General features: G+C 53.9%; 7 protein-coding genes and 3 long non-coding RNA genes across 12 annotated transcripts; 4 read left to right on the forward strand and 6 right to left on the reverse strand.

Moving 5' to 3' along the window:
• The first annotated feature begins 7,644 nt into the window (after positions 1-7,644).
• On the forward strand, positions 7,645-17,607 carry PKMYT1 (protein kinase, membrane associated tyrosine/threonine 1). Its single transcript, XM_075564410.1, has 9 exons — positions 7,645-7,808; positions 8,030-8,290; positions 12,903-13,270; positions 14,837-15,327; positions 16,042-16,148; positions 16,231-16,403; positions 16,480-16,637; positions 17,214-17,300; positions 17,399-17,607. Exons 2-9 carry the CDS (start codon positions 8,278-8,280, stop codon positions 17,508-17,510), a joined length of 1,509 nt encoding a protein of 502 aa, XP_075420525.1. The 5' UTR covers positions 7,645-7,808; positions 8,030-8,277; the 3' UTR covers positions 17,511-17,607.
• Positions 15,920-20,696, reverse strand: PAQR4 (progestin and adipoQ receptor family member 4). Its single transcript, XM_075564411.1, has 3 exons — positions 20,250-20,696; positions 18,874-19,095; positions 15,920-18,766 (listed from the first exon to the last, which is right to left on the reverse strand). The coding sequence occupies exons 1-3, from the start codon at positions 20,413-20,415 to the stop codon at positions 18,333-18,335; spliced, it is 822 nt and encodes a 273-aa protein (XP_075420526.1). The 5' UTR covers positions 20,416-20,696; the 3' UTR covers positions 15,920-18,332.
• Positions 20,697-21,752: 1,056 nt separating this feature from the next.
• Positions 21,753-25,279, reverse strand: KREMEN2 (kringle containing transmembrane protein 2). The gene is made up of 9 exons (XM_075528068.1): positions 25,186-25,279; positions 24,837-25,011; positions 24,209-24,300; positions 23,999-24,123; positions 23,659-23,812; positions 22,745-23,077; positions 22,538-22,663; positions 22,378-22,456; positions 21,753-22,256 (listed from the first exon to the last, which is right to left on the reverse strand). Exons 1-9 carry the CDS (start codon positions 25,277-25,279, stop codon positions 22,046-22,048), a joined length of 1,389 nt encoding a protein of 462 aa, XP_075384183.1. The 3' UTR covers positions 21,753-22,045.
• Positions 25,280-27,669: 2,390 nt separating this feature from the next.
• Positions 27,670-53,761, reverse strand: FLYWCH1 (FLYWCH-type zinc finger 1). Of its 3 annotated transcripts, none has more exons than XM_075564412.1 (9): positions 53,564-53,761; positions 40,051-40,472; positions 39,274-39,708; positions 36,738-37,172; positions 36,375-36,638; positions 33,820-34,083; positions 32,917-33,220; positions 29,544-29,601; positions 27,670-28,729 (listed from the first exon to the last, which is right to left on the reverse strand). In XM_075564412.1, the coding sequence occupies exons 2-9, from the start codon at positions 40,367-40,369 to the stop codon at positions 28,703-28,705; spliced, it is 2,106 nt and encodes a 701-aa protein (XP_075420527.1). In that variant the 5' UTR covers positions 40,370-40,472; positions 53,564-53,761; the 3' UTR covers positions 27,670-28,702. The 3 variants fall into 3 exon arrangements, with proteins under 3 accessions (XP_075420527.1, XP_075420528.1, XP_075420529.1); XM_075564413.1 differs by having other exon boundaries at positions 32,917-33,189; positions 53,564-53,757; XM_075564414.1 differs by lacking the exon at positions 32,917-33,220 and having other exon boundaries at positions 53,564-53,747.
• Positions 53,762-53,914: 153 nt separating this feature from the next.
• LOC142462489 (uncharacterized) lies at positions 53,915-54,862 on the forward strand. Its single transcript, XR_012787259.1, has 3 exons — positions 53,915-54,193; positions 54,302-54,477; positions 54,569-54,862. It is a non-coding gene; the product is annotated as an uncharacterized LOC142462489 (long non-coding RNA).
• Positions 54,863-56,217: 1,355 nt separating this feature from the next.
• On the reverse strand, positions 56,218-62,809 carry FLYWCH2 (FLYWCH family member 2). Its single transcript, XM_075528257.1, has 3 exons — positions 62,690-62,809; positions 57,787-58,194; positions 56,218-56,685 (listed from the first exon to the last, which is right to left on the reverse strand). The coding sequence occupies exons 2-3, from the start codon at positions 58,112-58,114 to the stop codon at positions 56,537-56,539; spliced, it is 477 nt and encodes a 158-aa protein (XP_075384372.1). The 5' UTR covers positions 58,115-58,194; positions 62,690-62,809; the 3' UTR covers positions 56,218-56,536.
• Positions 62,810-72,720: 9,911 nt separating this feature from the next.
• On the reverse strand, positions 72,721-76,903 carry LOC142423082 (small ribosomal subunit protein uS14-like). The gene is made up of 2 exons (XM_075528259.1): positions 76,400-76,903; positions 72,721-73,207 (listed from the first exon to the last, which is right to left on the reverse strand). The coding sequence occupies exon 2, from the start codon at positions 72,989-72,991 to the stop codon at positions 72,821-72,823; it is 171 nt and encodes a 56-aa protein (XP_075384374.1). The 5' UTR covers positions 72,992-73,207; positions 76,400-76,903; the 3' UTR covers positions 72,721-72,820.
• Positions 76,904-109,960: 33,057 nt separating this feature from the next.
• Positions 109,961-113,402, reverse strand: LOC142462491 (uncharacterized). The gene is made up of 4 exons (XR_012787260.1): positions 113,248-113,402; positions 112,552-112,664; positions 112,407-112,466; positions 109,961-111,816 (listed from the first exon to the last, which is right to left on the reverse strand). It is a non-coding gene; the product is annotated as an uncharacterized LOC142462491 (long non-coding RNA).
• Positions 113,403-113,636: 234 nt separating this feature from the next.
• On the forward strand, positions 113,637-119,059 carry LOC142423083 (uncharacterized). The gene is made up of 3 exons (XR_012779098.1): positions 113,637-114,142; positions 117,400-117,638; positions 118,356-119,059. It is a non-coding gene; the product is annotated as an uncharacterized LOC142423083 (long non-coding RNA).
• Positions 119,060-128,597: 9,538 nt separating this feature from the next.
• Positions 128,598-134,215, forward strand: LOC142462492 (serine/arginine repetitive matrix protein 2-like). Its single transcript, XM_075564416.1, has 10 exons — positions 128,598-128,806; positions 131,147-131,417; positions 132,110-132,217; positions 132,404-132,568; positions 132,698-132,775; positions 133,158-133,220; positions 133,318-133,350; positions 133,540-133,590; positions 133,765-133,857; positions 133,942-134,215. The coding sequence occupies exons 2-10, from the start codon at positions 131,176-131,178 to the stop codon at positions 133,982-133,984; spliced, it is 876 nt and encodes a 291-aa protein (XP_075420531.1). The 5' UTR covers positions 128,598-128,806; positions 131,147-131,175; the 3' UTR covers positions 133,985-134,215.
• Positions 134,216-137,296: the final 3,081 nt, after the last annotated feature.

Below are 137,296 nucleotides of genomic sequence, written 5' to 3' on the forward strand. Positions count from 1 at the left end.
GGGGCAGAAGGCCAGGGAATGGGGCGAGTTGTTACAATATATCCATCAGCCGCCTTAGGATCCCAGCTATTCCTCAAGCCCCAACAGGCCCCTCCGCAAACAGGCTCCCTGGGCTTCCAGCCCTGAGCCCCACCCCCTCAGCATCCCATGGGTCGGCCAGAATCATATACACAGCGAGGATTCTCCACCATCTGCCCCACTCCAGGAAGCCTATATCTAACTTAGGGGTCAGAATCTGGGGAGGGGTGAGGCCTTATGGGCTCAGGCCTGTTGGGACTGGCTGGGGAGGGGACCCAGGTGTCTAGAAGCCATGACCAGTCTCTTGGGGGTCTTGGGGGGTTGTTGGGCAGGAGAGGTAAGCCTGAGGAGTTTGGGGAGCGGGGCTGGACCCCTGCTGCCACATTCTGGAGCCTGGGGACCCCACTGAGCTGGCTGGGGTGGCAGTGACTCAGACCCCCAGTGTTGGACTCAAGTGGGCCCACACCCAGTCTGTCTGCTGGCCTGCCCCCTGCCAGCCAGCCCCTCCCAGGTCCTCTGGCTGAAAAGCTAGCCTGCTGAGCCAGGCAGCCAGGCAGGCTTGGGGCCGGAAGCAGGGCCTGTAGGACAGTCTGTGAGCCCACCACCCTACAGGCCCACGGCCTACAGACTCCCCCCTGAGACACCCCTCAACCTCCATAACCAGGAGAGGCTTGTACCCCCACTGTGGCTGCTCCCTCTCCCTTCCATTCAGGGCACACACCTGGGGTACTCACCTCCTGCCACTCCTTTCCCAACCCAGCTTTGCACAAGACATCTCAGTCCGGCTCAAGGATAGATACCCAGGTATCCACCTGGCAGCCCTGTCCCACCTTGACCTGGCTCTGGGGACCTCTGGTCCCAACTACCCCATGGGAGAGCCTGGTCCCTGTGGAGTAAGGCTGGGTGGCCTAGAGGTTAGCCAGCCAGGCGCTGGGTTCAGGGCAGCTCCTGTCCCCTCTGTGCCACCACTTCTGGCTGAGCACCTTGGAACCTTCTCTAAGGTGAGGGGACAACCTTGGAGGCTGGGCCATCGGTTTTAGCTCCCCCCTCCACCACCTTCCCCGAAACACGTGTAACTCTCCTTCCTGCAAGCTTCGCCATAAAGTGAGGATTGCAATGCGGAGAGTCAGGTGTACTTTGGGGTTTTCCAGGGAATAGACCATGAGCCCCAAGCCCCACCATCCACTCCGAAGGAGAAGATGAGGCCGTCTGCTCCCCTAAAGATGGATAGCCTCAGAAACTCACATGGGCAGTTCTACTCCGTCCTCCAGGGGAACGATGGGTCGGAACTGACTTGATGCCCACGCGTTTTCGCTTGTTTTTCAAGAAAAGCAATGTTTATCTAGTACAGGCGTCCTCAAACTACGGCCTGCAGGCCACATGCAGCCCACCGAGGACATTTATCTGGCCCGCTGGGTGTTTTTGCCCCATTTTGTTTTTTACTTCAAAATAAGATATGCGCAGTGTGCGTAGGAATTTGTTTAGGGTTTGTTGGTTTTTTTAACTATAATCCAGCCCTCCAATGGGTCTGAGGGACAGTGAACTGGCCCCCTGTTTAAGAGTTTCAATTGTGGAAAGTTCACAGGGGGCAGTTCCAGCTGGTCCTGTTGGGTCGCTATGAGTCAAATTGACACGACGACAGCGAGCTCGTTTTGCTTTTGTGCAATGACATGCAGTGTCTGTTCAGTGCAGTGAGCTGAATTGCAATAAGAGGAGGAATGGCAGGGATACCAGGGCGAGGTGCTTTGGATCCCCGTTTACAGAAAGGGAAACAGAGGCCCAGAGAAGGGAGTGGCATGGCCTCTTAAAGCTAGAATTTAACCCAGGGAGTCTGACGGATGCCACACTGCTGATTCTCTGTTCTACAAGTGTTTGCTGGCCTGGCAGCAGCCAAGAGGCCCAAGAGATGGAATCCCCCACTGCCCGCCCCACCAGCCTGGGCCTGGAGGTATCTCTTCCAGACCTTGGATGGCCAGGGCCCCCTACGCCAACCCAGACATATAGACATACTCAACTCACCCTGTAGGGTGCCAGGGAAGCTTGGCCCAGGAGGTGGTGGCAGGAGACCAGGAAGGGCCAGCTGGGAGGTATAGGCTGGGTGCCCACTTGGCCACCACCACAGGGAATGCTAGTACCCACTGTCACCACCTGGCTGTGGAGTGCTGGTATGGCCAATGGGAAATGGCAGCCAGCTCAGGGTCCCCGGCCAAATAGAGATCGCTCAGGACCAGGGCTGGACTGGAGCCCTGGCCTCTGCAAGAACACCCCTCCCACCCCCCACATGGCTGTCCCTTCCATGCCAAAGAGGGAGGCAGGGTCGGCTGAGGGCACACAGACTGCCCAGGGCTGGGAGAGCCCATGCTACAGTCCTGGCCTGAGCCATGCCTTGCTCCCAGGTGCCCCTGCCTTACAGAGAGGCAATGTGGAGGGGCCAGGGTCAGGGGCCCCAGCACAAGGTGACAGCAGGGGTGTCGGAGGTACAAGGCTGCAGGGATATGTCTGTGTGTTGCCTAAAATGGCCCTGCCTGTGACCAGGGCAGAAGTTCAAGCTGGCTGCTTGACATCTGTGAAGCTGAAGGAGTGACCAGGTGCCCACTGAACTGTAGGCTCCTCACTAGGGGCTTGGGGACCTCTGCACCCCTGTCCTGGTGCCCCCTGTTCTAGGATGCCTTGCCGGGCACCCCCAGGTCTGCTACACTTGTTCAGTTGATTTTTCTGCTTACCAGCCTGTGAAACCTTATGGAATTGTGACTCTTGGCCTGCCTCCAGGACTGTGTTCCCGATGCAAATGTCCAGTACAGCAGACATCCCCCAAAGCCAGCACCCCATGACTCTGGTCCCTAGATGGGCACTCGTACCCCAACACCCTCTCTCCCTATTGGGTCACTGCGTTCCCGCTTGACGTCATTGCCTTGTCTTTCTTAAGTTATGGTTCTTACTGTGTAGCTTCCTCCTTTACCCAGAGTGTAAGCAACTTCCCCAAGTGGCTGCGCCTGCAGGTACTCAGCAGAGCTCCGCGTGCTGTTTCACCTACAGGGCACACGGGGGCGCTCGCCGCCTCGCCGGCTCAGCTTCTCGGTTCTGTCTCCAGGAGAGTGAGTCCCTGGGGAGCCTATCCGGATTGCGGTTGAGGGGCTTCCTCTGGGACCATACCCCTGCTAGGCGCTTTGGTGAATAACCTTATAGGCCTAGGGTAGGGGTGATGGTGCCACAGCCCCCTCCTTCAGCGCCTTTGAAAACACTATACAAATAAGGGTATTACTGTAATATTGGGAGAGGGGGAGGCGCTGATGGCACAGTGGGGTATGCATTGGGCTGCAAACTGAAAGGTTAGCGGTTTGAAACCGCCAGCTGCCCCGTGGGAGACTGTCCCGTGGGAGACTGTCCCGTGGGAGACTGTCCCGTGGGAGACTGTCCCGTGGGAGACTGTCCCGTGGGAGAAAGATGAGGCTTTCTACTCCGGGAAGGAGTTATAGTCTCTGAAACCCACAGGGGCAATTTTACTCTGTCCTAGAGGATCGCTACGAGGCTATGAGTTGGAATAGACTTGATGGTGGCGAGTTTGGTTGGTTGGTTTGATTCTGTTATTATAGGAGTCCTGGTGGTGTAGGGGGGGTAAGCATTGCCCTGCAATCCACAAGTTCAGCTGTTCGAAACTATCAGCTGCTCTACGGGAGGAAAAAAATATGCGGCTTTCTGTTCCCAGGACAATTCACGGTCCCTGGTGGCATCGTGGGTTGTGTGGTAGACTGCTAACTACACTGTCAGCAGTTCGAAACCACCAGGTGATTGACAGGAGAAGAACGAGGCTTTCTACTCCTGTAACAAGCAGTCCTACTCTCCCCAGAATTGATGGCATTGAGTTTCTCTCTGAGTCAGAATCTGCTCCATGGCCCTGGGTGTGGTTCTGATTTTACTGCTATTATTAATCAAGGAGTAACCCCCACTGGGGAGAAAGACAGGGGAGTCTACTCCTGTAAAGAGTGAGTCTTGAAAACTCACAGGGGCAGTTCTACCAGGTCCTACAGTATCCCTATGAGTCAGCACCGACTCCATGACAGAGGGGAAACCCCTACTATGTATCAAGTACTTTCTCTCTCTCTTTTTTTTTTTTTTGGTACTTTCTCATTGAAGGCTCACAGCTGAAGAGGGGGAGGAATTGTTATGCCCATTTTACGAATGTGGAAATGGGCTCAGAAACATGAAGCAACTTGCCCCAGATCACACAGCTCGAAGTAGCAGAGCAGGGTGGGAGTCTCCCAGGTCTGGGACCCAACAGCCCACCTCCTTCATCTGTTAAATCTTGTATTATAACCTTTCCCTGAGTGGGAACCTGTCCATGGGAAGCCTGCTTTGGAATTCAAAAAGAACTATTTTTGTTTTTGTAAATCGCTGTGAATTAGTCTCCCAAGGATAGGCAGCTGAACTGAGTCCAGGGCTCCTGAGGCTGTGGCCGCAGAGGTGGCCCTGCACAGCTGGAGATGGATCTACTTGCTTGGCAGGCCTTTTCTGGGGACTTGTCTGGTGGCTCCAACCAGGGACCAGCCTGAGTCACAGGGGCTGTGGCTGCCAGATATGCTAACACAATGGTTGTGTGTATGTATGTGTGTAGATTTCAATCTGGCCATTGGGCTTAACCCAGCTGGTCTCTCCCCAGTGCTGGTCAATGCCTGAGGATGCAAGCACTGGATGGGCCAGGAGCCCTGCAGATTGTTTTGGGCAACGGCAGTTTCAACTGAGACAGCAGGAATCTAGAGGAAAATAGCTCATTTGTTCTTGCTGGGGCAAACTCAACTCACGGCCACAGAACCAGTTCTGACTCACAGCAACCTTATAGGACAGTGTACAGCTGCCCCTGTGGTTTCTGAGGTGATAAGTCCTTATAGGATTAGAAACCCCGGTTTTTACCCACAGAGCCACTGGTAGTTTCGATCTGCAGACCTTGCAGTTAACAGCCCATTTCTTAACCACTATGCCACCAGGGCTCCTTGCAAAACATATGGAATGTTTCGGGAATTTGCTTGTCATCCTTGGGCAGCACCTACACTGAGACTGGAAGGACACCTTCTCTAGGCCTTTCTTTTCCCAACTGTGAAATGGGGGCAAAGAAGCACCCATTGGGTTGGTGGGGATCAGCTTTGGTGGGGATCAGCTAATACCTATAAATGCAATGGCTTCCCAAAAAAATAGAATGAAAAGAGAACGGAATTTCCCCCCCATTAAGTTTTTTGAAGCCTCTGACCCATACCAGGAAAATAAAATGCTTTTCATGAACTTATGAGGGTAAGTAAAAAAGTATTGCTAAAAAAGGAAAAAAAAAACCCACAGAAACTTAAAAGTATCAAAACATGCAGCTATTTTCTCTCTACATGTCCTTCACCCAAGACTGGGCCCTCTGAAGCTGGTGTTTGCCCGCCTCTAGCTCCTCTCCCAGAGACCCTGCTCTTTATTTACAGCCATCAGAAGGGCAGTTGGGGCGTCTTCATCACTATGTTCCTCTTAAATGCTGTCTGCGTTTGGGAAGCAAAAAGGAGTCAGAAAGGGTCAGATCAGGCCTGTAGGGTGGATTAAACCTTGTCTTATAACCCTTCCCTGAGTGGGCATCTGTCCATGGGAAGCCTACGTTAGAATTAAAAAACAAAACAAAACCATTTTTGATTTTTCAATCGCTCTGAATTTGAATCGCTCCCAAGGATTGGCAGCTGGCCTGAGTCCAGGGTTCCTGGGGCTGTGGCCACAGAGGTGGCCCTGCACAGCTGGGGATGGATCTACTTGCTTGGCAAGAGGAGGTTTCCCAGTGCAATCATCATTACTTCAAACAGTTTTACTGAGAAGATAATCTACATATCATACAATCGTTCAGTCACATCAGGAATCATACCCCCCCAAAAAAAGAATTGTACGAGCATCATAATTTCAGAACATTTTCTTCTTTCTTGTACTCCTTATTAACTCCCCATCCCCCTTCCAACCTCCCCTTGTCACACACCCCCAAAACCATGAATCCATTACACTTTCTACAGACTCACCCATCCCGGATTTCATAAATCAGAAGCCATATACAAAGCCAAACCAAAGAACAACAACAACAAAATTCTAACAACAAAAGAGAGGAAAACCGGAGTATTAAAAACTAGAGTGAAAAAAAAAAAAGAGGACCTGATGCAAAGGGCTTAAGTGGAGAGCAAATGCTTTGAAAATGATTAGGGCAAAGAATGTACAGATGTGCTTTATATAATTGATGTGTGTATATGTATGGATTGTGATAAGAGTTGTATGAGCCCCTAATAAAATGTTTTAAAACAAAACAAAACTAGAGTGCTGAAGTGGGTCAGAAGGGAGATCCAGTGATAAGGTGTTAGATTTGAACCTAACTCTATCCGCCCTACTCCACTCCCAGTGCACTAACAAGGCTGTGCACACCCCTGGTCTGTGTTCAGAAGGGATTCACCAGAGGCGTAATCCACCTGTATATTCTTCTTCACTTTTTTGGTTTTGTTTTGTAAACTGATAGAATTTATAAATGGATCAAAAGGGGGCTAACACAATTCTTGTATTACAGCCTGGCTGCCCTTACAGACTGATTGAATGGGTACTGCAACACGCCTGGCCCTTTTCTCACCAACGCAGCTTTCCATTACCTTAAAATTCGTCTCTGTTAGCCCCTGTGGTTGCCCAGCGTCCTTTGAGAAGGCCGATTAACATGACCCTTTGGAATCCCCCCAAAACTGGTCGCCATAATTTTCTGGGCTGACCTCTCTGCTTTGCTTGAACTGACTCAGCAGGTGCGCTTGGAAGCCACTGTTTTGATTGGACCTTTTGGAATTCAGACCCTCAAGGGGCCCTGAGGACATGCTAAGCCCTGATCATCCCATCTGAAGCTCCGGCTTTCTTGAGTGGGGGAAAGTGGGGGGAAGGGAGGCTGGTCTGGTCATTAACTTCCTTTGCACCGGCGACTAGACTAATCCGCAGGTTAGCAAGTCCCCCAATTCCCCCCTGGCTGGGCCAAGGTCATCGGGCCGGAAGAGGTCAAACAGGGTTTGGGCCTGGGGAGGGCAGCCTTGGAGGAGGCTGGGGCTGGGGGCCAGGCCGTCTGCGGTCAGGTGAGGAGGGGCGACCAGGCGCCTGCGGGTAATCTAGAGAGCTTCCTGGGGGGAGGGGGTTTTTGGTCCCGAAGCGCAGCGCACGTGGGTCTAGGAGCCTAGCCCCGGGCCGGTGGGAAGGCTTGGCGGGGCTAGCGCACTCAGGCCACTGCACGATGCCGGGATTTCCTGTCTTGCTCTAAGTGGCCCTCCCCTGGGACCGTGCCTCCGGCGGGCGCACTGCGGCCACCGCCTTTGCACCCAACAAGGCTGAGCCCGCCCGGGAGCGCCCCGGCAGCCGGCTAGGAATAACCTCTTCGGGCATGCAGCCCGGCCGCCTCAGCCCAAGGAGAGCGCCCTGGAAACCTTGCGCACGCGCAGAGAGAGCGCGCGGCCGCGGAGCGGGCGGGGTGGGGCCGGCGTTGCGCACGCCGGGGCGGGAGGGACGGAGCCTTTGCAGGTTAAGCACTTCTGATAGGCTGAGTCGGGAGGGGGCGGTGAAAGCGCAGTTCCTGGGCGGGGCCTCGAGGCCGGTTTGGAATTTTTGGCGCGAGCCAGCTCCGCGCGCGTTCACGGGCCGTTCCCCTCCGGAAGGTCCTCCTGCCCCGGTGGCTGGAGCGGCTGACGGCTGACCCTGGCCCACCTCGCCGCCCTGAAGGTGCCAGCGGTTCCGCCCGGCCCGGAATCCGGCTCCGCCCACCCGCCCAGGTGAGCTGAGACCCTGCCCGGAGGGCCCCCGCCCGAGCCCCTCCCCGGGTTCTCCCTGTCCCCGGCTCCGCCGGCCGGCGGAGTTAGGACTCTGGCTGGCCCTCATCTGGGAGCCAAACGCCCTCCCCAAGGAAAGCTTCGCCCACCGGCTATCCAGGTGCGTTCTCTCTCTCCCCGCATGACAGTCCCTCCCCCTTGACAACTTGTCTCCTGTCCTCCAGGGTCCCCCCCCCTCGTCCCCCGCCCACGGTGACTCAGCCGTGGCCCTGCCCAGGAGGAACTCACAGTCTAGCGCAGCAGACCGAGGCCAGCAGATATGCGAGGCCCAGTGAGTGGGTGAGGACCCCCGGAAGCCGCGGACGTCACCCCAACCCGGCCTGGGCTCAGGACCACCCTGGAATCCTTCACCCAGGAGCTTCTGCGACTTCTCCCTTCCCCACCCCTCCCCCGAGGCCGGGCTGGCTGGGCCATGGTGCTAGAAGGTAAGGAATAACTGCAATGGTGGGGCCCGAGAACGGATTTACGATGTAGGCGCCCCAGTGGGATCCCCAGAGATGTCCCAGCTGGCCCTGAAGGCTGTAATTCTAACCGCTTCCCAAGGGGGTGCCCAGCGATCCCCACCTCTCACTGTGAAAAACCCTGGATCGATTCCTGAGGTGGACGATCCTGTCCTCAGGTGTATGGGGTGTGTGGGTATGGGAGGAGCCCTTCCTGTGACTTCCCCAGGCCTGGCCTGCCCTGCCCTAGCTGTAGCTGCTGCCTACTTGTCCCCTGCTGGGTGCTGGGCTCCTGGGCTACATTGTGGCCTGGCCAAATGGGATGACTGTGAATGTTCTTGTTTTTGTTATTACATTGTAGCAACAGTGACAGCCGTGTTGCTCCAATAGGGAACAGGCAGCTCCATGGGGGCCCACTGAACTCCGGGTGTTCTTACAGTTGGACCTAGGGCTTGTGTGTGTGTGTGTGTGTGTGTGTGTGTGTGTGTGTGAGAGAGAGAGAGAGAGAGAGAGAGAGAGAGAGAGAGAGAAATAATGTTGCTGGCTGCCATCAAGTCTGTCCCTGACTCCTAGGAACCTGGAGCGGCAGAGTACAATTATTCCTTGATCCCCAAGTCTTTCCTCATTAGGGAAGCTTGTCCAATGGCTTAGGTTTACTGCTAGTCACTTAACTGTCAGTGCTTTGGGAAGGCTAAAGTACAAGGGGAGCTTCAGAATTCATGGAAAACCAAAAGGGAAACAATCAGTGAACTTCTCAACTTAAAAAAAAATCATTTTATTGGGAGTTCATACAACTTTCATCACAATCTATCCATCCATCCATTGTGTCAAGTACATTTGTACATTTGTTGCCCTCATCGTTCTCAAAACATTTGCTTTCTACTTGAGCTCTTAGTATCAGCTCTTCATTTTTCCCCTCCCTCACAAACCCTTGATAATTTATAAATTATTATTTTTCCATGTCTTACACTGTCCAACATCTCCCTTCACCTTCTTTTCTATTGTCCGTCCCTCAGGGTGGGGTTATATGTAGATCCTTGTGATCAGTTCCCCCTTTTTACCCCACCTTCCTTCCACCCTCCCGGCATCTCCACTCTCACCACTGGTCCTGAGGGATTTATCTGTCCTGAATTTCATCATTGCTGCACCCTGCACCCTGGCTGGCTCATCTCCCTGAGACTCTTCCGTAAGGGGATGTCCAGTTGCCTACAGATGGATTTTTGGTCTCCACTCCACACTGCCCCTCATTCTCAATAAGATTTTTTTTGTTCTTTGATGCCTGATACCTGATCCCATCAACACCTCTTGATCACACAGGCTGGTGTGCTTCCTCCATGTGGGCTTTGTTGCTTCTCAGCTAGATGGCCGTTTATTTCTCTTCTAGCCTTTAAGACCCCAGACACTATATCTTTTGACAGCTGGGCACCATCAGCTTTCTTCACCACATTTTTGTATGCACCTGCTTTGTCTTCAGTGATCTGCTGAGAAGGTGAGCATCACAGAATGCCGAACTTTTTGAAGCCCCCTCATATTGACCAGGCCTAACCAGCAGGAGTCCTGGTGGCACAGCGGGTTAAGTGTCAGGCTGGAAACCTCGAGAGCCCAGTGGGTGAAACCTATCAGCTGCTCCTTGGGAGAAAGATGAAACTGCCCCCACCTAGTGAAGATGTATGGTCTGGGAAACCCTGAGGAGCACTTCTCCCATTTTATGAGTCACTACGCTGTTGCTAAGAGACTAAATTATGATGCTGAGTTTAGAGCGTCCTGAGATTGGAACTCCAGACCTACAGAACTATGGGGCCAAGTGTATTTTGGAATTCAGAATATCTCAGATGATGGGTCATATGGTATATATCAATCACATAGGCCAACCTCTGTGGGGGTGGGCTAGCACCCCCAAACCAATCATATGCATATTTTGGCCATGACATGCACAGATATTCACACTGAGATGAAAAAAACCGATGAGTCTTGCATGTGGTTCTCCAGTTATACCAGTGCCATATATTGCAATGGTCTGGTCATCCTTGTAGAGAAGTCAATAGGCTGTGAATGCGAGGGACTGCTTTCTGGATGCTCGGTTCTTCTCTGTGTTGCATGGTTATCCTTGTGCCAACAGCACACTGTCTTCATCACTGGTGCTTTGTTACAAGTTTTGAAATCGGTGTGTGTGTGTGTCCCCTCCAACTTTGCCCCTCTCTTTCTAGATCATTTGGGCTGTTCGAGGTCCCTTGGTTTTTTTGGGGGAAGTTTAGGATCTTTTTAACTCCTGAAAATCTGTAGGTCAAGGTGGTCAGATAACAGTGTCCTCTCAGCTCAGTGTGTCTTCATGAACATGGGACACCTTCGCATTTAGTTAGGCCTGCTTAAGGAAGCTGAGAGGAGACAGGACAGTGAGGGTGTGCTTACAGAGTTTGTCACCCTCTGATGTAACCTTTCTGGTTCTCTATCAATTATGTGGATCTGAGGGACCGTCCAGTGTCATTTGTTTAGCTCTCCTGTGCTCTCACACACCTCCCTTTACTGTTTGCAAACCTACTACATTTCTCCAAAAGCCCCACGTACTACTTTACACACCTGTTGTTTTACACACATGTTTTCTACATCAATAGAGGGTCCGGATGGCATAGTGGTCATGCATTGGGCTGCTAGCCGCAAGATTAGTAATTTTAAACCACCAGCCACTCCAAGGGAGAAAGACAGTGCTTTTCTGCTCCCATCAAGAGTTACAGCCTTGGAAACCCACAGGGGCAGTTCTACCCATCCCAGACTTGGAACTGACTTAATGGCAGTGAGTTTTTGTTTTTTCCCCCTAAATCAGGAGAAATATACATTGATATTCTTTCACCTTTGCTACTGCTCCTTGTCAGTTTTTCCTTCCGCCCCACTCCTTTGGGCTTTGTCGTCCTACTGTCTCCTGGCTTCCACTATTGATGAGGAAAAGTTAGCCATTGAACTTGTTGGGAGGCGGCTCTCCGGAGTGACCAGGCTTTTGGCTCTTGCTACTTTCAAGATTTTCTCCTTGTTTTGAGTGGTCAGCACTCTGACTGTGGTGAGCCTACCTGTGGCTCTTCTTTGTACTGGGCCTGGAGTTTGCGAGCTGCTTGGATGTGTGCCCTGGAGCCGATGCCAGCTCATGACCACCCCGTGTGTGCAGAGTGGAACTGCTCCCCAGGGTGCTCTTTTGGAAGGAGATCACCAGGCCTTCCTCCCATGGATTTTAACCCATCAACCTTACAGTTAGTATCCCAAGGCTCAGCCAGTTGTACCACCCAGTAACGGGCTGGATGATTTGGAGAGTGAGGAGGTGTGTGTGGGGGGAGGGTGGTGTGTGTGTGTGTGTGTGTGTGTGTGTGTACACGCCATCCTGGGCAAGTGCAACAGGTTCCCAGGATGGGAGGGTCCTTTAGAGCCAGGTCCTCCTGAGCTACTTCTGTACCTGCTCAGTCCCCGCTGTTGGGCTCCATTCATTACCAACTGGGCACAGCTGTTCTTTCAGTGCGCCACAGACAGATCCAATTACGGTTGGGCTCCTTTGGGAGGGCAGCTCACGAGGTCAGTGTTTGAGGCTTCCCCCCTCCCCCATTTTTTTTAAGGTTAATTAATTAATGTGTTCTTAACAGTTCCACCAACTTACAGGGCACAGATGCATTTCACCGCGCTGGCCAGTGCTGTTGGTGCTAGCAGTTTGGATTTGGGTTTTGTTTGTCTTATGAGTTTAAAAAAAGCGAGCCGGTTTGGCGGGCAATCCGAGCTGTACTTGTTCATAGAAAGGATCGGATTGTGGGCCCAAGTTACTATTTCCTGCTGACGTGATTTGACTATAAACTTAGGCAGCGGCTCACAGTGGATGAGCAGTTCGCCTCTGTACAAGGTGGGGCAGGTCTCACCAACTCGAACGTTTTCACCGTGTTTTCAGACATTTCATAGACTACCAAAAACCACTACCCCAAATCCACTGCCGCCACGAGGAGGGTTCTAGACCCACAGCGACCCTATGATAGGGTTTCCAAGGCTGCACAGGAGCAGACAGCCTCTTCTTTTGCCCCTGGAGTGGCTCTGGGTTTGAACCACCAACCTTGAAGTTAGCAGTCCAGCACTTGCTATGGTGGCCTGGGCCACCGTAGGTAGACTACCAAACCAAACTCACTGTCATCGAGTCAATTCTGACTCAGAGACCCCATAGGGTCTCATCTTTCTCCCTCTGAGTGGCTGATGATTTCAAACTGCTGACCTTGCGTTTCGCATTGTGTCCTCTGACCCCCTCCACCACCGGGGCGACCACGGACGACAGTATCTGGTAAAGGTAACTTCAACTTCACGCACTGGGGAACCAAAAGACAAGTGTGGGACTCCCTTGCTTGTGTTGGACTGGGGACGCAGTGGCAGTGTGCCTGAGCTCAGCCTCTGTCTGCTCCCAAACTCGGGGCCTTCCTTGAGCACAGCTGTGTATGTTCCTGACATGCTGCATTTTCCTGGTCGGGGCTCCCCACCCTCAGCCTTCGAAAGTAAAGACGAGACCGCTCGTGCTGGGATATGGTGCTGTTTGAGTGGACACCTTGTCTTGTGCTCAGCTTCTGCTCTCTGCCCCTTACAGGGCCTCCCACGCCAGCCATGCCCGTGCCGGCGGAGGGCACCCCGCCACCCCTCAGTGGTACCCCGGCCCCAGTTCCCGCCTACTTCCGCCACGCAGAACCTGGCTTCTCCCTCAAGAGGCCCCGTCGGCTCAGTCGGAGCCTCCCACCTCGGGCCCCAGCCAAGGGCAGCGTCCCCATCAGCCGCCTCTTCCCCTCGAGGACACCAGGCTGGCATCAGCCCCGACCCTGTGGTGTGTCCTTCCGGGGCAAGGCCTCTGAGACCCTGAAGAGCCCCCGCTATGACCCGAGCCGGCCCGAGTCCTTCTTCCAGCAGTGCTTCCAGCAGCTGGGCCACCTGGGCCGAGGCTCCTTCGGGGAGGTCTTCAAGGTGAGTGGGTGGGACCGGCTGGGCTGCTGTCTCCCTCCCTCCCTGGGGCTGTCTCCTTCCTCCCAGCACCTCCCTGGGACAGACTCTCCCCACCCACCACCCACCCCCGACCTCCTGGGCGCACACTCTCCCCTTGACCAGAGCTTGTCACATCTTCCCCTCCCTGGAGCCAGCGCTGGGGTTCTTGGCGGGTTCTCAGTGATCCAGCCAGCCTCCTACTGAGCATGAGTCCCACCCAGCCCACCAGCCCACCCTGAGCTGGCAGGGGCTCAGTCTGCCAGCCTCCCCCCCACTGAAAACCTCTTTTCCAGCCGTTTATATTTCCTGTAAGATGTTGATCGGCTTGCCCAAATTCTACATGAATGCAATGTTGTTGAGAAGTGTACTCAGCTGACCCAGAGTCCAGCCGGGGATGCGGACGCATAGCGCCCCTGGAGGCTACTGTGTGGAACTGCCCCTGTGGGTTCCTGAGGCTGCTTCTACACACAAAGCCTCTTCTTGCTCTCTCCTAGCGGCCGGGAGTTTCTCTGCGCTGGCCTTTTTGCTTAGCATCTGTGTGCCCGAACCACTCCGCCACCAGGGATCCTTTTAAAGAAAGCTATTGCTGTAGTTGAGTCAATTCCAACTCCACTCCACGATGAACCACTCCACGGGGTCATTCCAAGGTTGTAAAACTTGCAGTCACCAATTGCCCCATCTTTCCTCTGGGCTCTCAGCAGAACTTTTAACCCCTGCACCATCAGCCCTTCCCCCTGCCCCCTAACATACACACACACGCATATACACACACACACACACACACACACACACACATAAACACACACACACAGTCCAGCACTTGCATTAGCCTCTCTCTGGGCCACTGGGCTTTGCAGCAGATGGAGTTGGTCCTTCTAGATCTCTCGCCCTGGTGAACAGAAATGCTTTGTTTTGACGGCAGCCATTCTCCCACTTCATAGGGTGTCTTAGGGGTTCTGCCTGTGGGTGCTCACGGCCACCCTCTCTGCTCTTGTCCCCCCCCGCCCTACAGGCCTGCTGGGGGGTATTGCTGGGTGTCCTGTTGCCGCTTACGTTAGGGTCTCTCTAGGGAAGCTGTCGGCTCATGGAGATCACTCACTGCCATTGAGCCATTTCCGACTCATAATGACCCGATAGGATGGGTAGAACTGCCCCTATGGGCTTCTGAAACTGTAACTCTTTACGGGTGAAGAAAACCTTTCCACAGTGCTTAGGTGGTTTCAAACTGCCGACCTTGTGGTTAGCAGGTGAGTACGTGTAACTACCATGCCGCACAGTGAGATCCATTCTGCTGGGTCCTATACCACTGCGACCTGCCTCCAGGAGCCCTGTGAAGCGGGGTTTAAGCATGGCTCTGCTCATTGAGAGGCGGGTGATTCAAGCCCACCAGCTGCCCTGTGAGACAAAGATGAGGCGGTCAGCTTCTGTAAACATACAGGACAGTGCTCCTCTGCCCGACAGTTTTCCAGCAGATAAAACCGACTCCCCCAGACAGTGGTGGTCTCTCTGGCACACCCTCAACCGTAGGTGCCCATTCCCTCCTTCCAGGTACGCTCCAAGGAGGATGGCCGGCTGTACGCCGTCAAGCGCTCCATGTCGCCATTCCGAGGCCCCAAGGACCGTGCCCGAAAGCTGGCCGAGGTGGGCGGTCACGAGAAGGTGGGACGACACCCACGCTGTGTGCATTTGGAACGCGCCTGGGAGGAGGGCGGCCTGCTGTACCTGCAGACGGAGCTGTGCGGGCCCAGCCTGCAGCAGCACTGTGAGGCCCGAGGCGCCCGTCTGCCCGAGGCCCAGGTCTGGGCCTACCTGCGCGACACTCTGCTGGCCCTGGCCCACCTGCACGGCCAAGGCCTGGCCCACCTAGACATCAAGCCAGCCAACATCTTCCTGGGGCCCCGGGGCCACTGCAAGCTAGGGGACTTTGGGCTACTGGTGGAGCTGGGCGAGGCCGGAGGTGACGCCCAGGAGGGGGACCCCCGCTACATGGCCCCTGAGCTGCTACAGGGCTGCTATGGGACAGCGGCCGACATATTCAGGTGAGGGTAGGGTGTGAGGGTGAAGCATGGTCTAAGGTGTCCTCCCAGGGGGATCAGTAGAGGGGGAGACACCCCCAAGGCAAGAACGCTATGGAGTCCTGTGTCCAGGGTCTGGGAGGGTCTGCCCACCTGAGAGCCGAGGGAGGTTCTCAGTTGGGACCTTTATAGATAGCAACACCTCCTAGTGCTTTACCAAGGTGGCCCTTTGCAGTGGGGAGGGGACTGCCAGGGCACTCACCCACGACCCATGGGTGCCAGAGGTGCCCGGGCTGGCGGCATGCATTGCACTTCGTGGCTCATCAACAGCAGTGCTAGGATCCCTGGGCGTGCAGAGGGTGAAGGCTTCCCTGGTGACGCAGAGGCTGGCCGTTAGCAGCCACTTGGCCTGGCAAGCCCTTGAGGCAGTTCTCTTGTCACGGGGCTTGCTGACTTAGAATCGGCCCACTGACCCCCAAGAGCAGCAGCAGCAGCCCTACTAGTTACCGCGGCCTGATCATGGGCTGGCCTGGTGAGATCCCTCCCCGGGGAGGGGGTGCACACTGAGATCAATCAGGAACGTCCCTGAAAGCTGGAAGACTCACCATTACCCCCCTCTCCCCCACTTCCCTGGCCTACAGCAGGCTTCCCGGCTCCCTTCCCACCTTCCTCTGGGGCTGGGGTCTGTGTCCCTGGGCCAACCCTGCCCCCCATCCCTTGTCCATGCCCCTTCTCCAGCCTGGGGCTCACCATCCTGGAAGTGGCCTGCCACATGGAGCTGCCCCGCGGCGGGGAGGGCTGGCAGCAGCTGCGCCGGGGCTGCCTGCCCCTCGAGTTCACTGCAGGTGAGTGGGGGCAAGGAGGGGGTTCTGCCACAGGGAGAGTGGCCCCTAGGGGTGTCCGTGACATTCCCTGCCCCATGCCCAGGCCTGTCCTCCGAGTTGCTTGCTGTCCTCACCATCATGTTGGAGCCGGACCCCAGTCTGCGGACCACGGCTGAAGCGCTGCTGGCCCTGCCCATGCTCAGGGAGCCCAGGCTCTGGAGTGCCCTGTGGTGTGTGGCGACTGAAACCCTGAGCCGAGGGTGGGCACTGTGCCAGGTAAGCGGGGGAGCCCTGGGACAGGCTGCCCTTCCCTGCCAGGCCCCATCCACCACCCTGGCCTTCTCCCCTGCAGGCCCTGCTCGTCCTGCTGTGCTGGCTCTGCCACGGGCTGACCCACCCTACCCGATGGCTGCAACCTCCAGGCCCACCGGCTACGCCGCCCGGCTCACCATCCTGTAGCTTCCCCCTGGACAGCACCTTCTGCAGCACCTGGGGGGACGACAGCTTTGGGTGGGTGAGCTGTGGGGCGGGAGGTAGGGGGGCAGGGTAACACAGGTGGTGGGTGGGGTCATGGACCCAGTTCTTGTTGTACTGATCTGCCGTGGTGGCTTAGCCCACTGCCAAGGGCAGGACAGGTAACTTCACAGCTGGGGCGGCTTCTCACCTAGGGCACCACACCTCGAGCTGACCAGCCACCAGGGTCAGGGTGCGGGGAGGGCTGTGAAGGACAACTGCGTGCCTGCAGGGGATGGAGGGCACAGTTCTTAGCAGTAATATGTCATTCACCTCTTCCTTATATGGCAATGTCACCCTTTAGGGTGGCTGTGAAGCAGCAGATAAGCTGCATTGACCAAAGGTCAACTTCAAAGCCAGCTCAGCAGAAGGCATCCTGGAAAGGGAATGAGGTGGCTGCGGAACCTGGGCGGGGTCAAGGGCGTAGGCAGAGAGCCTTCAGGCTGCTGTTCACAGGGATCCATGCGCCTGTGGTCCTTGCTGTCCCTGGCTGAGCTTTGCTGATCTCACTGCCCTGGCCTCCCCACTTTGAGGCCCGCCCCTTGTCACTCTGTCACTCTCTCCCTCATGCAGGGTCTTGCTCTCGACAGACGCCAACTTGGCCAGGACTGCTGGGAGCACCTCCACCCCCAGCAGTAGTCCTCCTGCCCCCCAGAACAGGTACGTGCTGGCATGAGTCAGCCCAGGGCACCACAGGTCTGCACAGGGGCTCATGGGCATGCTTCAGTTTCAGGGTGTCATTTCTCTCCCCTACCTAGGGACTCCCTGGACCTCAGTGACATTGACCCAACAGCTCCTCAGGGATCCTTCCCTGCCTTTGAGCCCCGGAACCTCCTTAGCCTGTTTGAGGACTCCCTGGACCCCACCTGAGCCCTGGGGCCCAGGCTCAGAGCTTTTAACCCTTTACCCTGCCCCTCCCCAAAGCACCCCTCTATCTGGGCGCCTAATAAAAGGGATTTGAGTCTTGGGAGGATCTTGGCTTGACTTGCTCAGGTGGCAACACAGCACTTCCTGCCCCTTTTATTGGTGTCTCCCTGAAGGGGAGCCCTGGGCCCACAGCCTGGAGCTGGGAGAGTCTGTGCGTTAGCAGAGCAGGTTTCCTGAGCTGATGCGTCGCTGGTGGGCAGGTAGGCAGCCCTTGGCATCCCTGGGCACGGGCCCAGCACCATGTGCCTTTGCATCTCTATGCCCACTGCCTGGGAGAGTGAGCGTCTTGATTGGAGAAGGGTAAGTGCTGACTTGGTCCTTGAGTGAAGAGGCCAGTCCTGCTGCCTGCAGCTCCCTACTCTGCCGGCTCTTTACAGAATGGAGCAGGTCACCGGGAGGGCTGGCATGCAGGAAAGGGGCTGTGGTCAGGAAGTAGGCGCCAAGGCTGGGCCAGGGGGCCCGCAAGAGGTCCAAGAGGGGTGCTGGTGAGGGGGGGCAGCAAGCTGGTAGAACTCCAATGGTCACAGCAAGCCATGCCTCTCAGTCCTTCCCAGGTCCTAGGGGGTAAACTGAGGCCCGAGTTCCTTTCCAACCAGTCCAGTTCAGTCAGTGCTCTGGAAGGAGTAGCAGAGAGGCAGCCTGTCCACAGGAAGAACGAGTAGACGAGGGCTCTGGTGTGAAGTCCCATGTTTGCTGGAGGCATTGAGCCGGCCCCTTGCAGACCAGCACTGGCGTAGTGTGGGGTGCTGGCCCCAGGGCCACAGCTCAGTCTGGTGGGCAGGCATGGCGGGCAGCCCAGAGCAGGTCTGGCACGACGCCGGCGTGCAGCTGCAGGATGGAGCCCACGCTGAGCAGGTGCATGATCTGGTGGGAGTTGCCCCAGTAGTCGAAGCGGCCAGGTCCCCAGCGCTCAGGCAGGCGGGCCACATTCACCAGCCCCCCAAGCAGCGCCAGTGCGTCCATGCGCAAGTAACAGGGCAGAGAGCCTGGGGCCCCAGAGCCCAGTCCCACCCCCCGGGCCCCAAACACCAGGAGACGAGCTCCGGCCTGCCAGCCAAAGGCGCGGAGACGGGCGCTGGTGGACGGGGCAGTGAGGGCCCTCCAGCCAGCCACCCCCGAGAGCACCGTGTAGCCCAGCAGAGCAGCTGGGCGCAGCCAGGGCCTGCAGGCCAGTGTGCAGTGGATAATGGGCAGGGCTCCTGCAGAGGAGAGGGAGAGAAGGGCATTACTCAGGGGGCTCCCTGCCCTTCTGCCCCCTGGACTACCATTACACCCCCCCTCGTCCCCAGCCGACCCCCTGGCTCACCGAGTGTGTTGACCAAGCAGACCCCACACATGTCCAGGGCCAGGAGCCGGGTGTACACAGGGCTGCCCCCTTGGTGGCACATGAAGAGGTGGTAGAGCACAGAGCCAGCAGGGGGTGCCAGGCAGGCCACACAATGTGTCCCCCCAAGCCAGCCGTCCTTACCCAGCTGACCCCAGGGCACAGTCATGGGCAGCAGCACCAGGAAGCCTAACAAGGCCAGCCCTAGAGGGACAGAGAAGAGAGCAAGCCATTGGACTGTGTCCCAAGCACCAGGCTGCACGGGGGATAAGCCATGGGTGGAGTTAGGGTGGAAGGCCGGATCACCCCAAATAGTCCTCAGTCTTGTGACAATACCCACAACAGTTCCATCGGCTGGCTATAGCTACCTGCCAGATGTGAGGCCTGCAGCCCCCCACCAGGGCTCACACCAGTCCCAGGAACCAGAAACCACGACCTCTGCCTTGCAGAAGCGGCTAAGCAGCCAGCTTAGCCCAAGGTGAACCCGGCAAGGGACAGGCATGGCCAGCATGACCCCAGGCCCCTCATTCAGCCGAGGACCCCAGCTAGGCCTGGAGGGCTGACAGAAGCCATAGCAGGCCCTGACCTTAACCCAGTGACACTAGACCCTGAGCCACTGGGCCCCCTCCTGACCCCTGTGACCTGTGCCCCATGAAAATGTCTGGGGAAATGAGACTTGGACCTTTGGTCTTTCAGAAAGGGCAAGGACAGCCGAGAAGAGAAGCTGAAGTGCCCCAGTCCTCCGTCCCCAGACACTGCTTCTGGTACAGAGGCCCCACTGAGATCCCCCGCGGAGACCCCTCTTGGCAGGACACCTTGGCACTGCCCTCCTGTGGCCAAACAGGGTCGCCCGGCCATGAACTGTTGGTTGTGGGGCCTGGTGGGGCCCCAGTCTGGCCAGGTCCCAAGGGCAGCTGCTCTGGGCCCCTTTCTTGTTGGGGCAACTCAAGGACAGCCAGGGCTGTGTCAGCAGAGCCAGGCGCCACAGAGGAGGAGCTGGGCGCCTGCTGGGGGCGGAAAGAGCTGCCACCAAGAGGAGCCTCCGGGCTGCTGGGGTGGGGGGTGCCCACGAGGGAGGGACTGGCCCAGCCGGGGTTTCTCTCTAACAGACAACACCCAACGCCCGGACGCATGCTAGCAGGGGAGGGTGCCCGGGCGCCGAGATTATGCAGGGCCAGTCACCAGCTTCCTTCCTCAGGCTCAGAAGGATTAGGCAAGCGCGGGCCCCACTCAGCTCCCCTCGCCTGCCCCGGGCCCCGCCAAAGGAGTGGACGCGAGCCGCGCCACCCGGGACCGGGACAATGACAGCTTTGTCGCCGCGGCTCCTGGCAGTTGCAGGGCCAGTGGCGCGAGCTCACCGTGCGTGTAGATGTTGCCCAGCTCGTTGTGCAGGTAGAAGAGGCTACGCAGGCAGCCCGAGCCGCTGCTGGCCGGCCGGTAGCCGGTCAGCACGAACTTGTTGAACTGCAGGTGCGGCGGTGAGCTGGCCCAGTCCAGCAGGCGCGGCCCGGCCAGGAACGCCATGGCCCTGGGGCAGTCCCGCTCAGTGGCGCCGCCGCGCCGGGACGCGCATCCCCGGCCGCGCCGGCCGCCTGCCCGGGCCCTGTCGGCGCACGCGCCGCCGGGGGGTCCCGGCCCGCGCCCCTTGGCGCTGCGCACGCGCAATCCCGGCGCTCCCCCGCTGCAGGGAAGCCAAGGGAAGGCGCGGGCAGCTGAGCGCAGTGTGGGCCGGGCCCCGAGGCAGGCGGGCCGCAGGGACGGCGCGCGGCGTTGGCCGGCCGGTCCTGTAGTCGCAGCCCCGCGAACGGGTGCGGCCGGACGCGGGAGGGGACGCCAGGCTCCGCCCCGACTCTCGCCCCCGCCAGCTGCTGCGTTTCGCGCGCTAGGCCCCTGACGTCAGCTCGGCCGCGGCCAATCCGCTGGGCGAGACCGCCCAGGTCCTGGCCCCTTGGCAATGTATAGACGATCCGGGTCTCCTTGGCTTGGGGGGCTCTCGGTTGGTGACCCGCCGTTCCAGTTCCCAGGGGCCCTTTGGAGCGACCCTGGCGCTTCACGTCCCCCCGTCCCACCCAGCAGTGTGCGCCCAGGTATCCTCACTAGCCCCAAGTTGCCATCCCCTTGGGCGCCCACCCTACCGGGCCCAGCTCCAGCATTCAGCCCCTCTGTCCAACCCTGCCCTAGGCTCTGTCCAAGGTGCTGCCGAACTGGGACCGTTGGGACTGTCCTGGCCAAAGACTGCGCGCCCCACTCCCAGGGGCCACCTGTCCAGCCAGCTGCCTAGGCCTCTGCGGCGTGTCCGGCATCCATGGGCAAGGACCGCCCCTCGGACCAGGCTTCTTCGAGCTTGGGCTCTGCTTAACTAGCCTATTTTCACCTAGGGGAGACACTTGGCCATGCCTTGCAGGGGAGGGAGAGGCAGGAGGTTCGCAGGCACAGTGGGTGTCAGGCCAGGACCGCCCCTCGGACACTCGGCCCTGTCTTGGAGGGGAGAGAGAGGCAGGAGGTGTGCTGTTGGATGTGCTGGAATGGGTAGGGGAGGTGGAAGGTCACCTTGGCCTGCGCCGGGCCCATGGGAGCCAAGCCCAGGAAGTCAACCCTTCTAATCTGCCCCCAACGGGCCACCCCCTTCCGCAGGGTCCCGCCCACCACCCTACCTAGTCCGCTGCAGTTCCCAGGCCTCCAGGTTTCAAACCACACCCTCTAACCACACTCCATGTAAGGAACACATATCTTTGATTTTCATGGACACACCCACTCCCTGGCCTCCAGCGCCTTATTTACATAGCTCCTCCCCACCGCATAAGAATGTGCCCAAACAAGAAGTAAAATTAGATCTTTATTCAAAGTTTGTAGGTGGTCATTTGGTCGTTTTTGTTGGCCTCTGACCTCTCCCTGAAGACAGTAGCCGAGGCCCAACGACTGCAGAAACCAGAGGTCCCTGGAGGGCTGGGTACCTGCCACCCTTTGTCCTTTACCATCTGGACCCCAGGGTCAGGCCAAGGTTTCCACATAGCACCAGATACTTCCTGTCCAGCTCTGGCCTCTCCGAGATGACCAGAGGCCGAGCTGCACATAAGGAGGCAGAAAGCCGAGGTAGTGTGGCTCCAGACTCAGGTCACCATTCCCCTTGGAGATTTGTCCCTGAGGTTCCGAGTCAGAGGGCGGAGATGAGGGAGCGAAGCGAGCTCTGGCTGGACCCGCTCAGGGGCCGGTAGCCCGTAGCTGGTCCCTCAGCCTGGGGGTCTCCAGGCGGGCAGGGCAGAGCCACCCCTCTTGGCCGACGATACCAGACAGCCCAGCTTCTCCCAGGGCCTCCCGAAGGCCCCAACGTCCTGGACCCCTTTCCGGGAGCCCACAGACAACTCCTAGGGAAGGAGCAGGTGTTAGCTGAACCTTGAGTCCATCCCAGCCTCCCGGCTCCCCTGCCATCGCCCTCCTGCCCCAGCCAGAACTCTCGCGGCCTGGGCTCCCCACTAGCGTCTACACCTCCGGCACAGCAGGCGCAGCAGCGAGAGCAGCAGCAGAAGCGCCGAGATGAGCGTCACTGAGGAGAAGAGTCCGGTTGCTGCGGGGACAGGGGTGTGTGAGGACAGGCAGAGGGGCTGCACCCCAATTTCCCTCCCCTCTGCCTTACTCTCCACCTCACCGTAGGTCGCTGCCTCGGAAACCCCGGGCTGGGGGCTGCAGCTGGCGTTGACTCTGTCTGGGGCCACAGCGGGAGTTTGGGCCAGGCCTTGGGGGGCTGCCTGTCCATCAGGGGTGTCCGGCAGGCCTGCGGAGCTGAGCGTGAGATCGGGGAGTGGGACCAGAAGGCCGGGGGTGGGGCGGGTGCTGGCGGTGGGGCAGGCCTCACCCCGGTAGCTGATGGCGAAGCCCTGCGCATGGCCGCGTGCATCGCTGTGGAAGATGACTCTCAGTGCGGTGGGCTGCAGGCGCAGGGGCTCAGGCGGCGGGGGCCGGGCGCCGTCGAAGACGCGCAGCAGGCGGCCGGAGGTGGCGTCCCGCAGCTCCAGCCGGTCTCGCGAGTCGGCCAGCTCGAAGAGGCGGAAGGTCAGCTCCAACGCGACGCCGAAAGGGCCTAGGTTCCAGCTGCAGTTCCGGTCCGGTCCGTACTCGTCCGGGAAGTCCGGAGAGTAGATGACTCCCTGAGGCGCCGTCCAGTTGCCCTGACAGGAGCCCACGGATACTGGGGACCCGCGGGAGGGGCGGTCAGGGCACGTCCCACTTAGAATGAATGACCACCCCTCTCTTCAAGGTCCCCTCATTCAATCCTGAAGCCTAGTCCTTCAGGTACGGCCTCAAGACAAAGCCCCGCCCCCAGGCACAAACCCCACCTCTCACATCAACAGACCCCACCCCCAAGCACATGCCCTGTCCAATCACTTCTCATTTCCCAATGTTCAGCACCGTCCCTCGTCTGGCTCCACCCCCAAACCCAGGCCTCTCCCAAGACCTTCAGCAGGCCCTGCTCCAGGTCAATCCTCTCTTCGGGCCCCACCCCCAGACCCCTCCCAGTCATGCCTCAAGCTCCGCCCCATCTCCAGATTGAACCCAGTCTCTTAGAAAGACCAGGCTTTCTACTTCCATAGTCAGTCTTAGAAACCTACAGGGGCATTTCTAACCTACCCTATAGGTCGCTATGAGTCGGCATCGACTCAATGACAGTGAGTTGGTTTTGGTTTTTTTTCTCAGGCCCTGCCCTGTCTCAGACTTTTTCTTTCGGGATTCTACCCTCTACCTGGGCTTCACCCACAGCTACCAATTCACCTTCATAGATGCCCAGGCGCCCGTCGCCGCCACACAGCTGGCCCGGGTGGCCGAAGCAGATCTGGTCGCAGTCGGTGGCAAGGGCTGGCCGTCCCCGCGCCAGGTCGCTTTCAGAGCCACAGAAGCAGGCGTAACCGGCCTCAACCCCCGCCAACTGGGGGCACAGTCAGGGTGACCAGAGGGGCATGGGCTCGGAGCAGAGGTGGGGTGGTGGTGGGGTTGGGATCAGAAGGAGAAAATTAAACTAAAGAGATCAAGAAATCAGGGTCGAGTTGGGCATCAGAGTTGGTGGGAGTACGGTCTGAGGTTAAGGGTCACTGTCAGGGGGCAGGGGCAGCACCTGGTAGCCCTTCAGGCGACAGAAGCGAAGGCACACCTGGACGGTGAGCTTCGTGGAGGTGCCGCTGGGGCCACTGAGGGCTGGAGGAGTCCCGGAATCCATGAAGCAGCCCAGGTACCCAGGCACTGAGGGGAGCGCAGTGTCAGGCTCCAGGGCCTGCGAATGCAGCCCCTCCGCCAGGGCACCCCCCCCCCAGCCCGCCCCACTCACTGTGACAGGTGGGGATGTCACAGTAGCGCCAGTAGATGCCCTCCTCCGTCTCTGCCACGTAGCACCAGGGCTGCACGTCCCCGTCAGGGTTCCTGCGGAGGGCGCAGAGAGCGTGGGGTTGGGGTGGGGGCTGCACCACCCAAGAGCTCCGCCTCCACAGCTTGAGAGCCCTGGCGGGGTGAGCTGGAGGCGCCTCTGAGCCTCTAAAAGGGGTCTGCAAGGGCTGTTTTTAGGTCTCAGCTGTTGCGAAGCCATGCTGTCCTATGAGAAGACCTGGAGGCCCCCAGGACCCTTCTGAGGGCAGAAGTGATCTATGCGGTCTAAGCTTTGAGGTTCAGCAGGGTATGTCGCCCTGCCCGGGCCGCCCCAGACAGCAGGTGTGGCGCTAACCTCCCTCCCCTGCCCCCGGCCCCTGCCGGAGGAGCTGGAAGAAATATGCGAACCCTTCCCCAACTTCAGCGAGGTGGCCTCCCTGGGGCCGGCCTCTCTCCCAGGCCGGCAGGCTGGGATCCAGGACCCTTGTGACTCAGCTCTGCAGGCGGCGCTGAAACTCTGGGCCCTGCGGTTCCGCCTCTCTCTCTGGGCCCGCCCTCGTCCCCGCCCACCGCGCACAGGCCCCGCCCCTGACCGGCAGAAGTTGTGGGCGCCCAGCCCCCAGCGGCCCTGGGGGTCGCTGGCGCTGCTGAAGCTGTGCTGCTGCGTCTGGTCCCAGAAGAGGCAGGGGCGGCCGGCTCCCTGCGGGCCCGTGTGGTTCTGATGGCCGCGGTAGTCGGCGCCGTTCACCTGGAAGCACTCGGACACGCCTGCCCGACAGTGAAGGACCTGAGCGGTCCGGACAATCGCCAGGCACCTATCCCTTCCCAGTCTACCCGACCACGGCCCCACTGGGGACCCCGGGATGCCCAGGGCTCTAGCTCGCCCCTCCCAGCACGGGGGCGGATTGGAGTCAGGTCAGGACCTAGGCCTCCCACACTCACCTGGGTTGTGCAGGCTCCCTGCCAAGGCCCCACGCGGGAGTGGCATCGGGAGTAAGAGGAGGACGAGGACGCCCTGCAGGACCTGTGTCCGCATCGTCCCAACCCAGGCCGCGGCCCGGGCCGCCCCTGTGGTCGCTCAGAGGTCTCTCAGGCCCGCTGTGAGACCTTGCCCTGAGTCTGTCTGTTCTTCGTCTCGGGAGGGGGAGTTGCTCGGGGGTCTTGGTCCCCAGAGGTGTTTCACTGGCCTGTTGGTGGAGGAGGGCGCTCTCAGGGTCTCTGGTCCGGGCTGCTGGAATTCTGCAGTGGCCGCCACACCTGGTCCCTCCCACCGCGCTGCAGCTCTGGGTCCCCTCGCCCAGATCTCCAGTGAACTGGTGCCTGCCCCCCTCATCTTATGTGGGAGCCCTCCCCTGGCCCCTCCCTCCCCCTGAGGGAGTCCAGGAAGCTCCGCCTGGGATGGGTACAATGTCGCAGGTCCAGACGCCTTGCCCACCCGTCCTCCTCCCCACCCCAAACAGAGGTCCCAGCTCTGCCTCTTCCCACCACCCCTGCTGGGGTGGCACCCTGTGGCTCTGGGGGGCGGGTGGAGGGGGAACACCGGCTGCACGATCCTTACCGGGACCCACGCCCCCTTGCACCGCAGCCTGCGCCCCACGTGCTGGGAGTCAACTTGTCTCCAGGAGGTGGAAGCTCCGAGAGCAGAAGCCGTTCAAGGTCAGGGCCTGCCTGGCGCCTGGGTCCTGACCACAGCACTGGCCTAGCCGCCCCCGCCCCCGAGACAGGCGGCTGGTGGGCGCGCTTGGCCCAGATGGGCAGGGGCAGCTGGTGTCTGTGGAGGGAGGCAGCTGTGCCCTGTCCCAGCTCGGCCCCTCCCTGCGTTCCGCGCCCTGAGACCCTCGCCTAGCCGTGGAATTCCCCGAGCGGCGCCCCCCACCTGGCGGGGAGGGGGAGGGGCAGGCCCAGGCAGGCGTGGGGGGAATTCCCCGCCCCCTCCCCCGGCGGGCTCCTGGAGTCCTCTGATCTGCCAGCACCGCCTGCCGCCCCCAGGGCTTGGGGGGAGGCCAGCGCAGGTGCGTGGGAGGCGGAGGCCGGGGAGGCGGGGAGGATGCAACCCAGAACCACCGGGCCCCCACCGTCCAGCTTCCTGGCCATACCTGGCTGCTGCCAGACTGTCTGGCCGGCAGACCTGTGTTGCCCCCGCCCGCAACACCCCCCAGCAGTTGGAGATATGAAGTGGGGCAGCGGGTACCTGCAGTCAGCGCCTCACCCTGAGTCTGGCAGGGGGTGCATCAGGAGGGGGGGGTGCATCAGGAGGAGGTGGGCTCCCAGGGACTCAGGGCGGCGCCCCGTCCGCTCCTCTGGGAACCCTCTCCCTCAGCGCCCAGACCGGCCCGGGCTCGCCCGACCCCCTGAGCACAGGCTGGGAGTCTCCCGGCAGAGCCCCCTAATAGGGGGGTGGGGTACCAGGACCTCACATGCATGAAGGGTCTGCTCAGGGAGTGGTGGGGGAGTCGCCTGCCTTCTGAGTAGCTCTGAGTGCTGGTCTGCTCTGCATTGGGGGTGGGGGTGGGGGGCAGGAGGAGGTGGTTTGCACATCAGAGAAGAAAGGACTCTTGTGCTCAGGCCAGGGACAGGGAGGACGGGGCTCTTTGCAAACTCCAGTCCCATGTCTTAGACAAGATGGCCTAGTCCATGTACCTTCCCCCCACTTATACAAAGTTCCTCCCTTGGATGCACTGTGGGTGTCCCTGCCCCCTGGCAGATTAGAGCCTCCGGCTTATAACCCTCAGCTGCTTACTGAACCCCACCCTTGCTCTAAGGGTACCTGACTCTGAGGGTCAAGTTCTGCCATTGCCTGTGCCTGGATGGTGGGGGGTGAAGGGACACCACCCCATGTCCCTTCCAGGGGGCTGACATCCTGAAGTAGTTTCTCTTTTCAGCCAGAGATCTGCAGGGATCACCTTAGGGTCACCAAGGTGGGCCTCTTGCCATGACACCCCCCTCACCCCCGGTCCTCAGTCCTGAGACCTATCCCTGCCCACTCCAGTAGAAAGGCTGGCTGGCCACCTCCAGAGTGAGCAAGTTGCATGTGAGGGTGGAAAGAAAGGGGCCACAGGAGAGTCACTCAGGGCCAGGTCCTCCCATTGGTGCATGCATTTGAGAGATGGGGAGAATGTGGTGCCAGGAGGGATCAGGCCACTCTGGTTCGACCGACCCCCGGGAAGGAGCAGGGGCAGACAGCCTTGTCCGCAGAAGCCCCAGTTGGGCATTGCTGAAACCTTGCCCTCTGCCACCTGCCATTGCTCAGCCACTCTGACTTCCTTGAGTTTTCAAACAGGGATACTGTGCACTTTGGGGTCCACCATCTCAGAATGATGCCTGGGAGGGTTTTTCTGTGTACGTAGGGGAGGACAACTGGGGTCGGGGAGGTAGAGGCAGCCATGGGGCAGAGCACGTATGGACACACACAACAGCATCCAATAGTGAGGCTGAATAAAATAGGGTTTATTGGGGGAGGTGAGGTGTAAGCAGAGTGGCAGGTAGAGAGGGGGCACGTCCACAGTTGAATAGCGCTACAGCCGGGGTCTCCTGGGAACAGCACCCCCCACCCCACCTGCAGGTATGCACAATCATAGGGTGGGTGAGGAAGTCCAAGGTGGAGGCTATGGATTTGACAGCTAGCAGAAGCCCCTATCCCCAAGCTCTCAATGGCCATCAGCTGGTCCCCTTGCAAAGCTACCCAGTGGGAGGGCAGGTTTATTAACAGTGTACCTTCCAGACAAGCCTCTCAGGCTCAGGATGAATGTGGGCAGCCAGGCAGGGGGGGGGCCACCCGTGTGGTTGCCTATATCCCTGGGCTGGGCTCCACGTGGAGCTGTAAGAGGCACACCTGCTGTCAGAGCAAAGGATGCTGGGGGGAACAGACAAGGGAAGATAGGTGACAGGGGACAAGAAGTGCCTCTCGTTTAGTTCCCGGGGAGGTGGCAGGGCCTGCAGCTGTCCCAGCAGTGTGTCGACCAAGGGCCACAGAGGCCCAAGTGGCACCATCCTGGAGCTACCTGTCCTGGGAGGACAGCTCAGAATGACAGGCAGGGGTGCCAGCGATGTCCGCTTTATGGGGCCAGAGCAGGACCAGGTGGAAAGTTCTGCACTCTGAAATATAGCGCTGCTGGGTTGGGGGCAGCAGGAGACCAGGACGTCAGGGCATCACGCAAATCTTTTGTCAGTTGGGTCAGAAGAGCCAGGACTGCTGTGTCATGCCACAGGTCTGCAGGCCGCAAACCCTGAGCGTGGCTCTTTAGGGCCGGAGGACACCAGGGAAGCGGTCCTGATGGGTGGCCTCTGGAGGGAAGGTGCTGGCTCTTGATGCCCTTGGGAGCACAGAAAGAAGCGTTTGTCAAGCAGAATCTAGCTGGATGGAAGATGCCAATTCCCGTGGATGTCAGCTGTTCTCGATGCCAGGAATCAGCACAGCGTGTCTGCTCTGGCGGCGAAGTTTCTACGTCATTGCGACTCACTATCCACTTGCACACTCGCCGTTTTTCTAGGCACAAAGAAATGTGTGCATGTTATGAAAGTTCAAACATGACAGAAATAGGTTAAGATAGCTATAACCCAAACCCACAAGCACCCCTGCCAAAAAGATAGATATAACCATAAACTAGATCATTGTTCAATACCCACAAATAGTTTTTGACTTGAGACTTTTCCTTTCATAGAGATGCTTACAGCTATTGATATTCCTCAGAGAACTGCTTTAGATGCATCCCATACTTTTGGATGTGCGTACCTTCATTTGCATTCATCTCAAGTAGTCTCTAATCTCCTTTGTGATTCCTACATTAGGATCTATTGGCATTTAGGACCCAGTGGTATTTAGTTCCTAATATTTGTGAGTCTGATTTTTGTTGTTAATGATTCCTTATTCTGTGTGGCCAGATAACACACTTTATATGCCTTTAGTTCTTTTAATCATGTAGAGGCTCAATCTATAGCATAGCACACAATCCTGAAGAATGTCCCATGTATGTTTGAGAAGAATGTGTGCTTGACTGTAGCTGTGGCTTCCTTCTTGCTGTATTCTCTCTCCTGAATCAAGGAAATGAGGCTTCCAATTGGTAGCCATGTGACTAAGAGCCATTTTAGAGCGCTGTCCTCTGCGACCGTCAAGCCTTCAGATGACTGTAGCCCCAACCAGGCATCTTTCCTTCAACCTCATAAGAGACTCTGAATCAGAACCATCTAGTCCAACCACCTCGCAAATCCTCGCCCCAGGGAAACACTGAGAGAGAAATAACTTTGGGCCACTAAGCTTCTGGCTAGCCAATGATGCAGCATTAGTGAGTGGATGTAATTACCCATAGGTCTGCTGGCCTTCTGGTGAGCACTGTTGCACTTCTGGTAGACTTGTGTTCTCTGAGAAATGGAAAAGAAAAAAGAAGAGATGGATTAGTGACCCATGTCCTGTTGATGGAGACAGAACCAATGACACTTACCTTGTTAAGGAGGTCTTGGGGCCTTGAGGAGGAAGAAAAGCAGGTGTGGTCATGCTGATGAGGGGCACTGTTGGGAGTTCTGGTTGCCTGACAACTACAAACTGGCTGTGCCCGGTTGGAAAAGCTACTTGGGACCATGAGTCCATCTTCAGCCCTCTTATCAAAGGGACTGAGAATCAACTGATGATCAAGGATAATACTCAATGTCAATGAGTACCAATGGCTCTCCATCCCTTCCTCTTCCTGTTTAAGCCACACAGTGGTCTTCTTACTGCCGGGCAGGGTATTATTTAATGTAGCTCTTATAGCCATGGTGTCTCTAATGCCCATCAAAGGACCCTTTCCTGATGCTCCTGGGTCAGAGGAGTGGGTGAAGATGCTGAGAGGCTTCCGTGGTGCTTGTTAACAGGGTTAACTGTGATTGCCATCCTACTGGGTACATTACGAACCCCTCAGAAGCAAGAAGGGCAGATCTCACTACCAACAAGAGAGAAGACTGAGTAATGGGGTGCCTCTTTTGGGCCCTGAGATCCCTGCACATGAAGCCGCCTTCATCCAGGAGACAGCTGTGACCCCGAGGAGCAGCGACAGCAGAATCAGAAGCCAGGGCACGAGGCAGAGCAGTGGCGTTCCCAGCTCACGGGCAGGTACTAGAGTGCTTTGGGGCAGGAGGCTGGCTGGTGGAGTGGGGTGCCTCTGGGCACTCAATTAGGAGTAGCATGCCCTTAGGGCATCTATTGGTAGCCTTAAAAAAAGCTCTGTAACATTGCCTGTTAGCAGGGCAGGGGCCAAGTAGCTGAGAGGCAGAGAGGCCTGCCTACGGAGGGAAGAAGCTGTCCTGACTGAACTGTATCCTCGGCATTTCTCAAATTAATATTAACCTAGTGGCTTCCACAGTCAGCTTCATGCCCGTGAGTTTTGCATGGGCACCACCATGGCTTCTGGAACCCAGCGGCAAAGTGGAATGCTGTCAGAGCACAATTGATGTCAGGGGTGTGGGATTCATGGAATGCCTCCTGGCTGGAAGCATGGAGCTTTGTAAAAGCAAGAAGAGGGGATGGGAAGCAAAACTTTGGATTCTTAGCTGGTTTCTTTGGCTGAAGAGAATGTAAAAAGTTGTAAGTTTTGCTGAAGGGAGCAAAACTGCCCCAGGAGTGGCTGGGAGCAGAACCCTGGTGAAGCATGATTGACAGGGGGCGGGGCCTGCCCCAGGGGCCTACGGCGAGGACATGCACTTTAAGTGGAGACAGTCCAGAGCTAGAGAAGATTGAAGTTGAGTATTATTTTAAAAGAGTCAGGGTTATTTATCTGCACTAAGGCGAGTGCGTGTTTCTCCTACCTGTTACTGTAAATCGGACCGAGTGTGATGGAAAAGCCGTATGATGATTACAGAAAGTTTGTCCGCCCGCCTTGATTGAACATGTTAACAGGGGAGCTAGGAATGACCCAGAAGGAACAGGCTTTATTACAGCAGAGGCAGACTAGGTAGAGTTAGGGGCTTACATGGAAACCCGAGTTCCACCCAGAACTGCTGAGAGCGCAGGTTAACATTTGAAGGGAAGGCTGGCAGAGGAAAAAGGGACCGTGTGGCTTTTTGAATAATGAGCAAGCAGTTTGCCTCTGGGTGCGACAGGGCAGGAAACGTGTGTGCCCCTCAGAGAAAGCCTCCTCCTAGGACTGACGGTGAGGGAGCCAGTCAGCAGGCAGCCTCCTATGCTTGTTAAGGTAACCACCTGGGTCCATGTGTTGAGCGGAAGTGGGGGGGAAATGGAGCAGTGAGGGGAGATGGGCTGAGTTTGGACATGTTACATCAGCACCCATTGACCTGGTTCACAGAGGCCAGAGGTGAAAGAGCTAAGTGCTGGCTGGTCTGGGGTGACCAGCATGACCTAGCCTTTGGAGACGGGGTAGGGCGGGTTAGGGCTAAGGAAGAATGAGAAGGGGGCAACTGGCCAGAAGTGCAGGGAGGTGTGTGTGTGATTCCCAGGTTTGCAGCTGGTGCCCAACTGATCTAGTGTGGAAATATGACGACGGTTTGCTCTGGAAATTTAATGACTTTAAGTTTGGGTCTGGATGCAGACAGCCAAAGTTCCAGACAGAAATAGAATTCTACACAAGCAGCACTCATCTCAGAGTACTGGGCTGTGTTAAACAAAAAACCCACTGCCACTGAGTGGATTCCAACTCACAGCGACCCTACAGGGCAGGTTAGAACTGCCCCCGTGGGTTTCCTGGACTGGAACTCTTGATCGGAGCAGAAAGCCGATCTTTTTCCCATGGAGTGGCTTGTGGTTTTAGACTGATCTTGTGGTTAGCGCCCAATTCGTAGCTACTATGAAACGGGCCTCCTCAGGGTTGTGTTATGCATAGGAAATCTAGGAAGTGCATAGCAACTGGGAGGGGACAGCGGCATGAAGTGACTGGCTTACTAGCCTTTCTGAGTGTGCTCACAGTCAAACAGAAGGGGAGAAGTGGGTTCTTTACGGAGGGAAGGAATGGCCGGGAGAGCCAGGGGTAGGCTGCACTGCCGTGGAGCAGCACATCACTTGGACCCCAAGATCCCTGTGCATTGAATCTCCTTGTCCAGAAAGACAGCTTTGCCGCCGGGGAGCAGCAGAGGAGCATCAGAACATGAGACAGAGCGTGGACTTCCTAAGCCACAGAGCAAGTAAGGTTGAGTGCTTTGGGACAGGAGGCTGGCCTTGTGGAGTGGGGTGTGTCCGGGCACTCAATTGGGAGAGTCGGGCTTGCTGGCCCATGGAACTGGAGCTGAATGAGTGCCTTTGGGCTGAGGATTACAGCAGAGTGGCATGCCTCTTGGGAATTTATTGGCAGCCCCCCAAAGAGCTTTGTAACATTGCAAAGCAAGGCAGAGAACAGGTCATGAGGCTGCAGGCCAGGCAAGAGATGGTCCTGAAGGAACAACTGTATTCTGAGCATGGCAACCTGCTCACATCCCTAAGAAACCCCCTTGTTGTATCACCTGTGACTTCTGTGTGACCATGTCAGGGGATCACAGACCCCAGCAGGAAGCAGAGGGAAGTAAAGCTCTGTGGGAGTCCGGGCTCTCATAGAATGTTCTACTGGGTCCTGGTGAGCCTGGCGAGCCGGTGGGCTTCGGTGATTCATGGCTGTAACTTTTGGAAACTGAGTCCCAAGCCTTTCTTCTGAGGTAACTCCAGGTGGATTCAAACTGCCAGGCAGGGACTCCCAGGAGATCCCTGCCCCCGAGTACCTGGGTCTTCCTCCTGAGCTGGCCCGGGAAGCTGTTCTCGCTGCCGCAGGGCCTCCAGGCCACTCAGGTCGGGTGGGTGGCAGTGGCCCCTCATGACGGTCACTCGGGGGCCCTGGGTGATGGCCCGGCTGCGGCAGCCCAGCCTGGCCTGGTCCCGGCACATCCAATACACCTTGTCGCCGGCCGCCTTCTCCTTCCTGTACAGGAAGGACTCGTGCACCAGGAAGCGCCCCCCCAGCGAGGTCCTCAAGAATTCCAGGGGTTGGATGGCTCCTGAGGGAGAAGGCCACAGTCGGCGGAGCCACTGGGCGCAGGCCAGGGACAAAAGGCTGAGGCTGGGCACCGCAGGGAGAGGCTGTCCCCATCACCCACTGCTGTGACCGCTGCCTGGCCCCTCCAGCCTGGGGCCTGGCCCTGAGGACCTGGGTCCAGCCAGCTGACCCTTCCATCCCCCCCTGGGTCTCTCCTGATAGCGCCCTTGGTGACCAGTCCCCAGGGCAGACTCTGGCCTGTGGTTTCTGTGTGCACCCTGCCACCCCCAGCCTCAGCTACCCGTCTTCTGACCTCTCAGCTGGCCAGTAACCAGCCAAGAACTATCAGAACGTGAGGAGCTGGAATGGAGAGGACACAGTGTGGGCCTAGTGGCCATGCAGGCAAAGAAGTAGGGGCTACTAGGGAGAGCAGGACACAGAAGAGCACTCCCAGGAGAGAGGGCGACAAGTGGGGCCCCCAAGGCCTGATGCATGCCCATAAATGGGCTATGAGAGCATCAAGAATGATAGCCTGCTACACCCATTTTCACACTCACAGCCAAGCTAGACCCGTGGATGTGGGCCCAAAGGGGCACCAAGCAGGGGTCTTGGCCTGGAGGTAGGAGATGGCCTTGGGCCTCTGTCCACATACCTGGCCCTTCCCGCTGGGCTGACCCAGGAAGCCGCTCCCGCTGCCTTAGGGCTTCCAGGCCGCCCAGGTCTGCTGGGTGGCTGTGGCCCCGCATCACTGTCACCCGGCCACCCTGAGTGATGGCGCGGCTGCGGCACCCCATGCGGGCCTGGTCCCGGCAGGTCCAGTACACCTTGTCGCCCGCCGCCTTCTCTCGCCGGTACAGGAAGCACTCGTGCACCAGGAAGCTGCCCCCAAGGGGGGTCCTCAGGAACTCAGGGCCACCTGCGGAGATGCCAGAGCTGGTCAGGAGGCTGATTGGGACCCTGGTGCCTGGGGCCTTGGGGGGCGTGAGGGGTGGAGGAGCCCCCATATCATGCCTATAGCTCTCCTCATAGCACATAGACCCCGGAGCTGGGTTGTTGGCTGCCTAGGCCACCTTTCCTGAGGCATGGGAGCGTGAAACAGGCCCTCCGCCTCCCACGACCTTTGTCAAGAGTCCTGTCTTGGCAACTAGCGTAAAAGTTGGACAGGGCTGGCCGCACATGAGAGGGGGCTGGGGCAGAGCAGGAAAGAGAGGTTGTTGGCTGAGATGTACAGAGGGGACTCCCAGGAGAAGGAAGTAGAGGGACAGGGTGCCGTGAAAGGTGCACGCCTCCCACCGGCCCCTCCCAACTGCACTGCTAGTGGGAATGTGCAGAGCCGTTCCCCGCAGAGACTCAACAGCACCGATGGGGATTTGTCTATCAGCTCGGCCTACAGGTCCTGTGGGAGAAGGCAGACACCCTTGGGGGCTCACCCCGGGGAATGACTTGGAGGGGCACGAAGGTGCAGAGAAGGTGCGTGCACAGCCTGGAGGGGGAGGCGGGCAGATTTATCTTTCGAGGTCCGAATCCAGAAACTTTACTAGTCCAGGAACAGGCTATCTGGTCCACACTCAACTCCTGTTTTCTCTCGATGGAGGGTAGGGGTGGTGAGGAGGCTGGGAGCCGAGGCCAGGGTGTGTGGCGCTGCCCTGCAGGGTGAGAAGCGTTTATCCCACCAGTGATGACGTGGTGGAAGTGAGTTGGGCGGCGAGTTGCCAGAGAGAAGTCGGGAAGGCCTGTGAGAGTACGGGGAGCGGGGGCGGAGGTGGGCTGGGAGCCCCACTGGTGCAGTATTGAAAGATGTGAGAAGCCCTTCCTTGGGGCACTTCTACTCTATCCTAGAGGGTTGGCAGCAGGTTTGGTTTTGGGGGGGTGGGATTGGGGGGGAGAGGCTGAGTTTAGAAAGAAAATGGGTCAAAGGTGAGTTGGAGAAACTGTAGGTCTCGGACTGTCCCCCAGGCAACCCCCAGGGACAGAGAAAATGACGGGTGAGCAGAGGCCTGCAGGTGGGATGGGGGGGGTGGCGGGGGGGAGGGAGGAGGGCAAACCTCTGAGAGCAGGATGGTTGGGTCCTGTAGCCTTAGGGCGACCAGGTGAACAAGCTAGGCTCAGTGTCTACAGTGAGAACTGGCGGTCACCCCTGGTGGTGCAGAGTTAAGCCCTTGGCAGCACTCAAAGGCTGATGACTCAAGTCCACCAAGAAGCCTTGGAAGAGAGGCCTGGTGGGTGAGCTGCTGCCCTAAACCTGCCCCCAACCCAGCCCATTGTTCCCCAAACACCAGGGTAACCGTGGCAACTGGTAGAAGGCTCTTTCACGGGTGACCAGAGATTTCATAAAACATCTGGACTGGTTATAGGCAAACCTCTCCAGCCCTCCTCCCGTCACCTCATCTGCAGGGCGCTCACAGAACCCCTCAACTTGCTGCCACGGAGCCGACACCGACTCCTTGACCTTTGTAGGGCAGGCCAGAGCTGCCCCTGGGGCTTTCTGAGACTGCAGTTCTTTGTGGGTGTCGAAGGCCTCATCTTTCTCCTGAGGACTGGATGGTTTCAAACTGCCCACCTTGGGGTTAGCAGCCCAACGGGCAATCACTATGCCACCAGGGCTCCTGCAGAACCCATCGGTTACCAGATATTATACTCGCCTAGACCTAGATGCTCAGGCCAATCCTACCACTGCCTCCTGGACATGCCATAGGGAACCTGGTGATGCCATGGGTTAAGTGGAGGACTGCTCATCTAAGGGTCAGCGGTTCAAGTCCACCAGTTGCTCTTCTGGAAAGTGCTGTGCTCTGTCCTCAAATGTCGCTATGGGTAGGAATCACCCCAACTTAAAATCACCTGCTGGGAAAGGACCTCCGGGCTGGTAACGGGGTGTTTTGGGGGTGGCGGCATATCAGCCAACGACAAAGGGGGACCTTGCCAGTGGACCAACCAACAGCAGAGCCCAGACGACAGCCTGGAGCACAGCAGAGCGTGGCTATGGTGCAGCCTGGGCAACGTGTCCTCCTGCTGCACACAAGGATGCCCGAGCCACTCTGACTGTGTGACAGCCAACAACCACTGCACGCTCTCTCTCAGCACAAGCAGGGCTGGCCTGGGCCGAGGAGGAGCGAGATGGACAGATGAAGGCTCTAGGAAGGTAAGGGGGAAATGACCTCCCCTCCCATTTTCCAAGCCCTGCCCATGGTCCTTTGGCTCTTGGGGTACCTGAGTTCCCGCGCTGGGCCTGGCCGGGGCGCTTCTCCCGCTGCCGCATGATCTCCAGGCCGCCCAGGTCCGCTGGGTGGCTGTGGCCCCGCATCACTGTCACCCGGCGACCCTGGGTGATGGCGCGGCTGCGGCAGCCCATGCGGGCCTGGTCCCGGCAGGTCCAGTACACCTTGTTGCCTGCCGCTTTCTCTCGCCGGTACAGGAAGCACTCGTGCACCAGGAAGCTGCCCCCCAGGGGGGTCCTCAGGAACTCAGGGCCACCTGCGGAGATGCCAGAGCTAGTCAGGGCCTGGGGCTAGGCCATCTGAGCCCACCACTTGCAGTCCCTAGACCTCAAGGTCCTTAAGGAGGGAGATTCACCTGGTTCGGAGTCCTGAGTCTCGGCTGGAGGCCCCTTCGGAGTGGGGGGCTGGCTCCGGATTCCCGAGTCTTTGGGCTTGGCACGTTGCCGTGGCCGAGGCCTGGTCGGGGTGCCAGACCCCCGGTTGTGGAAGAGGCTGTCCGCACCATGGTGTAGCTTGTCCGCAGGCCCGGCCTGCAGGGACTCCATGGCCTTTTCCTGCTGCCGCCGGGCCTCCAGGCCCTCCACATCGGGCAGGTGGCTGTGGGCCCGCATGATGGTCACGCGTGTACCCTGGGTGATGGCTCGGCTGCGGCAGGCGTGCATGGCGTGCTCCCGGCATGTCCAGTACACCTTGTCCCCCACGGCCTTCTCCCGTTTGTAGAGGAAGGACTCGTACACCAGGAAGCTGCCCCCGTAGCAGGTCCTCAGGAACTCCAGAGGTTGAACCTCGCCTGGGGGGATGCGGGCAGTTAGTGGAGGAAAAGCGTTCGCCCCCCACTCAGAACTGGGAGGCTCTTTGGGGGATGCCCATGTGGCAGATACAAAGGTGACATGCCTTCCACTTTGTATCTTTCATGTGTATCACCCATCTGGGCACTCAGGGGGGACCCTCTGACCCAGCCCTGTTCATGGTCACATGTACGTTCTAGGCCCAAGAGTGTGGCAATGTGATCTTGACTGGGAACTATGTCTTGGCAGATGGTCTCGGTAGAAGGGCTGGCGAGGTGAGACCAGGGCCAGGGTGGCCCGCCTGGGATCCAATGGTAGTCCTGGGTGGGGGTGGTGGGGGCAACATTCATGTGCTCATCTGCTAAAGGTAGGGCTGCCCGTTTGAATCCACCACTAGGCACCTCGGAAGCAAGCCCTGGTGACCTGATTCAGAAACAGCCACAGTCACCGAACCCGAGAGCCCAACACTCCTCTGACCCAAATGGGGGCATGCCTAGGTGTCATCTAGACAGCCACTGGCCTAGCTCAGATGACAGGGCAGGGCTGCAACAGAGTCTGGGACGCGAACCCCAGATGTGTCCACCGGGCCGCTGCTCCCAAACACCAGTGACTAGCTGCTGGGTGTTGTCAGTGGGTCCGGCTCATCGGGACCCTGTGATGGAGCTAAACTGCCCCAGGGGAGTGAGTTTCCCACGCAGGGATCTCCAGGCCTTTCTTCCAGCGAGTGGCTGGTAGTTTGAATCACTGACCTTTCTGGCAGAAGCTGAGCACTCAATCATCATGCCACCAGGGGTCTCTACAGACACTGCTGCTACGGGCTGGGGGCGGCCCCGTAAGGCAGCAAACCTGCCCCATGGGCTACCATCTCTAAAGAAGCTGTCGGTCAACTCTGTCTCGGCCGATGGGCTCCAAGCCCCGCCCTTCTGGCAGTGTCCACCGCTTCCCCAGGGCTCCCGCACCAGAGTGCCCACCAGGCACTGAATTATTCATGTGGCTCTTCTAGCCGTCACCTCTCTGAACTCCCACCCAATGACCCTTCCCGATGGGTCTGGGTAAGAGCAGTGGAGGACCCTGAGGGGACTGGGGTGTGACTGTCAACACGGTCCACGGTGATGGCTTTCCTGCTGGGTGGAAAATGACCCCTCTCAGAAGCAGGAGTAGTTTCTCGGGACCCTGCGATTCCTGGGCATTGGACCCTCCTTGCCCAGGAGACAGCTCCGACGCGAGAGGGAGCGGCAGCAGCAGAACCAGGAGCCAGAGTGTGAGACGGAGCGGTGGACTTCCTGGGCCACGGAGCAAGCTGAGTGCTTTGGGGCAGAAGGCTGGTTTGCACAAGGGAGCTCCTCTGGCACTTACTTGGAGGAGCTGAGTGCCCCCGGTGGAGGCTTACAGTAGAGTGGTATGCTCTTTGGGCATATATTGGCAACCTCAAAAGAGCTTTGTTTAACACTGGTCAAACAGGGCAGAGGCCAGGCCAAGAGGCGGAGGACTATACAGTCGCCTGACTCCAGCGGGTGTGGCTGAGAAGAAACTGTCCTGGATGGGTAACTGTGTGTGTAGTGTTTCTCAGGTGCGGTGGGAGACAGAGCAGTCGGTGTCGGACGTGGGACTCTTGCGATGGCTCCAGACTCGTGGAAGCCTGGGTCTGCATCAAAGAAGCCAAACACTTGCCTCTTGGGTGGGTACTGTGGTTGTAACCAATCATGCTAAAGGGGGTGTACAGAAGGATGGGATGTGCTGAAGCAGAGGGGAGGAGCACTTCTGGACCCAGGCTGGTTAAGCAATGAAGCATTGACAGGAGAACAGGGCCTACCAGATCCCCCCTAGTGGAGGCCCATGGCTATCCGTGTACAATGGAGACACAGCAGGGACTGTGAAACTACATTCTGATTTCTGGCCTGTACACCGGTCCCTGCTGCAGCAGCAAACCCCAGTCGGATCTATGCCACGGTCCGAGTGAAGAGTGGGATGTGTAACTTAAAATCCATTTGACTCCCGGGTGTTTCAAAGCAGGGGGAACTCCTTATCTCTATAGAGCAGCGGGGCTCTTGTCTGCACGGAGAGTGGTTCACTGCAAGCCTGAGCGGGACAGGGGTGGCTCACCTGACTCTGGTGCTGGACGCTTCTTGGGGGGCAGGCTCAGCATCGACAGGGCCTGGAGCCCCTCATCTTCCTCGGGGGACGGCCTGTCCAGCTCAGGGACCGGCTCTTCGGGGCACAGCCAGGGGCCCACCCCCTCCAGCGGCTCTTCAGGGCCCTGGGGACCCCCCAAGCCTTCTGGCAGGGTTGGGCTGGGCAGCTTCTGTTTCTGGCGCCGTGCCTCCAGGCCCTTCTCGTCAGGTGGGTGGCAGTGGCCCCGCATCACAGTCACACGGGAGCCCCGGGTGATGGCGCGGCCCCGGCAGCTGCGCTCGAAGTGTTCCCGGCACTTCCAGTACACCTTGTCTCCCACTGCCTTCTCCTGCTTGTACAGGAAGGAGTTGTGCACCAGCAGGCGGCCCCCAAACGGAGTCTTCAGGAACTCCAGGGGTCTGAGGGCTGCAGGGCAAGAGCGGGCATCAGCTGAGGGGCTGATGGGGCTTCTAGGGGGCTGACAGGTTCCTGAGCCCCGCTTCGGACCTCAGAGGCTCTGGTGTGTTCTAGTGGGAGGGGAAGACAATGGGCATCCCAGACGAGGACCCTTGGAGAGGGATGGGCTACCAAACCCTCCAGAGGAAAGGGGGCATGCGTGGAATGCAGCCCAGGGCAGCGTGGATACCAGTGCCCTGTTCTACCCCATCCTCCAGGTAGTACAGCCCGGGCAGTGTGGACACTAGCACCTGGTTCTACCCCCTCCCTCATGCGGCAAAGTCCGAGGACCCGCTGCTTGGCGGTGCTCACCTGTATCCAGACGGCTGCGTTTCTGCTCGGGTGCCCATAAGATGGGTGGGACGCTGGTCTGCTCCTTGGCTGGCAGGATCTGCATGGCCCCCGCCAGGGTGGGTGGCCCTGACATGTCCAAGGACGTGACACAGTGGGCGTCTTTGGGCTTAGAGCCCAGCCCATCCCTGCTGTGGCCGGACGCCGCCAGTAGCACCAGCGGGGGAAACTTCTTGGGTATTCTGGGGGCTGCAGGGACGTTGGTGCCGGGCTCTCGGGAAGGCTCCTGGGCAGCCTGCAGGCTCTCACCCTCCTGCTCCCCCGCCTCAGGCAGGGGCATCCTGGGGGAGGAGGCTGCCTACAGGCCACGCCCAGGCCAGCAGATGGACGGGCGTGCTATCTCGTCCTCTTGGGCAAGGATCCTGGGGTTCAGCAGCTCCTTCCTGTGGGAGGGGGCAAGAGCCCTGTCAGTGGGGGCCCCAAGGCCCCAGATCCCGGACTGGAAGACCCAGGCTGGGACACAGCGGCTGGTGCTAGAGGACCCTGTGGGCGATTCTGCTCAAGCCCAGCTGTGAGGTTTGGAGGTAAAGCCCCTTTCTGTGGGTGTGGCTATATCCCAATCATGAGTGACTGTGAATCCAGGGTGAGCTCTGTACCCCACCCCTCCCCCTCTCAGCCCACATCCTGACTCAGTTTACCAAGGACGTGCTAGGCTTGTCAGGGTGACGGTGACTGCCAGGCACTAGCAGCAGTGCTGGCACTGAGGTCGACAGGCCCCGGAGCCACCCCCACACTTCTCAGTGCGCCCCCTCCCCCCATGAGGAGAGGGACTAGGGGCCTGGCACCAGGCTTGGGGGACAAGCACTTTGGAGATAGCAGCTCAGCTCACCCACCCTTCCAGGAGCTGAAAAGTCCATGCTCCACTGGCAGATGGGGAAACCGAGCCACAGAGACTAGGGATACACCTACCCAAGGCTGACGAGGCAGGAGTTGAAACCCACATAGTTCACCCCTACACTTTGGAGACTTGGTGCTATCCCAGGCCAACCTAGCACCGGGTCTTGGCCCTGGGGAAATGCCTAGGACCCACTGTGGCTGTGATCTTGTATCAGAGCAAGGGCATGGCTGGGCCTGGGCGTCTGGCTGGCTCCAGCCTCTGGACAGGCAGAAGGCATGACTCACAGGGACACAGATGTCAGCCCTGGTCTTCAGTCAGACGACCCCTGAAACTTAGGGGTGTTGGCTGGCACACAGATGGTAGGGCCCTGCCTGGTTCTGAGGTTCAGTTCCCGCTGGTCACTCATTGCTCAGTGAAGGCCTCTGGTCTGGGGCTGCATGCGGTGGCTTCCCACCATAAACCCAAGAGTGGGCCAGGGGTCCCGGAGCAGTGACCCAGGCCCAGAGCTACTATCCTCCCCATACTCCATGTGAACCCTCACCTCAAGGTGGGGGTTCTTCTCCAGGGGAGGGCTCAGAGAACCTATGGGCCCTGATGGGCAACCTCATGGGGGAAGGCTGGTCCCAGGACCCGCAGCTGACCTACCCTCCTCCACCCAGCTCCTTTCCTGGTATCTTCTCTGGCCTGACACACATGGGTGGAGACCTGGGGTGCCCTGGGAACTAGACTACACAGAGGCATTGCCAGCAGCACCCCAAAACCCTGCAGAGCCTGCCGGGCTAGAGCAGTGTTAAGTCAGGGAGGCCAGTCTACCCATATGCCCCACCCAGTACACTGAATGGTCTCTGAAGCATCTCTCTGTAGCTGACCACAACCCTGGCACTGCTGGGGGGTAAGGGGCAGGTAGGAGAGGGTGAAGGACAGGAGGGGGTGAAGGACAGGAGCCCGCACACCTAGGGTTGGGCCAGGGGACACCAGGACTGGCCTTGGTTCTTTCCCGAGGCTCCCGTTAAGCCTCCCCACCCTGATAGTGACCACACCTAGTAGGCTTTTAGCTGGAGAGACACATGATCACAGGCCTACAAGGACGCTGACCTAGAGTCCCAGCAGGAGAATGATGAACACAGGCCCTGCAGACCCTGGTAGTATGAGAAGGGCGGGGCTGCCCTGGTGGCTCTCCTGGCACTGCAGACTTGTGAACCACTGAGTTGCCAGAGACCAAGTTCAGGGAGATGGACAGTTGAGTGTAACTCTCGTGGCCATGGCCTGTTACTCTACCACACGGTGTCCATGGTCCTGATGGGTCTGGGTAAAGTGGGGGAAGACACTGATTGATCACATGATCCAGCTGTGAGTGACTTCACAGTGCTAATTATAAAGATCATCCTAAAACACAAAGCCCCCAAACCCTCAAAGCCATCGAGTTGGTGTTGACTTGTTGCCACCCTCTAGGACTGGGGAGAACTGCCCCTGGGGGCTCTGAGACTCTAACTCTTTACAGGAGCAGAAAGCCTGTCTGTCTCCCGCAGAGTGGCTGGTAGCTTCCAAAGGCTGCCAGGGCTCCCAGAGGGCCAGCCTGCTGGGTATAAAATGGGGCATCTCAGACGCAGGAGGTGGGAATCTCACTGCCAACAAAGAAGAGCCAAGAGTGGAGCATGACCATGAGATCCCCATGCAGCGACTGCCTGGACCCAAGAGACAGCAGTGACAGCAGGGCGGCAGCAGCAGCAGAACCGGGGCCAGAACAGGAGACAGGAAATGGGGTTCCCAGCCCACAGAGCAAGTAAAGGCGAATGCTTTGGGGCAGGAGGCTGGTGTATAGAGTGAGGTGCCTCTGGCACTTAGTCCTGGGTAGGGCCGGAGCTGAGGTTTATAGTGGAGGGGCAAGCCCTTTAGGGGTGTCTTGGCAATCCTAAATGGGCTTTGTAACAGTGTCCAAGCAGAGCAGAAACCAGGTCAAGAGGCTGAGGGCCAGAGAGAGGCCCCCCTGTGGGGACAGCAGGGAAGAAGAGGCTGTCCTGAGTGAATCCCTAGCACGTCTCACATGGGTTGTGACTGTTCTGGTCCCTAGTAAACCCTGTAATCGTGTTGTGTGGCAATTTCAAGGGAGTGTGGAACCCAGCAGGAAGAGAGCATGCAGGGGAGAACGGTGGGGCCAGAATGGCGGACAAAGGACAGCGGGTCGCCAGCCGCGTCTGACATCCGTCTTAGGAGCCCAAGGGGTCAGATGTCAACCTCGCCCTGGTTCTTCACTAAGGTACTCCACTCCAACTGGGGAAGTGCCACCTCAAGTCCACTCCCTGCCACTGCGCCGACGCCGACGCAGAGCGGCCCTATGGGGCCGCAAGTTCGGAGACACTGACTGTTCGGGGAGTCGGAAGCCCCGCGTCTGTCTCTGGAAGCAGTTGACCATAATGACGGTGGAGGAAAGCTTAGGGGGCGTCCCTTGCCGATGGGGCGCCACTCATAATGAGAAGGAACAGGTCCTGGTCAACATCCGTCGACCATCAGAAGGTGGAATGTACAAAGTATGAATCTGGGAAAACGGGACATCTTTAAACAAGGGGACACCTAAAGACTGAGATGCTAGGCATTAATGAGCTGAGATGGACTGCCATTGGCTGTTTGGAAGTGGACAGGTGTATGGTTTACTGGGTCAGAAATGGCCCATGAAGCCCTAGGGACATAGGGGTTACTTGTTGGGCTGCTAACTGCCAGGTCGGCAGTTCAAAACGACCAGCCACTCCACGGGATAAAGGTAGGGCTTTCTACTCCCATGAAGAGGTGCCAGGTACCGGGCTCACGGACAGAACACAGCCCTGCCTCTTCCTTTCCGTCTTCCCCATCACTGCCATGCTGTAGCCTATGGCTGCTGCCACTGTGTCTGTCCGCTCATTGAGGGCCCCTCTCTTTTTGGCTGACGCTTGACTGCCCAGTGCACAGCACCTCGTGATCACATGTCCCCGGGAGGGGAGCTGAGGCTCTGCCATCCTTGCTGCCAAGGAGCATCCTGCCTGCGCTTCTGCCGTCACTGGATTCACTCCGTCTTCTGGCAAAAACCTGACCCCTGTCGTCAGATTGATTCTGATGGCGATCTGATAGGAGGGAACAGGATTGCTTTGAGGGGTCCCTGTAGAGCGCCTCATCTTCCTCCAGCAGAGCAACTGGCAGCTCACACGGCCGACCTCTGGGTTAGCAGCCCCTCGCTTAACCCATGGTGCCACCAGGGCTCTGGCTTCTTCTGGCGGTCGCGAGTCTGTCTGTATTCTCTACCAACAGCTCAATCCAAAGATGCCAATTCTGCCTCGGCCTTCTCTACTCTCTGCCCTGCTTCCCGTGCACACCAGGGGATTGAGGAGTCCCCGGTGCCTTCAGGCTTCAGAGTGACAGCATTGCTTGTGGACACTTTTAAGGTCTTGGAAGTGGCTATCCCTTTAAGGCAGTGGTTCTCAACCTGTGGGTTGCGAGGCCACCGATTTATAAGAGTAGCGGAATGAGTTATGAAGTAGCAATGAAAATAATGTTATGGTTGGGGTCACCGCAACGAGGAACTTTATGAAAGGGTCGTGGCAACAGGAAGGTTGAGAACCACTGCCTTACAGATTCTGACTGGGGTCATTCCTATTGGTTGAGTATGATGTTCCCACAGCTTCTTCACTGTCTGCTAAGTACCACGTGTGCATGCACGTAAATGACATCCGACTTGGGAGTGTCCCCCCCACCCCTTTCCTTTCTAAACATTCCTTTTCCTTGGGCCAGGCTCCCTACTGCCGGCCTTTCCATCTGCACACTCAGGGTGGCTGAGGTCTTCCCTCTCCCAAGACAAAGCATCGCTGGACTCCCTTTGCCTACTCGGGGTGCTGCCCCCAGTTCTATGAGCACCATCATCCTCTTTGGCCCAAGGCCTGGTGCAGCCATCCCAGGAGCCACCCTTCCCTCCGGGACACTGGCCTGGGAAGGGCCGTCCTGCTCTGACCCACGTGGAAGTGGCCGCACCTCCAGTGTTTACAGAAACCTAGCATTTCAGACCCTGAGGAAGACACAGGGATAAAGCAAGACAGCCCAGGGGGAGCTGTTGAGTCCCAGGACTGGGCACACAAAGAGGACTCAGAGGAGCTGGGGGGGGGGGCGGGGGGAGGGGTGCAGGGCGTACTGGGAATGGCTTGGGGTGGGGGCGGAGCTGAGTTTGGCAGGACAAGGAGGCAACAGCTACAAAAGGGGAAGGATGGTGTGCCAGGCACCCTTGGCTCACAGAAGTCCCTGGGCAGTCCCCACAATGAGGTGCTCAACAACTCCTAGCCAAAAGGTCGGGGGTTAAAACCCCCTCCAGGACACCTCGGAGTACAGGGCCGATGACCTGCTGCCAAGGGCCGACAGCTTCAAGACTCCGCAGAGCCGCTCTACTGGCGAGGCCACAGCCACTGACCCCACCTGCCGCGAGAGCGAGAGCTGGACCCCAGAGTGGGAAAGGGAGGCGGCCAGCCGGGACCAGACTGCCCCGAGGGCAGGGCCAGCAAGAATTGCTGTGCAGGGAGATTAAGGGGGGAAGCCTGTCCCGTCTGCTCTCAAGTGGACCGAGTCCCTAGGGCCAGAGGCACATTCCAGGGGAAGGGGTGGAGGGTGTCCATGCTGCCCACACCAGAGCAATGGCTTTTCTAGCTGGGGCCTGCCGTTCCCTGTGATGTCAGCCGTCCATGGCTGGAAGGGACACTGATGGTCACGTGGACTCAGGTGTTCAGAGAGGGCAGAGAGCTGCCTGTGCAGGCCATGGAGGGAGTGGGGGGTGCATCATCTCAGCCTTGTCCCAGGACCCTGCGGGGACATACAGAAGAGGAGGACTCGGGGTGTCTTGACTGTCTCATTTCACTGGGTTTTGGCTTTTGTTCCATCCATAAGCCCCTCTCCTAAACCCCTCCCTAGTTCCTCTTCTGCCTGACTGTACTGCACTAATTTTAGGGTGCACACAGGGTCCCCAACCTTTGATGACGCATCCCTTCAGGACTTGTCGACTGCCCAGATCCCCTACAGCCTACCAGTAATCCCCAGGTGACCATTAGCTCTGGAACCCCCCGAAAGGGCTCCCAGGACCCAGTTAAGACTTGGAGTGTCAGGGGTCTTTCAACAGAGGGCATAATACATGTGTGTATCCATACAAGACACCCTGGTGGCTTAGTGATTGCAATGTTGTCTGCAGTCTGAAATGCCCAGTGGATCTGCAGGAGGAAGAGGGGCTCTCTACTCTGGAGAAGAGTTTCCATCCCACGTCCACCCTGTCCTAGAGGGCCACGGGGAGTCCGAATCGATTCAGTGGCTGTGAGGGATTTTTGTTTGCCATGGGTGCAGATAAGAGCTTACAGCTGGCGCCCCCGTGTGTGTGAGAGGAGAACTGCGCTCCGCAGGGTTTCACTGCATCGAGATGAGCAGTTCGAAACCACCAGCTCCTCCTTGCAAGAAAGATGGGGTTTTCTACTCCCGTAAACAGTTACAGTCTCAGAAACTCATAGGGCAGCTCTACCCTGTTTGAGATTGTTGCGACTCACAGCGACACCGCCGATACAATCTACTGGACAGAGCGGAACTGCCCTGCGAGCTCCTGAAACTGTAACCCTTTTTTTGTTTAGAAACTGTAACACTTTGTTGCAACTGTAACTCTTGACGGGAGTAGAAAGCCTCATTTTTCTCCCACAGAGCGGCTGGTGGTTTTGAACTGCTATCCTTGCAGCCCAAAACGTAAGCCCACTATACAACTCATAGGCTTGCCGAATCGGAATCAGCTCAATGGCCGTGGTGGGGTTTTTGGCTTAAATTGTCAGCTTCCCACACCCAGGACTGCGTGCTGTGTACAAACCGAACGCACGCTCGTGGAGGGCAGAGTTGTAAAGCGGCCCGGACGGAAACCTCTTACTGCCCCTCCATGGGCTCCCTCTGCCCCCAACCGGGGGTCGCCCCATCACGTCCCAGTGGCACGGTAAATGCCACCGCCGGGGGGGTGGGTGGGGGGGGCCCCAAGCGTTAGGGTTCCTGAAACGAAACGCACGGACCTCGGCGAAGGAGTCTCGGAGCAAGTGCCAGGTCTGCGTGTTGGGACACACGGCCGGCCAGCGACGTTAGAATGGAAGTCCCCACCTGCAGCAGGCGGGACGGAGCCCCCCCTCCAAGGACCAGAACATGACGTCATTTTGACTCGGGCGGCGCCAACACTTGCGGCGCTGACCTGCTAATAAGGGCCGAAGTTGGGAACCACCAGGCGCTCCGCGGGAGAAGGATGGGGCTTTCTACCCCCGTCAATATTTAGCCTCGAAACCCCCCGGGGCCGGTCGCCCCGGCCTCGGGGCCGCTGAGCCAGAGCTGCTCCGCGGCGCGAGTTCGAGTCCCGGATCCGGCGAGCTTTCCGGCAAGCGCGGGGAAGCCACAAGGTGGCGCTGTCGCCGCGGAAAGGAACCGCACGTGTGAGCTTCCAAACCAAGAATTTGCATTTTTCCCTTTAGGAAAAAGTGATTCAGGAGGACTTCCAAAATTGTTTGTGCTTTCTTTGTGTACGCTACTAGTTAGTTAGTGAGCAAAATTCGATCTTTTAGCTACCTTTCCCAAGCTAGGCAAGGTTCCCCCACCATCAGAAGGCCAAACTACTATATGGGACAAGGTCCTCCTAAGCCTCACCTTTGGCTGTGCTTCTTACCTGACCAAGTTCACTTTACCGATTCTTAACTTGCTTAAAAGGTCCTAACTTTACTGTGACGGCTACATAGAACACACAGCATGCCATTTTGATGGATTCCACCAGTGACCCCACTGTTAACAGAATCCATCACCCAGGACCGAAACGGTAGCACCCTTTCAGCAATGACCTCCGGTCAACTACGAACTCGTAATCTAGTGTCTGTCTCCGGGCCCTGGTGGCACAGTGGGCCACTCGTTGGGCAGCTAACCACCAGGCTGGCGGCGGTGCAAGCCCACTAGGCGTACTTCAGGAGCAAGGCAGAGGCTTTCTGCTCCCACAAACACTCGCAGCCGGGCGGTACCTCTCTGTCCCAGAGGGAGGCTATGGGTCACGACTGATTATTCCATGGAAACGTTTATTGCTGCCGTCTGCTTTTTGAGGCTCTTGCCTGGAATTAATTGGGCAGTATCGGTCCACTTGTGTCTGGTTCAGGGCACGCAGCAGCCTGCCTTCCAAGCTTCATCCACGTCATTGCCTGGACCAGACTCTTGGTGGCTGACCGCATTAACGATTTTAAAAATGTAACTGCCACCAGCGAGTCAGTCCCTGTTCACAGCAACCCTACAGGAAAGGGCAGGCCTGCCCTACCAGGCTTCTAAGAGGTTAACTCCTGACAGGAGCAGACTGCCTCCTGGGAGAGGAACAGCTGTGGCCTAGCAGTTAGCCTGCTACACAGCCCACAGCACTCACCAGGCTCACTTCAAGTCAGTGCGCAAGTCAGCACGTGTGAAAAGGGTTGGGATGGAAACATGGGTTGTACTCTTCCTTGAGCGTGCGGGCACCCTCTTCTCAACGGACCATTGTTCCCCCTCCCCCGCCCCACTGTTCACTTTTACCATAGGAACCACAAGGTCAGCAGTTCGAAATCGCCAACTGCTCCACAGGAGAAAGATGAGGCTTTCCACTCCTGTAAAGAGTCTCAGTCTCAGAAACCCTCAGAGGCCGTTCTGCCCTGTCCTGTGGCGTCCCTAGGAATTGCCATCGACTCCACGGCTGTGAGTTTGGAATTTTAGTTTAACGCTCAGAAGTAACATGCTGTCATACAATGGAGAGAGAAAAATAAAGAATGAGGTAAAATAGGGAAATGAATAAAACCAAACTCACACAGACTTCAGCTCAGAGCCATCGGGGTGATTCTGACCCACAACAACCCTACAGAACAATGCACAGCCCCCCCTTTTGCCGAGGCTTCAGATCTTTACAGGAAGTCTCCTCTTTCTCCCTCAGAGCAGGTCAGTGGATTCGAACTGCTGACCTTGTGACTAACAGCCTAGTCGTAACCCACTACTTACCAGCAGAAAGAACCCAACAAGGATATTAAGGTCCCTGTTGGGGGGATATGCGTGGTCTCCCAAGTATCTCCCCCGAGATAACGATCCACGACTTACCTCTCACGGCCACCAAACGGATGCCAATTCATGGGGACCCCATAGGACAGGGAAGATCTGCCCGTGAGCTTCAGAGACTGTGAAGTGTTTCCTAAGTGATCATGGCTAAGGGCATCAGCATATGACATCCAAGCACCAGCAACTCCTGAAAATACAGTATCTCACCCTTGCTTGTCCTGCCAAAAAATGTACCACCACCTCCTCCTGAGTCAGGAGAAAGACAAGCTTTCGCCTCCTGTAAAGATTTCCAGTTCTCAGTCCTATGGGGTCATCACCAAGAGTCAGAAATGACTGGAGGCAGTGAGTTTTAATCCTGAGTCAATGAAGACAACCAATTCCACTTGAAGGGCATTCTTCCAAGCGCCTGACCCACCCTCCTCAAAGGGTCAAGGTTGTCAGAGACAAGCCAAGGCTGGAAAACAGCCTTGCACACTGGAGAGAACTAAGGAGACGAGATGTACCCTGGGGGGTGGGGTAGGGGCAATGGGGGTGGGGTGCCAGAGGCTGTGTGTGAGGGTCATTTGAGCCACAGTACTGGACCCATGGGCACGTCCTGCTTCTGCTCCCAGTGCTGGCTGTCTCATATAAGGTGTTGGGTGATGGTATACCGGAATTCTCTACATTTTTGTCACTCTGCTTCCTCCCGCACCAAAAAAAAGAAGTCTAAAATTAATTCCAAATGAAAAGGTTTTGAAGATCCTGGTTACAGATGGGTAGATGGAGCCACGTGGGATACCACCTGGGTAGAGGCAGAGAGCCAGAGCCCGGAGTTCATCCTTTCTATCTACACCCAAACAGAAATGACCCTGTTCAAGACTCCTCCCCAGCCGTGGGCCTGGGAAGGACTTGGGCCCAATCCACTGGCTCCTGACACATCAATCTTGATGTCCGTGACTGTCACTCAACCATGGCCTTTCCAAATCTTGCCACTGTCCCCTCCACCCGTGGGGTGATGCGGGTTTCAGGACCCCACCGCCAGTGGGCACCAGGGCTTGGGCCCAGAGCCAACTTCCCTTCCTCCACCCTGGGCAGCCTATCTTCTTTAGGGTAAGAAGTGACATCACCACTTCCAAGGGTAACATACTCCAAACAGAAACCCAGTGGCCCCAGAGCAAAAAGTCTCATCCCCTCTGCCGCCAGTGGCTCTGCATTGCCTTAATATGGAGAGTTCCCATGTCTCAGGAGATCCAGACGTAAACACCTCTGACAAGTGCCTGTTTCCCAGATCCAGCATTTCCCGAGCCAGTCTCCGGGTGCCATCTTACCACTTGGTGTCCCGTGAGGGCACGCCAGGGACTGTTTCCTCATGCTACAATTGTACGCATGCCGACCACAGGCAAGGCTGTCCCAGCTTTCCCAGGCTCACCGCCCCAGACTCCACTGGACTGGAGCTGAACCCACGACGTCTACGTGTGCGCACTAATCTGCCCCTCTGAGCAGGCAGCTGTTCTCTGTCAGGTGCCGTGGGTCCATTTCGGACTCTCGGTGACGCAGAGGGGCAGTACCCACTCCCAGGAGGGCTCCAAAACTCAACCTTCCGTTCACAGGTCACCAGGCCTTTCCTGATGAGCCAAAGCTCACTCGTCATCCATCAGGGGTTTCTGCACCACAGCGGGGGTGCACGGGGTCTCAAGGTCCTGCTGCCAGCTCGGCCTATTCCAGGCTCCAGCTGGCACCCAGTTCCCGAGTCTAGCTTTGCAGGGTGTCCTCCCCTGTCCTTCCAGGCAGGCTGGGCCAGCAGCTTCCAGCGGCTGCCTGTCCCCAAGCCGCCTCACCACTTCCTGTTTGCCGGCTCCTGCGCCTACTGTCGCCATGGGAGACACTTAATTCCCAGCTGAAACCTTCTAGGTGGTTCGGTTTCCCCAGGCCGGTGCTGACACAGCCACCCCGAGTCCAATGACTGTAATTACACCATCCAATGTGCACCTTATGACAGGGAGGCCAGGAGGCGCTGTGCTGGACTCAGCTAAGCACAGGGCTGCCAACCTAAAGGTTATTGGTTCCAACCTACCAGCTGCTGGGGGTGGTGCGGGGAGACACACAGAGTCAGCCGTCTGCTTCCGTACAGACGACAGCCTGGGGAACCCTGGTGGTGGGGGGGAGTTCTGTCTGGTCCTGTAGGGTAGAGTCTCAATGACTCAGAGCCGGCTCCAACAGCAGCAGGTGTGGCTGGGTTTATGTAGCAGAGGGCCAGGGAGGCGGGAGGGGGGAGGTTCAGTGAGATAGACTGTCATAGTGGGGGCGACAATAGGCTCACACACAGCTAGGCCATGAGGGTGGGGCAGGACCCCGTTGCTAAGCGTCTCAGCCCTCTGGATGGCACCTGGATGACATGTGCCCGTACAATGCCACTCTACAGACGTTATTCAATATAGCCTGGTCAATAGCCTCTATTTTTAGTCTTGTGTTAGCCAGGCAAGCCCTCAAGTTCACCCTCAGATCCCCTCAACTGAGCAGCATGCTGGTAAGGTCAGAGCTGCCCTTCCAATTTCTCAGGGCCCGGCCCACCCTTAGGGCCTGTACCCTGAATAGTGGCTAAAATGGTCCTTTTCAAATTCAGCATGCTTCCCCCACCCCCTCCAGTCACTCTTCTGGGTTGAGGCTGGAGGCTCCCAAGCTGAGGCTGTGGGGCTGCTGAGATCAGCAGTTTGAGGCTGCCAGGCACCCGGTGGGAGGAAGATGAGGCTGTCTGCTCCAGACCAGATGGACAGACCTGGATACCCTTGGGGGCAGTTCCACTCGGTCCTGGAGAGCAGCAGTGAGTCAGAATCGACCGGATGGCAGTGGGCGGTGGGGAGGGGACATGTGGTAATGTCTGCAGGCAGTTTGGGTAGTTATGAGGGGGGAGGGGGAAGTGCGACTGGCATTTGATGAGGCCAGAAAAGCCCTCAGCATCCTACCATGCACAGGGACAGTCCCCAGTCTGCAACAAAGGCTGAGCCTGTCCAAGAAAAGGGCAGCTGAGTGCAAAGTGCGTCTGCTGCGTAACCCGAAAGCTGGTTTCCAGGAAAGCGTTCTTTCAATGATTTGTGTGTGTAATCCCAGTCTACAAATTACCTGGGAGCATCCGCCCCCGCCCACTCTCTCTCTCTCTTGGGTTTCACCCATTCGAAATGCTGACCCAGAGGGTCTGGAAAGCTGCTTGGAAGAAAGGCCTGGAGATCAAAAGCGCTAGAAGCCCTGTGGAACAGCTGGGCTCTGACACTGCAGTGGCTGCCCAGGAGTCAACACTGGCTGAGTGGCAACTGGTAATCTGGACAACACGGCTCCTTCTCAACCTGACCTCGCCTATCTTCTACCTTTCCACCCCCAGGTCCCCTCAGAGCTTCATGTTCACCAACTCCCCTGCAGGCCTCCTTCTTAAGGGTCTGTCCCATGCCCACCGCTCCAATTCTCCCTGCAGTTTCTGTGGCGCAGCACTGCCTACCCTGTGTGTACCCCAGAGCAGGTCTACCCCACAGGGGCCAGAGCTGTAATCTTTGGAGGAGCTGATGTCCCAGGTCTCTTCTCCTCAGGGGTGACTTGGGGAGCTCCAACCACGGATGGACACAGCGAATCTTTCCCAGCTGCATTTGCATCGTTTCTCTGCCCAATACATCATCTCCTGGTCTTGCTGGCTCAGCACACACCAGCCGCCAGCTCCACACGCTACCCTCTGGGGAACCACACCATTCTCCCCCTCCCCAGTCCAATCAGTCTCATTCCACAGAGGAAACACAGAGGCCTGATGGGAACCCACACAGAATATTCCCGTCGGGGCGCCCCGAACTGCGTTTGGCCCCAAGCAGCCAACAGGTCGAACACAATAAGCACATTTGGAATCTAAGGTTGAATGCGCAGAGACACAGCGGAGCGTCATGGACGCGAGGGCTGCGAGCGCGCAGCGCCACAGGGCCCGGATCAATTTCCCGAGCCGCAACACACTCGGCATGGATGGGGCACAATGGGACCGATGGAGGGGCAGGGGCGTAGGGTCGACGGAGCTGCAGTCTGCGAGGTCAGGAGACAATTGCTTTCTTAGGCTTGTGCTCCGTGGGCACACAGTAGGCAGGTAAAAAAGTATTTCTACAAGTAGGGGGGAGTCCAAAAAGTTTGAAAGCCATTAAAAGGCCATCTGCATAAAACAGAAGTAGGGGTGTGTGCGTGTAGGGGGGGGGAACTGGATGTAGGAATCATCAAACTAAGCAAGGTCACAAAGACCTCCAAGCACAAAAGGGGGCCGGTGGGGGGGCAGTATGGGAGGGTGGACATGGTTAGGGAGGGTGGGAAAAATGGGAGAATCCCCGCCTTCAGAGGGTCGGGGCTCAGGCCGAGGGGTCAGTGGGGGGGGGCGGATAGGAGGAGCGAAAATAAAGGGAATGAGTGGCGGTGAAGGGCAAGGGGGCGACCTAGGGGCCAGCCGAAGAGTCAGGGACCGCCCAACCTCGCATCAGCAGTTCTGGGAGACAAACCCCAGCCCTGGCCTGTTGGGGAGCGCGTCCAGTCTGGGGGCCGAGGACCCTCCCACCCTCCGGGGCCCGTCCTCACCGGGCACCAGCCGGGCGACGACAGCAGCTGGGCCCTGTCTCTCCGGGGACAGGGCAGCGGCGGGGCTCTCGGACGCTGCAGCCACAGGCGACGACCTCGCCGCCCAGGCCCCTCCGGCCACCTCGACCCCGGCTCCCCGCCCCCACCCGCTCGGGAGCGAGCCGCGTGCCCGCGCGCGCCCCTGCGATAGCCGCCGGGAGCGCGCGCGACCCGCGAGGAGGGGAGCCCACGGCTCCGACAGTCCTAGCAGCCTTCGTGCGAGCATGCGCAGAAGGGCTGCAGGCCCGATTCTTCGGGCGGATTACAAGCTCCGGGTTTTCCCCGCGCGGCGCCGAGACGTTGTGTTAGTGTGAGGGCGGGGCCTGACGCGCGAAGGGGGCGTGGGCATCTCGCCATTGGACGTTGCCACGAGGGGGCGGGGCGTCGTCCCTCTTTGGGCGAGACTACTCACAACACAAGGTCGGGGGGGACGGTGGCGTCATTAGGGTCGGTTCCCCCAGCGTCCGGCGCGCCGCCTGGCCCCGCCCTCCAATGCGCCGCCCCCAGAGGCTCCGCCCCCTGCCATCAGCCGAGCCGGAGACCTTCCTCTGAACACCTTGGAGGCAGCCTCCGCCCTCTTTCCGCCCACAGGTAACTGCTGTGGGGGACGCGCGGACCCTGGGGTTCACTTTGGTGCCGCCCCATCTCCGCGCCGCCCTTCCTGCTGAGTAGGAAAATATGCTACGTCTCTGTCCGCAGCCCAGCCAAGATCCAGCTTCTTCCTTCCCGCAGGGATTTGAAGGATGGTTCAGAGCAGCGCCGACCCTGGATCCTCCTCTTAATCGGAATCAGCTGGACCAATGACCACGCCCCACCCCTGTGGAGAATACTATACAACCAGTATAAAGGAGGATTCTGGGCATCGATGTGTGATAGTATGTATTTTAGATCAAAAACACCTTTTAGACGATTTGTGTATAAATGGCCATATTACCAGTGATTTTTGTCACTATATATTTTTTTCAGGATTTTTCTGCAGTGACTCAAGTGAATCTTAATTTGGGAGGCGGGGCACCCAGAGGGGTGTCCTGGAACACCAACTAGTTATTGTTTAAAAGGGTGTTTGCGCCTACATATTTTTTAAAATCATTTTATTGGGGCTCACACAACTCTTATCACAATCCATACATACATCAATTGAGTAAAGCACCCTTACACATTCGTTGCCCTCATCATTCTCAAAATTCGCCTTCCGCTTGGGTTCCTGGAATCAGCTCATTTTCCTTTTTCCCCTCCCCCTCTCTCCCTGTTCCCCCCTCCCTCATGAACCCTGAATAATTTATAAATTATTATTTTATCTTTACACTGCCCGGTGTCTCCCTTCACCCACTTTCCTGTTGCCCATCCCCTAGAGAGGGGGTTACATGTAGCTCCAGAGATCGGTTCCTGTGCCTACATATTTCTTTCCTAGCCCTCATCGTGAATGCTCCCAAGTCTGAGGCTTGGGCCACCAAGGACGCCCGCAGGGACTCTGCCAGGGATCCTCTGTCTCCAGGAGCGGAAAGGAGGGACACTGGGTGTGGCCTGGGTGCTGAGTGATATAATTCAGTGGTGATCCCTATAGGCATGTGGGTTTGGAGGGGCATGAGGAGGCTTGGCTACGGAATTAGGCAAACAGGAGGGTTTTAGGAAAGAAAGGGAGGTGAGCAGCGTGGGTGGCAGGAGGGGGGCTGTTTACCAGGGGGCCTCACACAGTTCCTTCAACTTTGATGGGACTTTGACATTTTCCAAATAGTCACAAAGTAAGTGAAGACCTGTTACGCTGGCTGGCCCAGACCCAGGGTGTGGACCCCTGGTTTGGCTTGGGACTCTCCAAGAAGAGCACCAGATGCCCCCAACCCACTCAGACCCTAGGAAGAGGGAGCTCCTGCCCTTGCTTTGGTCTCCACGGGCCACCGAGTAAAATAGATATCTCACTGGGGGCCAAAACCCCAGAGTCCACCCTGACACTCGAGTTGCTTGGGCCCCCCTGACCCTACAGCTCTGCCTCCTTTGGCAGGGGCTGCAGGGAACCAATGGTGCCACACTGGTGACCTTGCTAAGTGGATTCTGAACCAGGGACCAATTCTCCATTTCTCTCCCAGGCCAGGACTGTCTGCATAGGCCCAGGGAGAGTGGGCCTGAGCTGAGCCTAAGTCACAGCTTGCCTCCCCTGCTGCCTGTTTCCTCCTGGTCCTCACCCCTGTTCCCTGGGGGTTCACTCTGCACAAGGAGCTGGGAAGCGGAGAGTCAGATAGACAAGTCAGACAAAAGGACTTGCCACCCTGCAGAACACAACAGAAATGCGGTTACAGCCGTGCAGTGAAGAGAGGACCAGGGGCCATGTGCTGACAGACTCCGGCTTTTGGTTTTCCTAAGGAGTCTGTCGATACTGAATTCAGAAAAACAGATATATAGAAATAGAGGACACAAGACCCTCAAACTCTTATTTCCCAAAGAACCCCTTTCCCTGTGCCCAATGGGAGTTTTAAAACGAGGGCCCTTTGTGGAGAAGCAAGTGGAGGTAGGAGGACCAGGTGAGGACCATGGGGTGGGACCCCTGGGTTGGTGGGGTTGGAGCTGGATCCCAGAGGACCCCAGACCCTGGAATGTAAGCCTATCTGTGATGGATCTAGCAGACAGCCATTTGGAAGCTCTTAAAATTGTTTTTAATCTGCTTATTACTAAAGTAACACACGCGACCAAAAAAAAAAATTGCCCAAGGTTGAAAATGAACATCTGTGGTGGCTGGGCCCTAACAGCCCAGCGATCTTGTCCGGAGGGGGTTTCCAAATGCTGGGGGCTTGTGGGGGCAGGGATGCCATTCTCTTTAATTACCTTTCCCAGAAACTTTTTGAGGCACCTGGTAAAATCATCCACAGAGCGTGAACGCGGTTGTCAAGGTTACAAGGACACGAAGGGACTGGGGAGTCTGCAGTGTCCTAGTGATGGTTACTAGGAGGAAGAGGCGGTGCTGGGCTCTGGGCTTCCCACCGCGTGCACCAAGCCTGGTTCCTCTGGGGATGCCTCGGGCTCCTCCCCTTCCATCAAGGGGTTGCGGGGTGCCCCCCAGGGTAATCTTCCTTCACCTTTACCGTCCTCATCTGGAAGAGAAGGGGTGTGGGTCTCACTGTGGTCAGAGGAACGAACTGGGAGGGGCCTATAGGGCTGGCTGCTAGGAGCGAGCCTATGGGAAAGGGTAGGACTGCCCCTGCCGGTTTCCAAGCTCGCCACACTTGAGGGAATAGAAAGCCTCGTCCCCCTCCACCCCCCAGAAGCAGCTGGTGGTGGTTTCCAACTGCTGATCTTGCAGTTAGTGGCCCAGCCTGTAACCACTGGGACACAGCGATGGGGAGTTACAGCCAGCAAACACTGGGGCAAATCTGAGCTGGGGCCCATCCCCACTTCTGGGCCTGGGCTAGGCATGAGACCTGGGGATCTAGGTACCGAGACACAGATGTGGGGTGGGGGAGTGGGGTGCCCAGGGAGTGGGTGACTGGGCACTGCTCCCTATGAGGAAGGCCCCTCCCCCTCCATCTCCTAGGGCTACAGCAGTGGGGTGGAGCCAGTGGCCCCGGTTTGGGCACTTCTGCCCAGTGGCCTTGACCCATAGCGCTCAGGGGGAAGAGCTGGTTCTAAGAGAGCCCACAACCCACTCTACTTTGTACAGGGGACTGGTGGGTGGCCCCAAGGAGGTGACTTGACACCTTGAACACACGTCAATAGGACCAGCACTCTCCCTGTTCCAGGGGGAGGAACCAGGTGACCCACAGGGGCATCATGCATGTCTGTGGGGCGAGGCGGGGAGGGGTTTGGAGTCCCTCGCCTCTGGGAGTCGCAGGCTTGGGCTCTGGCCCCTTCCAGCCACCCCCCCCCCTTCCAATGTCTGGCTCAGGAACAGGCCTAGTACACAGCAGATGCAGAGCCCAGAGGCTGGGCGTGGAGTGACAGTGGGCCAGCTCACCCCAGCTGTCCCCACAAAGCTACAGAAGTGTGTCTGTGAGCTTGGACTGGCAAGCCCTCTAAAGCTGGCATGCACCAGCTGCCCCAGAGACAGCAGTTGCCCTCCTGCCACCCACAGCTCCCTAACTTGTTGAACTGAGTGCCCACACTGTCCGGGAGGCTCCCAGTGGGCAGATGGCAGAGGGGTGGGCGGGCAGCAGCTTGCTCCCCAGGCATCTGGGTTGGGGGGGGGGCAGCCTCACCGTCACCTGAGTCCAGCCTGCAGCGCTTCGGCTCAGGGCCCGGGGGTGGCTCCTCGATCGCCCGCTGGGCTTCAGGGTGGGTCTTCAGGAGGGCCTTGGCAAGGGTGGCAGGCCCAGGCAACCCCAGGGACATGATGCAGTGTACCCCTTTGCGCTTGGCCCCCGCCACCTTGGCGCTGTCTTTGGAGGCGGTGAGCAGGATGAGCTTGGAGAACTTCTTGGGTATCCTGGGGGCCGCAGGGACCACGTTGGTGCCAGGCTTGTAGGTGGGTTCCTGGGCTGCCCGCAGACCGTCATCCTCCTGCTTGTCAGTCTTGGGCAGGGGCATCCTGGGGGAGGAGTTGGGTGCCCCAGGCCACGCCCTGGCTGGCAAGTGGACCTCAGACCCTGGGGTCCAGCAGCTCCTTCCTATGGGAAGGGGCAAGACCTCTGACAGTCAGGGCCCCAAGGATCCAGACTCAGGACTGGAGGCCTGAGGCTGGACACAACCGGCTCGCCCTAGAGGACTGTGGGGCATTTCTACTATGCTCATGTTTCTCCTGCTTTGGTACCCCACCCCCACCCCCCCTCCCCTACAGTCCCATGAAGCCCCCCTGTGAGGGGTGCAGATAAAACCCCTCTCCAGGGAGTGTTGGGTGGGCGACTAATGTCCTCATAACTGTGACTTCTTTTAAATCCAGAGCTTCAGAGAAACTGAGCATGGGGTTGTTATGGGATTTTCTAGAATGTACTGGTGCAGACTGCCAGGCCTTTATCCCATGGTGGTGCTGGCTGCATTGGCAGTACCAGCTTATAGGCTGCTTGCCCCGAGCAAACCATTCATACTGCCCAGAGACCGTGCAAAAGACAACAGGCTACATTTTGCTAAGGCGTCTGAGTGGCACCTTGGTTTCAGCAGTGGGCTGCTTATCTCCAGGTAGGCAGTTCAAATACACCAGCTGCTCCGAGGGAGACAGATGAGGCTGTCTGCACTTGGAAATACTGACAGCCTCCGAAACCCTGCGGTGGTTCTGTGCTGGCCTATTAGGTCACTGTGGGTCGGAATCAAGCCCAGGGTGGGGTTGGGTGGGGGGGAAGCCAGAAGCCCGTCATTTATCCAAATGCTACTAGTTGTGGAAATTTGTTTTTTTGCAAGCTGTGTTTTAATTACTCCATCAATAGGTTTTTGGTTGTTTTTTTTTTCATGAACTCACTTCACAATGGAAATGTTCTCACCTCTTTAAGGGTCAGATAACATTTACTCAGAGAGTGATTTCATTTTTTCTTCTTCTATGAGTCTGTTCTAGAGAAAGACGGGACTTTCTACTGCTGTGACGAGTTAAGTCTTAGAAACGCACAGGGACAGTTCTACCCTGTCCCATGGGGGTGCTAGGAGTCGGCATGGTCTCTATGCAGTGGGGTTGGCTTCGGGTTATTAGTGCACTGCTCTGGGGGGAAGAGAGGGGGCGGGACCTGTTTGTGGGGCCATGCACGTGAGTTTGTCTGCCCTTTGGTGCTGCTGTTGAAACGAACCTGAACAATGAAGGGCTGTGGTTCTCGAATGATTGGGCGGGAGCGGGCTGACACAGTCCGACCGTTCTTCACTTGCGTATTGAAGCCCCAGGGAGGCACATGGAGTCTAAGGGACTTGGGCATTTCTGCCTTGCTGGTCACCCGGCAGGAGAGCAGTGGTGTACAGACAGGCAGGGCAAGTGTTGAGAACCATCAGGTCAGGTGGGAGGTGGGAAAACGCACCCCACACCCCACACATAGACACTCCAACATATTCATGTCCTGTAATCCAGCGGTTCTCAACCTGGGGGTCGAGACCCCTTTCACAGGAGTTGCCCGATTCCTAACAGTAGCCAAATTACAGTGATGAAGTAGCAACGGAAATAATGTTATGGTTGGCGGGGGTCACCACAACATGAGGAATTGTGTGAAAGGGTCACAGCATGAGGAAGGTTGAGAACCACTGCTGTAACCTGAGACCCTGGGGCCTTAGGTGGTAAAGAGGGATTGAGGCTGTGGGCAGAATGATGCTGTTATCAATCAGTGTCGTGGAAGGTCAGCCCAGCTACTCCTCAGAAGCAGGAGGGTGAGAAGCAGTGCGTGTACTTGGTCCCCGGTGTCCAGAGAGACCAGGCTCTGGGCGCTTGGGAAAGGAGAGGGCAGCGTCAAAGAGGGCAAGGAGATGGATGGACACGGTGGCTGCAACAATGGGCCCAAAGATAACCACCGTGGTGAGGATGGCGCTGGACTGGGCAGTGTTTTGTACCATTGGCATGAGGTGGCTGTGAGCTGCCATTAAACAACATCAGAAGACGGGGGCCCAGGGGGTAGGGGGGGGCTGTGGTTAAGAGGTGGGCCAGGTTTAGGCTGGAAACCCCGTGGTGAGGATGTGGCCATCAGCTTAAGCAAAGATGGCAGCCTTGGAAACTCCATGGGCAGTTTTCTCTCCTGTGGGGTCGCTGAGTCAGAATCGACTTGACAGCCCATGCAAACTGTGTATGGGTTTGCATGGAGATGCTTGGGGTTGTTTGTTAAGACCATGAGCTGGTCCTGACTCACTGTGACCCCGTGAACAACAGAATGAAACACTGCCTGGCCGGGCCCCCTGCTCACCATTGTTATGTTGGGGGGGACTACCACTGCAGCTATTGTGTCCACCTTTTCCGGCGCCTTCCTCTGTCACTGGGTTATCTGGGTGGCTCTATCAGTGGCATCATGGGGACTGTTGTCCCCCAGGGTGGTAATTCATGGTGTCACCCACACGACCTCTACAGCTGAGCGCCCCACAACCTCTCCCCTCTCCCACTGGCTAAGTTGGAGACCTTTCTGGATACCAAATGCCCGCCCACCCCCCAAGGACCTCACTGTATCCCCTGGGTGATGCCACTCGGCCCAATCACAATGCCAAGGGCCCTTAGGAGTGAAATAGCGAGGCAGAAGGAGATAGGAGAGTGGGACCTGAGCTGGATAGTGGGAAGCAGGGCCAGAAAGAGGTGGTGTTGCTGGCTTTGAAAATGGAGGCGGGGCCCACCTGCCAAGGACAGTGGGCAGCCTGGTGTGTGTGTGTGTGTGTGTGTGTGTGTGTGTGTGTGTGTGTGTGTGTGTGCTGGTGAGTCCACTCTCATGCATATCCTGAAAGCCAGGGGACAAGTATTCCACAAGGCTTCCTAGACCATCCACTGTATGGGAGCAGATGCCTAGGCTTTTTCTTCTGTAGGACAGCTGGTGGGCTGAACCCACCTGCCATTCCAGTGCTACCCGGAGAAAAGAAGGACTTGGAGCTCTCCGAGTGTCCCCCAAAAGGAAGGCAGCCCTGGCCACACCTAGATTTTAGCTCAGTGACTCATCCTGGATTTCTGAAGGACGGAGCTGCCAGAGGACAACTGTGTGTCATCTGGTGTCACAATGCCTGTGGCCATTTGTTTTGACTGCAAGGGAGCACTTATACAAGGTCCAATTTCCTTTTTGATGAGGTTCCGAGAGCCTTGTCTGGCAGCAGATGGTGTGTTGGAAGAACTGCCGTCACATGTGACTAAATACCCTACCTCCAGCCCTCAGTTACGATGCCAATGTATTCCCCTCCCTGGGCTGGAGAGAGGAGGGCCAGTACATCCTAACTGGGCAGGGGATGGCTGAGGTCAAAGTTCCTGAGTGGTTCTGGAAAAACTGCCTCTTTTGCCAGGATATCAGAACAGAATGGTCCCCTGCTTATCACTGCTGAGTGTTTCCACGAGTCTGTAGAATCCAGATCCAAAGGGGAGTGGTACATAGAACAGAATTTCAAGTTCTTATGGGGTTCAGACTTCCTGAAGCCACAGCCGATAGCGGTATCCCTGAAATCACTGCCCTGGGAGGACCTGAAACCAAAAATGCCCCTGGAAGCTGTCTCTAAACCAAACAGTTCAGTTTTCTAAACCCACTTCCCTAGCATCGCTTCCAACGCATAGCACCTCTAGATGGGGTTTCTAAGACCGGGCATCTTTCTTCCGCAGAGCAGTTGATGGGTTTGAACCGCAAACCTTGAGGTTAGCAGCCTTAATACTTAGCCCACGGCGCCATGACCCATGGCTATCTCTGAGGGATGGAATTGACCAGAGCGATGGGAAAGATTCCATAGGAAACCGAGGGGCAGTGAGTTGATGTGAGTGGGGCCAGGCGGGGTGAGTGGTTGCACTGGGGGTGGGGTGGGTAGGTAGGGGGTGCAGGCAGAATGTCATCCGTGTCACTGACTACATGTAGGAATCGAAGCCTTGGGCTGGTGCATGCCCTTGGGTGACACTCCCGGAGCCTGTCAGTACTGTCGCAGCTCATATGATGCCCACCCAGATCTGCAGATACACACCCTGAGGGGATGGGGTTCAACCCGACAGTGAACCCACTCTCCATCCTCGACCCCCCCCAAACTCCAAGACCTGCCACCCTATTGTGTGTGCGTGCTAGACAGGGACTTTCCAGTGTGGGCATTCATGTAACGGCACCCCGTTCCTCTAACCACCCACTCTAAGATTCCTCACCTGATGCCCATCAAACGCCCAATAATCCTGGGGACCCCCCCTCCTGCCCCCTCCTAGGATCCCACCCCTCTACCTGCCATCGCCTACTGGGACATCCAAGCACCAAGGTGGATATGGCTGGGGTGGGAAGGGCGGACATGATGGTGGGGGGCTCTCTGATTTAGGGGTGTCAGGCTCAGGCCAGGGGTTGGTGAGCTGGGGGCAGGAGGAGCATGGAGAAAATGGAGCCAGTCGTAGTGGATAGGGGAACGACTTGAGGAGTCGGACGCTGAGCCGGAATCCCCCTCCTCCGTAGCAGTAGCCCTGGGGGATCCCAGGGAGAGCCCCCCTCGGGGGAAGGGGCGCGACCACGCGGGGGGTTTAGGGGCTTTCCCCACCCACTGGGGCCCTGTCCTCACCGGGCACCGGCCGGGCGGCGACGGCAGCGGGACCCTGTCTCTCCGGCGACTGAGCCGGGGCGGGTCCCTCAGCCCCCGCGCCGAAGACCGCCGCCTCGGCTCGGGCTGTCACCTCAGCCCCGGGTCACGCCGCGAGCATGCGCAACAGGACCACGATCCCGATCCCTCGGGTATATGCCGCTCTCCGGGTCTTGTGAGCGCTGTGCCCAGCCACGGCCGGGCCAATCGGCACCGGGGGTGGAGCCAAGACGCGCAAAGGGGCGGGAACATGGGGATTGGCTGGTGCCTCTGGGGGCGGGGCGTCAGCGCGTCTCGAGGCTGGGCCTGAGGCTGGGCCTGAGCTCCTGGACGGGACCATTGCAGCACAATAAATGGGGGACGCGTTTAACTTAGCCGGCTGCGCTCTCCCGGGGTTTGCTGGCGCCCGCTGCGGAGGAAGCGGAAGCACTCGTTTCTTGCCCCAACGGGTCGTGTCACCCTTTGGATCCAGCTTGGGGAGGGCTTGGTGCAGCTCCGGAAGGCTTCGGCCTCCGCTCACCCCTGGGTAGACAGTTGGGCGCAGCCTACGTCTCATTGGTCCACGCCCCTATCCCAGTGCCCGCCCGCTGGGAGCCCTGCTGAACCCAGTTCAGCGTCGTAGAAAATCAAGATCTAGATAGATTTATAAACAGTGATAATGTAGAAGAGTTCAGTATTACTGATTATTTTTTCTTTGAGTGTTATGGATTGAGTTACATTCCCCCCCCCCCAACAACTACCCCCCCCCAAAAAAAAAAACATCATGTAGTCAATCCTAACCCCTATATTGGTGGTTACATGTTGGGCTGCTAAAACTGCAAGGTAGCAGTTCGAGCCCATTCCCCGTTCTGCAGGGAGGAATATGAGGCTGACAGCTTTGGAAACCCACAGAGGCAGTTCTGTGTCCTACAGGGCCCCTTTGAGAATAGGCAGTGGATTTCGTTTTATCCTTGAGGATGCAATCCCGTTAGGGAGTAGGCTTTGCTTGGTGTGTTGCTGAGGCCATAGTAGTGTGGGGTGGGTTTTAAACCACTCTCCACTGCGATAGGAAACACGCTGATCAAGCACCGAGCAGCAAGCAGAGACGAGGAGAGAGAGATTTGACACTACTTGGAAGGTCACTGAGGACACGAAGCTAAAAGGAATTAAGGACCTTCCCTCAGAGAGGAGAGAAAATGCCTTTTGTCGAGAGCTAAAAATCTCACTGCCATTGAGTCAACACAAATTTATAGCCTTCCTATAGCTCGGGGTAGAACTGTCCCTGTGAGTTTCCAAGATTTAACTCTTCAGGGGAGTAGAAAGTTTCATCTGTTGGAGTAGCTGGCAGTTTCCCACTGCTGACCTTGTTTGTGCCTAGCAGCTCAATGTAACCCACTGCCCCCTTGCATTCAGACGTCTAGCCTCCTGAGCTACGGGAGGACCCAGGTGTTTGGGAGAAGCCACCTGCTTGTGAGACCCAACATAGAGTTGACAGCTATTTACTGATGAAATTTGGAAAATGTTTAAAAAGACAAGATCCCCAAACTGTACATTAGTTAAATAACCTGTTTTCCTGCTCATCGGGCCTGTTTTTACAGAAGGCGAAGCAGGAGAAAGTGAAAATCTTTGCCACTGGCACCTCTGGGAGTCACCATGGCTGGGTGGGGAGAGGTCGAGCCCCCTGGATATCTCTCTCAGCCCCCAAGGCTCCCCCGAAGAATCTATTGAGGCACTTCACATATCACTTAGCCCTCGTGCCATTGGCTGGGCACCGTCGGGTAGTGAGGCCTCTTGGTGGAGGAGAGATTGGGCAAAAAAAGAAGTGAGGGAGAGGCAGCCTGGGGAGGGCTCAGTTGGGAAACCTGACCTCCTGGGGAAGGGCCTTCCTTAGAGGTGTGGGGGTCTAGTCCTCCAGGGGCAAGGGTTAGTGGTCCAACCCCCCACCCCCCTCAGGTTGAAGGTATCGGTGGAGGGAGCCTTGGAGACCCTACCTCATCTCCAGGCTTAAGACTGGTTTCCAGAGTCTGTGGCACCCTGGGGGATGGGGACCCAGGAGAGCTACCATGGCTCTGAGATGGCCCAGGGCCAGCCAGTAATACGGAAGGACCAGATGAGGGCAGGGTAGGGAGGGGCCCCATGGATGGTGGGCTTGGCATTGGGCTTAAAAGACATCAAAAAAGACAAACTAAACTCACTGTCATAAAGTCGGTTCCAAGTCAGCAACCTTATAGGACAGGGTAGAACTGCCCCCCCTCCCCGTAGATTTCTGAGAGTGTAACTCTTGATGGGAGCAGAAAGCCTCATCTTTCTCCCATTGAGAGTGGTTTCGAACTGCTGACCTCATGGTTAGCAGCTGAACCTGTGACACTATCACCAGGCCTCTTTGAGGCCTGGAATTCAGAGCCTGACTCTGAAAAAGTTCCTGTCACACAGAAGACACTCAAGAAATGTGGATTCAGTGAATGTATTTCATTGTGCTAAAAAAACTACACTCTTCATACTCAGATTTCAAAGCATGTTACTAACTAGAGGGTAAACAAACAAACAAAAACAAACGAAACCCAATTCTGCTATCAAGTGGATTCTGACCCCTAGCACTCTGTATAGTTTCCATGGCTGGAGCATACAGCCTCACTGTCTCCTGAGGACTGGCTGGTGGGTTTGAACCATTGACCTTGTGGTTAACAGCCCAACTCCCAACCCACATCACCACCATACACAGTAACTTGGGTGAAGGGAAGGCAATGTACAGTACGAGGGAGGTCAGCAAAAGATGGTACCGCCAGGAAAGACACTAGGAAGAGGCAAGAGTTGAAAGCGACAGAGGCAGATCCTATCGTGAACGCAATGCTGCCACCCCGGTGCTCTGGGTGGGTGCACAAATTCACCCGCAAGCGTCATTGCCACGGGAGGAGATGGCAACTGCACCCAGGAATACACCAGGCAGGCTTCCACAGTTCCTGGGAGAGCTCCAGGGTATTTTCATTCCATTTTTCCATGAACCTTGTGATGCCCCCTTGTAGATAGATTTGACAGAGTACAAACATGGTGGAAAAGAAGGGACCCTAACTGACCCCCTCTGGCTTCCTTATGACCACGAGGTGGGTGTGCCTGTCAGACAGACACGTGTCTTTACCTTCCATCCTTCGTTACCCTGTTCTGACACCCACCGTTTCTCCCAGGACACTCTACTTCTGTGCTGGGTTCGATAGTTCAGTGCAATGGGGGCTCTTAGGGACGTTAACAGGTTAGCACAAGTCAGGGCCAGGACACGTTAAAGATGCAGGCATTGGTTCCCAGTTACACGACTCCTCAGTTAGCAGTCCTCTTCCTCTGTGGACCAGAAAGCCAGCCTGTCACTGCCTCACAGCCCCATAGCCTCAGGGCTGCTCCTCCGCCCTGTCTCATTCTTCCTGCCTCAGCCTGGCTCTTTTGCTCTGCCTCCTGGTCTCCCTCTCAGTCTCTGGTGCCTCTGGTCCTGGCCTCCGCCACTTCAGGCAGAGATGACAAACAAGCTTCACTGGTGGAGCTTCTTCCAGGGGTCCTGGAGTATCTCTTGGTGTCTGAGATGGTGCTTAAATACAGAGGCATGGCTTCAGTGGAGGTGTAGCTTTGTCTTTTAAGCAGATCATACCTGCCAGGAAACAAAGGGTGTGACTTGGGTCACACTCTCTACTAAAGTCAGATTCAAAGACCTCAAGAAAAAAACAACCACCACCAAGCCTCCAGTTGCAATCTTGAAAGATTCTATGGGAAAAAGATTGAAGATGCCGGAAGCATCAAGGGAAGAGGGAAAGAACCCACCGAGCTGCTGTACCAGAAAGAACTAGCCAGCACCCCACCATTTCAGGAGCTGGCGTGTGAGCCAGAACAACGATGCTGAAGGAAGAAGCTCAAGCAACATGGGAGGCACTGGCTAAACACAAGGCCCCAGGAATTAATGGAATCTCCACTGAAAGGCTTCAGCAAGCTGAGGAAGCACTGGAAGGATTCACTCGTTTATCGCAACATTTTGGAAGACAGCTTGGCCAACTGACTGGGAAAGGTCCATATTTGTGCCCATTCCAAAAAGGTGGCCCAGCAGATTGCTCACGCTACAGAACAGTATCATTGAGGTCTCATGCACGTAAAATTGTGCTGAAGATCATCCAACCATGATCGCAGCAGTACCTTGACAGGGATTCAGAAGAGGTTGGATTCAGAGGAGGATGTGGAACAAGGGATATCATTGCTGATGTCAGATGGATATTGGCGCTGAGCAGAGAACACCAGGAAGATGTTTACTTGTGTTTATTGACCACGAGAAGGCATTGGACTGTGTGGACCATAATAGACAATGGATAGCTTTGGAAGAATGGGAATTCCAGAACACTTGATTGTGCTCATGTGGAATTTGTCCATGGATCAAGAGGCAGTTGTGCAAACAGAACAAGGGCCGACTGCATGGTTTAAAATCAGGAAAGGTGTGTGCCATGCTTGGTCAATCCGTGTACTGAGCAAATCACCAGAGAAGAATATAGAATCAAGATTGGAGTCAGGCTTATTAACAACTGAGATATACAGATGATGCAACCTTGCCTTGCTGAAAGTGAGGAGGATTTGAAACACTTGATGGTGAAATTCATGAATTGTAGTGTTCAGTATGGATTATGACTCAATGTACAGAAGATCAAAATCTTCACAACTGGACCAATAGGTAGCATCATGCTCAATGGAGAAAGGGTTGAAGCTGTGAAGGATTTTGTCTTGCTTGGATCCCCATCAACGCTCATGGAAGCAGCAGTTAAGTGAACAAACTATGCATTGCGTTAGGTAAAACTGCGACGCAAGAGCTCTTTCGAGGACTGAAAATCAAGGATGGTACTTTGAGGACTAACGTGCACTTGACTCAAACCATGGTGTTTCCCATTGCCTCCTAAGCATGTGAAAATCAGACATTGGACATGGAAGACGAAAGAAGTGTTAAGCAGCAAGACGGGGGATTGCTCCTCTCCATGCCTAGGGGGCCCCTACAGGAGGTTGGAAGCCAATAAAGGCTTAAGGGCATGCGCCAAATGGGGACAATCAGTACCTTCAACCAAGCCTCCCAGCGGAAAGCCAGAACCTGGAGTCCACAACCCTCTTTTTCCTGCTGCTCCTCCGCCATCTGCTCGGCTGGGCCGGCTGGGCTGTCGCTCTCCGGCCACAAGTCGCCACCTGTGTGTGTGGTGCAGCCCTGTGTTCAGTTGACTGTGAAACCTGAAACGTCTTCTATCCTTTATAAAAACCCATTTGGATCACACACCAGGCTTCGGCAAGAATCCTTTCTTGTGCGAAGCCAAGGACCGAGGTGTTTCCCACCCGAGAAACCTAACAGAAGCCTCAATGCACTTGAGTTATGGTGCTGGAGCAGAATCTTCAAAGCACCGCGGCCTGCCAAAAGGAACAACTGCTGTGCCTTAGAAGGATGCCCCCCCACCCCCGAGTGCTCCTTAGAGGACAGATGGCAAGACTCTGTCTCACGGACCTCAGGCGTGTGGTCAGGAGACCAGTCCCTAGAGAAGGATAGCATGCTTGGGAAAGAGGGAAGGCCCTCGGTGAGACAGATTGACATGGTGGCTACAACCATGGGCTCTGGCATAGGAACAATTATAAGGCTGTCGCAGGGCAGGGCAGTGTTTCCTTCTGTTGGGCATAGGGTCGCTCTGCTACAGAACTGACCCATGGCACCTAACAACAACACTAAAGTCAGAATCTAATTCCATCTCAATCCTGTCATTAGCGTAACAGAGATCTCCCACCGAAAATGGGATTACAGTCACGGGCAGAGTCCAGAATTCTGAAATAATGCACAGTTATAGCAAGAGGCTACAATTCCTCACAGGAGGTGTTTCTACATAGATGTCCGCCTGGACTGCAGTTATGTCCAAGATACAGCACAACATAGAGGGGGAAAGGCCTGAGCATTTCTAGGCTGTAACCAAACAAACTCATCTCCAAGTGAGGGATAGGGCCAACCGGTATAATATAGTTTCTCAAAGACAATGTTCTCCATCCCTCTTTTTTGGGGGAAATGAACAAGGACAGGGTGCAAAACATGAAAAACATCCCCATTTACCGTCCACCAGAAATAAGAAGCTGCGGAATCCAAGGTAATTGTGGATCCAGATGGCAATCGCAGGGACAGTCAAGGTGAGAAGGGGGTAACCATGTGGACACTGGGTCACCAGGAAGCTGGGAGCCTCTGCTAGGGCTGGAGTGGGAAGGCTCCAGAGAAGCTTGTCCATACACCTGACAGCTCTTTTCCATTTCTTTCTGGGAGAGAACAAGAGCACAGCAAACTCACTGCCATCGAGTTGATTTTGATTGTTCCAACCTGTCCAACTATTCTGGCTTCCCACGCAGGGCACTGTAGGCAATGCCATCTTGAAGACCATGCCCCCCAGAGCCCACCGCCTTGTTGGTCAAGCTGTCCTGGTGATTTTGCAGCCTAAGTTTGTAGCTTTCAGATAACGGTACCCCCACCTTGTTCCAGGATGTTATTGTAAATCTCATTCCCCAGATGCTATGTATGTACCCCCAGCCGGTTCCAGGTTGTTACTGTAGACTAGTGCTTCTTGTAGCTTCTGTAATCACCCAAGCTATTCAGAGTGGGGAAACAGGATGCTGCTGGAGCCTTGTACTTTTCAGCTTGAAAAACAGCTTACGGATTTTGCCTTTATATACCCTGCCGGACTGCAACCTGGGACTTCCGGGACTTTGACAGATGCTAGTCCTCCTGTAGCCAATGGCTTCATAAAGACCCCTAATTTGACTTCATGGCATTACAATGGTCTTTAATCTCTTGTGGCATATAATAGATTTGTTTAAATTGTGGACTCTACCTGACCACTAAGCCTGGGCTCTTCTACGACTCCTGAGTTTTGTTCCCCATTTTCTTCCCAGTCTCTGCAGGATCCTTTAGGACAGTCCTTTTCAGAGCATTGATCATGGCAGTGGGCGCCATCTAGCTCTTCTCCTCTCAAGGTTGTAGAGACTGATGTGGACAGGTCCATGAGCCCATGGGATTGATTGTTCCCATGGGACTCTGGATGTCAGCCACTCCCCTTCCCTGTGGATGGCCAGAGACCAAGAGGGGCACATTGGGTGTCTGCACAGGAGCTTCTAAGACCCCACTTACTACTCAACAAATGACAATGCAGAACCTTGTGTTTTGAATGATATTAAGCCAATTGACCTTGGTGCCCCCCATGACTGTGAACTGGATGCCCCAGACCCAGTGTCTGGTTTCTTCCAAGTGCTTTGTTATGGCTCCAAATCTTACTAACACTGCCACCTCATTCATGGAGTAGGTCTGCAGCAGAGGGAAGGAGACAGATAAGAGGTTACTGAAGAACAAAGCAATCCAGGATAGGGCCCTACCTTGTAAGGATTCATCCAAGTCCTGCAGACAAAGGAAATCTTCCCTGAGTTTAGAGACAGACAATTGGGAATTTACAAGAAAGTCGGATTGGTTGCCTCATACAGAACCCCTTTAACACACAAGGCAATGAATGGCAAGGCCCTTGAAGCATCATGTTGCCAAGCAACAGCTCGAGTGATCTGGGGAGAGTTCAGGGCTGGACTGAATGCTCTTCTGGGAGGGCAGGGAGGGGAGACGGGGGATTCCACAGGCTTCCTCTGGTCTGCTGGCTAGCTCACTCGGGATGGTCAGCCGGGAGGAAGCCGTAAACAAGAAACCAACTGGAGTGTGGCCCTTGGCTTTGGCAGAAATCCCTCTTTATGCCTAATCCCTAGCTTATTTATTTTTTAGCTTCTCAGTGTCATGTCACATGGTTTCAGGGAAAGGCTTGCTTTTCTAATAATGTATCTTGGGCGGGGGGGGAGGGAACAGCTGCTATAAAGCCTGCTCATGGTCACAGTCATCTGAGGGAGCCAGACAGAGCAGAGCGTCCAGTTGTGCAGCAGGTGAGGAGGCCAGGGCAGAGGGAGTCCTCACCCAAATGTCCGGGGTGGGCTGCATCCCCCACTGGTGCATCCAGGAGAGGGGCAGCGGGAGAGCCTCCTAGAACAGGGCTGAGGTTGCAGGTTGTTGGGGTCTCAGCAGGGTGGGCCAAGTGAGGTGGGAAGAAACAGACTTCGTCTTGAGGGACCTGGACTCATGGCCCTTGAGTCCATGCTGATTCAGACACCAAAGCACCAAGAACTGCCCCTGTGGACTTGACGGGCAGCCAACTTTCGGGAAGCTATCGATCTCATCTATATCCGGAGAGAAAGAGCAGCCTGGATCTCAAACCTTCCTCCTCTCAGTGAGCAGCCACCTGCCAGCAGCCTCCTTTCTCGAAAGGTCCAAGGGTGGAAGCGGCTCAGAGAGAGTGGTGGCCTGAGGGGGGTGACAAGCTGGGGGAACAGCAGAGGGAAGTACAAGGGACAGGTGAGGTCCTAGCTGACCTCTCTCCAGCTCCTCCCCTTTCAGAACCAAGCGGAATCTCCCCAAATCTACTCTCCTCACCGACATTTACTCAGACTGATGTGCAATGATTATGAGCATGTTTTCATGCATGTGTTTGCTGTTTGGGTAGAAATACATTTTTGAACAGCAATCTCTGATCATGCTTTGATTGGGCACCTATTATGCACCTGCCTGTAAACCTGGGGTGGGGCTTCAGAGGCCCTCCAACTCCAGGGTGCAGGGCATCCGGAGTAATCTCAGCCAGGGCTGAGGCCTCTGATGGGGAGGTCAGACAGAGCGCTATCTTCTGATCATCTCACCCCTTCTGACACCGGCTGTGCTGCCCTCGGAGGCTCCACTACTTCTCTGCCTGGGACCATTCTTGTGTTTCCTTACAAGACTATTGACAGCCAATGCTCACCTTCATGGGGCCTATTAGGGACTCGACAGGTTAGCTCAGAAGACACAGTCTGGACACATGCAGATGAAATCTCCCTTCTTGAGTGCAAGACAGCCCTGTGCTCCTGTCACCCCACATGGGCCCGCCCTCTGCTGCATTCAGACAAGCATTACAAATCCCTTTGGGCTCTGCCATCAGTGCCCAGAGACATCCCAGGCCATCAGCAGGCCTCCTTCCCACAGGCTCCTGCGCTGTGGGCAGCACCCCCGTTCGAGCCCCTCCTCTGTCCATCTGGTGCCGGCCTCCCCATCCGGTGTCTCCACTTCTCTGGTTGCTCTTGCTCTGCTTCTCACGGTTACTTGCCTTTACCAGTCACAGAACTCTCTGCTTCTGGGGTCAAGGAGACACCTTCTGCTCCTGGCTCCTTCTCTTGGTGTTCGTGTGGGCTCCTCCTCGGGTCCAGGATTGTCTCTCTAGAGATGAGTAGTGAGGTCACAAACTGACCCCTCCCCTGGTTGGGCTCCATTTTTCATTTGAGGGCCTCACCCGCACTTGGGAAAGGAGGAAGATTCTCAGGGAGGCCGGACCCTGGGGTGGCTGCGGACAGTGGCTCTGCTGTCACCATGATGAGGATGGAGTGACATGGGACCGTGTTGTACATGGTCTTTGTAAGGAATTTTGGGGTGCGAAACAGAACCAAAGATCCAATCGACAAAATTTAGAAGCAGGCTTTATTGGGAGGCTTGCGGGCGGACTCAGCAACTCAGGGAATTGAGCTATTGAAACCGCACTTTGGGAAATTTAGGCTGCGTTTTTATACCCCTGCTGGCAGGCACAGTTGGGAAGGGTCCAAGCTGGGGAGGATCTGAAGCACAGGTGCTTCAGAAGGGAGGTCTTTGACCTTATCTATATGCCAAGGATGGCTAGAGTGGAGTGTGCATATCTTCAGAAAACATTCTGGCTCCAGGAATTTGAAGATTGAGCAGGGGAGGGGGAGATCAGTGAGAGAGGGAGGTCAGTGAAAGGGAGGTCTATGAGAAGTGAATTCTGAGAGCCAAGCTGAAGGCACCGGATTCAAAATGGAGTCCCTTTTGCCAAGACCAGGCATACCCAACTCTGCTTTATAGTGAAAAGGGGCGGAGTCAGTCTCTTCTGTAACTTCTTCCTGCGGACTTAAGGTCAACGAATTCACACCAGGGAGGGTTTTTTTTTTCAGACTTGAATTTTTTTTATTTTATGTACAAATAGTTGGCATTGTTTCTTCTTTTGGATGGCGGTGTTGGATTCTCCATCCAAAGACAACTTAGTCCAGCTTGATGAAGCCGATGTCCTTCGCGTACTGACGGAAACACTGACGGCACATATTGAGGCCGTACTTCCGGATCAGACCGTGCCAGTTTGAGCACACGCGGCAAGAACGGGAACCCTGGCCGAATTTTCGCGGGTGGCTCCAGTAGAGCTGCTGGTGACCCATCTTGTTTCCAGGCTCTCTCCAAGGCAAAAGGAACGAAGCAGCGTGTGCATGCGCTCTTCTAGTCGCGGGAGTCGGCTTACCCAGGATGCTGGGAGGGGGGTTTTAAGCAGAGTACTGGAATGCCTGGCCTGGCACAGGGTGGAGAGGCTGGTATTGCTGCAGCATCATCTGGTGGACTGCTATACGGGTGATCTCGCGGAGCCGGTTTTGCAGGAGCTGAATGAGACAAGGGGCAAAATTATAACTAAAATTATGGGTCCTAGTATGGGGGCTAGGAAGGAGTACAGAGAAGAGTTCCACCAGGAAGAGGATCCCTCTGTTCCGAATCTGGTGTTTTGCAGCTTACGGTTTAGCTTGTTGAGGGTCTGGACTCTAGTTTCCACAGTCCTCAGCAAGCTGTGTACAGTCTGAAATAACTCCGAGCCACCTCACATCCCCCACAAAGGCCCCACTGGCCTATCCCCCCCCCCCCCCCGAGTGTGCAATCTCCTTGGTGGGCGACAGGACCTTATTTGGATAACCCCACCCAGTCTGTGTGGGACTCACAGAAAGGATGACTCATAAAACTCAAACTCACTGCCAAGTTCATACAGACTCCCAGCAACCCCCAGACTTGAGCTGCCCTTCTGGATCTCTGAGGCTGTAAATCTTGAGGGACACAGTCTCTTCTTTCTCCCAGGGAGCAGCTTCTGGGCTCAAACCCCTGACCCCAAGGTTTGTAGCTCCATGAGTGGTTTACTGTGCCCCATGATTCCTTAGAGACCATGGTCAAGAAGGGCAGACAAAGTAATTGATGCGTGTCCATTGTCACTCTGCGAGTTCCTGGACCCTCCCAACCCTCACCTGGCCTTTACCCACTGTCGCCCATTTGCAGATCTCTCAGGTCCACCTTCGCTCCCTGGCTAGCAGTCTCCATCCTCTCTCCCTGAGAACTTCAGCCCCCCTGAGCCCCATCACCTGATAAGCAGTTTCAGGCCCGAAATCAAGGTGGGTTGTCTGAGGGACCCCCTTCCTGCTGCCCTTTGCCTGAAGAGGGGCTTACGACCTTTCCTCCTCACCCACCGAGACGCTGGACCACTGCATCTATCCAGGAGCAGGTCCCTAGGAGAACGCAGTTCCCACAGGTGCACGTTCACTAGGGTATGTGCCCTTCCCTGCCCTCCCTACCTAATCAATCTCTTACAGGGAGCCTCCCAGGGCTGAAAGAGCCTGACCTTGCTGCTCCGGTGTGGCCTTTCAGGCCCTGGGGTGGGGGATGGACCTACCGCTGAGCGGGGGTGTACAACACGGTAGGTGGGGTCTCAGGCCCCACTCGCCACCGGCTCTGGGTGTGTGGGCTGGACTCTCAGCTCCTTCTCTGAGGCAGGGAGGTGACATTGGGTCCACAGGCTCCTTCTCTCCCGCCCCCCCAAGGGCAATCCCAGGCTGACTCAGAAACAGGATGGGGTGCGGGTGTTGAAGCTGCTCCCAACTCAACACAGATGAAAGTGGAAGTGCAGGAGACCAGCAAACATGGCAGAAAGGCCTTTGTCCAGCAGCCAACTGGAGCTGCCGGTAAAAATGAAATCGTTGCTGGATGATATGGATATCCTGACATTTTTTCATTCGGCTGAGAATAAGCAGCAAACAGGGAGAAACCATGGGAATCTGACCCCCATCTTTGGCAGGAGACTGACCCCATCAAGTCCATGCTGACTCAGAGTGCACTTTAGCCAAGTCCCTGTGAGTTTCCAAGACTACAGCGGTTTGCTGGCCCACATTGTTGGCAGAAGCCCCTCCTTAGGCCAAGTCCTACCTCCTTTGAACTCCTTCACAAGGACTGGTGTCACATGGGTTCCCGGAAAGAGTTACTAAGAAATCTGAGATGTGGCGTGGGAGTGGGGGTGGGTGGGACGGGAAACAGCTGCTAAAAAGTCGATCTCCAGGTCCAGCTCCAGAGTTGGAAAAAGCTTGGGGTCCTCCTGAAGGTGAGCGGCTCAGGGCAGGGTGCAGCACAGTCCTCACTAAAAGGCCTGGGTGTGGGACATGCCCCAGCTGCTGTGTTCTGGTACAGAGCAGAGGGTGAGCCTTCCAGAACAGGGCCAAGGGGTACACTTCAGCCTGACTGTTGGGAGGGTCTCTTCAGAGAGATCCAGAAGAAGTAGGGAACAGGGAGGGGCCTGACCTACTTGCCTTTGAGTCAGTTCTGATTTTAGGGGCCCCAAGGATGACAGAGAAAGTCCGTAAAGGTTCCCCAAGGTGACAGTGAGCGAGGGGCTCACACCGCCACCCACACAGGTTAACAAAGAGTTTACCTGCTGGGCCAACAAGGCTCCTTCTGGAATGGACACCAGGGGTAGCAGAGGCTCAGGGAGGAGAGCTGTGGCCTGGAGGGTGTCACCAGCTGCCATCAGCTGAGGGAAGCACAGGGGACAGGTGAGGACCTGGTCCACCTCTCCGCAGCTGCTCACGGTCAAAGCCATGAAGCAGCACAGGGCCAGAGGAGGGCCCATGGGAGCAGTGTATGCATGGTCTCTTAGGGTGACCCAGCAGGGCTGAGGGAGCCAGAGGTGCAGGCACCCTACTTGAGGGGAGTCTGTGCACTTGACCAGGGTCTGCAGAGCGCCCCCGAGGGCAGAGAGGAGGCAGTGCAGAGGCAGCACCCGCCTCCCTGCTGTCCATGCTCAGCTCTGGGACCAGGCCTGGCTGCCCCAATTGGGCTCAGGTGAGTGAACTCCACAGGTGGCTTGGGGGAAGGACAGACTTTGGGGGTCTGGCAAGGAAAAGGACCTGAGTCTTTTTCCCTGCAGGAGTGAGCTGGTGCCTCTGACAAGATGCCAGCACCAACTGGATTTTTTGCCAGCTCCTTGGTAAGAGTCCAGAGTGCCCTCTTGGTCAACCAGACCCAGGTCATGTCGGGCCACCAGCACTGGAAGGGGACCTCCCACTGTTGAAAGGGTGGACCCAGGAAGGTTTGTCACTTTAGCATGGCCCCCTGTCACCTGGCGGAGACTCCAGAAAACTAGCCGTGGAGCACACATGGTGCTGAGCTCTCAGGGACACCCATGGGACCCTCAGCCAACACCCATTACTGGGAGCTGGTCCCAGGCCTGGGGGAGCTCTGCTCGGACCTCACAGACAGAGACCCAGGCCCCTCACCTCCAGTCGCCTTTCTGAGGGCGTCAGTCCTCATGTCTGGTCCTCCCTGCCCCTGGCATGTTCCTTGGTACCGCCCCCCCCGGACCCCACCAGCTTCCTCCCACCAGCCCTGAGCAGTGCTGGGTGGTCCCCAGGACTCCATGGAGAGGGAGGAGAGAGACCCCATCTAGCCCAGAGCCTGGCAGGACGGGGCATGTGTCTGGGTTTGGGTACAAGGTACCTGTGTTCACCAGCCCCTTTCTTCTCCCACTAGAGATTAGGCGTGATCACCTGGGAGGTCCTGGCCACAGGCTCTGCAGTGCTTCCCGCTGCCTGTGCGGTGGCCATGGGCACAGCTGTGGTGTTTGCCGGAGTCTACATATGGAATCAAACAAGAGAGCGACAGAGAGAGCGAGCGCATGCTGTTCCCCATGGGAATTTCGCGAATGGGGTTTGGGGAGAGCCAGAGACCAGAAACAATTATCCAAAGAGCAAGGCAAGGAAAGAAAGATATGCTACTGAGACAGAAGCGAAGGCAGAGAGACATGCAAAAATCAACCTCCTCCTGACAGAGAGAGACAGAGAGGTGGAGAGCTACACTGCTGATAGTGCCGGAGGCGGCAAAGGGCACAGAGAGAGACTGAGGGAGAGGATGGTGGGTGTGGACATCAGCATCTCAGAGAGACAGACAGAGGGGCAGAGAGAGCAGGGTGCTGGCCGAATCAGAACCTTCCAGTGAGGCAGACGGACAGGCAGACAGAGAGGCAGCTAGAACACAGGCGGAGAGGGAGGGGGGGGGGGCAGAAAGTATACAAACACCAGAGAATGAACTACAGAAGGAAACCAGCAGAGATCGGTCGGGTAACGGACACCAGACTGGCAGACAGGAAAAACGGAGGCCACGTGATGTGGACAGATATCCCCTCCCATCATGCCCCGGGAGGCCAGTGCAGGTCACCGGCCAGGGCATCCATCGTGTGTTACATTTTGATTCTCAACTGGTGAGAAAACAACACAACAAAAATCACCATGGGAGCATCATCTTTCTTTGTAGATAAAGCTTTTGTTGTCTCTCTCTTTTTTTCCTTCTTTTTTTAGCAATTAGGGATAGTTCCTATCTATGATTCTCTGGGAACTAAGAACCTTTATATCAAGAAACAGTACATATCAAAGAGTTATCCCAGCCTAGTTCATCTCAAGTCCTTAAGTCCGATACTAGTCCGTAAGTCCTCTTCAGACCCCATGTTGCCAGTGTGTTCGTCATTGAGTCTCTCGTATGTATTAGGTCGGGGGTGATATCTCAGCCCATCGACTCAGCATGATCCATGTGCTTGGTTCCCGATTTGAACACCACCCCTCATTTCACCGTGTTTCCATCTGTCCGGTGGGAAAGGTCCCGCCAGCACTTGTCCTCTGAGTAAGCTGTCCTTCCCACACCCCCCTTCGGTGCTGTGGTCGTGAGAAGATCTCAGGTCAACTTGAAGATGTAGAAAGCCACCGTATGGAGTCCACACCTGTCAGTTAGGCCCCAGCCTGATGACGCCTCCCTAGGGGGCGGTCTTCTCATGAGGAGGACCTCCCTCCGTCTCGCTCGGCCCCTTCGCCTGCCTGCTTGTGGGGACTCTGCCACTGATGCCCAGAGCGCCTGTGCCCTGCCACGTTGCCACCAAACTTTCCCCCACACAATGCTGCACCACTGCCTTGTGTTGTCTGCATGCTGTACCGTTGCGTGTCGCTGCGGGAGTCTGGAGAGGGCCTATGGACTAGTTTCTGACTCCAGGGCTTGAGATGACCTCGGCTGGGATGCCTTTTTGAAACGTAATTGCCTTTGGGATAGCATTCTGTCTAGATCCAGATGTCATTGGGTGAGGCAAATCCATTACAAAGGACAGATGTTGCAGGAGTCCACGACTATAAGGAGAAACACCAATGACACCAACCTTAGGGACCCATTCCTGAACAAAAGGGCAGAGGGCGACCTACTGGCCATGAACCATACATCACCTCCCTCCTGCACACCTCACAGGAGCCATCGTCAGGGAGGAGACCCCACAATGTCTGGAGTCACCCCTCCAGGAGGGGGATCTAGGAGCACACCATCCACTTGACGTTATACACCATCCAAAGTTGGGGCAAACCCATGGGCCCCCAACAGGAATGGAAGGAGAACTGTGAGTCTGGGTTGACTAGCAAAAGAAAGCCAGGGATCCTCACGTATGTGTAAGAGAGCTTTGTTGAGAGAGCAATTTCCCTTTGAGAAAACATCCCAGCCCAGTCCAGAACAAGTCCCTCAGTCTGGTATTAGTCCCATATGCCTGATGCTAGTCTATAAATTCCTCTTCGGATTCATGCAGCATGTGCAATGATGAGGAATGCAGGAAGATCACAGGCCGGGGGATGAAAAGTCTTGAGGATCCAGTGGCGGTGGAAGCATCTCAGCGTGGTGAGGGGCTCCGTGTGACTCAGCAGGAAGGCGAAGGGGAGAGAAGCAGAGGGCGAGAGAGAGGGAGACCCCGCCTCTTCTGATAGCAGAATCAAGACAGGAAGTTTCCAGAATTCTCATGACCACAAGGAGGCATCATCAGGCTGTGACTTGATTGACAGGCTAGACTCTGCCCCTAGACTTATTGATCGAGTTGACATGAAATGATGTAGCAACCACAGAACCTTGCCAGGAATCAACCCAAGACCCAGGGAAAGGCGCGAAGGAGACACTAATAGTTCTGTTGCGAGTGTGGGAGGTGACTGGGGAGAAGTGGAAGCTGACCTGGCAGGCAGCAGGGCTTAACGCAGGGGCCACACCAGGACTTAACATAGAGGCAAGATGAACTCTGAGAAAGAGCTCTGTCTCAATGGTGTCTGAGCCCTTGGACCCAAGATAGGGGAACTCAGACGGGAGAAGCCGCCCAGGACCTATAGCAGTTGTCATTGGACCTTGGTGGAACCCCAGGCTTGGGGGGAGTCCAATTGAAAGGGACCTAGAACCACCACCTATTTAGCTCCCCGGTGCCCCCCTCACAGCAACATGACAGGTTTTGACCTCTAGGGCAGGGATTTCCACTTGGAGGAATTGATCCATGAAGCAACCCCACTCCCCGGCACCAATACCCATGCTAAGAACAGAGAGTGAACCGTGGGGAGCAAAAACTCACAGGGGGCGGCTCCGGTGGCACTGGCCTGGCACAGCCTCCTCATACCCAGTGTCCCGAGTCTGTGTCGTCGGGAAACTGATGCTACAAGTGCAACCGCCTTATACCCCAGGGGGATGATTAGCAATGTTATACTTCTCAGTTTTTCCTTTATATGGGTGTTAGTCTGGGTACTTTAGAGAAACACATCCACAGAAACTCACGTATAAGAGAGCATTTTATATAAAGGGTAAGTGCATATCAAGAAACATCCCAACCCAGTGCTGCCCAAACCCACATGCCAAACACCAATCCACAAAGTCCTCCTGTAGCTCACAAAACACACACTATGATGCCGACTGCAGGAGGAAAGGCAAACCAGTGAACCTATAAGCAGCTCAGCACTGGCAGGGGTCTCCACACGGCTGCTCCAGAACCCAGGGCTGCATCGGGGTAGGTCCATGCGGCTTCTCCATGGGGATGTCTTGCAGGAAGTCAGCCTTGAAAGCTGAAGCAGGGAACTGCTACAGCAGGTGCACCCTGGTCCGGCCATCACAATGCAAGAGACCAGAGAACTAGAAAGGGGAGGCTCACGAGCCATTTATCCCTCCGCCCTTCAATTAACCCCATGTGTTTATCTGCCAGGTTGGCACAAAAAACTACCTCAATGGGTTTTTGTTTACCTGCCTTTATGTGGCTTGCTATTATTTGTGCTTGTCTCTTGTTGTCTGATAAATGGTTTGTTGCCGTTGGTGGGGTAGTTGGTCTTACAGGGTTTTGAATTTGCCATTAATACGACCGCCAAAGTAAACCTGAGTCATGCATATCCCAGGGACAAGCTGATGGAGTCTGGGCCCCCACTGAACTCTAGTCCCAATCCAAGAACAGTCAGTTCTGATAACATGGCCCTGCTCAACACTCACCCTCATGTCATGATCACTGAAGATAAGGGCGCTACAGCAAAGTGTGGTGAAGAAAGCAGATGGTGCCCAGGTATCAATCTGAATAGTGTCTGGGGTCTCAAAGGCTTATATTCAAACAAGCAGCCATCTAAGTGAGAAGTCAACTAAGTCCACATGGACAAAGCACACCAGCTTGTGTGATCCAAAGATGACAATAACAAAATCCAAATAGGATGAAGGGAAAATTATCGGGGCTTAAATGGTGAGCACTCAATTGGTAGAAGGCTGTGGAGGACAGTGGGAGCCCAAACCCGTCTGCAGAGCACCTGGTCAGCCTGAGCCACTGACGGATCCCCTCTGGCCACAGGCCAGGGTCTCCAACAGCTTTACTCTCAGATGGAGATCCTTGTGATCATGATGATACTGGATTGAACGGGATACTTGGACTTGGTCAGTTCACCTCCCTCTTTTTTTTCTTAAATCGTTTTATTGGGGACTCATACAATTCATCACCATCCACCCATCGTCAAGCAATTTGTACATTTGTTGCCATCATTTTCAAAACATTTTCTTTCCACTTTAGCCCTTGGTATCAGCTTCTCATTTTTTCCACCCCCATCCTCCCTCCTTCCTGAACACTTGATAATTTATTTTTTCATGTCTTACACTGACAGATGACTCCCTTCACCCACTTTTCTGTTGTCCATCCCCCTGGGAGGGGGTTACAGGTAGATCACTGTGATCAGTTTTCCCCCTATCTCCCCCCAGCTTCCCCTTCCGCTCCTGGTATTTCTACTCTTAACTCCTGAGGGGTTTATCTGTCCTGGATTCTTTGTTTCCAGCTCTGATCTGTACCCATGTACATCCTCTGGTCAGCCGGATTTGTAAGGTCACAATAGTGGGGGGTGGGGAGGGAGCATTAAAGAACTAGAAGTTGTTTCAAGGGTGCTACATTGCACCCCGACTGGCTCTTCTCCTCCCTGACACCCTTCTCTAAGGGGATGTCCAATTGCCTACAGAGGGCTTTGTGACTCCACTCCTCACTCCCCCTCATTCACAACGATAGGAATTTTTGTCTGGGTCTTTGATGCCTGATACCCGATCCCACTGAGACCTCGCGATCACACAACTGGTGTGCTTCTTGCATGCGGGCTTTGTTGCTTCTCAGCTAGATGGCCGCTTGTTCATCTTCAAGCCTTCAAGACCCCAGATGCTGTATCTTTTGACAGCCAGGCATCAGCTTTCTTCACATTTCCTTATGCACCTACTTTGTCTTCAGTGATCGTGTTGGGCAGGTGAGCATCATGGAATGCCAGTTTAATATAACAAAGTCTTCTTGCATTGAGGGAGTACTTGAGTGGGAGCCCAGTGTTCATCTGCTACTTTAATACTAAGCCTATACATATATACACATAAATTTCCACATCTTCATATATATTTACGTATGTACATGCCATTAGACCTCTATTAATGCCCTTTGCCTCCTAGCTCTTCCTCTATTTCCTTTTACTTTCCTCTTGTCCTACTATCATGTTTGGCCTCTATTTAGGTTTTAGTAATACCTCTTGGTCACACTGCCCTTGGTCCAGCCCTACCAGGCCTCCTATATCCTCACCATTGCTTTTAGATCACTTGTTCCCTTGTCCCTGGGTTTTACACCCACTTCCTATCCCCCGCCTCCCCCTCTCCCCTGTCCTCCTTGATCCGTTGGTCCCTTGTTTTATCCTCTGGATTGTTTATCCTGCCTATCCTATATAGCTAGACATGCAGAGACAATAATAAGCACAAGATAGAGCAAAACAAAGCAACAGGGGGAACCAATTATAAGGATCTACGTATAACCTCCTCTGTGGGGGACAGGCATCAGAAAAGAGGGTGTAGGGAGACATCAGACAGTGTTAAGATATGACAAAATAATAATTTATAAATCAAGGGTTCACGATGGAGGGGAGGGGGAGGGAGGGGAAAAATGAGGAGCTGATACCAAGGGCTCAAGTAGAAAGCAAATGTTTTGGGAATGATGATGGCAACAAATGTACAAATGTGCTTGACATACAATGGATGTATGCATGGATTACGCTAAGAGTTGTACGAGCCCCCAATCAAATGATTAAAAAAAAAAACCCAACAGCAACAACAAATTTAACGGCAGAAAAAGAAAAGCCTATAAATCGTTCAAGGTCTGTTTGTTGACCTTTAGGAGTGTTTTCCAGTTGAGTCTGATGGGGTGCCACACCCTGGCCAGAGTCTATTTCTTGCTTTGCTCCCATGGCTGTTCTGTTGCACGCCCTTAATGGTGCGCCTCAGTGTGGTGGGGTCAGGTTGGGTGCAATTCCCACACTGTGTCTCCAGTGTTGTCCCCGTAGCGCTATAGGTCAGTGAGGGACGTCATGTTCCGTGGTGGGGCTTCCCCTATGGTCCTCTCTGTGCATTGGCTGCTCTGAGCAGGAGTATGGTCCTCTGGGCTTGGTGAGCCAGGATGTGCTCCACTTTCTCCCTCCCCCTTCATTTGCTCCTGTGTGCGCTGATCAGATGTCTCGCTCTCTCAGCTGTAGCTTCAGTGCTGTCCTCTGAAGTGAACTCAGAGGAGAGAGGGCCTGACCTCCCTCTTGATCCAACCTAAAAAACTTGTTCAAGGAGCAGGTATTTCTTGCTTGTTCCATGACAAAAATTTCCTCCCTGGCTGTGTTACTCTGGGTTGACTAGATAAACAAGTTCATAGTCACTCATATGTGTATAAGAAAAACCTTTATATCAAAGCTTTATATTGTATATTAATAAAAAATGCAAACCCACTCCAGATCAAGTCCCTAAGTCTGACATTATCCCATATGTCCAATACCAGTCTATAAATTCCTCTTTAGACTCACACAACACATGCAATGACACAATGCAGGAAGAGCAAAGGCCACTGGGTGGGAAGACTTGTGGATCCAGTGGTGGTAAGAACATCTCAGCGCTGGCGTGGGTCTCCTTCCCTCTGCGGCAGACACACTCCAGGAATGAGGTGGAGCACACAGGGGCAGGTTAGCAAGATACGGAGTCATAACAAAACACCTCGAAGAAACCAGACACTGGGTCTGGAGGAGACACAAAAGAGGTTACTGAAGAACACAGCAATCCAGGATAGGGCCCTACCTCCTAAGGATTCACCAAAGTCCAGCAGACAAAGGAAATCTTCCCCGAGTTTAGAGACAGACAATCTGGGAATGTACAAGAAAGTCCGATTGGTTGCCTCATACAGAACCCCTTTAACACACAAGGCAATGAATGGCAAGGCCCTTGAAGCATCATGTTGCCAAGCAACCGCTTGAGTCAGTTATTAGCATGATCTGGGGAGAGTTCCGGGTTGGACTGAATGCCCTTCTGGGAGGGCAGGGAGGGGAGACTGGAGGATTCCACAGACTTCCTCTGGTCTGCTGGCTAGCTCACTCAGAACCATCAGCCAGGAGGAAGCCATAAACAAGAAACCAACTGGAGTGTGGCCCTTGGCTTTGGCAGAAATCCCTCTTTATGCCTAATCCCTAGCTTATTTATTTTTTACCCGAGGGTCATGTATAAAGCCAGCTCATGGTCACAGTCATCTGAGGGAGCCAGACAGAGCAGAGCGTCCAGTCGTGCAGCAGGTGAGGTGGCCAGGGCAGAGGGAGTCGTCACCCAAATGTCCGGGGTGGGCTGCATCCCCCACTGGTGTGTCCAGGAGAGGGGCAGCGGGTGAGCGTCCTAGAACAGGGCTGAGGGTGCAGGTGAGGCAGGTTGTGGGGTCTCAGCAGGGTGGGTCAAGTGAGGTGGGAGGAAACAGACTTCGTCTTGAGGGACCTGGACTCATGGCCCTTGAGTCCATGCTGTTTCAGACACCAAAGCACCAAGAACTGCCCCTGTGGACTTGACGGGCAGCCATCTTTCGGGAAGCAATCGATCTCATCTATATCCGGAGAGAAAGAGCAGCCTGGATCTCAAACCTTCCTCCTCTCAGTGAGCAGCCGGCTGCCAGCAGCCTCCTTTCTCGAAAGGTCCAAGGGTGGAAGTGGCTCAGAGAGAGTGGTGGCCTGAGGGGGGTGACAAGCTGGGGAACAGCAGAGGGAAGTACAAGGGACAGGTGAGGTCCTAGCTGACCTCTCTCCAGCTCCTCCCCTTTCAGAACCAAGCGGAAGCAGAATGGGAGACACCAGGCAGACATGACCAGAGACCAGGAGCTGTGGGGAGCAGTTAAGCATGGTGCCAGGTAGTCAAGGCCTGGGTGGGGGTGACTCCGCAGGACAAGGGGAGCCAGAGAGGCACACGCAGGCCACACAAGGGAGAATTGGGCACTTGACAATGGGCGGCAGTGTATCCCCTGGGGACTGAGAGGAAGTGGTGCAGACTCAGGACAAGGCCAGAAGCCCCTGCCTCCTTCCTGTCTGCACTCAGTTCTGGGACCAGGCAGGGCTGCTCCATCCCGGGCTCTGGTGGGGTGGAGTCTGCATGTGTCCTGGGAGAGGGACCCTGGGAATGAAGAGCACAGGATGGGGTCTAACCTGGGGCTCTGTTCCTGCGGCAGTGAGCTGGTTCCTGAGGGGATTCTGGATCCAAGTTGGATTTTCACCAGTGTCCTGGTAGAAACCAGATTTCCCTCTTGGAGAACCAAACCCTGGACTTGTGTGGTCACAGGAAGGGACAGACATCCTCGGAGCCCCCCAGACTGACTGGGTGGAGGCAGTAAACTTTTTAAGGGAGGGTGCTGTCCTGTGGTCTTCACCTGGGTGGAGACCACAGACAAGTAGCCGTTGGGGGGCCACAGAGCTGGTGCTGTGAGGTGCACCCCGGATTCCCTGCCCTTCCATCCATTCCTTCGGGGCACGGGCTGGTCTTAGGGCCTCACAGAAACCCAGGCCCCTGGACTCCAGTCCCCATGTAGCCGTCAGTCTTCACCTCTGAGTCCTCCCTGCCGATGACCATGCTTTCTCTGGTGTCCCTGTGGGTCCACCAGCTCCTTCCCACCAACCATGAAGGCGGGGGTACTATCCCCAACTGGCCTTTGGGACAGGCTGAGCTCAGGACACCAGGTTAGTGCTCCGGGGCCACCGGGAGTCCCTGCAGAGCAGGGAGAGGGGCCACGTCGGGGTCCCCACCTGGCACCATGAGGCCCCTGATCTTGTTTTGTGGCCCTTCACTGTGCTCACCTGGCCCATCCAGAAACTCCTCCCTGTCCTGGCCTCAGGCTCTGCAGCGCTTCCTGATGTTTGTGGGGTGGCCTTAGGCACTGGATTGGCAACTGGCGTCTCCGTCTTTAAGAATCTGGGACCAAGACGGAGACCTGGAGAAGGTGTTAGGTTCGGGGAAGGAAGGCGAGCTTACCTTGGAGGCGCGGAAGAATATGATCAGAGATGCAAAAGTGGCAAAGAGAGTTTATGTGTTAGCTAGAAGCCCAGCGTGCAAAAGGGAATCGTCAGGAGCTTGTTGTTCTCCGGTTTTTATAGGGCCAGGGACAAGGGGCGGGTTAAGGGGCGGGATAAGGGGCAGTGCAGGGTTGCTGTTCTTTAAACTTATTGGAGAAAACTTCTGGCACCAGCATTGTCCAGCGGTGATTGGTGAGTAGGTTCGCACGTGCTTTCCTGATTGGTCGGTCACTGGTGGGCTGTCACTCAAACTCTATTGACTAAGGCATCATCAGGTGATGTGTCCCACTGGTTAGGTTGGATCAGGCGTCATCAGGCAATGTGTCCCATTGGTTAAGTTGGATCAGGCGTCATCAGGCGATGTGTCCCATTGGTTAAGTTGGATCAGGCGTCATCAGGCGATGTGTCCCATTGGTTAAATTGGATCAGGTGATATCAGGCAATGTCCCATTGGTTAGGTTTGATAAGGTGATGTCAGGCGATGTATCCTATTGGCTAGGTTGGATCAGGTGATATCAGACAATGTCCCATTGGTTAGTTGGATCAGGTGATATCAGGCGATGTATCCTATTGGCTAGGTTGGATCAGGTGACATCAGGCAATGTCCCATTGGTTAGGTTGGATCAGGTGATATCAGGCGATGTATCCTATTGGCTAGGTTGGATCAGGTGACATCAGGCAATGTCCCATTGGTTAGGTTGGATCAGGTGATGTCAGGCAGGCGATGTCCCATTGGTTAGGTGGATCAGGTGACGTGTTGCATCAGTGACCGGGAACTTGAAACCGAAACCGAAACTGAAACCGAAACCGAAACCGAGGCCTACCTCAAACCTCAGCTTTCATACAGTCTGTTTTAACTTTTTTACTCTGCTGAGTCTAGCAGTTGCACACTCGTGCCCCACAAGGGTCTTCCCTGGCCCTGACCCAGAAGCTACACTTGGCAAAGAGAGACACAGAGAGGGGAACGTTAGACCATCAGCAGCCCGTAGAACCAGGTGGACCTCATTGATGTTCTTGGAGGCTGCATCTAGCAGAGAGAGAGGGAGAGAGAGAGAGCAAGCGAGCAAGCCATGGTTGCTTGGATCTGCACCTGCTAGAGAGACCTATGTTTTCACATGAAGAGACAGCTACAACACAGCCAAGGGGACCAGAAGACCAGAAGGTGTGGTAAGGATCCCAGATAAAGGAAGTGGGCAGAGAATTGGCAGTGGCCCAGCCAGGAGACCACACCAGATGGTGCTGGAGAGAGGAGGGAAAGAGGACCCTGCTGAGCGGGTGGGCGCTCAGCCTCACATGCCCCAGGTGGTCTGCTCTGTTCTCAGAGCCATGCCTTTGTGCGTGACATTTTCACTTCGAGCCTAGGCAAGAAACCCAAAACAAAACACCAATAAAAATATACCATTGAGGATTATGTTTTATTTTATTTTTATTATTTGTATTTTTGGGGGGTTGGAAACAAACTTGTACGTCACAAAATGAGCCAAGTCCATTGGAGGTCCACTTTCCCTCCTTTTGCAGGCGCTCAGACCGATGTTTACATCCGAGGGATCAGGAATTGGGAGTGTTTTTAGGGAAGACAGAGACTCCGTAGTGGGAGACAGATTTATTGGAGGAAACCTGAGAGGGACCTCTAACAACCGAGGGATCTGTCGGTGCAGTTGCATGGGGATGATATATAAAGATCATAGTAAAGTTATAGAAGACAGGAGAGGTAGGAGAGAGAAAAAAATAAAGGAGTCAGACACATTTTATGGTAGCGTGCTCACCTCTGCCCCTCTTGATGGTCCATGTGGGGGTGGGAGAAGAGAAAGGAGTGAAGAGAGGGCATATTTACTATCTTGGGATATTTATAGGTAGCCATAAGACATGCATATTATTCAGTAGCTCCATACATCACAAGGTGGGGTGGTAACTATAGTAAGGTCCCTGAGCTAACAGGTGAGGAGCCTGAATACTTGCATTGGGGGAAGGTGTGAGGGGGGGCTGGATGACATAGCAGGAGGAGAAAACAACAGGATGTCTGCTTCCCTAGGGAGATAATGTTAACCATGTGCTTACTTTAAGGCAGCATAGCTGTTAGGGGAGAATCTGTGGGAATGATATATATTTTTTTTCAAGTATGGGAATGATATTTAAAGCAGGATAATGTACTTGGACTTGATCTCTAACTTAACCATAGAGGAGGCTTTCCTACTGTGGAATACTAGCTTTCTTGATTCCCTCTGTTATAAGTTGGGGAATACAGTCCCAGTCATACTCCTCTCAGTGTCAGTTTCCCACAGCCTCTGACCTGAGTCAAAAGGTGTTCCCTGCACAGACTAGGAGAGTTTTATAGGCGCAGTCAAGAGGGTACACTTGTGGGTGGGGTGTGTGGGATTTGGCTAATTCTTGGAATCAGGGTTGTGGTGGTTACATAATCTAGTGTCAGTTTGAGAGGATTGTGAGTGAAGGGGTGGAGTCTGGCCTGTTAATCAAGATATAACTAATGAAGCCTCTGTGTGGGCATGGCCTTCTCCTGAGAAGTCTGGGAAATACTCCTGTATTTCCTCCTTGGAGGCAGGAGACACTTCTCTCTCTGCTCACTCCCTGAAAGATGCTCTACTAACAAGACACATGATGCTACGCCCTGGGAGCTGGAGAAGCCACATGGACAATGACCAACCTGATGTAACCAGACCACTGGAGTCAGAGAAGCCAGGTAGAGACCCCTGACAGTGCTGACATGTTTACAACACCACTGGACACACAAGACTTTCAGCCCACTGGCCTGTGATCCTCCTGCATTCAGCATCATTGCATGTGTTGTGTGAGTCTGAAGAGGACTTTATAGATTGGCATCAGACACATAGGCGAATAATGGATTTATGGACTTGATTTGGACTGGACTGAGATGTTTTCTCAATATTCAATTGCTCTTGTATATAAACCTCTTTCTTATACAAATAAGAGTGCCTGTGAATTTGTTTCTCTAGTCAACCCAGACTAACACAGGGTCATCTGCAGGCCGGTGGGAATGACTGAATGAGACGTTTCTTCAGGCAGTGTCCTGGCTGCCTGCCTAAGAAATCACTCTGTGTGCTGGGGTTTCTGTGAGTCATTCTCCTTTCAGTTTACATAGACATAGTTCTTTTCTTTATGATTGTGAAATATAATACAAAGACAATATATTCTATTTAGTTGCACACCTCACCTCATCAAATCAGTCACAAGCCCCATTGACACATCTAGATACGTGCTCTTTGGTTTCTTTCCCCCTCCTTTCCCTCAGTTTCCTGTCCCTTCCCTCCTCCCCTAACACCCCCTCTCCGCCGCCCAGTCTCCTTGTAGTCTTTAGTCTTAACCTTGGATGTGAAACCATATTTTTTCTCTTTATTTTCCTTTCTCTTAAGGGCGTCCTGAAAATACTTATCTTTATGAGATGGACTGATTTTGCTACGCATCCTGTTGTAGTTAGGTACCACTGAGTCGGTTCCAACTCTGCAGAACCCCGCCGGGTCCTGTGTCGTCCTCATCATTGCCCTTACGTTCGGGCTCGTCCGTCTTGTTGAGGGTCTTCCTCTTCACCTCTGCCCCTCCACTTTCCCACGCACGATGTCCCACTTTAGGGACTGGTCACTCCTGACCACACGTCCAAAGTGCTGGACCAAGTCTCACCAGCTCTTGCCTCTAAGAAGCATTCTGGCTGTACTTCTTCCATGACAATTTTTACTTTTAGGTCACCAATGATAATTATTTTTTATCATTTTACGGGGGGCGGGGGGAGGACTCATACAAATCTTATAACAGTCCATCATTCAATTCTATTAAGAACACTTGTACAGAAAAAGAAAAAAAGAAAATGATTAGGGCAAAGAATGTACAGATGTGCTTTATACAATTGATGTATGTATATGTATGAATTGTGATAAGAGTTGTATGAGCCCCTAATAAAATGTTAAAAAAAATAAAACTCATTTTATAACATCTGAAAAAAAACAAACACGTGTACATACATATGTTGCCATCAACTTTCCCAAAACACTTTTTTCCTACTTGAGCCCCTGGTATCAGCTCCTCTTTTCCCCCCACCCTCCCATCCTCGTGAATTCATGATCAATTACATGTGATTTATTGTTATTTGGTATCTTATACCGTCTGTTGTCTCCCTTCACCCACATGTCTGTTATTAGACCCCTCGGGATGGGGGCTGGTCCATGGTGCTTTCAGTATTCTTTGTCAGCACCATAATTCAAATGCAGATTGTTCTCTAATTTTGTCCATGTCTTAAGGTGTTTGACAGACTTGTCATTGATTTTACGGATGAGTAATACTCCATTGTATGAATATACCAGCGTTTATCCATTTCTCTATCCTTGTAGCTTTTGATTGTTTCCCTCCTTTTGCTATTGTAGAAATTGCTACGCTAAACATAGGTGTGCATATGTCTGTTCTCGTTTTGTTCTTTATTTCTTTAGGGTATGTAACAAGTGGAGAGATTATAAGATGATAAGGTGTTTGTATTTGCATTTATTTATTTATTTAAGGTAGTGCAATACTGATTTCCATAGTAGACGCACAATTCTACAAGGGCATCAACAATGTATAAGTGTCCCAATCTCTTCACATTTTCTCCAGCATTGATTTTTAAATTTTGCTAAGAGTGTTGGTGTGAGACCATATGATGATTACATAACTTCATGTCAACATGATAAATAAATATAGGGGTGGAGTCTAGCCTGTCAATCAGGTCACAACCTGATAAGGCTTCCTTATGGGCATGGCCTTTCCATGAGGATTCTGAGAACTTCCTCTCTCTCTCCCTGGAGGTGGGCCACACTCTCTGTTCCTGCTTCACCTTCCTGTTGACAAGCCTTTTCAAGCCATGCTGATGGCAGCCAGAGCCCTGAGATGCTTCCACCACCACTGGATCCACAAGACTTTTCACCTACAGACCTGTGATCTTCTTGCGTTCAGCATTATCGCATGTACTGCATGAGTCTGAAGAGGAATTTATAGACTAATATTGAACAGATGGGCTAATATCAGATTTATGGCTTGATCTGGACTGGGCTGATATGTTTTCTTAATATACGATTGCTCTTCCATATAAAGTTCTTTCCTATACATACACATATGAGTGTCCATGAATTTGTTTCTCTAGTCTCCCCAGACTCACACAGATGGTATCCCATCATTGTCTCATTTCTCTTATTGCTAATGAACTTGGACATTTCTTCATATAGTTGTTGGCCACCTGGATGTCATGTTTAGTAAATTTTCTGTTCATATCTTGTTCCCATTTTTTTGAGTAGATTATTTGTACTTTTCTTCTTAAGGTGTTACAGTTTTCTATACTCAGCTCACTGCCAACCAGTCGATGCTGACTCATAGCGACCCTATAGGACAGGGGAGAACTGCTACTGTGAATTCTCGAGACTGACACAGTTAACAGGAGTAGAGAGCCCGTCTTTGCCCCAGGAGCCTCCAGTGTTTTCAAGTTGCACATCTTACGGATCACAACTCAATGCGCAACCACTCCTCCACCCGGGCTCCTTTGTAGTTTTCTATCGATTATTGAAGCTAGCCCTTTATCTGATAGATCGCCACTAGATGTGTCTTTTCCCCACTCTCTGTGTTATCTTCTAACTGACAGTTCGGGCATGTGGAGATGCTCAGAGAATGACAGGCTCAGGATTCTGCTGAAGGTGGGCAGGTGCCGTCTGATATGCCCAAGACCCAATTTTCTTTCCTTCAGGTGTCAACTAGAGAGACTCCCAGGATCCTGAGCCCCTCCCCAAGCCCCCTGGGTGCTGCTCCTGCTGCAGAAAGAGGTACAGAAAACACACAAAGCTCCCCACCGCAGCAGGAAGTTGACTCCACCAGCCAGAAGTTGTTCCTCTTCTCCCCAGGGAAGTTGCCAGGAGCCAGGCAGAAGTTCCCAGACATCCCTGCAAGCCCAATTGCTTCTTTGAACGCAGCTCTGTGTGCAAGAAACAGATCAATATGCAAATTTAGAGTTCGAAGGACTCATGTTTTGAAACAATGTTTTCCAAATGGAATCAGAATCTGTGGACATCCTCTCTACGAAGATGAATGAACCAGCAATTCCCAGTTCTCCTACGTTGTGACTGCTGACAGCTTCCAGACAGGGTGATTTAGAACCTAGATTTCCGTGTCACTGAGCAGGTGTCAGTGGAGCCCCTAGTGAGTGTGTAAGCTGGATGAAGTCTGGCCCACAGGCAACAGGCTGGGCCATCCCGCGTGCCAAGGCATGCCAGAAGTCAGAGCCTTCCAGAGCTGCACCAAACCGCCCTGTGCTGGATCCAGCAAGTGATATACTGGGTATTTGAAACATTCAAATTAAAGTGAGACTGAAACTGGGGAGGCAGTGGCATTACTTAGTAGGATGGACTGTCATGTCAGGAGATTGGAGGCACAGGGTTCCAAAGTCTAATCCACAGGTCCCTTGCAGGTCTAACTAAAGCCATCTTCACTGGCTGGTCTTGCTTCAGGCAGCTGGGGTGCAGGGGGAGCAGCTAAAACACTGCTGATAGTCTGGCAGTTGGGTTACTTAGAACAAATGCGTAGCAAACCACAAACATGGAAATTGAGTCCTTGAAGGGAAAGGGGTCAGAGTCCCCAGGAAGTGGGGTGGGAAGTGTAAGAATTAGGGTCCTTCAAGGAGCCCTGTGCTGGTGTCCTGGTTTACAGATTGGGCTGCGAACTGCAAGATCACCAGTTGGAAATCACCAGGCGCTCCGCTATTCCCATGAAGAGTTACAGTCTTGAAAACTCACAGGAGTTGTTCTATACTGTCCTATAGGGCCACGATGGGTCGGCATCGACTCGATGGCACTGAGTAGCACACACCAGTCTCCGCACCAGGCGGTGCCCTGTTACCACTACCAACTGTTCGGAAAGGGCGCCTTAGGCGGGCCAGGATGGAGGGCGAGCGAAACGTGAACTACAACGCAAAAGCTGAAGGCAATCAGGTTTGCTGGCCCCAGGGAGACGGATGGGACCCCTAGGACCACGGGTCTGGGTTCACCTCTGTGTTGAGATCACCCACCATTGAAGACCCAAAGGGCAGCTTTTCCCCAACACCAAGTTCAGAGGGCAAGGAGAGGACGGGAAACAGGCCACACGGGAGGAAGTGGGACCCATGATGGTGGCTGCAATGGGTGAGTTGAAACAAACGTGTGTGCGACGTTGACTGTGAGCCTGAGCGTCTGCTCTGTAAACTTTGCCTCACTCACAATAGAGTAAAAGGAACAAACATTTGAATTTTCAAAATAAGAAAAACGCCCGCTTCCCCCTCCCCAGCGAGACAACAGAAATGTGGGTGAAGGAAGAGAGTGAACCGTATAAGATATGAAAATCATACTAATTTATGATTTATCAAGGGTTCACAAGGGTGAGAGGGGAGGGGAGGGAGAGAAAAATAAAAAGAGGAGCTGATACCAAGGGCTCAAGTAGAAAGAAAAGGTTTTGCAAAGGATGGTGGCAACGTATGTACAAATGCGCTTGATACAGTGGATATGTGGATTGTTGTAAGAGCCCCCAATAAAATGATTTATAAACAAAACACCCAAACAATGGAAAAAAGAAAGAATTAGGGTCCCCAGGCTGAGAGGCAGGCCCACCCATTTTTCTCGCAGACGTTCCCCCTAAACCCTCAGTTTATACTTTTCATACTGTGCCTAACCCAGAATGCCCTGGTGCTATCCAGACAAGAGTCCCCTCCCACTGACCTGGCTACACCAGTACACAGTCCTGTCTGTGTTTGTCCTCTGCACTGGCAGGTTAGAGATGGAGGTGAGAGCGTTAGCCTGGCCCTCGGCTCGCCATTCTTTACCCATGAATTGTCATCCTTTTTGGTCAAAGGTCTTTCCCATGACCACCCTCTCCAAGCCACCGCCTTCAGTGGACCTCTCCCAAGTTCCCAGAGGACTAAATGGGGCAGTAAGGACCAATCTTGGTACCGCCTCACCCTGCATAACATCTGTTACCAGACACACCTCGGGGACAATGGTCCTCTCATTGTCATCTTCCCGGACCTCTACTCTTGCCCTTCATCCTCAGCCTCCTCAGCTCACTGGCCGGGACAGGGCATCCAATTAGTTATCTGCAATGTGGTTGCTAGCCTGTCCCCTCAAGCTTCCAGGAAGACGCTCCAATCCTTGGCCTCTCTCCGTCCCTGCCCTCCCCCCACCCTCAAGGCACACCCTCCAGGCCAGGATACCCCCTGGCTGACACTGGTCCTGTACCGTTTGCACTTAGTATGCCTTCCAGAGGAAGATCCCGTTCCTCCCAAAGGTGGCCCAGCCCCTTGCTCTATGGGCCAGGCTTCCATCCGGCTCACACAGGGACATAGAGATCCAGGAGAGGTAATGCTCGCTGGTTCATTCATTTTTCTGGAGATGTCCGCAGATGTTGACTCAATTTGGAAAACATCATTTAAAACCACGAGGTCTGCTGTCAGCTATGTCTGCCTGGAAGAAGCACACCATCCGGTGTGATCCAAAGACGATGATAACAAAATCCAAATATGATGAAGGGAAAAGTAGCAGAGCTTACATACTGAACACACCCAATTTGTAGAAGACATGGAGGACAGTGGAAGCCAAAATTCCATCTCTGGAGTGTCCACTCAGACATAGCCTCTCAACAGCTTTCCTGTCCGACCGAGATGACTGTGCACTCGCGTCTGGTGGGTCAAACCATGGCATCACGATACTCGGTCAGTTGATCTCTCTCTTGACCAAACCTGAATTTGCTCTAGGCTTACATTTTTCTTTTCTTGCTTGTTCCATGATGGAAATTTCTTCTCTGGCTTTAAAAATATTGATGGTGGTCTTTTCTTTCTTACTCTTTATTTTTATATGATCATTTTCTTCTTGCCCTTTTGTTTTTCATGGTTTCCCAGTTTGTGAAACACAGGAGTGGATGCCTAGAAACAGTAACTGATGCAAGGGGTTATCAGGGACGTGGGGGGTGGGGCTGGGGGTAGTGAGGGTGAAGGGATTTGGGAAGCAAACAATAAGTGCGAGCGGGGGACAGAGCGCTAGAACTGATTGTGATGATGTATATATAACTCTTTTAAAAAGAGATCAAACCATGAAAGCATATGATATGCAAATACTATATCAAGAAAAACTACTTTTAAAAAGAAAGAAATGAAACTTGACCAATGGTTTCTGTGGGTGACGGAGGGACAGTTTTTGCTTGGGGAGCATTGGGTTTATGTTAATGGTGGCAGAGTACTTTGGGAAAGGATACCAGTCATGGCTGTGCAATGAAGAGTGTAATCAATGGCCCTGAATTATTCATGTAGACGTTGTGGAATTGGAGGCTTTGCTGTGCATATTTTTGCCACATTTAGAAAAAAAAATATTACACACATAACACTGAGTACAAGGAAGAAGAAAATGTTCTAGAATTGATTGTGGTGATAATTGTACATCTCTTCTTATGATTGTGTTATTGAGTTGGATGACATGTGGCTGAAGTGGCGATAAAACTGTTAAAACACACGTAGGAGCAAAAACCCAAAGATAAACCCAAGTCCTTCAAACTCTGCATTTGCTATTTAATCTGCTTCTCACAGTTTTCTGGGCAGAATTGCCGCATTGCCGGATCTGCGACCTTTCCCTTGGCTCCCCGCAGCTTCCGGTTGGGGGAGGAGGAGGGTCAGCTACTTCCTGTTGGGAACTGGGACTTTCTTCACCCCCTGCTCCAGCAGGAGCAGCCCCGAGGAGTCCGGGGAGGGGCTCAGGATCCTGGAGACTCTCTCTAGGTGGCCCGGAGGGAAGATGACGGGGTCCCAGGAAGGGTGTCCTGGGGAGGGGGCAGGGTGCCATAGGCCGAATTGTGCCCTCGTCACGACGTATCATCTACTTGGCTGGACTCTGGTTCTCAGTGGTCTGTCAGTTATATGGCGCTGTCTGTAAACCTGCCCCAGGACTTGAAAGAGGAAATGGCGTGGGATACACAGCTGACCTCAGGGGCTTCCATCGGGAAGAGGAGAATCCATCTCCTCGCCAACTCCAGGCTCAGCTCCACCAGCAGAGGTCAGACGGGCCTCCACCCGCCCTCCTTTCTGGACCCTATCTGGACACCAGCCATCCCACCCAGGGTGTGCTAGCTACTTCCCTGAGGAGTCCAATAAGCCATTGCCCTGGTCCCTTGGCACAGACAGGCAATACTCTGCATGACAGGGGTTGGCGAGGGACGCTGGCAAGTGCCACACGCCAGGCCCAGAAACCCTCAGGATTGGCATCCGGGCCACAGCAGCGCCTCTTCTCATCCAGCAGCCAAGCCTCTCTCTGGCCCTCGGCCTCGTGGTTCCTTCCCTTGTGCCTGTGAGGGCCAGGAGGCCAGGCTGCCCTCCACCTCAGCCTCCTGGTTTCTGCAGGACACGGAGTCCGCTTCATCTCAGCACGGTTCCTTAGCTCTGCCCCATGGTCTCGGTGCCTGGGCCTCCGGTGCCTCCGGCCCTGCAGACAGGGCCCTCACATCTGCTCTGCTGCCAGCCTTCTTTCTCGATGGTCCTGAGGGTCTCGCTCTTCCTGCGCCCGAGACGGCTTTCTTATCCACAGAGAAGCAGCAAAACAGACCCTTCCAGGAGAGTCTGCCACACGCTATTTGCAAGTCCTCACCCAATGCTTGGGAGGAGTTCTAGGCAGACAAACTAAAGACTCACATGCAAGCAAGTTCACTTTCCCACAGCCCATCAATGTAGCGGAGCTACAGCGGGGGACAACCTACTGCTCAGGTCACAGCCCCGATCTGATGTCAGGGGAGCCTGCCGCATCACTTTTAATCCCACGAGAGGTCAAAGGACGCCAGCCGAGGGAGAAGGACCTGCGTGTCCCCAAGACGGCAGAGCTGGAGCCCAAGGTGTCCTTTTGGACCCAGCGCCCCTGGTCTGAGAGCCTCCAAGATCCAGGGGAGACTCATGCTGAGACCCATGGGTTCTCCAAGGAGCACGGCATCCTCACACCTTGACGGGAGACCAGGATATCGTCCCAGACCAAGGAGAGAGGGCAGAAGCCTTCCTCTAGCGCTGGCCCCCCATTCAGCTGCACAGCCTTCTCCTCTTGGTTGTGAGGACCGTGCACTGGTGAGGGCGCTGTGACAGCAGCACCGCTCGCTAGGACAGCGGAGGGGTGGGGCGAGTCCGAGAAACGTACAATGCTGGGGGTGGACCCCAGGGCAGAATGCTAAGTGAGATAATGTGGGGGAAAGCGCCCCCCAACAAATCATCACTGGTCCGGTAGGCGCAATTGTACGGCGATAATAAGTAAAGATTATAGTCATAGACCGATGAGAGATAGAAGAGAGACTGAAATAATGGAGTCAGACACACTTCATAGTAGCATGCTCGCCTCAGCCCTGCTTGGTGGTCCACGTGGAGAGAGCTGGAGAACCACGTTTATTGCTAACCAAGGCTTATATCTACTTAGGGGTGTGATTACGGTCACCACACGGAAGGGGCGGTACCACAGGCAGACACCTCATAGGAAGGGGGTGTACGATAGGCATAAGCATGACAAGAAGGGGATGAGCTAGGGGTGTGCCCATAGGCAGGGGCGGGACTAGAGCAGGGGTCCTCAAACGACAGCCTGCGGGCCACATGCGGCCCGCCGGGTGTTTTTGCCCCCCGCTGCTTCCTATGCTGCTTAGCAGCCAACTCATCCAGTGTGCCTAGGGATTTGTTCACAGTTTTTTTTTAAAACTATAGTCCGGCCTTCTAATGGTATGAGGGACAGTGAACTGGCCCCCTGTTTAAAAAGTTTGAGGACCCCTGGACTAGAAGTATATATACATGTGACAGGATGAGTGGACCCTAGATTCACATGGCGGCCTAACCTTGGTCACCCTTGGGTGGGCTTGCCCTCCCTGGGCTCTCCTTCAGGGAAACAATTTGCTACTATTTTTATCAGAAGGGAGTAGGCCTTACTTGTTGTGGGATGAACAGTGGTGTCTGCTTGCTCTGCATGGCTGATAACCTTTATGGAGAATAACCCCTGACCTACTTCTGTTGACCTCCAAGTGTATAGTCATTTGCCATGTGTAGCAAGCAGCTAAGTCTGGCATATATTTGGGGGAGACAACTTGGGAGAAATCTTTGTTTCCCACAAGATAAGTCAAGCATCCACAGACAGGTTTGATCCAGCAGAGAAGAACAGAGTCATACGTAGAGACCAATGTGCATTGGTGGTTACCAGGGAGAGAAGGCAGATGTTGGTCATTTCTGACACTTGGGGAGAATGACATCGAATGTGGCTGCAGTGAGTATAGTGTCTTCAAAGTGGAAGGGAGTGTGGGAACACAGCTAGACAAGGAGAGACATAACTCAAGACAATGCTGGTACCTTGTGATGGGCGTTGGTCAGGTCAATGGGAAACTAATAATAACCTAGCCATTCCCAGATGACGCAAAACAGAGAGGTCCCTAACTGCTAAAGGGGCACAGCACGGGAGCTTTAGTTATAAAGACATATCACACTCCGGAGAAAGATGGCCTTTCTACTCTTAACAAGAGTGCCAGGGTTAGGAACTCACCAGGGCAGTTCTACCCTGTCCTATAAGGTCTCTGTGAGACGGCAGGACTCGATGGCAGGGAGTTTGTTTTGTTTTTCATGCTCATTGGGTTGGGTTGGGTTGGGTTCTCCAGAGAAGAAAAACCAGTGACCCTTGTATGTGAATGTATCTAGAAAGAGATTAATATCAAGAAAGGGTTCGCATGGTTGTAGAAAGGCTTAAGTCCAATCTGGTTCAAGTTCAAGGGTCAGATGTAAGCAGGATGCTTCTCCTGAATGATGTAGCTGCAGGGGCTGATAAGTAGGATGCAGGAAGACCACAGGCTGCACATGGGAGAAGCACACCAGCTTGCATGATCACAAGGTGCCGAAGGTACCAGTTATCAAGCATCAAAGAACAAAAAATCCTATCATTGTGTGCTCACTACCCTGATACAATCGCTGAAGCCAAATGGGTGCATAAGCAAATGTGGTGAAGAAAGCTGATGGTGCCGACTATCAAAAGATATAATGTCTGGGGTCTTAAAGGTTTAAAGGTAAACAAGCAGCCATCTAGCTCAGAAGCAACAAAGCCCACATGGAAGAAGCACACCAGCCTGTGTGATCATGAGTTGTCGAAGGGATCAGGTATCAGGCATCATCAAATAAAAAAATCATATCATTGCAAATGAGGGGGGTACTGCGGAGTGGAGACCCAAAGCCCATTTGTAGGCCACTGGACATCCCCTTATGGTAGAGTCTCGGGGAGGAAATGAGCCAGTCAGGGTGCGATATAGCAACGATGAAACATACACTTTTCCTCTAGTTCTTAAATGATTCCTCCCCTCCCTACCCTACTATCATGATCCCAATTCTACCTTACAAATCTGGCTAGACCAGAGGATGTACACTGGTTCAGATAGGAACTGGAAACAGGGAATCAAGGGCAGATGATCCCTTCAGGACCAATGGTGTGAGTGGTGATACTGGGAACATAGAGGGAGGGTGTGTTCGAAAGGGGGAACCAGTTACAGGGATCTACATGTGACCTCCTCCCTGGAGGACAGACAACAGAAAAGTGGGTGAAGGGAGATGTCAGACAGTGCAAGATATGACAAAATAATAATTTGTAAATTATCAAGGGTTCATGAGATAGTGGGGAGTGGGGAGGGAGGGGAAAAATGAGCTGATGCCAGGGGCTTGGGTGGAGGGCAGATGTTTTGAGAATGATGAGGGCAATGAATGTACAGATGTGCTTGACACAATTGATGTATGTATGGATTGTGATATGAGTTGTATGAGCCCCTAATAAAACAATTTAAATAAATAAGTAGACAGAAATAGATAAATAAATAAATGGGGGTGGGGGAAGACCACAGGCTGGTGGATGAATCCGAGGTTGACTGAATGAATCTATGTCAGCAGAGCCCTCATGGCTCCTGGGTCTGCATGGGATGTGACAGGAGGTTGACAAACCAGATGCAGGGTCCAGATCCGACAGTAGTAGTGAGCTAGCTTCCCCACGCTGTCAAGTTCTACAAGAGGAGCCACACTGCTCTCTCCTCACCCAGGGAGACGTACAAAGCAGGTCAGTACCACCGATATCATAGCATTGATCTAAATATCTAAATGTAAATAAATAAATACCTAAATGTGACACCTTATCATGTGATCCCCTTCTGACCCATTTTTTCAGTTAAAAACAAAAACAAGGGTAAGGGAAACACACATGGATTAATAAGCCTCTGGTGAATCCCCTCTGACCGTGGACCAGGAGTGTGAAGAGCCTTGCTCTCCCGCAGAATGCGTTAGAAAGTGGGTTGTTCCCCCAATACAATAGCACCTCGCCCTGCTAAGCAGCCATTGCAGGATACCCATCTTCCCGACATGATCACTGAAGACAGCCGTGTGTGTAAGCAAATGTGGTGAAGAAAGCTGATGGTGCCCGGCTATCAAAAAATGATATAGCGTTTGGGGTCTTAAAGGCTTGAAGGCAAATAAGTGGCCATCTAGCTCAGAAGCAACAAAGCCCACAGAGAAGAAGCACACGGCCTAAGCGAATACAAGGTGTTGAATGGACCATGTAGCAGATACAAAGGAACAAAAACAATCATTGTGTGATCACCTTCCTCACATAATGGCTGAAGACGAAAGTGTGCATAAGCAAGTGTGGTGAAGAAGGCGGATGGTGCCCGGCTACTGAGAGATATAGCGTCTGGGGACTTAAAGGCTTGAAAGCAAACAAGCGGCCATCTAGCCCAGAAGCAACCGAGCCCACACGGAAGCAGCACACCAACATAGGTGACCATGAAGGACAGAGGAGACCAGGTTTCCAACATCAAAGGTGGGGTGGTGGTGAGAATCACATCACCGTGAAAGAGGGAGAGTGCATGATGGGGACCCAATGCCCACCTGTAGAGAGCTGAACACCCCTTCCAGAGGGGTAGTGAGGAGGAGATGGGCCACACAGGGTTCAGTGTAACAACAATGAAACTCAAAACCTTCCTCTAGTTCCTGAACGCTTCCTCCCCTCCCAATCATCATGACCCCAATCCTACCTTGCCTTGCGGACCTGGTTGTACCAGAGGATGTACAGCGGTACAGTGGGGATCTGGAGGCACAGGGAATCTAGGACAGACGAACCCTTCAACACCAGCGGTGGGAGTGGCGACACCAGGAGGGAAGGGCATGTAGAAAGGGAGAACCGATCTCGGAGATCTATGTGTAACCTCCTCTCTGGGAGATTGGCAAGGGGGAGGCGGGTGAGGGGAGACGCCAGGGAGTGTAAGATAAGATATAATAATTATTTATAAACTATCAAGGGACCAGGGGTGGGATCGGGGAGGGAGGGGATCGGGGGAAAAAAAGGGAAACCGAGCTGATTCCAGGAACCCAAGTGGAAGGTGAATTATGAGAGTGACGAGTGCAACAAATGTATAAGGGTGCTTTGCTCATTTGATGTATGTACAGATTGTGATAAGAGCCTTATGAGCCTCAATAAAAAGATTAAAAAAAATGATTAGGGCAAAGAATGTACGGATGTGCTTTATACAATTGATGTATGTATATGTATATGTATGGATTGTGATAAGAGTTGTATGAGCCCCTAATAAAATGTAAAAAATAAATAAATAAATAAAATTAAAAAAAAAATAAAAAAGAAAGTGGGTTGTTAGAGAAAGAAAGAACGTGGGTTATTGCAGATGCTCTTACTTACTCACAGCAACCCCTGTGGATTCCCCACAATGTAACTGTCTACAGGAGGAGAAAGGCCAATTGATCCCTCGAGCAGTTGGTGGTGGTTTGGAACTGCCGGCCACAGCCCATGCAGATCACAGCTCAACTCTTAGCCACAGCGCCTCCAGGCTTCCTTTTTGCCAATGCAGTTAAGTTAAAATTTGTCACCGTATCCTTTGATCTCCCGTTTGACCCATTTTAAACTTGTTCGAGTTTTAATATTTTCTACTTTCCTTCTGATTGAGGTTTTCCTCTGTTCTTGTTGCTGTTTTTCTTTATATGTTTTTCTGTATATTGTGAGACATAAGTCACCAGGCTGGTCCATCATCAGTAAACAGAGAGCAAAGAGTCAGGTAGTTATTGAATAACCAGGGCACCAATTGATAACTGTTAGAACAATCACCGGAGCTGGGGCACCTGGGATCTGGAATGTGGGAACTGGAGGCATTAAGAAAGTGGGGTGTGGGGGTATCGGTTGCAGGGTGGAGGAAACTCTTAGGGAAGCTGGAGCCAGGAGAGAGGGCTTACAAACTAGGGGCTGAAATGATTTCAGAGGAGTTGTGAGGTATGGCCCCCTCGTTTGCATGATTTGTTGGGGTGGGCGCCCCATTTTATAAAATCCAACCATAAAGGCCTCTCTCTCGCTAATGTTAGTACAGATTGGATTTCTTGAGTGTTCATGAGTTAAAATCCCATGTTAGCCCACTGGTACACTCATGGGATAAGGCCGTCCTCTCCAGTTCTCTTCCCCAAAACCCATTGGGGCCCAGGCCGGGGGGTTATACTGGTCTACTAGTTGCCACATAGAGGAATCAATGTGGTGCCTGGAATTTCAACAACATTTCTCACAATATGAAACCCAGGAAAGGTGAATCTGCAGAGACAGTAATTAGATTATAGGCTTCTTGGCGGTCTGGCCGGGGAGGTTGGAGGGAACAGGGAGCTAATCACAATGAGTCCAAGAAAGGAGGAAATATTCTAAACTTGACTGTGGTCATGATGATACAACTCTTCTTGATGATTGAACTATTGACTTGTATGATACGTAGATTATGTGCCAATAAAACTGTTTTGTATTTTTAATGCAACTACAGTGACTGATGTGCCTTGGCGGTTACGAGGGTGAGGAGCTGGGGAGTGGGCTCTAGATGATAGACATCTGGTTTGACAGTGACGATGATGATGATGGGGCAGTGGCACCCAACGTGGATGCAGTCAGCTCAGCACCCAAAATTGTGGGACCCAGCCCAATCCGGATGGGTCCTAAGGGGCAGTTGTGTAACTGAAGGGAAGAAATTAAGAGGCAGACACAAGTTTTGGGATGCTCACTCGTTTGTGGTATCAGGTCCAAGTGGGGGGAGGGGGAGAGAGAGAGAGACAGAGAGAATGTATTCTTACACCAACTTATACCAAATTACAGGTAACCACATACATAACCAAGTGGGCAATATCTCAGCCCTAGAGGTCCCTGAGTTCATGGAGGGAGTAACCTAACACAGTGTTGGGAGCACATAAGGGGGAGTGACTGTCCCCCAAGCCAGGAGAGCAATAGCAACATGCCTGCTTCTATAGATGAAGCTACCGGTCAGGTAGCTATCAGTCATGTGCTTGTAAGAAGTAACCTAAAGGTAGCACTATTATGGGAGAATATTGTGGGGATGATTTCTAATTAGGGAAATGTGATTGGGACTCATCTCCAACTTATGAAGGTAAAGGCCTCCCTCTACTCAGAACTCTGGCCTCCCAGGCTTCTGAATTATGACAATACAGAACATGTCCACAGACATTCTCTTTCTGGCCCTCTGCTTCCTCCAAAAGGAAAGCCTGGACAGGTAGAGACAGAGTGAAAGAGGATGCTGACGTGAGAGGGATGGTGCTCAAGTCAATGGGGAAAGTTCATAACACGAGGCTCTCTCCATTCCCAGTCAATAAAAGACAGTCTCCCCAATACCCAAAATGGGGGGGGGAGGCAGCTTTATTGATAAAGATACACAATACCCTCCCCCACAGAATTCACTTCAGAGGACAGCACTGAAGCTACAGCTCAGGGAGACGGACATATCTGATCAGAGCACACGGGAGAAATGAAGGGGGAGAAAGAGAATGTGGAGCACATCCTGACCCACCAAACCTGGACGATGATATTCCTGCTCAGAGCAGCCAATCCACAGAGAAGACCATATGGCTGGCCCCACTATGCGACACGACATCCCTCACTGACCCATAGCCCTACAGGGGACAACACTGGAGACACAGTGTGGGAATTGTGCCCGATCTGACCCCACCACACTAAAGTGAAACACTAAGGGCGTGCAACAGAACAGCAAGGGGAACAGAGCAACGAAGTCCCCAGGGAATACCAAAAATAGACTGTGGGGTCAGGGCATGCACCCTATCAGACTCACCTGGGAAGCACCCCTAAAGGTCAGCAAACAGACCTTGAACTATTTACAGGCTTTTCTTATTTTTGTCCTTGTTTTTTGTTGTTGTTTTCTTTTGTTCCTTTGTTTTGCTCTGTCTTGTTTTTGTGCACGTTATTATCTCTGCAGGTCTGTCTAGATAAGATAGTCTGGAGAAATAATCTGGAGGAGAAAACGGGAATGATGGCTCCAGGGGGACAGGGGAGAGGGGGAGGCAGGGAAAAGGAAGTGGGTGTTAACAAACCCAGGGACAAGGGAACAACAAGTGATCCAAAATTGATGGCGAGGAGGGTGTAAGAGGCCTGGTAGGGCTTGATCAAGGGCAATGTCAACTAGAGGAATTGCTGAAACCCAAATGAAGGCTGAGCATGATAATGGGACATAGAGGAAAGAAAAAGAAAATAGAGGAAAGAACTAGGAGGCAAAAGCCATTGATAGAGGCTTAAATACAGGCATGTAGATATATAAATTTATTAATATATGACTATGGGGAAATACATCTATGTGCATACATTTGTAGGTTTAGTGTTAAGGTAGCAGATGGACATTGGAACACTTTGTTCGAATAACCTGGCACTCTGTGGTGGTGGTTTTTGGACCCTCAGTGCCGCTGTGCATCAGAACTGACCCAAAGACAAGTTTGGGTGCCTCCAGTGGAAGGTCTGGTTCTTCCCACCTCTGTGTGGACACTGCCCTTGAACCGCCCCTGTTGAGGCCCCAGTAACCTGACTCAACCTGGGTCCTCCTCCTGGCTCTGGGAGGCTCGCCCACTGCCCTGCTCCAGGACACACCAGGGGCAATGTCACCCACCTTGGGCATTTTGACCCCCCCCTTTTTCTGACTGGCATTTTATTGATTGTTTTGAGATCAGTACAGAACCGTATGAATCATTTGTACATGATTCTTAGTGCACGTACCCAAACCCGAACAGGACATGTCCATGAGATTCTTTTCTCACTTGCATTGACTTGCAACTTGAATTTGAGAGACAATTGTTTGAAGAGGTTAGCAAGCACCATTATCTTCCAATGTTGATAAGTCATTCCATCTTATGTCCCACTGGTTCACAACTTAATGTCCCACACCCTCCACACGCAGATGTCCCCCCCCTCACAGAACAAAGTTATCAGGAAAACTGGACCTCACGACCACAGTGGTTACAGGAAACTCACCGTGCTGACCAGGGAGCCATGTGACAGAATGGCTGTCAGACTCAATGCTACTCGAACAATGACAACAACATGGGGATAAGATGTTAAATGTCCGAGTCACAAAAACGCCTGGCCGGGACTCCAACTTGCCATGAAGGACGTTTCGTAGTAGGGATACAAGAACTCCCCCATCCCATGGAATGTTACCTGGACACCCAAGACAGTCAAATCTTCCCACACATAAACATCCCACTATTCTCTGGTTGTACTAAAAAATAAACAACCAGTTATTTCATGTCTTAAAGAAAGCATTTCCACTTAAAAATATGGGATGAAGTAGGATTTCCTCCTTCTTCAACATATTTCCCTGGAGTCAGGCACCGGTGGGAGCCTTAGGGGCACTCAGAGCAATGAGCCTCCCCAGCCCAGCACTCAGGGTACCACCCCACCTTGGAATCTCCCCGAGGCAGCTGCAACCCCGGCCCCCTCCCTTCTAGTTCACCCTCCTGACCGGCCTAAAAACTTGCTCTCCACCACAGACAGGTTCGATTTCACTGGCTCCGGAACCCGTGAATCTCACCAGGGAGCGCAGAATAAACTTTTCCTTCTCGCTGGCCTGGCCTCAGTTTATCTTTGCGGCGAGCCTAATAGTCTCTAGAGCCACTTAAAACTTGCATTTATGAAATAGTTGATGCGAATCTTCCTCTGGGTTGGACAAGAAGGGAGGTAACAGGGTCCACTGATACATCCATCAGACTTGGCTTCTTTTCCTCCGGCTCCATCAGACGCTGGACTCTCCTCGTTTTTCCTTTCTCCATTTTCCGCGGGTAAATGTGGAATTTCTTGGTTAACGACTTCAGCCTGGGTTCCCTTTGGCTTGCTCTTTTTTGGTCTGAAGATGTATCCTTTCTTGCCGCCTTTTGTTTTGGGCTTCCTGGCCGCTTTTGCAGGCGGAGGGTTCTGTGGCAAACTCGTCCATCCCTTCCTGGGTTCCTCCTTCCCCGCCCTTTAGGCTGGCCTTCCCTTTGAGCATCTTGGTTGTGGGGAGGGCGCTTGCAGGGCAGAGAGTGCTTTCTTGAAGCTTGGCTGTCTGTCTGTTACCTGTCTGCTCTCTGCCCAAGCTGCTAAGACCTGTGGCAGGGGCCCACCTGCAGACATTTGGGTGAGGGCTCCCTCTGCCCTGGCCTCCTCACCTGCTGCACGACTGGACACTCTGCTCTGTGTCCGGCTCCTTCCGATGACTGTGGTCACAAGCCGGGCTTTATAGCAGCAGTTCTCTTCCGCCCCCTCCCAGATCCAGATGCAAACAAACATCATTAGAAAAGCAAGCCTTTCCCTGAAGCCATGTGACATGGCTCACTCTGAGAAGGACAGAGGGACTGGGCGTAAGGAGAGCTGTCTGCCGAAGATGAAGGCCAGGCTCACTGCTTCTTCCCAGCTGAGGTTCCTGAGTGAGCAAGCCAGTTAGACCCAAGGAAGCCTGGGGAATCCCTCTCTCCTTTCTCCCCTTTCTCTTCTCAGCCTCCGCCCAGAGGATCCCTTACTCACTCAGCCTGGCCCTGGCTCTCTCCCTACATGAGGCTATGAAAGGACTCAAGCATAGTTTGTTTCGCAAAATAATGTTGAATGGGTCTTGCCATTGTCTTGTGAAGTTATGATTTTATGAGTGTCAACCAATCACAATTGTCTTGTAAGTTCCTGGATTATTTGTATTTAAGCTCACTGAAAATTCCCTTTCCCTGCAGTGCTTTGGTCGGGTCCTTACTAGGTAGGGCCCTGTGTTGGTCTGGGTAGACTAGAGAAACAAATTCATGGACACTCATGGGTATAAGAAAGAGCTTCATGTCAAAGAGCAATTGAACATTGAGAACACATCCCAGCCCAGTCCAGATCAAGTCCACAAGTCCGATATTAGCGCATATGTGTGATACCAATCTATAAATTCCTCTTCAAACTCATGCAACACATGCAATGGCGCCGAATGCCTGAAGATCACAGGCCAGTGGGTGGAAAGTTTTGTGGATTCAGTGGCGGTGGAAGCATCTCAGTGCTGGCAGGGGTCTCCACGTGGGCTCCTCCAGCTCCAGGGCTCTGATTCTGTCAGTGGAGCTCCATGTGCTTGTCAGCAGGAAGATGAAGCAGCGTCTGTCTATGTCTTGCCTCCAGTGAGCTATGCAGTTCTGTGGTGCCACCAAATGAGGTCATCAAGCTGCGACCCGATTGACAGGCTAGACTCCACCCCTTCGCAAGTTGACAGGAGATTATGTAACTGCAACAGGATCCATCCTGGGTGGTTTTGTTTCTTCAATAAATTCTTTACTTATCTATCTACTTAACCTCTGCTGCCAATATTTCCCCCGAATGTCGTGTAGCGTACAGAGAGGACAGAGTGAGCACAGTTCTGAAACATAACCAAACAATTTTAGGAGGTGAGTCACTGGGCCCGAGGGATCAGGTTCATAGTCTCGGGGGCGCCAAGGTCCATGGTCTTTAAGTTCTACATCTTAATTTGGTGAGTAGTGACTGGGGTCTTATGGGCACCTGTGCAGCCCTCCAAAGGGCCACAGTCTCTCACCGTGCAGAGGGAAGAGAAGTGGCTGAACTCCAAAGGCCCACGGAACAATTAATCCAACGGCTCAATGGACCATGCAAAGATCACTCCCTCCATTTGAGACCAGAGGAGCTCAGTGGTGCCCACGACCACTACCAACTGCTTGAAAAATAATCACACTAGAAGATTCTGGAGATGCTGGAAGGGAAATGTGGATTCAAACACAAAATCATAGAAAAGACTGGGCTCACTGGCTGGTAGCGACTAGTGGGGCCCTAGAGCCCATGGCCTGTGCCCCTCATGGCTGGACTGGAGCTCGTCTCCTGGTTAAATTCAGTCATTTAGGATCAAAAGGGCAGCATTTCTCCAAGGACAAAGTCCAGAGGTGGGAGAGAGGGCAGAATAGAAAAAGGAGAAGCAACAAGGGAGAGGGACTAGCTGGGATTTAGAGGGGATGGCACTGGATGAGTTGATTCAGTGTGGATGAGATGTGGAATGTCGATCTAGGATGTACTTGTAAACCTTTACCCAATTCACAATGAAACATGCAAAAATAAATATAGAAGACAGCAACTCTTTCATTTTTCTAACACTGTTTGTTGTTCTTTCTGGGACAGCCTTGTCAGCAAGGGTTTGGTGCAGCTTCAACAGAGTAGTCCTGGGCCTGGCTTTGGGGGAAGGGATAAAAGGAGCTTGCGACACTGTCCACTGCCCTGCCTCAGAGGAGCAGAGAGGTCAGCCCCACCCAGCAGGGGCAGGGCCAGGCGATGGCAGGGATTAGGCCTTGTTGTGTAGACCAAGTGGTAGGTCCATTCCCCAACTTCGGGGTCTGAAAGTCCACACCTGCCTCCCATAATCGCTGCAGTAGCCATTGTGGTCTGATGACCCTCCCTCTGTGAGCCCAGTCCCTGGAACGGTCAGTCCTGGGAGGCCCCCCTGGAGGAGATATGTGGTGGGGAGGACAGTGGGAGAGGAGCAGTTTTATTTATTTTATTTTTAAAGATCATTTTATGGGGGCTCTTTCAGCTCTCATCACAAGCCATACCTCAATTGTATCAGGCATATTTGTACATATGTTGCCATCATTATTTTCTAAACATTTACTTTCTATTTGAGTACTTAGTATCAGCAGCTCCTCTATTTTCCCTTCCCCCCCATCGCCGGCCCTTGTGACCCCTTGGTAAATTATAAAGTCTTGTTATTTTCATATCTTATACCGGCCGTTGTCTCCCTTCCCCCACATTTCCATTGTTCATCTTTCTCAGGGGTGGGGTGGGGTGGTTATTCCTCGATCATTTTGGTCAGTTTCCCTTCCTCCCCCTGACCTCTCCCCTACCTTCTTAGCATCGCTACTCCTGTTTCTGTTCCTGAGGGGTGTATCTGTCCTGGAGTCCATATGTCCTGAGCTCTTATCTGTACCAGTGTACATATTCTGGTCTAGCCAGAAATGAAAGGTGGGACTGGGGTCATGATAGTGGGGTGTGAGGGAGCCTCAAAGAACCAGAGGAATATTGTGTGTTTCGCAGGTACTATACTGCTCCCTGATTGATCCATCCCTTCCTTGTGATTCTTCTGTGAGGGGATGTCCTATTGTCTACAGATGGGTCTCTGGGTCTCATTCTCAACAATATGTGTGTGTGTATGTGTATAATTTGTGTGTGTGTGTGGGGGGGATGTCTTTTGGTGACTGTTACCTGATTCCATCAACACCTCATGATCACACAGGTTGGTGTGCTTTCTCCTTGTTGCTTCTCTGCTAGATGGCTGGCCATTTAACCTCAAGCCTTTAAGACCCCAGACACTACAATTTTTTATAACCAGGCACCATCAGCTTGCTTTATGTTTGCGTATACATCCATTTTGTCTTCAGCAATTGTGTTGGGAGGGTGAGCCTCACAGAATGTCAGGTTGCTAGAACAAAGTGTTCGTGTGTGGAGGGAGGGCTTGAGCAGAGGCCCCAAGTCCATTCACCTCCTCAATGTATATACATAGGTGAATACCTCTATTTTATGAATTAATATATTTACATATGCACACACCTATCATTATACCTCTATCCATAGCTTTGCTTCCTAGATCTTTCCTGTTTCCTTTTACTTTCCTCCTGCCCCACCATCCTGCTCGCTTTCTTCTGCCTCTTAGCAATTCCTCTCAGCTAGGTTGCTGTTGCTCCAACACCCCCAGGATCTCTACGTCCTCCTTGCTGTTGATTTCAATTCCCTAGTTGTTCCCCTGTCTATGGCATTGTCTGCTCACCGCTCCTCTCCTCCCTCAAGTCAGTAGGGACGTTTTTAGAAGGCCCAGTTGAGGGTCCTGAATATTGGCTGTGAACTTGTTTGGCCTCTGTCACAGCTATGGTATCAGAGTGAGGAGTGGAGCCTGCTAGGGGAGGCTTGGATGGGATCACGAGTCACAGGATCGGAGGATGGGCTGGTGACCAGCCTGACCTTCCCTCAGAGGACTCAGCCCTGGCTGATGTTGACCTTGACCCCCTTCCTCCTGTCATTAGAGGGCCTCTGATGCCATCACCCCAGGGTACACATAGACGCATAGTAGGTGCTCAATCAAAACAGGATTAGAGACTTTTGTTGTTCAAAAATTTACTTAGATCCAAATAGCCAGCGTACGAACATCAGTCTGATTAAACGGCTCTCGTGGAAACACAGAGGACAAGTGCTGGTGGGACATGGGGAGATGAGGTCCCTTACGACGCATGGCCGGTGGGCCTGTAACATGTAGGTACGTCCACTTAGGGGAACAGGATGGCGCTTGTTCAGAAGACCAGAAACACATCAACTGTGCTCAGAGGAATCGACCGTAGAGCCTTACAAGCTGTTACACCAACAGACAAATGCATTTCCATGGTCATTTCATCATTCGTCATCCCAACAATGGCCATAAAAAGAAGCGATCCGAGTGCCCACCAAGGGTTAACCGAGAAGGCAGTTGTGGTCCGTCCATACAGTTGTACACGACACACCCATGAAGAGCCGTGGTGCGTCCAAGAGAAACATGACCACCGGCAGACCTGCAGGACAAGATGCCGAAGGAGACGGGCCCTCGCTGACAAGCAGCCAAGAACAGAGACCAGTGTCCCTTGGTGGTGACAGCAGGCTGAGGAGGTGGGTAGGGCACAGCTTTCTTTACAATGCTGAGGTTGGTCCTTGATGATACAAGAAAAACTGCATGCAGCGCGAGTTCGTCAACACAACTCACACACAGGATGCATGCATGCGGGGCACACCTGGATAGGTCGCAATACGTCAAAGTGGATGCTGACAACGTGTGAGGGAAACGACACAAATCTGGATTCATGCCGAGTTACTGCTCGGAGCTGTCACCGCCTGCCCCCCAATAAGAAATTCGTTTAATAAAAAACATTCAGGAGTTCCTTTCTATGTTTCCAGAGAATCAGAACTAGGGACTGTCCTGATCGAGAGAGAGAGAGAGAGAGAGAGAGAGAGAGAGAGAGAGAGAGAGAGAGAGAGAGAGAAGCCTTATCTACAAAGAAGGGTGATGCCCGTGGTGATTGGTGTTGTTTTCTCACCAGTTGAGAATCAAAATGTAACACACGATGGATGCCCTGGCTGGGGACCTGCACTGGCCTCCCAGGGCATGATGGGAGGGGATGCCTAGCCACATCACATGGCCTTTATCTTTCCTGTCTGCCACAGTCTGGTGTCTGTCACCTGGTTGTACCCCTGACCGGTCTGTGCCGGCTTCCTTCTTCTGTAGCTCATTTCCAGGCGCCGTTTATACACCTTCCGCCCCCACTGCCTCTCTGCCTGTCCCTCCCTCTGCCTCTCTGCCGGTGCTCTAGCTGTCTCTCTGCCTGTCCCTCCCTCTGCGTCTCTCTCTGTCCATCCCTCTGCCTCTCTGTTTGTCTGTCCCTTCCCCTCCCTCTCCGCCTGTGTTCTAGCTGCCTCTCTGTCTGTCCCTCCTTCTGACTCTCTGTCTGTCTGTCCGTCTGCCTCACTGGCAGGTTCTGATTCGGCCAGCACCCTGCTCTTTCTCTGCCTCTCTGTCTGTCTCTCTGAGATGCTGATGTCCACACCCACCATCCTCTCCCTCAGTCTCTCTCTGTGCCCTTTGCCGCTTCTGGCACTATCAGCAGTGTAGCTCTCCACCTCTCTGTCTCTCTCTGTCAGGAGGATGTTGATTTTTGCATGTCTCTCTGCCTTCGCTTCTTTCTCAGTAGCATATCTTTCTTTCCTTGCCTTGCTCTTTGGATAATTGTTTCTGGTCTCTGGCTCTCCCCAAACCCCATTCGCGAAATTCCCATGGGGAACAGCATGCGCTCGCTCTCTCTGTCGCTCTCTTGTTTGATTCCATATGTAGACTCCGGCAAACACCACAGCTGTGCCCATGGCCACCGCACAGGCAGTGGGAAGCACTGCAGAGCCTGTGGCCAGGACCTCCCAGGTGATCACGCCTAATCTCTAGTGGGAGAAGAAAGGGGCTGGTGAACACAGGTACCTTGTACCCAAACCCAGACACATGCCCCGTCCTGCCAGGCTCTGGGCTAGATGGGGTCTCTCTCCTCCCTCTCCATGGAGCCCTGGGGTCCCCCAAGAACTGCTCTGAGCTTGGTCTGTCCCACAGCCCAGTGAGGATGGAGCCCCCACCCTCAGGGCTGGAGGAAGGAAGCTGGTGGGGTCTTGGGGGGGGGGCACCAAGGAACATGCCACGGGCAGGGAGGACCAGACATGAGGACTGAGGCCCTCAGAAAGGCGACTGGAGGTGAGGGGCCTGGGTCTCTGTCTGTGAGGCCCGAGCAGAGCTCCCCCAGGCCTGGGACCAGCTCCCAGTAATGGGTGTTGGCTGAGGGTCCCGTGGGTGTCCCTGAGAGCTCAGCACCATGTCTGCTCCATGACTAGTTTTTTGGAGTCTCAGCCAGGTGACAGGGGGCCATGGTAAAGTGATAAGCCTTGCTGGGTCCACCCTTTCAACAGTGGGAGGTCCCCTTCCAGTGCTGGTGGCCCAACATGACCTGGGTCTGGTTGACCAAGAGGGCACTCTGGACTCTTACCAAGGTGCTGGCAAAAAATCCAGTTGGTGCTGGCATCTTGTCAGAGGCACCAGCTCACTCCTGCAGGGAAAAAGACTCAGGTCCTTTTCCTTGCCAGACCCCCAAAGTCTGTCCTTCCCCCAAGCCACCTGTGGAGTTCACTCACCTGAGCCCAATTGGGGCAGCGAGGCCTGGTCCCAGAGCTGAGTGTGGACAGCAGGGAGGCGGGTGCTGCCTCTGCACTGCCTCCTCTCTGCCCTCGGGGGCTCTCTGCAGACCCTGGTCAAGTGCACAGACTCCCCTCAGGTAGGGTGCCTGCACCTCTGGCTCCCTCAGCCCTGCTGGGTCACCCTAAGAGACCATGCATACACTGCTCCCATGGGCCCTCCTCTGGCCCTGTGCTGCTTCATGGCTTTGACCGTGAGCAGCTGCGGAGAGGTGGACCAGGTCCTCACCTATCCCCTGTGCTTCCCTCAGCTGATGGCAGCTGGTGACCCCCTCCAGGCCACAGCTCTCCTCCCTGAGCCCCTGCTACCCCTGGTGTCCATTCCAGAAGGAGCCTTGTTGGCCCAGCAATTAATTGTCTCTCTGTTAAGCCAAAGGTTGACGGTTTGAGCCCTACCCGCTTCTTCCCCATATATACATGGAGTCTGCTTTTCTAAAGATGGGCGCCCCAAACACCCACAAGGGCAGTTTCCCTCTGTCCTTTGGGGCTGCTATAAATCACAATTGAATCAAAGGCAACAGGTTAGGGTTAGGGTAGTCAGGCCCCTGCAGTGTCCCCACCTAGCCAGGACCTCTCCTACTGAGACCCCAAGGGCCAGCCTCAAACTGTCCCTTCAGCCTTGTTCTGGGAGCTCACCTGCTGCTGTGCTCCGGAACACAGTTGGGGGAAGACCCCCACTGGAACCCTGCCGTGGCCCCTTGTCCTGCTGGAGGAACTGATGCTGGGCTGGGTGGATCCACCAGGATGGGGCTGTTCTTTCTCCTCCTTTTTATTTCCCATGATTCCTCATTAGTAAAGATTTCCCAGAAACCACGTGACAGGACTTCATACAACCTTTTTTTGAGGGGGGTGGGTGGGGGAGTGTTGAAGGTTTCTTTAGTTTCACTTTCCCCTGCTCTGTAATGGGGGTTGGGAGGGAAGTCTGTCTGCCCAAAGTCATTGGCCTGCCTCCCAGAAAGAGCAGAGAGGCTACTGCCACACAGCCTGGGCCAGAGATGGGGTATGGGGGTGAGGGGTGGGGTGCCGTGGGTCCCCTGATCGTGAGCTTGTGGTATAGACACAGTGTTAGGTTGGCTGCCCTGCCCCAGAGCCTGAAAGTGCCTGCCTCAAACAATCCCGGGGCAGCCCTTGACGCTGATAACCAGTGCTTGGGATTGTAGGTCCTGGGAGGATTCCTGGAGGGGCAGGAGTCCAGCTGGGAGGCTGAGGCCTCTTTGGGACCAGGTTCAGCGTCTAGGCAATGACTCCAGCCAGAGGCTGGATGCTGAGGTAGCAGGATGGAGACCAGAGGACCCATGACCTGTCCCTGCCTGAGAGGGGACGGTGCATCTGCTCTTGCTCTCCTTGGAGGAGAGTGGTGATTTGTGGAGCCAAGTGAGTGCCAGCGGACGGGGTGGGCGGCTTTGTCCAGGGGGTGAGGTGATTCCACTGTGGATGGTCACATTACTGCAAAAGAACAAAGTCTTTGGAGAATGTGAGGCGAATTTTCCAGTGAAGAGGCCTGCCTAGGGGCTCCTTGCTGACTTTCCAGGTAAGTTTGGGAAGCATGATGTGTTGGGACAACTGGGGTGACATTTGCAAAAGCAATAAGGTGCCACTGCTCATACCAACCAGGTGTGCAAAGGACTCTGGGATTGTAGCAAGTGTGACTGACAGGACAGAAATGAGCCCCTGGTCAGGCGGAAGCATCTACCAGCTTCCCCTAACTCCCGTCATCCCCTAGACCAGTGGTTCTCAACCTATGGGTCACACACCCTTTCACAGGGGTCGCTCGATTCTTAACAGTAGCAAAACGAGAGTTATGAAGTAGGAACGAAAACAATGTTATGGTTGGGGTCACCGCACCGTGAAGAACTGTAGGAGAGGGACGCAGCATGAGGAAGGTGGAGAACCCCGGGCTAGAGCAATGGCCTTTGAAGTGAAAATGCAGCCGTAACATTTAGCAACGTCAACTCCCCTTTGCTATTTCCTCTGGTGCTTTTAGGCTTTGCTTTCCCTTCCCTTCCCTTGGGGTGCCATCTTCACCCCATGTCTTCCTCCTTTGCAGCGCACCCCTTCCTGAATATGCAAGTGTTAGTGTGCCGCCTATAATCTACCAAAAGGCAAATCCATGGCTGTCAATTTGGTCTGACTCCTAGAGAACAGAGCAGAACTGCCCCATACGGGTCAAAGGCTGCAATCTTTACAGTAACTGTCCTGGAATTGACAGAAATTAGAAGAGGCTGCAGAACAAGATCATTACTGATATCAACCTGCTCTTGCCTGAAAGCAGATCATACCAAAAAGATGTTTCCCTCCCTCACTGCCACCAAGTCCATTCTGTCACCGCCCAAGAACGCAAAGGCATCCGACTGTATGAATCATAACGAACTATGGATAAGATGTTGAGGATGGGAATTCCAGAACACTGACTCGTGCTCATGTGGGAACACTGTCCAAGAGGCAACAGTTCAAACAAGAGAAGAGGATAGTATGTGATCTCAAACCAGGAAAGATGTGACCGGATGAGGGAGGTTCCATTGCAGGGACTGCAACCAATGGCATGGAAGCAACTGTGTGGGAATGTTCAATGGAAAATTGTTCGCTTTATAAATCTTCTCCCAACTCACATACCAAAAAAGTTTAAGAAAAAATCAGCAATCGCTTCTCGGCCTTTTGGCTAAGATCAAGTGTAGAAAAAATCAGCAAAGGTGTGTAGCCGAGTTGGATCCTGTCATCATACTTTTACAATCTGTATGTTGAACAACTAATCCAAGAAGCTGGTCTATTTAAAGAAGAACCTGGCCTGGGGCCTGGAGGAAGACTCACCTGCCACCTGCTGATGGCACGGCCCGGCGAGCAGAGAGTGCAGAGAGCCTGACACACTTCCTGGTGAAGATCAAAGATGGCAGTCTTCAGTGTAGACCACACTCCAACATAAAGAAGGCCAACATCCTCATAACAAGATGAAAAAGAGGAAAGACTGAAGTTGACAAAGTTTTTACTTGGACCCACGATCAGTGCTCATAGAAACAGCAGTCAAGAGATGAAATGAGGTGGGGCCAGCCCCACCACAAGACATGACGTTCCCTCAGTGACTCACATGGCTGCAGGGAAAGAAAGCACTGGAGACACAGTGTAGGAATTGTGCCCCGTCTGACCTGCGCTCCCCCTCCCCCGCCACCAGCTGAAACACGAAGGGAGGGCAACAGAGCAGCAAGGGGAGCAAAGCAACGAAGTCCCTGAGGAATCCCGAAAATAGACTTCAGACTCTGCGGCAGCGCTTGACACCTTATCAGACTCAATCAGAAAACATAAGCAAGGGTCAGCAGACAGACAGGGAATTATTTATAGCCCCACCACCACTAACACGTTCTTCTCTCTCTTTTTTTTAAGTCTATCTATATAAGATAGGCAGGATAAACAATCCTGAGGCAAAAACAATGGGACTGATGGTCCTGGGGGAACAAGGGAGGGGTGAGGGAAAGGGAGGGAGGGAGTAAAACTCAAGGACAAGGGAACAACAAGAGATCTAAAATCTGTGTCGAGGAGGGTGTAGAATGTCTGGTAGGGTTTGATCAAGTGCAAAGTAGCCGAGAGGAATTACTGAGAACCAAGTGAAGGTTGAACATGATAGTGGGACAGAAGAAAATAGAGGAAAGAACTAGGAGGCAAAAAACATTTGTAAATATATTAATATATAATGATAGGGATATAGGTCTATGTATACATATTTATATGTTAAGTATCAAGGTAGCAGATGGACATTGGGCCTCCACTCAAGTCTTCTCTCAACACAAGAAACTTTGTTCTAATAACTTGGTATTCTGTGATATTCACCTTTCTGACATGATAGCTGAAGACAAAGTGGGTGCAAAAGCTAATGTGAAGAAAACTGATGGTGCCCAGCTATCAAAAATATAGCGTCTGGGATCTTAAAGGCTTGAAGATAAACAAGCAACCATCTATCAGGGAAGCAACAAAGCCCACATGGAAGAAGCACATCAGCCTGTATGATCATTAGGTGTTCATGGGATCAGGTATCAGGCATCAGAAGACCCCAAACAAATAATCATATTTATGCAGATGAGGGGAGTCAGAATGGAGATCCAAAGCCCATCTGTTGACAATACAACATCCCCTCACAGAAGGGTCACAAAGAAGGGATGAGTCAGCCAGGGTGCAGTATAGCACCAAAGAAACACACAACATTCCTCTAGCTCTTTAATGCTTCTTCCCCCACACTATCATGACCTCAGTTCAACCTTACAAATCTGACTAGACTGGAGCATGTACATGGGCACAGATAAGAACTCTGGACACATGGAATCCGGGACAGATAAACCCCTCAGGAACAATAATGGGAGTAGCCATATCATGGCGGTAGGGGAAGGTGGGGGAAAAAGGAGGGGGCTGATCACAATGATTGATGTATAGCTCCCCCCTACAAGGGGGACGGACAGGAATATGGGTGAAGAGAGCCAGTGGACTGTGTAAGATATGAAAATAATTTACAATTTGTAACCCCACAAGGGCTCACAAGGGTAGGAGGGTGGGTAGGGAGATGATACCAAGGGCTCAAGTAGAAAGAAAATGTTTTGAAAATGATGCTGGAAACATATGTACGAATATGCTTGATACAATGGATATATGGATTGTTACAGAGCTGTAAGAACTCCCAATACAATGATTTACAAAAAAAAAAAGGAAATGTTGGACAAGACCTATGCAGAGTCTTCAAAGATGTCACTTGGAAGAATAAGGGGGCCCCTGAGCTAAGCTGTCGTCTCTTCAATCATCACGATGCAGGTGACATCTGGACAGTGTGCCAGGGAGACTGGACCAGACTCGATGCGTTTGAATGATGATGTTGGTGAGGAATCGTGAGAGGAACTGGATGGTCCAAAGAAACCTACCTGTCTCGGAAGAAGCACAGCTAGACTGCTCCTTAGAAGCAAGGATGGCGAGACTTTGTCTCCCATACCATGGGCACGTTATTAGAAAGGACCGTTCTTTGGGGAAGGACTTTCAGCTTGTGTGAGTAGAAGGTGAGAGAAGGGGAGGAAGCCCCTTGATGAGATGGAGGGACACAGTGGTGTCAACAATGGGCTCAAACATCACAAAAATTGTGAGGATGGTACAGGGTCTGGCAGTGTTTCAGTACAGTGTCGTGGTGAGTCAAAACTGACTTGTACTTAATTAAATCCAAATCTAGAGGAGGGAATGTGATCAGAGTTTAAATTCTGAACTTGGAAGGTGCAGGAGTCTGTGGAAGACAGTGGAAACCCAAAGTCCACTTGCAGGATCCTGGAATGGGTCAAGCCCCCGGAAGCCCGTCTGGCCACAGCCCCAGAGGTGACTAGCTAGCTTTACCATCAGACAGAGATATGCAAAGTCCATTGTGACAGAGGAAGCTAGGTTAAAATTTAACACCTTATCATTGGACCTCTCTTTTGGCCCTTTCTAAAGTCATTTCAGTTTTTAATATTTTCTGCTTTCTTTTTCTGCTTCCTTTTTCACGGAGGTTTTTCTCAGTTTTATTTTGTCGTTGCTAGATTTTTTTGGTTTGTTTCTTGTTTTTGTTTGGTATGGTTTTCTGCATATGAAATCCAGGTGCATCTATGGAGACAGTAACAGGATTAATGCTCACCTAAGGGTATAGGAGGAGAGCTTGGGGGGATGTGGGGGGTTAACGATGAGTCTGAGGAAGAAAATGCTCTGAAATTGGTTCTAGTGATAACCAGCCACTCTTCTTAATATGACAGGACTGCTGACTTGTATGATACGTGAGTTGCACGCCAACGAAACGATGTTTAAAAGCGGACTGGATGGCAGCTAATGAACACCACAATCGACAATCTGGGTCGGAGCAGAGTGGCAGCAGCTCATTTCTCCTGTAGAGCGCTGGTAGGGTCAAGTCAGCAACCTTGAGGTCCGCAACTGAACTCCCCACCACACCGCCAGGCCTCCTTCCCACACTGGAACCTGGGTCATCCGCGCTCTGCGTGGGCTTGAGGGGCTGCCCTTTAGGGCAAGTGTCACCTTATTAAAGTTTGTGCTGGGCTCCGATCCCCAGGTCAGCATTTTGAAGCCACTAGGCGCTCCTTGGGAGAACGATGGGGCTTTCTACTCCGGTCAACAGTCCCGGTCTCAGGAACTCACGCAGGCAGTTCTACCCCATCCCACAGGGTTGCTACGAGTCGGAGACGACTGCATGGTAGAAGGAGGTTTACTCAGCTTGGCTTTTGTAACCTTTCTGGTTTGGTTTGGTGTTTTGTATCTGAACTAAGGTCCACCGGCCCTCTTGGCAATAGTTTTATTGATGTAAAAGCCACATTATCATACACTTCCATAGTTAAGTTGCTTTTAAAAAGAGTTGTCTGAATGCTTTGAGAATGATGAGGGCAAAGAATGTACAGATGTGCTTTATACAATTGATGTATGTATGGATTGTGATAAGAGTTGTATGAGCCCCTAATAAAACGTTTAAAAAAAAAGTTGTCTGTACATCATCACAATCAGTTCCAGTGTACTTTCTCCTCTCTTGTAGCCCCTATAGTTGCTCCCCAGTTCCCCCAATCCTCAGCCTTAATAAGCTATTAATTACATCAGTTATTGTCTCTATACATTTCTTCCTTTGGGGCTTCAAAAACTGGGAAACATAACAGAAACAATTAAAAGGGGGTGGGGAGGGGAAGGAAGAAAGAAAAGACCACCGACAAGATTAAAATAAGCCTGAGGAAAAAATGCTGTTGAGGAACAAGAGAGAAATATTTAAACCTCGAGCAAATCCAGGATGGGTCAAGAGAGGTCAAATGACGAGGTATGTTATACCACAGTTCCACCCACGCTAATCAAATTTATAATAATCTGACAGTGAGGCTCTTCTTGTCCCCTAACTGTGCCCGAGGAGATCTGCCAGTGGCGAAATCCCAACAGGTAGTCTGTCGATGGGCTGGAGGCTCCCGTATCCTCCACAGCCTTCTACCAATTGGCTTGAGTCAAGACTCTCCAAGAGTGTTTCGGGCGGCTTTATCTCCTCGCTATGACCCAAGCTTATACTTGTGGCGCTGGCCCACCTGCTGGCCAGGTGGGCCACCCTAGTGCAGTCGGGGTGGGGTTGGATCAGGGAATTCAGTGTGAGGTATGGACGCCGGGAGGCAATGAGAGAAAACCTGTCTGTCTGTCTGCCTGCCTTCTTAGGCTTTGCAAGGGGCGGGGCGTGGGGGGGGGCGCCTTTCTCAGGAGGACGCTCCATTAGAAGCCACAACAACGCCAGACTGATCCATGACACTCTAGACCTCAGGCCAACCGCCGCTGCCCAGGCGATTCTGCGGCAGAGCAACTCCACAGGGTGCGCAGCAGTGTCCCTGGGGCGTCTGAGGCCGTCAGTCTGTGGAGAGGCAGAGTGCCTGGGGGATGCAAATGATTCGCCTTCGAGGGAGCAGCTGAGCGCTTTAACCACTGTGCCACTAATGGAGAATCGCCAGGGCTCTGGAGGGTGAAGGAGGGAAGCAGGAGAGTCGGGGGGATGAGCAAGGAGTGGGCATCCAGTGGAGTGTCATTTCTCCCTCTTCCAGTGAGAGGAAGGAATGAGTCAGGCTCCGTGAGCCCCAAGCACCAGCCCCCTGACCCCCAAGAGCCGTAGGATTATAGACTGGTGGCGTTTTCAGGCTCTCTGCTTGTGGGAGTTGGGAATTTGGTATAGCTCCAGGAAAATGGTATTCGACCTCGCGTACCCTAAGGAAACATCCATTTAGGGTCCCCGAGGTACCATGAAGGCAGCTTAGTGACCCTCTGGGCGGCTACTGGGGATAGAGCCGAAGCTATCCACCCTCAGACACACTGTTGTTGCTGTTGTGAGGTGCCGGCCAGTTAGTTCCCACGCACAGGGACCCTGTGCACAACGGAATGAAACACCGCCTGGTCCTGAGCCGGCCTCACCATTGTTATGTCTGACCCCATGCCTGCAGCCAGTGTCCATCCATCCTGTCAAGGCCCTTCCTCTTTTTGGCAGCCCGCGCTTTATCAAGCATGACATCTTTTCCCAGAGACTGGTCTCTTCTGAAAGGAGCTTGGGTCGCATGAGGTTGACATGTTGAGCTGGTAACTGCATGGCCAGCAGTCTGAAACCACCAGCCAGTCCCAGGGAGAAAGAGGAGGCTTTGTACCCCCAGAAAGAGTCACAGGCTCAGAACCCCACAGGGCATTTCTACCCTGTCCTGTAAGATGGTTGTAAGTCCGTATCTACTTGAGGGCAGTGAGTTTGGCTCGGTTTTCAGTCTCTCTTGCCTAAACCTGTCTAAAGTAGGTGAGATGAAGTCTCACCACCTTGCTTCTAAGGAGCAATCTGGCTGTACTGCTTCCAAGACAGATTTGTTGGTTCTTTAGGCAATCCATGGCACTAATATTCTGTCAGCAACCAAAACCGAATGCATTGATTCTTCGTTGGACTTCCTTATTCATGTATTCAAAAACCCTACACAAGGTTGCTAGGAGTCAGAATCAACTCGGTGGCAGTGGGTAGTGGTGCTGTGGGTTAGGCAGGGGGCTGCTAATGGCAAGGTCAGAAGTTCAAACCCACCAACCACTCCATGGGAGAAAGATGAGGCTATTTTTGCCTGTGAAGGGTTACCATCCGGGAAATCCGTAGAGGGCTGCTGGGAGCCAGAATGGACTCAGTGGCAGGTCCCACGAAGAGTCCTGATGGGGCAGGCTGACTGGACCCACTGGTGGATCTGAGTCCTCATGTCTGCCTATCTACCACCTATGACTGCATTATCTCTGCTTCTCCCACTCTTAACTGGGAGCCCTGGTGGCACAGTGGGTTATGTTTTGGACTGCTGGTTGCAAGGACAGCAGTTTTGTTGGGAAGCAGAATAGGGAACATAATGTCCACTGGGCATGCACCAATTCAGGCTCCAGCTGGGGGTGGGGGGTGGTGGCTGCTACACCTGGATTGGCTCAATCTAGGTGGGCTTAATTCAGCCAATGGGGTCAACCAGTACCATAGACCACGTCTCCCAGTGGAAGGTCCTGGATGGCTGTGCTGTGGTCTTTCTCTCTCTGGCCTCAGGCCACCACGTGTGGGTGTGCAGTGATCTGAGGGTGCCCGCGTTCCTTACTGTCGAAACTGAGACTTCTTCTGTCGGTGATAAAAACTCCCTTGGATCACACACACGAGACTTCCGCGTGAACTTCTTTCTTGTGCGAAGCCACAAATCGAGGTATTTCTCACCTGAGGAATCTCACAGTTTGAAACCACCATTCTCTCCACAGGAAAGATGAGGCTTTCTGCTCCCAGAAAGAATTTCTTGGTCTCTTTCTGTAACTCTTTGTGGATGTGGAGGGGAGTGGGGTGGGATGTGGGGAGGGGGAGAGGATTTGGGGAGTAAACAGTGAATGCAGGAGGAAGGATGGTGTATGTGTAACTCATTTTAAAAGCGATTTAACTATGGAGGTTTATGACATGTAACCATGGAGGTTTCTCTATCAAGAAAACTACTTAAAATGAAGAAACCAAACACGACCAACGGTTACCATGGTAAAAGACAAGCGCTGTTGTGTAGGGACACTGAGTTTAGGTTAATGGTGGCAGAGTACTGTGAAAACGGATATCAATAATGGCTGTACAATGAAGAGTGTAATCAATGGCCCTGAATGATACATGTAGATGTTGTGGAATTGGGGATTGTCCTGTGGTGCATATTTTTTTTGCCACACTTAGAAAAAATTTACATGCATAACAATGAGTACCAGGAAGAATAAAATGTTCTAGAATTGAATGTGGTGAAAGGTACAACTCTTCTTGAGGACTGAATTATTGAATTGTAAGATATGTGAATGAAGTGCTAATAAAACTGTTTAAAACAACAACAAAACCTTACAGTCTCAGAAACCCACAGGGGCAGTTCTACCTGTGCTATAGTGTTGCTCTGAGTCGCATCAACTCCTGGCAAGGAGTCTGGAGGTTTTTGGTCTCTGTAACTGTTTATCTATCTATCTATCTATCTATCTATCTATCTATCTATCTATCCATCCATCCATCCATCTATCTACAGTTTGGAGGTTTTTGCTCTCTGTAACTGTAATCTATCTATCTATCTATCTATCTATCTATCTATCTATCTATCTATCTATCCATCCATCCTTTTCTCTATCTACCTTTCTCCTATCTGTCTCTACCAGGTCTTTCCCTGCTTATCTATCCTTAGGGGAGCCCTGGTGTCACAACGATTAGGCGCTCATCTGCTAATGAACAAGTTGTCCTTGCAGATTCACCAAGGACTCCACAGGAAAAGGACCTGGTGGCCTAGAGATGACAGCCTGAAAAACCCCTCTGGGCCGGTTCTACTCTGTCACCTGGGGTCACCATGACTCGAAAGTCCACCCGACAGCTCCTAACATGGATTTATCTTGCGCCATTCTCTCCTCCCTCCTCCCCCGCCGGCCTACGTAGCCTTTTTCTTTCTCGCGTGACACCTCTTGGTGTTGAGGTGGTTTACCTTGTGTGCTGCGGGTGGAAGTTCACAGAGTGAGGGGCTCCCATTCCGACACACACACATTTTGATTTGAGACATGGATGGAAATCCCCACAATGCAATCGCACTCTGTCACATCTCCCAGGGGATTCCTGTGTTCATTGGGCCCTTTCTATCCTTTCCTGTCTCCGAGCTTCCTTCCCGATTAGGTGCTGGCTTCTGATCTGTGATTGGTTGTTTTAAGAGTTCTTACCTCCTGCTGGCCACCTTATATGCCTGCAAAGTTGAGGCACAAGGATGAGTTCGGTTTCCAGATGGAAGGGTGTCTACAGGCCATGATCTCTGGGCTTTTTAAAAAAAACCAAACATCAGCGTTTCCTGTTATTTGATAGGGTGTATCCAGCAGAGGGAGATGAGAACATTGGGAGGTTATTCTTTTAAACAACATCAGCAGAGGGTTTGTGTCTGCTGCAGAGCTTGGAGGGTCCCATCCTGGAGACGCGTTTTTCGGCAGGACAGGCCAGCGAACAGTCTAGATAGATAGGGACCTCCAGGGCTGACCAGCTGGTTTCTGCTTGTAGCTCGGACCTGCCAAAAGGACAGCAAGCCCTGGACAGAAGGCCTGGCCTTGGCTGCCATCTTTGGTCCGGCTCGCCCTTCTACCCAGTCCCTCTCCTGCCCTCTAACAGACAGGGACAGGTTCTCTCGCCAAGCCTCGGCGCTTCCCTAGCCTCACCTCGGCAGTCTGGTCCTTTCTCTTCGCCGAGCCTCAGTTTCCCCATAGATCAAAGGAGCTGGAGGAGCCGGTCTCCCAGGTCTGGTTACCATGGTGGTGTTAGGTTTCTGGAGTCGGTAATAGCTCAGTTCTTGGCTTTACACGATGAAAGTATTGATGCTGAGCCTGTTTTGTAATCCATGTGGGTTTAATGAAGGACAGGACAAGTGTCAGGTTTGACAGTCTCAAAGGGTTCAGAACTGGCCCCGAACAAGCACGTGGAAAAGAGCACCCGTGCGTGTGGATCTTGGGTGGTGTGATCCTGGGAGTCCAGAGACCCAAGAACCCTGGAGGCTGAGAGTGTGTGGGCCAAAAGGCGGTGGTCCCCAAGTAGGCCTGGTGCCCTCTACCTGCCTCTGACCAGGAGTGGGGTACGATGATCTCTGGGCTCCCGTAGCCTCAGCAGAGGCGTTGTGACTTTTGTTTCACGGCTTCCTCTCACTCTATCCAGAGCCTCCTATGGCAGGGATCCCTTTCAGAGGGGTTGGAAATGGTAGCCGGGCACCGTCTAATTCCTCAGGTCTCAGTACCATAGAGGTTGGGGTTTACATGGTCTATTAGTCCTTTGGGAAGAGTTCCAGTGGCAGAGTGGAATATTCATTGATCCGCTAACCACAGGGTTGGCAGTTCGAACCCCCCAGCAGTTCTGTATGAGAAACATGAGACTTCCTACTCCTGTAAAGATTTACAGTCTTGGAAAACCCACGTGGTCAGTTCTACCTTGTCCCATCGGAAATGACTGGAAGGTAGTGAGACTGAGTTTTTATTAGACCTTTGGACTAAGTGCTCCCACGTGTTTTTGATCGTCTTCACTCCAGACATGGACTAACCAGTAGTTGCACCTTCGATGGCCACCCAAGGGGCATTGATGGCATGGTGGTTACATATTGGGCTGTAATCAGCAAGGTCAGCAGTTGGAAACCATCAGCCAGTCTTCAGACGAAAGACAGGGCTTTCTACTCCCCCGGGAAGTTACAGTCTCGGAAGCTCCCAGGGTGGCTGTGAGTGAGCAAGGCCATGAGCTTGGCTTTGGAGACGGCCCCCGCCAGCTTTTGAGACCTCAGTTACTACCAACTTGGACGTAGAACATTGTCTTGGTGGACCGTGCCGTCAGTTGACCAGGATGCCCGCTGCTACGACTCTGTGGTCCTGAGCCCCCCCGGCTGGCCTCCCTGCGTTTGATGGGCTTGCATCTCACCTCCAGTGACCCCTTGGCAGAGAGGGTGAAAGCACCTGCCAATCGGCTTTCTTTTTGGCCTGGGGTTGTGGTCTCTCCCTCTTTCTCCGACACTCCCCCTTTGGCCCCTCAGTGAGATGGGTGGGCACACCTGCTGTGACAATGGGCACAAACGTGGCAACACTAGTGAACATGGCACAGGACATTTCCTTCTGTTGTGCCTGGGGTGACTAGAGTCGGGATCCAGTTGATGGCAGCAGGAAACGATGAGTGGGTCACCTGCTTATCTGCTTTTGCCTGTCTCCCCAGTCACATGCCAGCTCCAAAGTTCGAGCCCAGAATTGGAAGGGTGCCAATGGGGCGTTCCCTTCAACGAGGATTACTTAGGCTCCACTGGGTGTCGAGCGCCACCAGGGGGCACCAGCGCGAGTCCAGGCAGCAGGTGAGTCTCACTGCACGGATTGGGAAAGGAGCTGTACACGTTAAAGGTATCTGGGAACCTTGCAACCACTCAGAACTCCAATGCCCTGAACCTCGGGCCTGGCACAGGCTGGCTTTCAGAGGAGGGGTGCCTGCTAGGGACTTATGTGGCAGGGAGAATTTCTATGTGGTTAGGCTGGAAAGATGAGCTGGCCTGTATTCTTAAAGACTAACCAGACCAAACCATTGAAGACTTGAATTACAAAGCAAGAAATCAGGCACTGTTCCAGATTAAAGGAAGACATGAGGGTCCCTGGGAGATGCCACAGCAATGCACTTGGCTGCCAACTGTACGGTTGGAGATGACACAAAAGACAGTCCTTTAACAAACAGACAAATACCACCTGGAAAGGACTCTGGAGAGCACAGTTCTGCTGCGACACCTCTGGGTCGCTGGGGGTTGGTGGTGGTGGCCACCAGGAGACACAACTGAGTGCACAATCTTGCAATTTCTTTTGTTCTCTAGAGCAGTGGTTTTCAGCCCTTTCACAGGGGTCGCCCGATTCATCACAGTAGCAAATTGACAGTGATGAAGTAGTAACAAAAACAATTCTATGGTTGGAGGGGTCACCACCACACGAGGAGCTGTATGAAAGGGTCGAGGCATTAGCATTAGGAAGGTTGAGAACCACTGCTATAGAGGATGCTACTAGAGCAATGGCAAACATCTCAATAAAGTCTACAAATTATCGGCCATCTGGTTCAGAAGCAACAAAGCCCACAGGAAGAAGCACACCAACCTGTGTGATCACAAGGTTTCGAAGGGATCAGGTATCAGGCATCAAAGAACAAAAAATCAAATCATTGTAAATGAGGGTGAGTGCAGAGTGGAGACCCAAAGATCATCTGCAGGCAACTGGACACCCCCTTACTGAAGGGTTGCGGGGAGGAGACGAGCCAGTAGGGTGCAGGGTAGCAACGATGAAACACACAATTTTCCTCTACTTCTTAAATGCTTCCTGCCCCACTATCATGATCCCAATTCTACCTTACATATCTGGCTAGACCAGAGGGTGTACATTGGTACAGATAAGAACTGGAAACATATGGAATCCAGGACAGATGACCCCTTCAGGACCAGTGCTGAAAGTGGCGATACCTGGAGGGTGGAGGGAAGGTGGGGTAGAAAGGGGGAACAGATTACAAGGATCTATATATAACCTCCTCCCTGGGGGATGGACAACAGAAAAGTGGGTGACAAGACACGTAGGACAGGGTAAGATATGACAATATAATTTATAAATTATCAATGGCTCATGAGGGAGGATGAATTGGGGAGGGAGGGGAAAAATGAGGAGCTGATATTTAGGGCTCAAGTAGAAAGCAAATGTTTTGAGGATGGCAACAAATGTACAAATGTGCTTGACACAATGGATGTATGTATGGATTGTGATAAGAATTGTATGAGCCCCCAATAAAATGATTTTTTAAAAAAAGTCTACAGATTAGGTAATACTACTACTTTTAGGTTACTTTCTTGATTTTGAACAACGAACTGTGGATTTGTAAGATGGGTGGCTCACTATGGTTTTAGAACAGCATTGTTCGAATCATTAAGTGAGCTGATTCAGATAAACCCAGCATAAACTATTCAGTAAGTATAGGTAGGACTATCATTGGGAATTGAATTGTAGTTAAGGGTCTCTCACTGGGGAGGAGGAGGGATTAGAAAAAAGAAAACTTACCCCCCACCCTCAGGAATACTACCAAAAAAGCACTTGTCATACTTCTCACAAAGTCTCTATAGATCGTGGAAACCATGTCCAGGTGTGTCTGAAATCAAGGAGGCACGATTAGAGCAATTCCCTGAACATCATACAGGAAGTCCTGGCTCCTATGCAAAAGGGGAGGGTCTTTTTGTTCTAGCACCCAGCCTAGAACGGGGCACTATCGTTTTCTTGGCAAGTTTGAAAAAAACTAAATCTTTATAAACTATAAATCCTGAACTCAAATTGACAAGAGTTGGATAAGCGGCTACGATGTGCTATGGCAGGTCTCTGGGCGGTGCAAATGAGCTTGCTACTGGATACTAACGACAAGTTTGGAGTAGGGACAAGCTTGGAGGAACCTGCTCCGTGGTGCTTTGGAAGAAAAGGCCTGGCAACCTGCTTCTATAAAGAAAATCCATGGGGGGGGGGGGAATCTGGTTGCGAAAACCCTATGGATCGATCATACCTTGTGACATATGGGGTATGCCCTACGTGGGAATAGACTTCACAGCAAACAACAGGTTTAATTTTCTATGCTGGGTAGGCCCTGTCAAGGATTTAAAGATACCCCCACAGAACCGGCCTCTTAGCAGTGATTGGAGACAAACGGAAACTTTCTGTGATACTCTGATTCTGACCCCTCTGCTGAGTGCCTGCCTCCTTCGGACTCAGAAAAATGCATTTATAAAACATCCCCGTAGACAGCCCGCCTAAAATGTAGAAAATCGAAGGGTGCTTTTGACATCTCGGAGGGTACACGTTCGCATAACAACACGGCGCTGGTGGAGCATGAGAATCGCTGGTTGCCTGGCCGCCCTAACTGAAGGAGAACTGTTTCCCCACGAGTTCAAATAGACATAGCTCTGAGTCAGCTTTACAAAGACGCAAGAGCTAGTGGATGAGCAGCTTAAGGGACGCCACTGGGAAGCCCGAAGTTCTAAAGGCGCGACGGCGCCGCTAGGCTGGAGCCATCACGCTTCAACAGCAGGAGATAAAATGGCGGCCGTGTTCCTTGTGGGCAGGAGGGGGTGGGGGTGGGGCGCGAGGAGGCGGCAAAGTCACATACGGGTTCTGGGGCGCATCAGAACTACAACTCCCAGAATGCTCTGAGCCGAAGGCGGCGGGCCGATGTGGCGCTAGGTCCCGTGCTCTTCCCCCACCCCAACGTAAGACCGCCAAAAACATAGCCCGTTTCCCGAACTTCCTCGCACTGGCCAGCGGGACTTGCAGTTCTACAGCCTCAAGGTTGACCTTCCCTAGGACCTTAAGAAACTACATTTCCCGGGGGTGTTCGGGCGCCTGCGCACTAGCCTGCGGGGCGTACTACGGTTCCCGGCGGGCCTTGCGGTGCATGCGTCTACGTGGTGACGCGCCGAGCGAGTCGTGCTGACGTGCAGTGCGGCCCAGGCTGGGTGCGAGTGGCGCAGTCGTAACCCGCAGCGGCCCCTGAGGAAGCGAGGAGGCTGAGGCGTCGGCTGAGGCGGGCAAACCAGTGAGGCGCGGCGGCTTCAGATTCCGAGAGACTCCGGAGCCCAAGCGGCGGCGGCGAGACCTCTCCCCGCTCGGAGAAGGCGGGCGGAGGCGGCGGCGGCGGGTGAGAGGGCGAGGGACGCGCGAGCCGGGTGGGGGAGGGGCGGCCGCGGCGCAAGGCCTGGGCGCGCGGGGAACGGCTCGGCCGCCCCGCGCACGCGCGCTTGCAGCCTCTTAACTCGCGCGTCCGCCCCCTGGCCTGCTTCCTCACCCTTCTCCGGCTCTCCTCGCGCAAGGGCTTCGCCTCCCTCTCCTCCCCCATGGCAACGGCGCGTGTCGCCGTCCGCCCTCGGGCTCCAGCGCTCTAGTCGCGGGGGCTGTGCGCGCTGCTTGGCTCCCTGTCGCCTCTCCGCAAGTGCCGTCGCGGAGGCCTCGGGCGGTGTTTCTGCGGCCCGGGTGGGTGCCAGGGAGCCTGATCCCAGATCTTTGGGGGGCCCCCCGCCCCGAGGTTCTTCACCCGACCTCCCAGGGGTTTCCCGAGTTCCTTGAGCCCGTGAGCTCCCCACCCCCCAGGCTGCAGGGCGTCGCACCACCCCTCCCCCACCCCGCGAGGCCGAAAATAGCGGCGTCGCCGGGCCTGCGCCCGGGAGCCTAGAACCAGGGCCCTCGGGGCCCTGTCGTTTGGGTCGTTACTCGGGACAGCAAGACCCTGCAGCGAGCCCACGCAAACAGCGGGGCGGGGGCGGGGAGGAGGGCGGGCCAGTTGGCCTGCGTCCTACGTGCGTAATCTCGCCCCCCGAAGTCAAGCGGGAGGCGGGGGCAGGGCTCAAGGGTTTGGGGCGGGAAGGCCCCGGGCGCTCCCCTAGCACTGCACCCATGGTTTTCCCGAGTTCCGTGGCCCCCGAACTCACCCCGGTACCTATCATCGTGTCTAGTGCTGTGCTTTGAGCGAGTGTCAGCACAGTACCCTGCGGTGCCCGCCATCCCGGTAGGTTTCCTCTCGGGTATGGGGAATGTTGCCCTTGATACTCCTTCCTACCTTTGACCATCATCCAGGTGGTTGACCCACAGCCTGCACTCCTTCCCTTTTGAGGACCCCTAATTAAGTGGTTTGGTTTGGTTGATTGTGAGTGCTACCATGGTTGCCAGGGATTGGGATTTTCCTTCGTTTTTTTTTGGCTTTTCCCTTAAAAGTGCTCCAGCTGGTTGTGACTTCATACCCTTTGCTTAGCAGCTGCTGGCTTGCCCCCTTCTCCCGGGGAGTTGGGGGTGGGTGGTGAGAGGTGCTTTGTGGGAGGTGAGTCGTCTTGAGGGTCACACTCAGGCAGGATGGCCCTGGGGGAGGATGTCCAGGAAAGTGGCCAGGACACAGCAGCTGATGGTTTGGGTATGAAGGAAATCACTGACTTTTTGTACTTAATTCTCTAGGTCCTGCCCTTTGAGGTAGGGGGAGCGCCCTCCCACCTTAGAGATTTTGGGGTGCATTCTGGAACTCGGTTCCTTTTCCTTCTCTCCTCTGCCCTAGTGCATCCTCCCAGCTATTGGTGGTCCCTCTGCTTTGCCTCTCCCTCCACTCTGCCTGGCCTTGGGTAGCTTCCTGTGGTCCTTTGCCCTCACATTGAGGGGGAGCAGGTGGGGAAGGGAAGAGAAGAGCATGCATGTATGTTGCCACAGGCATCTGGTGGCCAGGAAAACTAACTGCTGGCATCGGTGCCTGAAGCTTAAGAGGTAGGCTGGGGGGTGGGCCAGAGGAAAGAAAGAAGTTGTAGAAAGATGTGTTTAGTTAGGGGAGAGACCAGGAAAGGCGGGAGCATTTCCTGTTAAGTTTGAACCTCAAGAGGTGTGAGTTTATCAACAGTGACTAGTTGGAGTTCAACAAGAGCAGGTGTTTTTGAGACTTGTGAAAAGGTGGTATTTAATGGTAGCAAGTGCAACCTGGGCGAACTGCAAATAAGGTGGGCACTTATAGTGGGAAGAAAGGAGTAAGATAGGCATCAGGATAGTTAACAAGAGAGGGCTTAAGCATTTGGGACCCAAGGTGAGGTGTGAGGTTCCATGGTGTCTGGCATGTGACAGGCCGGCCACTTGGTCAAGTGTGGGGGCGTTTGGTCCCCTGTGTATTCATGCAGTGGCCTGAGAGGCTGTGTCTTAGAGATGGAGTCTTGGGACTGGGAATACAGGCCTTTGAGGGCTATAGGTCTGTTGTCTGTTTGGGGTCCTGTATGCAGCACTTAGAATGAGGGCACTTAAGCATCTTGAGGCTAAAGAAGACACAGGCAGATGAAGAGAACATTGTTGAAATTTGGGGGAAGTGCCAGGCCCTGGCTGTCTGGGGTGGAGTGGGGGAGACCTGGTGAGGGGGGATCAGCAGGAAGGACAGTTAGGAGGAGGAGACTTAGAGCAGAGAGTCTGTGGTGCTTAGTATGGAGCCAGGGCCTGACCCGTGTCTCCGGCTCCCCCCCAGGAGCGGTGGTGCCCCCAGGGCACGGGGCCATGTACAACGGGATCGGGCTGCCGACGCCCCGGGGCAGCGGCACCAACGGCTACGTCCAGCGCAACCTGTCCCTGGTTCGGGGCCGCCGCGGTGAGCGGCCTGACTACAAGGGCGAGGAGGAACTGCGGCGCCTGGAGGCTGCCCTGGTGAAGCGGCCTAATCCTGACATCCTGGACCACGAGCGCAAGCGGCGCGTGGAGCTGCGATGCCTCGAGCTGGAGGAAATGATGGAAGAGCAGGGGTGAGGGCGGGCGGGGGTGAGGCAAGCGCTAAGGGAAAGGAACTGTTAGTGGGGAGGAAGTTGAGGTGTGCGAGATGTGAAAGGAGTGAAGGGACAGCTGAAGGTTGGAGATAGGAAACGCATTGGGGACTTTTTACCTAGGTAGAGACCTGTGGAGTTAGAGTAGCATTGAGGAACAGTACTCTTTAAGTGTGAGGTGGAACTGCAGGCCTAGGTAAGCTGACAGCTATTGGAAAGAAGTTCAGGCTTGAGGCAAAGTATTGAAGACTGCCCTAGTGAAGGGTGGGCTGGACAGGGAAGCCACTTGTGGAAAAGCAGCCCGGCCAGGCAGAAACCTTTCAGAGCAGTGGTTTCCAAACTCTAGCGAGGGCGTCCCCTTTACGGAACACACCTGACTTTGGAATTCAATTCAGTCAAAAACTCTTGGGCTTGAGGTTGGCGAGGAGCACCTGGAATCTGCCTGCTTGCTTCCCTCTGTTGGCCCCTGAAGTGTAGCATGTTTACAATTCGCTGTTCTAGAAGGGAGAGGGGCGATGGGACAAGAGCAGGAGGGCTGATGAGAGGGGCCTCTGGGTGATAGTGAAAGCTTTGTGTGCGTGGAGAGGGAAGGTCACTTGAGAATGCAGGAAACACCTGCTTGGGGCTGGCAGAGGGTCTCATCAGACTCTGATCCCGAGGGCTTTGTCCTTCAGGTACGAGGAACAGCAAATTCAGGAAAAAGTGGCGACCTTTCGACTCATGCTGCTCGAGAAGGATGTGAACCCTGGGGGCAAGGAGGAGGCTCCAGGGCAGAGGCCTGTGTGAGTTTTTGCCCTCTCCCCTGCTGTCCCTGGACTTTGTTGCTGCTGTTTCTGCTATGTCTACTCTTATTTGGGACCTCCTTCATTTCCCACCCAGACTGATCAGGCCCCTGCTGTCCTGGATACATGATCTTTCCTGTGGCTTACCCTTTATTCTCCTTTAGACCATGGTCCTTTTCTCTGTAGTGTAACTGAGACCCACCAGTTGGCTGAATTGAATGAGAAGAAGAATGAGCGGCTGCGAGCTGCCTTTGGCATTAGTGACTCTTATGTGGATGGCAGTTCCTTTGACCCACAGCGTCGAGCTCGGGAGGCTAAACAGCCAGCTCCAGAGCCCCCCAAGCCTTACAGGTATGGCAGACCCAGAGATGGATGCATAGACTGTGCACCCTCTTCTACGTATGTTTCATTCTTGTGAGGACTCAGGGTTCAGGAGTCTTATTCTGACATGCGTTGCAGTTACATTTCCTCTTTTCCTAGCCTTGTCCGGGAGTCCAGCAGTTCTCGCTCACCAACCCCAAAGCAAAAGAAGAAGAAAAAGAAGAAAGACAGAGGACGGTGAGTCCATTAGAAAGGCACTGGGGTAAAAAAAAAAGAAAGAAAAAAGAAAGGCACTATGGTAGCCAGGACAGATTGTGGGGTGCACACGAGCTCCCGAAGCAGTGAATATCAGATCCGCCTCCTGAGAGTGGTGTGTGTTGACAGTGTCAGTGGGAAAGGATCAAGTCTGTTGCTTTCCTAATTGGCTTATTGCTTTTGGTTACCAGGGATTCCCCTGTCGGGCTGTGGATTTAAGGAGCTGTTTGTGCATCTTAAGAGAGTAAAGGAGCTTCTGGGCTTAGATCTGGGCATTGGTGGTATAGTAGGGTTAGGTGGAATGTTTGAGAAGGGACAGCAACGAAGCTGTATGGGATGACTTTGCTTTTGGACCAATCTTTAGCAGGTCAGAGAGTAGCTCTCCTCGCCGGGAGAGGAAGAAGAGCTCTAAGAAGAAGAAACACAGGTATGAAGTTCTGCGGCAGATGTACTTGGAGTGGTATGGGAAAGATCTGATGGTCAGTCCTAAAGGTTCATCATTTTTTTTCTCCCCACATCCCTAGGTCAGAATCGGAGTCCAAGAAGCGGAAGCATAGGTAAGAGTCTTGTGAGTCCTAGGGGGTGTGGCATATGTGAGGGCGCTGAACTTGATCTCAGTTGTTCCAGTGGCCTTTGGGAGAGCCCCTTTTGAAGTGAAGCTTCAGGGATGCTCAGTGCACAGCTCAATTCCTGATGCCAGATTCTCCGTTTTTTTTTCTGTGTTAACACTTTGCTTTATCTCCCAGGTCTCCTACACCAAAGAGCAAGCGTAAATCTAAAGACAAGAAGCGGAAACGGTGAGTGGATTTATGTCAAATTGGTAAGGGTGCACTTGGTGAATAGAATTTCATGGGTGGGGTGGGGAGATGTCGCCATGTTCCTGACTGGTAGGAGGTTGAAGACTGGGTAGAGGTCTGGTCTCTCAATACAGGTGTGTTAATACCCTGAACTGTGCTGTGTTTGTATTTTAGGTCTCGAAGTACAACCCCAGCCCCCAAGAGCCGCCGAGCTCACCGGTCTACTTCTGCCGACTCAGCTTCCTCCTCTGATACGTCTCGCAGTCGGTAAGGGGTGGTCCAAGAGGAAGGGGGGAGAGGGACTGATGGGTTAATCAATTTAATATTTATTGCGCGCCCACGGTGTGCTAGGCGCTGCACAGACCATTCGGAAGACACGGTCCCTGCCCTCTAGGAGCTGACAGGCTACAGGATGGACAGACATATACATTTCCCCTTCTCTTTTTGTTTATTTCTTTGTTGATTTTGTTATTTTTTGTTTTGTTCTGATGTATATGGACTGCCAGAATAGGGGATGGGTTGGGGGGAGCTTGTTCGTGGTGTCTGGGGGAGGAAGGAACCCTTACCTTGGCTTCCTTAATCGGGGAAGGCTTCCTGAAGGAGGTGGGCTCCGAGGTGAGTTGTGAATGAGGCGGGTAGGGAATGGGTTGGGTGGAGGGCCTGGGAGGTTTGGGCAGAGGGAGAGTGTTCTCTGGGGTGTGTTGGGAAGAGAAGGACCAAAGTGGACTGGACTTGAATTTCTGTGGAAATGATCAGTCTGTGACCAAGGCAGCTCTTTGGAAGAGGGTTAAACAGCAGAGGTGGATGGGAGCCGGGGAGGGGGATTTCTATTCTCCTTTCAGCTGATTTCCTCCTTCCCTGCCCCCTCCTCAATTCCACCTTCAGGTCCCGAAGTGCTGCAGCGAAAACCCATGCTACTGCCCTGACTGGTCGTAGCCCTTCCCCTCAGTCAGGGCGCCAAGGGAAGGGAGATGCACCTTGCAGGGATTCTGGTTCCACCAACACTGGGCAGCCGAGCAGCCCAGAGCCCTCCACAAAGCCGATGAGCAGCCCTTGTGAAGACAAAGACAAAAATGAGGTATGTTCCTGACTTTAAACAGTTTTCATTGAGTTGGGTGGGAGTGGGGGGAGGCTTAAGACACACGTGGAGGGAGAGGGAAAGAAAATTCAGTTGTGTTGGTTTATTTTGTTTGAACCTTTTTTTTTCTTTTTCAAAGTTACACATTGGTATTTACTACAAATCCCTTCAGAATTTTCACTTTCAAGTTTCACTATAAGTTTTGTGTCACTGTGTACATATAATTGGAGCAAAAACGTCTGTGTTGTGAGTCACTAAAATTTTACAATCATCTGGGTTACTGCTTACAGTCTGAAGTTATTTGGGGGATCATCTTTTCAGTAGTTGTGTTCCTTTGTGCTCTGGATGCTAATACAAGCCCTAGTCATTTTTGCTTCTAGAAACTTTCAAGCATTTAAGATGCTTTCTGCTAAATTTGTTTTCTTAGACCTCACTCACTCATTGTCCAAAGCTAACCTTTCCAGATTTTAAGTGGGATCACCTCAGAAAACTTTACTTTGTTTTTGAATTCTACAATGACCTTAGAATTTGGTCTGAGTTATTTCTTTCCTGTGCTCCAATCATTCTGGGTTTCTTTCCCATTATTTAAAGAAGGCATGTTTTTAAACTTTTGCCTTTGTTCTCCCAGTTTTTAGTTTTGGTATGTTTTTTAATTTCAATCTAGTTACCTATTCACAAGTGTAAAGTCATGCTTTGGGGAAATTTTGTTTACCTTTCCACTTAATAACTACTTTCTTTTTGTTGTAACAGCGTTGTATAGCGGTGCTTGTACAGTATGTGTTAGCTTGGATGTACATTTGTGTTTGGCTACAGTAAAACCCCTTGGGGTGAAGGACTGCTTTTGTGGTTTCCAGACCGTATTTTATATTGTGTGATCCTTTGTTACCAGTTGAATGGTACTGGTTTGGGAAGAATGGTGCCAGTGGGGACATGGGAAAAAGTTGCATTGGATGGGGGCGATGGGGGTGGTGAGTTTTGGTGCTTATGTCTCCCTATTCCTGCTTTCTCTTCCCCTCTTAGAAATCTGCAGCTCGACCTAGCCCCTCCCCGGAGAGGAGCAGCACAGGCCCAGAACCGCTCCTTGCTGAGCAGCATGGCAGCTCCCCACCACCCCTTGCAGCACCCCACTTAAGTCAGGAGCCAGTGAACCCCCCAGCTGAGGCCTCCCCAACCAGGGGCCGTTCACCACCTAAGTCTCCTGAGAAGCTTCCCCAGTCGTCTTCCTCAGAGAGCTGTCCACCATCCCCTCAACCTACCAAAGTTTCTCGGCATGCCAGCTCTTCCCCCGAGAGCCCAAAACTTGCACCAGCCCTTGGGTCCCGCCGAGAGATATCCTCTTCTCCCACCTCAAAGAGTCGTGCTCATGGCAGAGCAAAGCGGGATAAATCACATTCACCTAGTCCTTCCCGTAGGCTGGCAAGGTCCCGTAGCCCTGTGGCCACCAAGAGGGGGAGATCCCGGTCTCGGAGTGCTGCCAAGAGAGGCCATTCTCGGTCCAGGTCCCCACAGTGGCGTAGGTCTCGTTCTGTACAGAGGTGGGGACGCTCTAGAAGCCCCCAGCGACGAGGCCGCTCTCGATCTCCTCAGCGCCCAGGTTGGTCCAGGAGCAGAAATACCCAGAGAAGAGGCAGGTCTAGGTCAGGAAGGAGGGGCAGGTCACATTCTCGGTCTCCAGCCAACCGGGGCAGGTCCCGGTCTAGAACCCCTGCCAGGCGGAGATCTCGATCCAGAACCTCAACCAGACGAAGGTCCCGTTCTAGAACACCGGCCCGGCGGGGTAGGTCCCGTTCTAGAACTCCTGCTCGGCGGAGGTCTAGGACGCGATCACCCATACGGCGCAGGTCTCGTACTAGATCACCAGCCAGGAGAGGGGGCAGATCACGCTCTAGAACCCCAGCCAGAAGAGGCAGGTCAAGATCTAGATCGCCACCCAGGCGCAGTGGCAGGTCTCACTCTAGAACACCAGCCAGGCGAGGGAGGTCTCGTTCTAGGACACCAGCAAGGCGAGGGAGGTCCCGTAGTAGAAGTCTAGCTAGGCGAGGAAGGTCTCACTCTAGAAGCCCACAAAGAAGAGGCAGGTCTGGCTCATCATCCGAGCGGAAGAACAAGGCCAGAACATCTCAGAGAAGGAGCAGGTCCAACTCTAGCCCAGACGTGAAAAGGTCTCACATCTCTTCACGACGTAGCAGGTCTCTCTCTCCAAGACCCAAAGCAAAATCTCGCTCGTCTTTGAGGCGAAGTCTTTCAGGGTCCTCTCCATACCCTAAACAGAAGTCCCCGACGCCACCTGGACGTAGCCGCTCAGGATCATCTCAGCCTAAAGCAAAATCGAGAACACCCTCGAGACAAAGTCGTTCTGGTTCTTCACCTCCTACACAGAACTCTGGACCACCACCAAGGCAGGCCTCTGCAGGCAGTCCCCAGGCAATCGAGCAACCTGCGACACCACAGAGACGGAGTCGATCTGGGTCATCTTCCCAACCTGGAGCCAGGTCTACACCACCCAGGCAGAGCCGTTCCAGATCTCCAACAGACATGGAGGGGAACTTTCCTCCACAACCCAAAGCGAAGGTGATGACTTCACCAAGACGAAGCCATTCTGGCTCCTCTTCTCCAAGTCCTAGTAGG

This window comes from Tenrec ecaudatus, chromosome 12 (genome assembly GCF_050624435.1).
Source record: "Tenrec ecaudatus isolate mTenEca1 chromosome 12, mTenEca1.hap1, whole genome shotgun sequence".
NCBI lineage: Eukaryota > Metazoa > Chordata > Mammalia > Afrosoricida > Tenrecidae > Tenrec > Tenrec ecaudatus.

What these genes read in the sequence shown, in the direction of transcription:
- KREMEN2 (XM_075528068.1), bottom strand. Translation starts at nt 25,279, where the DNA reads ATGCGGACACAGGTCCTGCAGGGCGTCCTCGTCCTCCTCTTACTCCCG. An exon ending in AGGGAGCCTGCACAACCCAG is followed by an intron (nt 25,012 to 25,185) that starts GTGAGTGTGGGA and finishes ACTGTCGGGCAG; the next exon opens with GCGTGTCCGAGTGCTTCCAG. An exon ending in CTGCGCCTGCTGTGCCGGAG is followed by an intron (nt 22,257 to 22,377) that starts GTGTAGACGCTA and finishes CTCCTTCCCTAG; the next exon opens with GAGTTGTCTGTGGGCTCCCG.
- LOC142462492 (XM_075564416.1), top strand. Translation starts at nt 131,176, where the DNA reads ATGTACAACGGGATCGGGCTGCCGACGCCCCGGGGCAGCGGCACCAAC. An exon ending in GAAATGATGGAAGAGCAGGG is followed by an intron (nt 131,418 to 132,109) that starts GTGAGGGCGGGC and finishes TTTGTCCTTCAG; the next exon opens with GTACGAGGAACAGCAAATTC. An exon ending in TCTAAGAAGAAGAAACACAG is followed by an intron (nt 133,221 to 133,317) that starts GTATGAAGTTCT and finishes CCACATCCCTAG; the next exon opens with GTCAGAATCGGAGTCCAAGA.
- PAQR4 (XM_075564411.1), bottom strand. Translation starts at nt 20,415, where the DNA reads ATGGCGTTCCTGGCCGGGCCGCGCCTGCTGGACTGGGCCAGCTCACCG. An exon ending in GGGCAACATCTACACGCACG is followed by an intron (nt 19,096 to 20,249) that starts GTGAGCTCGCGC and finishes CTGTCCCTCTAG; the next exon opens with GGCTGGCCTTGTTAGGCTTC. An exon ending in CTGCTTGGTCAACACACTCG is followed by an intron (nt 18,767 to 18,873) that starts GTGAGCCAGGGG and finishes TCTCCTCTGCAG; the next exon opens with GAGCCCTGCCCATTATCCAC.
- PKMYT1 (XM_075564410.1), top strand. An exon ending in GCCCCTCGAGTTCACTGCAG is followed by an intron (nt 16,149 to 16,230) that starts GTGAGTGGGGGC and finishes CCCCATGCCCAG; the next exon opens with GCCTGTCCTCCGAGTTGCTT. An exon ending in TGGGGGGACGACAGCTTTGG is followed by an intron (nt 16,638 to 17,213) that starts GTGGGTGAGCTG and finishes TCCCTCATGCAG; the next exon opens with GGTCTTGCTCTCGACAGACG.
- FLYWCH1 (XM_075564412.1), bottom strand. Translation starts at nt 40,369, where the DNA reads ATGCCCCTGCCTGAGGCGGGGGAGCAGGAGGGTGAGAGCCTGCAGGCT. An exon ending in GCGTCCAGCACCAGAGTCAG is followed by an intron (nt 37,173 to 39,273) that starts GTGAGCCACCCC and finishes GCATCCCCCCAG; the next exon opens with GCGAGGTTCAACCTCTGGAG. An exon ending in GGCCCAGCGCGGGAACTCAG is followed by an intron (nt 34,084 to 36,374) that starts GTACCCCAAGAG and finishes GCATCTCCGCAG; the next exon opens with GTGGCCCTGAGTTCCTGAGG.
- LOC142423082 (XM_075528259.1), bottom strand. Translation starts at nt 72,991, where the DNA reads ATGGGTCACCAGCAGCTCTACTGGAGCCACCCGCGAAAATTCGGCCAG.
- FLYWCH2 (XM_075528257.1), bottom strand. Translation starts at nt 58,114, where the DNA reads ATGCCCCTGCCCAAGACTGACAAGCAGGAGGATGACGGTCTGCGGGCA. An exon ending in CAGGCTGGACTCAGGTGACG is followed by an intron (nt 56,686 to 57,786) that starts GTGAGGCTGCCC and finishes CTTCTCTTCCAG; the next exon opens with ATGAGGACGGTAAAGGTGAA.